This window comes from Neltuma alba, unplaced genomic scaffold (genome assembly GCF_004799145.2).
Source record: "Neltuma alba isolate B1F8T4 unplaced genomic scaffold, ASM479914v2 tig00010231_pilon, whole genome shotgun sequence".
NCBI lineage: Eukaryota > Viridiplantae > Streptophyta > Magnoliopsida > Fabales > Fabaceae > Neltuma > Neltuma alba.
In genome coordinates this window covers 131443-253962 of record NW_021635163.1, presented here as the reverse complement: position 1 = coordinate 253962, position 122520 = coordinate 131443, and the positions used below count along the sequence as shown (strand labels likewise).

Sequence of the window (122520 nt, the reverse complement as noted above, 5' to 3'; positions counted from 1 at the left end):
TAATTAGGAGTTTGCCCTACAAACCCAATTAGACTATACGTATTCTTTAACTTATCCCATCCACAACAATATATAGGACGGTAGGGATTAATTAATAAAATATTGGTTGTTTATACAGCAAGTCAAGTAGCAAGGGGTGGTTCTGTGAATAACCGTAGGGAAATACTGCGCGATACACGACAACACCAAAATGAAGCTGAGCCAATTCTTATCCTTAATTTTGCGTGAATGTGATGTACACATCCGACTATTAAACAAAACAATCTCTCTCATAGTTGTCTCTAAATATAAAAACTAAATTTTATTTTTCTGAAATTTTAAACCAATATTTTCACTTTTATCCTTATGAAATATATGTCACTTGTTATTTCTCCACAATAAATTTTTAGTCATTATCTTTTATGTGTTCTCTTTACAAATAAGGATATAATTTAAAAAATAAATATATTTTACATATTTATTGCTTTTAACTAAATTTAACTAATATTTGAGTAAAATAGATTGGCTAACTTTTATTTTATTTAAATTACAGAAACCTTTTTTGAAAAAATACATATAAACCTATCTTAAAATTAAAATATATGTTATACAAATCTTGTATTTTTAAACTTCTATTTCTATCGATTAAACTATTGGTTGACCATTAAATTTAACTTTCAAATTTTTATTTTGACCAAAATATCTCTCTTTAATATAAACATTATTCAAACATTTATATCTATAAAAAAAATAATTTTTGGTACAACAAAAAATAATTATAATACATGTATTTTCACAATTTTCAATATGTTATAAAATTTTTAATTTTGATTATGTTATAATTTAAATGAATTATATAATTTTAATTCTTCATGAAATATTGAAACTTAATGTTTCTTTTAAATAGCTAGAAAATGTTCTAAATACTTATTTTTTCATCATATAATATAAATTATGTGATTTTAGAAAATTATATAATTCATTTAAATTATACTTTAAATTTTTTTAAAAAATTTTGCAAGCATTTATAACTTATTTAATTTGATCAATTATATATTTATTTAAATAATTAATCAAATTTCTCTTCAATATTTTTTTAACGTTTACATTAACTAAATTACTTAATTTTCTTGCCCAATATGATAAAAACATTAAATAAACAGCAATTTGTAAAAATAAAAAATAAAATTAAGGTAAAGGAGAAAATCTCAAATACTTCAAGATAATTTTAGCCAAAATTTAGGGATTTAGTATTATGAAGGATAAATTAGTAAATTAAAAGTATTTCAACATAAATTTTAATTAAAATTTTTTTAGAATATTCTTAACAGAGTTAACAGCTTGAATTTAAGTGTATATTTTTAAAATAAAAAATATATGTGTAATGAAAACAAAATGTAAAGGAAATCAAAGTATTTTATTCCTAATATTTTGAAGAGACGGAGTAATTTCATGAAAAATGGAAAATAAAGACCCCCAATATGTAAAATTATGATGCGGGACTCTCAATTTGGAAAATAGCAAATAAAAACCTAATCCCATATTGTAAATATAAAATCTTAATGAAATGTCTGAAATGCCTCTTGGTTAAGTGACAAGTTCACTTTAGCAAATGACAACTTCAGTTGACCAAATTACAACTTGACTAAAGGTATATCAAATGATAAGTTGACAATGAGAAATGACAAATTTACTTTAGCAAATGATAACTTTTGTAGACCAAATCACAACTTGGCTGAGAGACATTTCAGACATTTCACCAAAATTTTATATTTGCAATATGAGATCAGATCTTTATTTGCTATTTTCTAAATTGAGTGTCTTAAATCACAGTTTCACATATTCGAAGATCTTTATTTGCTATTTTTTCTAATTTGATTATGGAAGGAGACAAAATCGGTTGAGGAATTAATTAGGAACGTTAATGGATATCGGTTCGCATCTTTGTGGGGCCCAATTTCAAAGAAGTTGGGGGCAAAAACATTTATATTTCAAACTGTTGGGCCCAAAAACAAACATTAATTACCAAAACAGAAAACATTTCAAACTGGACCCATAAATTGGCCAGCATCTGTAATCACTTGTCACTAGCTAGAGGTTTAATGTGAAATAACATATCAACTCTATAGGAAAAATTGAGAGAAAAAATATCTTTCTCTGAAAACTGTATTGGTAAGAAAAACCGGATAAATTTTTATACATAAAAAAAATCAATATTCTGCAAATTTTGTGCATATAAAATACCAACTCTGATTTGTGTCCTTCTCACAAATCAAATTTTCAGTGAGAAATTTTTGCTGAATTTTCCTTATCAATCAATTTTAATATAATTATTTATTTTTATGATTATGATCTGAAATCATGGTGTATAATAGTCCTCTGGTTCTATTTATAGGGCAGAGAGAGAAAATATTTTTTGGTCGTATTTATAGAACACTAAGTAAATTTTTTTGTATAGATATACAATTTTATCCTTCATTTATTATTATGTTGATTTTATTTACATGAGGTATAATGCATCTTAAATAAGGCTAAAGTTAGAAGGTTGAATTTTAAATGAGAGTTAATGAGACTTAAAGTTTTTCTTGTTCTGTATGAAACATGTTTGAAGTGATTTATAAATAAGATTAAAGGAGTATAATTTTTCAAGCCTCTGGGAGCTTCTCTTCCCACTGACTATATGAATATGATAGAGATATCGTGGAATTTTATGTACATGATATATTATAATATACAATTTTAAATAAACCTTGTTTGAACTTTGAACGATAGCAAAGTCAATGGCATGAACGATAAAGTCGATCATTAAGTTGTACAATTCAAAAGGCGTAACTTGAAATATGAGCAGTGCTCATCAACTGATGAAAAATAAAACGGTCCAGAAATTTTAAAATCAGTTAGAAGTCGATCATTATTTCAGTCTGTCCAAATCAGATCTGGACGGTCCAATTCAACCCAATGGCGTAACTTGACACCGCAAAACCTCACACTTACCTTTAATTATCGTTCTTTCAATATGGAGGTGCAGATCCCATATTCTATCGTCTTCTTCACTTTCTTCTGCTTTTTCTTTGTCATCCACAAGCTATCTTCTTCCACCAAACCGATCAAAACCTTACCTCCAGGGCCATGGAAATTACCTCTCATAGGAAATCTTCACCAGCTCATTGGCTCACTACCTCATCGTTCTCTAGCAAATCTTGCAAACAAGTATGGACCCTTCATGCATCTTCAACTTGGACAGCTTTCTCATATCATAGTGTCTTCACCTGAATATGCCAAAGAAATAATGAAGACCCATGATCAGATCTTCGCAAACAGACCCAGAATTCTTGCCTCTGATATCTTTGCCTATAACAGCACAGACATCGTGTTTTCCCCATATGGAAACTATTGGAGGCAACTTCGAAAGATTGGTACTTTAGAGATTTTTTCAGCAAAGAGGGTTCAATCATTCAGAAGGATTAGGGAAGAGGAGGTATCAGAACTTGTAAGGAACGTCGCTGAACATGAAGGCTCTTTCGTAAACCTGAGTAGAAAAATATTCACAATCACGAATTCCATAGTTGCTAGAGCAGCCTTTGGGAAAAAGACAAAGAACGTAGAACAGATGTTGGAAATTATGGAGCAATCGATAAAGCTAAGCTCTGGGTTATCAATTTCTGATTTCTATCCTTCGCTGAAATTTGTTAGTGTTATCACTGGCACGAGAGCTCGAATGATGAAGGTTCATAGAGATGGAGATAAGGTGTTTGATGAAATCATCAGAGACCACAAAGAAAAGGAGAAAAATAATGTTGGAGAGGCAGAGGAGGATCTTGTTGATGTTCTTCTCAGGATTCAAAAGGATAATGACTTTGACATCCCCTTATCTCTTGACAATATTAAAGCTGTTCTTAAAGTTAGTTCTCTGGGGCACTTTATCATATTAGATGTTACATAACTTGATGTTTGGTACACAAAAAGCACAATAGCACCCACACACTCCTCTAATCAATTCTCTGAATTTCATGTCAGGACGTTTTCTTTGCCGGAACTGAAACATCTGCAACTACAACAGAATGGGCTATGTCAGAATTGCTCAAAAACCCAAAGGCTATGAAGGAGGCACAAGCAGAGGTACAGATACAACTAGAGTTTTGAATTTTGCTTCTGTGATTATTTATTTCTTCATACTGATTGATAAATTTAAAATTATTGAGTTGAATTATATATGAGAATTATTATATTGGCTCTACGTTAGGTAAGAAGTGTTTATGGAAACAGAGGATACGTAGATGAGTCAGAACTTCACCAGCTGAAATATGTAAATGCTGTCATCAAAGAAACTCTAAGGCTACATTCACCAGTAGCATTATCGGTTCCAAGAGAAAATAGTGAGAGTTGTGAAATTAATGGATATGTGATACCTGCTAAGACAAAGATTATCATTAATGTTTGGGCCATTGCAAGAGATCCCAAGAATTGGAATGATCCAGAAAAATTTGAACCAAAGAGGTTTCTTGATACAATGGTTGATTATAATTTCAAAGGTTCAAATTTTGAGTATATTCCATTTGGTGCTGGAAGAAGAATATGTCCTGGATCTACATTTGCAACGCCAATTTTAGAGTTGTTACTTTCCAATTTACTTTACCATTTCAACTGGAAACTACCAAAAGGAATGAAGTTTGAGGAATTGGACATGCAGGAGTCATTTGGTGCCGCGGTAAGAAGGAAACATGATCTGATTTTAGCTCCTATTTGCTATTATGCTTGAGTTTATACTGCGTGTGTTTATTACCCGAGTGATGTTTCGCCGGTTCTATGCACCCTTGAATCTATATTGTGGAAGCCAAAAATGATGAATAAAAAAAATCATTTTGCAATGAATTTTTATTTTGTATTAAATTATATATTAGGTGCTTTTTTCCAAGTCATAGATTCCCAAAAGAGAGCAGCACAATAAACCTTGAAATTGCGCAAAGTAGTTGTTTGTCTTTATTAGTAGCTTTCTCCAAGTCTCTCCAATATTAACTAACATTAAATTAATAAGACATGAGTTTAAAATTTTGTATCAATTTTTATGCTCAATAATACCTTCAAAATTTTGTAACCATTTCAACTCCGTAACACTATGTGATAATCAAACTTTACAATCAACAAGTCTGTAATTCAAACTCCCCTGTTTAAAGCAGAATCTTGCGTTCCTCACGATGATAATTATATAGACTCGGGTGTAGATTTGAGGTGTCTACTGCTTCTTAATTTTTCCTAAGTTTTTTAATTTTTTTAATTTCTTTATATATTTTTATCATTAGATTTTATATAAAATAAATGACATTTTATTATCGACAAAAAAAATAGTATGTTTTTTATTTTTATGTCACTCGTTCATGTCGGGGAATCGTTGACTTTGCTTTGCTAGCAGGTGGCTAATTCAGCGGAGAATCTGCAATTCCAGCCTTGCCTAACATTGAATCGTTGCTTTTTTTCTTTTTCATTATTCATTAATTTGACGCACATTTGAGTTTTTAAAGTAAAATACAACTCTTCCTGTCCTTAATATAGGACTCAATTATTGAGTTGGTTTTAATCCTAAATATAAGACTCATTTATCATATTTATCAATTTTCTCTGAATTACCTCTATGGATACTCCTTCAACCATAATTAAGTAGAAGAAGAAGAGGGGTATTAAGAAAGATAATTATAGTATTTTAGAAAAAATATGTCACATTTTTTATAATTAATTAACTTACCTAACTTTCTTAATCTAATCAAATTAGTTAAATGGATCTTATATTAAGGATCGGAGGAGTATCTCATATCTTAATTATAAAACTTTTTTTATAATCTACAAACAAGATTTTATAATTAAAATCGGATGTAGTAAAAAAAAACAAAAGTCCCCATCTCAGATGTTGCGCTCTTCATGACTAGTACCACCTCAGATCCCAATTATAAGTTTGTAGTATGTAAACATGAGATTTTATAATTAAAATTAAAAGCAGAAAAAACACAGTTGCCATCTCAAAATTAGCGCTCTCCATGACTAGTACTCTCGTCCTAATTATAATATTTTATTTGTGGTTTTCAAACAAAGTCTTATAATTAGAATAAGAGGTAGTAGTTGGCTGTCCATTGAGCATCACAATCAACAAGACACTGTTCAGTCTCATTATTTGCCGGAAAATTCTCTGTCTGGGTTTACAGGTTCTCTTACCTGTGCATCCATGGCGGTCGTCCAGGAAGCGGAAGAAGATGATGATGATGGAGAGAACAAATCTGATTGGGTGTAAACAATTTCACGTTAACAATGCCATCTCATCTACCTACCTACCGAGTAATATGTCATCTCTTACTCAGCACAACTCATCATTTAAATAACTTTAGAGATAAAATTTTAGAAGATACTCTCGGGATTTCTCATTCTTTTCATAATCTTATCTCCAATATCAGATCAAATAATGAATGATTTCAATTTCATACTTTATAAAACTATTATTATAATATTACATAAATAAAAAAAAAGCTAAACATCTACTTTTTAAAATATTAAATCTAAACCATTTATTTTTTTTAATTTAACCGTAAAAATGAGATTCTGGAAGAAAAAAGAGAGAGAGAAAAAGGAATTACGAGAAAATTGCCGTGTTGAAAGCATGGTATATCAGGCCCAAAGCTCCGTCAAAACAAAATCAGGCGTAAAGTTCATAATAACCAAAGGTGAAACAACGTCTTTATTTATCTATAATTGGATATATTTATTACAATATTATATAATGGGTTGTTTATATTAGAAGCTTTTATATTTAGTAGGAGTCTTTCTTCTATCTGAATTAAAAATAAAAATTCTTTGATGCTCAAAATGCCGCCTTGTTCTTTTGTCTGTTTTGCTTTCATGCCGGAATGCCGACTGGTTCTATTTTCCCCTTTTATGTCCAAAACACCAGCCTGTCCCAGAAACAAATACATACACATGGACACATATTGGCGTTTTAATGTTGTCTTTTTGCATTCAAGTCGATCTTTCTTGTAATTCACACCTCAAGTGTTGAGCATAAAAGGCATAGCCGGCCAACGCATAAAACCTCAAACTTACCTTTTGAGTACATTCTTTCAATATGGAAATGCAGAACCCATATTCAATCATCTTCATCTTCTTCTGCTTCTTCTTTGTGATCCGCAAGCTATCTTCTTCCAGGAAACCCACCAGAAACCTACCTCCAGGGCCATGGAAATTACCCCTTATAGGAAACCTACACCAACTTGCTGGCTCACTGCCCCATCGTTCTCTCACAAATCTTGCAAACAAGTACGGACCATTCATGCATCTTCAACTAGGACAACTTTCTCATATCATAGTATCTTCACCAGAATATGCCCAAGAAATAATGAAGACACATGATCAGATCTTTGCAAATAGGCCCAAAAGTCTTGCCTCTGATATCTTGACCTATAATTGCACAGACATCATCTTTTCCCCATATGGAAACTACTGGAGGCAGCTGCGAAAGATTTGTCTGTTGGAGCTTTTCTCTAAAAGAAGGGTTCAATCATTCAAAAAAATAAGGGAAGAAGAGGTGTTAGCACTTGTGAGGAATATCTCTAAACATGAAGGTTCTGTCATGAACCTTAGTGGAAAAATCTACGCATTCATGAATTATGTAGTCGTCAGAGCGGCGTGTGGCAAAAAGACAGAGAACGTAGAACATCTACTGCAAATAATGGAGCAATCAATAAAGGCTGGCTCTGGGTTATCCATTGATGATTTCTATCCTTCGCTGAAATTTATTAGTGTCATCACTGGGATGAGAGCTCGAGTTATGAAGTTGCACAAAGATTGTGATGAAGTGCTTGATGAAATCATTAGAGAACACAAAGAAAAGAAAGGCAATAATTTTGGAGAGGTCGAGGATGATCTAGTTGATGTTCTTCTCAAGATTCAAGCGGAGGATGACTTTGGGATCCACTTATCCCTTGACAACATTAAGGCTGTTCTTAAAGTTCGTTAGTGTGTGCACTTTATATCATATAAATGTTACATAATTAATGATGAAAGAAATGAACATCCTTTTAATTAATCAATTGTGAATCCTTTTTCAGGATGTTTTCTTTGCTGGAACCGGAACATCAGCAGCTACAATTGAATGGGTAATGTCAGAATTACTGAAAAACCCAGAGGCAATGAAAGAGGCACAAGCAGAGGTACAAGTAAAATTAGAATTCTGAATACGTATTATGATTTTGTGGACTTCGTGTGCATAAATATGATTAATTATTAGTATACTGGATTATTTATTTATTGATATACATGTAAAAAAATTGAAATTATCAGCATTTGTCTTTACATGAGACTTCATATATTGGATTTTCAGGTAAGAAGAATCTATGGAGGCAAAGGATTTGTCGATGAATCAGAACTTCATCAATTAAAATATTTAGGTGCTGTTATCAAAGAAAGCTTCAGACTGCATCCACCTGGGGCATTGTTGGTTCCCAGAGAGAATAGTAATAGTTGTAAAATCAATGGATATGAGATAACTCCAAGAACAAGGATTATTATTAATGCTTGGGCTATTGGAAGAGATCACAAGATTTGGAATGAACCAGAGAGATTTGAACCCAAAAGGTTTCTTGATACAACGGTTGATTACAATTTCAATGGTTCAAATTTTGAGTTCATCCCATTTGGCGCGGGAAGACGAATATGTCCTGGAATTACATTTGCTATACCTACTCTAGAATTGTTACTTTCCAATTTACTTTACCATTTTGATTGGAAACTCCCCAGTAGAATGAAGCCTGAGGAAATGGACATGGATGAGTCATTTGGAGCTGCGGTAAGAAGGAAAAACAATCTGAATGTAGTTCCTATTCGCCATTTCCCTTAGGATTATATATGTGTGTGTGTGTCTTGAAGATGTGGTCTTTGCATTAATATTTAGGAAAAAATAAAAACAAAAATTGTAGATTGAAATTGAGTTTCAATTTAGTGCTATAAAATTTATGACTACAAAATTCATCTATATGATAGGTTATCATTCAATGCTCATCCTAGTGATGAATACTGGGTGTCAAAGATCACTCGTGATCTAAAATGGATAATCCAAATTTAAAAATTATTTAAAATATAAAAATAATTAAATTAAATTTGAACCATTCAAAATTAATATGTTATTTCTTAGATTAAGATGAGCATGATGCTCAATATCTTTTTTATTAATATAGAATATGCTCCCAAAAGTGTTTGCATTGAGCCATTAATGCATCAGACAGTCAAGCATGAAACATTGTTTAATTAACATGCCGGAGCATGACATTCTTTTCCAACTTTTAAGCGAGTTAAGCAAAAGATTAAAAAAAAAAGTGATCATAAACTGTACAAAAGAACGAAACAATTTTGCTCTTGCAAGTGTCTTAAAAATTTCTAATTGTCATGGCTACTTCATTTTGAAATGAGTTTTGGTATTCATTAAGCATGATAAGTATTAAAATCTAGATCATTCAGATCTTAGTCGAAATGAGTTTTGGTACTCATTAAGCGTGATAAGTATTAAAATCTAGATCATTCAGATCTTAGTCTGCTGATTAGAAAATAAAATGAAGGGGATGAGCAATCCTCTCCCAACAACATGGAACAGTAAATAATCATACTCCCTTAACTAATACATGAGGAATAAATCATATTAATGAAATGGGGGGAAAAAGTACGCTAAAGTATATATTTGATCCTTTAACTTTATGTAAGGTTTCACTTTGGTTCTTTAACTTTAAAAAGTCTATTTTTAGTCCTTTAACTCCATAATTGTTAGCCTTGTATGATTTTTTGTAACAATCATGGTTGTTTTGAATATTAAACTTAATATGTTAATATTTAGTAATGTTTTATCAGCATTCAAGAGTTTAATATTATCATTTTTTGTTACCAGTTTTAGGGTTAAAGAAAATATTGTGTAAAGTTAAAAGACTAAAAATATACTTTAACCAAAAAAGCAATTTTAATATACTTATGGAGACATTTTAAATTGAAAGATATTAATTGACATTACAATTCATAAAATACTCTATATATTAAAAAATATCATTCTAATCCTTATTATAAGTTACTTATAATTCATTCTCATATATCAAGAAAAGTATTAAATTGATAAAAAAAAATTTAAATTTATTCTTATTAAAGTTTTTTCTCTCTCTGAATTCACAAATCGTTCTCATCTCTTTCTCTCTTTCTAACCAGAATTTATTAAGAGTAAAACTGGGGGGAAATCATTAAACACCCTGTAAGTAATTTATAAGAAGGGCGAGAGTGGTAAGACTTAGATTTTGATTAAAATATATATTTGTTGCTTGAATAACCTGAAAACAAATCCAACATGAGGCCAGGGCCGTTAAGGAACGAGTTCTATATATAATTATTTGCGCGCATACACAGGGCAGGGCAGCAAATTCATTAACCTAAACCACTGATAAATTAAATTGAATATAATTTTTATATTTTGGTTTAAAAACGGACACACACACGACAACAAACAATGGTCCCATAATTTCTATGATAGACAATAATTTCCATAGATGACGAAAGTAGAAGCCATGATGCATAAGGGACTTGTTTGGAATAATTTATTAGTAGCTTTTTAATCATAATTTACAAAATACGAGATAATTATGTAAGATGAGTTTTGTTTTGAATTTATAAGTATTTGTCATCACTGTCCCAAATAGGCCCAAGGACAATGTACTACAATCACACAATGTCACGTGCATCACATGGGTGCAAAGCTTATCCTAAAGGAAAAATCAGAAAAAAGACCTCGGAAATGGAAAAAAATATGAATAGGGAACCATCACAATATTAGTATGAGTTTTAACAACAATTGGTAAGTAAATGACAACAATTCTTATGAATAGGTCTATGCATGTAATTTTTCAATTTTCAAGGTCTTTTTTTTACAATTTTTCCTATCCTAATTATAAGGGGTTATTTAATTGATAAACAAATAGACTAACTTTTCATATTATGTTATTAGTATAAAGGTCTTATATTTAGAACCGGAAGAGTAATTAAGAATTAGAAAAGAAAACTTATAACGGGTTTTTCTATGATATAAGATCACTGGAAAACATTACATCTATTTACTTATGGTGATATGACACATTGCAAAACAGAACATGTATATATTCCCCCTTCAAGTACTGTAGTAATTCAATGGCGTGAAATATACGTTAAAACAAAGAGTAAAGGATAAATCATACAGTCAATCTTCATTACGTATGTATAAATTATAATTCAAAAACTCCAATTGTTGAGTTATAAAATCAGGCTGACAACGCAAAACCTCTCAGATAGCTTTAGTTACCATTCCTTCAATATGCAGATACAGATCCCATATTCTATCATCTTCTTCACTTTCTTCAGCTTCTTTGTGATCCATAAGCTCCAAAAACCTACCTCCAGGGTGATGGAAATTACCTCTCATCGGAAACCTACACCAACTTGCTGGCTCACTACCCCATCGTTCTCTCACAAATCTTGCAAGCAAGTACGGGCCCTTCATGAACCTTCAATTTGGACAGGTTTCTCATATCATAGTGTCTTCACCAGAATATGCCAAAGAAATAATGAAGACCCATGATCAAATCTTTGCAAATAGGCCCAAAAATCTTGCCTCTGATCTTTTGACCTACAGTAGCATAGACATCATTTTTTCCCCTTATGGAAACTATTGGAGGCAACTTCGAAAGATTTGTACTTTAGAGCTTTTCTCCAAACGAAGGGTTCAATCATTCAAGAAAATTAGGGAAGAGGAGGTATTAGCACTTGTGAGGGATATCTCTGAACATGAAGGTTCTGTCATGAATCTTAGTGGAAAAATCTACGCATTCATGAATTATGTAGTTGTGAGAGCGGCTTGTGGAAAAAAGACAAAGAATGTAGAATACTTGCTGCAAACAATGGAAGAATCAATAAAGCTAGGCTCTGGGTTATCCATTGATGATTTCTATCCTTTGCTGAAATTTATTAGTGTCATCACTGGGATGAGAGATCGAACATGAAGTTGCACAAAGATTGTGATGGAGTGTTTGATGAAATCATTAGAGAACACAAAGAAAAGAAAGGAGATAATTTTGAAGAAGTCGAGGATGATCTAGTTGATGTTCTTCTCAAGATTCAAGAGGACAATGACCTTGAGATCCAGTTATCTCTTGACAACATTAAAGCTGTTCTTAAAGTTAGTATTATGAGCTATATCTCTAACCTGCTGTTAGTTACGGTTTCTATATTCTGTTAACATAGCCAACTAAGTGACAACTAAGCGTCCACGTGTCATGAAAACAGAGTATTGTCTTTTCTATATAAGTTGACCATTTATGCTACTCGGTTGAGTTTTAATAATAGAACCAGATATTATTCAGAGCAGTATTTGGTATGGTATCAGAGCCACTGCCATCGGCAGTGCTCCGATCTCCATTTACCACAAATCTATAAGCATCGGCGTTGATTGATCTTTGATAAGGATTGATCGATCAATAAAAATGATGTCAACTCCTTCTGGTTCCACTGAGAATCTGGTAGATACAGGTTTATCCACTTCGATTTCCTCCTTCACTAATAAAAAGATTAGCATCAAATTAGATGAATCCAACTATCTCTTATGGAAGCAACAAGCGGTGTTTATGGTCAAGCAGCACAAGATCAAAGGCTATCTCGTCAGAATAGTGAAGATAGCTCTGTGAAGGTTCGTGATTCTAAGGGAATTGAAGTCGATAATCTTGCCTTTGAGAACTACGAGGCACTCGATTCAGCACTCGCGTCGTGGCTTCTTTCTTTAGTAAGCCAATCCATATTGCCTGAACTAGTAGGTTTGGAGTCTGCATTACAGATTCTGTGGCTTACTACAACCTATAGTACTCCTATGGCAGTCAATATGCACTTAAAACCTGGAGATAGTGCACTATTTTCCGACCCTGCTCTCTATAGAAGTATTCTTGGCACACTTCAGTATGTTTGCTATACAAGGCCTGACATTTCATATATAGTCAACAAACTCAGTCAATTTATGCATGAGCCTATAGTAAAGCAATGGGACTGTGTGGAACGGCTATTGAGATATCTCAAGGGTACATGCGTGCATGGTTTACTCATCAAACTAGCTCCAGTTCTTCGTCTACAAGCTTTCACAGATGCAGATTGGGGAGGAAGCAGACCTGACAGAAAGTCCACAAGTGGTTTTTGCACATACCTAGGTCCAAATCCAATCACTTGGACATCTAGAAAGTAGTCAGTAATCTCTAGATCAGCTACAGAGTATGAGTATCAAAGTGTTGCTAATGCTGTGGCAGACATTATCTGGGATATGGCGCTGCTTAAGGAGATGAAAATCAATATTGTAGATACTCCAACGATTTGGTGTGATAACTCTGGGACAGTTGATCTATCAGCCAATCCAGTGCTTCATCATAAGTCTAAGCATATGGAACTTGATCTTCATTTTATAAGAGAAAAAGTTGCTGCAGGAATTGTTCATGTAGGATATGTTCCATCATTTGATCAAGTGGCTGATATCTTTATAAAGGCACAATCGCACTCCTTGTTGTATTACTGTCGTGCCAAGCTCAACATCACGTCTATAGACACACAAGAAGAGTCAGACTTTGATCATGCTTCTACTGCTACTGAAGGACAAGTTTGCTTCTTTTTTTTCCCTGTACTCTATTTCTTTGTAAAAGCAGGGGGAATATGAGCTATATCTCTAACCTCCTGTTAGTTGCGATTTCTATATTCTGTTAGCATACCCAACTAAGTGACAGCTAAGCGTCCACGTGTCATGAAAACAGAGTATCTCATCTTTTCTATATAAGCTGACCATGTATGCTACTCAGTTGAGTTTTAATAATAGAACCAGATATTATTCATAGCAGTATTTGGTAAGCATGTGGTCAATATATCATATAAATGTTACATAATTAGTAATTTTATACACAAGAAAACATGCACATCCTTCTGATTAATTACGTGAATCCCTTTTCAGGATGTTTTCTTTGCTGGAACTGAAACAACAGCAACTAGCAGAGTGGGCTATGTCAGAATTACTTAAAAACCAAAAGGCAATGAAAGAGGCAGAAGCAGAGGTATAGACACTATTTGAATTTTGAATTTTTTAGGCTGTGTGTAAATTTGTCTCTTAGTATAGTGGTTACTCCTTCGGTCTTTAATATAGGCCTAGTTAGAGAATTAATGTTAGTCCTAAATATAAAACCTATTTCATATAACTATCAACCTTTTTTTTCCAAATTAACTCTATTGATGTTTCTTCAACAATAATCAAGTGAGAGAAGGAGGAAGGGAATTAAAAAGATATTTAGGGTATTTTAGAAAAAATTATCATATTAACTAATTTAATTAATATCCTTAATCTACTTAAATTAGTTAATTAAGTCTTATATTAAAGACTAGAGAAGTATTTCTTTATTGATATTGATTTATAGACCTACATACGAGAACTATTTTTGGTTTTACATTAGGTAAGAAGAGTTTATGGAGGCAAGGAATTTATAGACGAATCAGAACTTCATCAACTAAAATATTTACATACTATTATCATTGAAACCTTGAGGCTGCATCCACCCGCGGCACTATTGATTCCAAGGGAGAATAGTGAGAGTTGTGAAATCAATGGATATAAGATACCTCCTGGGACAAGGGTTATTATTAATGCCTGGGCCATCGGCAGAGATCCCAAAATTTGGAATGAACCAGAGAGATTTGAACCAAAGCGGTTCATTGATACAATGGTAGATTACAACTTCAATGGTTCAAACTTTGAGTAAATACCATTTGGTACTGGAAGAAAAATATGTCCTGGAATCACTTTTGCGACACCTGTTCTAGAAATGTTGCTTTCCAATTTGCTTTACCACTTTGATTGAAAACTTACGAAGGAGATGAAACCTGAGGAATTGGAGATGGATGAGTCATTTGGGGTCACAGTAAGAAGGAAAAACAATCTGAATATAGTCCCTATTAGCTTTTCCTCTAACAAGGGTTATATGTGATTATTTCCTGGATGATGCTTTGGCTGGTGTTAGATATCCTTGGATCTATATTGTGGAGGCAAAAATCAATAATAAAAAAATAATATAGTTCCGTATTTAGTATCCATTATTTTGCCTAAACAAATAAATTAAATATTGTACGATCATATACTTTTAAAAAGTGAGCAGTAAAAGAGATTAAAATCGCGTAAACCATATTTGTTTTCTTCATCAACTCTATCCAAAATTTTACAATATTATTTAGAATTAAAATAAGGCTAATTTTCATATAATTCATGCAAATAATTCATTACGAGTTTAATTATGACAGTTCTGTGCACTTCCAATAATTTTCGTTTCTTGAAATGGTCCATTCATAATGTGTGTGTGTGTTTGTGTGTATCGCCACTATCTTGATTATCTAATTAACAATCTCAAGATTCGAGAAACGATATAAAGTTGAGCGAATTAAATTAAATATGATTAGTTGAAATCAATTATTGATTTTGGTTATAGTTCCATTTATGTTTGATTTGAGTATCATTGTTGTCACGAAAGTTGATGTTAACTTTTACCTTATTTTTCGGTGTACTAATTCAAACAAATTGATATGTTCAATTAAAGTAATATGTGGTTTTCGATTATTTTATTTTACGGCCACAAACAACTACCTTTTTATTAGAAGCAAATACAAAACGACACTTCTTCATGTATAGTAGCTAAGGAACGAGACAAACAAACAAAAACAGATTGATAATTTGATAGCTGAAATATTATATAACATGCATGAATCACGCGAGAATTAAAGAAAAAGAAATATTCATTAATATTACATTTCTATTCTATCTTATTTTATTATCACGAACAGCTGAATTTTATTGGAACCATATGAATGAACTCACTGAGCACACGTATCCGTCTAATGATAAATGTGAATCCCTTTTTCAATAAAGTGGGCAATGTCAGAATTGCTCAAAAAAAGAAGAAGAAGAAGAAGAAGAATTTTCAATGTTTTATTGACATTTTTGGAGTCTGTCTAATTGTATAAATATTATTCTTACAAAATAATGGATTAGTTATCTATTCATTTTGATTCATAAATATGAAAATGGGGTTAATCATGTTTATATCAGGATATATTGCGATGTACATGGCCAAAAGCTAGCTTTATTTGGCGAATAAATTTCAACGACTACAACGACATTATAATTTTTAAAGCACTTGGCAGCTTTTTATTCGACGGACTATGACATAGACATTATAATTTTTAAAGCACTTGACAGCTTTTTATTCGACGGGCTATGATATAGACATTGTGGAATGAATAAATGAGATAACATAAAATTATCAATACTAAGCTGGCAAAAAAATCATCAATAATGAACTTTGTTTAAACTGTATCAAGTCAATGGCATGAAATTTACATCAAAACAAAAATAAAGAAAAAAAAATCATATTGTTGATCTTTGTTTTACTTATACATTATACAATTCACACCAACAACAAAAGGCGTAACTTGACAAAGCAAAACCCCGCACTTAACTTCATCATTCTTTCATTATATGCGCGACCATATGGAAATACAGATCCCATATTCCATCATCTTCTTCACTTTCTTGTGCTTTTTCTTTGTGATCTCCAAGCTATCTTCTTCCAGAAACCTGTCAAAACCCTACCTCCAGGACCATGGAAATTACCTCTCATTGGAAACCTACACCAACTAGTAGGGTCACTACCTCATCGTTCTCTCACAAATCTTGCAAACAAGTATGGACCATTCATGCATCTTCAGCTTGGACAGCTTTCCCACATCATAATTTCTTCACCAGAATATGCCAAAGAAATACTAAAGACACATGATCAGATCTTTGCAAACAGACCCAAGATTCTTGCCTCTGATATCTTTGCCTATAATAGCACAGACATCGTGTTTTCCCCATATGGAAACTATTGGAGACAGCTTCGAAAGATTTGTACTTTAGAGCTTTTCTCAGCGAAGAGGGTTCAATCATTCAGAAGGATTAGGGAAGAAGAGGTATCAGCACTCGTTAGGAACATCTCTGAACATGAAGGCTCTTTCATAAACCTTAGCAGAAAAATCTTCACACTCACGAATTCCATAGTTGCGAGAACGGCCTTTGGGAAGAAGACAAAGAACGTAGGACAGATCCTACAAGTTATGGAGCAAACGGTAAAGCTAAGCTCTGGGTTATCAATCTCTGATTTATATCCTTCACTAGAGTTTATCAGTGTCATCACTGGGTTGAGAGCTCGAATGACGAAGTTGCAAAAAGATGGAGACAAAGTATTTGACGAAATCATCAGAGACCACAAAGAGAAGAAAAGAAATAATGTTGGAGGGGCAGAGGAGGATCTAGTTGATGTTCTTCTGAGGATTCAAAAGGATAGTGACTTTGGGATTCCCTTATCTCTTGATAACATTAAAGCTGTTCTTACAGTCAGTCTTCGTGTGCACTCTATCATATTAAATTGTATGAGTTCTTTTTCACACACATTCCTTTGATTAATCAATTGTACAAGTTCTTTTTCAGGACGTTTTCTTTGGTGGAACTGAAACAACAGCAAGTACGATAGATTGGGCGATGTCCGAATTGCTCAAGAACCCAAAAACCATGAAAGAGGCACAAGAAGAGGTATAGATACACCTAGAATTTTGAACGTTGTATCGTAATTTTGTAGGTTGTGTATATAAATGTGACTCCTAGTATCGATGATTATTTATTTACTTATTCATATTGATTTATAAATTTGAAATTATTCAATTGACTTGTACATGAGAATTACTATTGGCTCTACGTTAGGTAAGAAGAGTGTTTGGAGACAAAGGATATGTAGATGAATCAGAACTTCACCAGTTAAAGTTTTTAGGTGCTGTCATCAAAGAAACTTTAAGGCTACATCCTCCAGGGCCATTGGTTCCAAGAGAGAATAGTGAGAGTTGTGTAATTAATGGACATGAGATACCTCCCAAGACAAAGATCATCATTAATATTTGGGCCATGGGAAGAGATCCCAAGAGTTGGAATAATCCAGAGATATTTGAACCAAAAAGGTTTCTTGATACGATGGTTGATTATAATTTCAAAGGTTCAAACTTTGAGTACATCCCATTCGGTGCTGGAAGAAGAATATGTCCCGGACTAGTATTTGCTACATCTGGTTTGGAGTTAGCACTTTCCAATTTACTTTACCATTTTGATTGGAAACTACCAAAGGGAATGAGGCTTGACGAATTGGACATGGATGAGGCATTTGGTGCAGCAATAAGAAGGGAAAAAGATCTGATTTTAGTTCCTATTGGCTATTCCCCTTGAGCTTATGTGTTAATAATTATCTCAGTAATGTTTCAGTCGGTTTTAGATACATATCCTTGAATCCATGTTGCTCCACTACTGCTCTCCCAGAACTCAAAACTTGTTCACTACTTCCTCAAATCTCCCGGTTGCATTTCTCTTATATACTTAATTATTATTCATTTTATTGCTTTGAAATTTTATTGTTGGTTTTACTCCTTTTGACTATTCTAGTTGGTTTGATGCTTTCAAGTTACGCGTTAGGATATCAAAGTGCGGGTGGTGGAGGAATTAAATTAATGTAAAATAAAATTTGACTATGATAAAATTAAGTTTAAAAATAATTTTCATATAGTTGATGCAAATCACGATCACAGACAACTCCCTTTCAATAGATTAAATGATTAAACAATCTAACAATCTCGAATTGTAACAAGATTTGAACAGAGTAAACGTACCAGTAGTAGTATAAATTAAATGATAAAACTTGAGCAGATGATAATTAAGTGAATTGAATTGAAATATAAATAATGGAAAAAAAAAGATTTGAATATAATTAACTGAACATAATTATTGATTTTGGTTATAATCTAATTGTTAATTAAACTGAACATAATTATTGAATTTGATTTCATTTTTTCATTCTTCTAACGTCAGCTTGTCTCGCGCCTCTGATTCACCGGGACAAGTACGATTCGGTGTCTCTCTCTTTCCTCTCTTTTAATCACAAAGCTATCATTTTATTTACCTATTTTCAAGATCAGCGAATTGAAATGAATCAAACGTACTGTTCAGGTCAACCCCAAAAAAACAAAAACCATGTTAGTTTCTTTTTTGCCCCCCAAGTCCCCAACTAAGAACCGTATGGTTTTATCAGAACAGGGATCTGAATGACTTGTCTATTTGGGCTCAAATCTGGGGCCTATAGTGACAAAAACAAATGCTTCTGAGATCTGACCCCCATCGAACCCAAGTTGGGCGTTGGGCCACAAAATTGAGCCTAACCTGTCATATATAGGCCCGTTTAATATAAACAGTTTTTTAATTATAATTTATAGAATATGAAGTAAGTACATAACAATAGTTTTGTCTTAATTTATACAAAATGTGCTTATAAATACTTATTTAAGTAATTTCAAATAAGAACTATATCAACACCTAAATTTAGTATTTCGAGTAAGCTTATCTCTAATGAGAGGATACCTATATATAGAAAAAAAATTTAAATGTAACTAAAAAAAATTCTAGCATTTTATCGTTTCTCCTGCTCAGGCTTAGCGAGAAGAGCTGCACCCTTTCACCAATAAGAGAGGGTGTTTGATTCCTCATCACATAGATATTCTGTCATTCTTATATGGGAAAATCATATTGGAGGTACCTATACTTTTTTTCAATTTTCAATTTGGTACCTATGTGTTTTTTGTTCTTAACTAAATCTTTATTTTTCCTTTATTAACATCATTAATCCTTATGTAGAGACTAAAAATATCAATAGAACAAAGTTATAAGAGCTAATGTTGCTAAAAAGATAAAATTAAATGTTTAATTAAAGAGAAAAAAACACATAGGTACCAAATTAAAAATTGAGAGAAAGTATAAGTACCTTCAATATGATTTTCCCTTCTTATCTTGTACCGGAAAAAAAAACTAATATTTCTACCGAATAATCATTTCTAAATTGATGATTGTGAATCATTGTTATTTTATTAATAATTGGGAAAAGTAATCTGTTGGTCCTTAAAGTTCTATATGATTTTTAATCAGGTCTCCAAAGTTTTTTTCTTTTTATTAAATCCTTATACTTATTAACGTTATAGCCGTTAATCCTTCAGACAAAAAATGTTATAAAATATTAACGGATAGTAAACGTCTCTGACATTGAGGTCCCTAGCGAACGTCTGCTCTTTGCTGGAATTTTAATACAACTGCATCAAAGTAAAAAGAATTGGCTAACTTGATGAGACCGTTCATCAAGCTTCTTGGTCTATCATTCTCTCACTATTTGGATACAACTGCATCAAGGTCTATCATAATATATTTCTTCCTTTAATGCATATCCCAAAACTTTCTAATAATTAGCTACATCATTAGTATTATACAACTGTTCCAATCATTACCTATGTTCAAAGTGCTGTAGAAGCATCTCATGATATATTTGGAGAATTGAAACATGAGTTTCTTCAATTCAAAGTGCAATACCCAGTCTTTATAAGCCAATAATTTTACCCCCTACGTTGATTAAGAGTACATGATACTTTTTAATATTATCTCCTGGTTTTTCAATTTTGCATTCTGGTAAATTGAGTTACTTTGTTTATCCCTATTTTTAAGGATAAAAAACAGAGGTAGGCTTAAAACCAATAAACATATAATAGATTACACAAGCATGGAGCTTTGGATCTGTTTTTTTTTTTTTTGGGACCTGAGCATGGAGCTTTGGACATGATCCAGTTTTTCAAAACTTCTATATGCATAAGTGTAACTCTTGGGTATTGAGTAAACAATTTGTTGGATTCAATGGAGGAAAGGAAGGAATGGTCTAAACTCTGAAACAGATTTTAGCTGGAAAATAACTGAAAATGGTGATAACGAGTGTTATTTTTGTTCCCTTCGCTTGCGAAATTTATCAATGCCCAATGTCAGCATTCCTCACTCCCTTCCTTCACTGGGCACGACTTGCTCTTCCTTGGACTTCCATGGTCATCAAAAAGTGGGCAATGGCTTCCTGGAGAAACATTTACAGGCGTTCCTTAGTGCTGAAGATCTTATACCCCGCCACGTCGTCGAAGACGTATATCACAGCTCGAGTTTTCCACTTCAGTACCAACGCCGTTTTCAATCTATTAACATTCTGTAATATTTTTCGTCCGAAAGAATTAACGGCTATAACCTTAGTAAGTATAAGGATTTAATAAAAAAAAAAACTTTAGGGACCTACTTAAAAATCCTGTAGAACTTTAAGGACCAGCATATTACTTTTCCCTTAATAATTTAATATCAATATATTTATATATTTGGGGGTGTTATTATATCCAATCTGATAGAGATTTTTAAAAAAAAAACTGTGAAATTTTATACCGTGAAAATGACATGATATAAAGTTATTAACAATTTTTTTAAAACGTTACCTACATTTTTCTCCGTAAATTGTAGTAAATCAACAGCATGTGAAATACGTTACTACAAAATTAATGGAAAAACCGTTAAGGTCAGTCCTCATTGCAAATAAGTCATATTAAAACGCAGGTGATGAGGACTATTCAACTTTGGAGAATTATATATACGCGACAAATTGTTCATTGTTCAGTATAAAAATCACAACTTGACAACGCAAAGCCTCACTTCAATTCATAATTACAATCCCATCAGCATATATTTGAGCATGGAGATTCAGATCTCATACTCTGTCGTCTTCACTTTCTTCTTCTGCTTCTTCCTTGTAATCCTGAAGCTATCTTCTTTTAAACCCAGCAAAAACCTACCCATAGGGCCATGGAAATTACCTCTCATCGGAAACCTCCACCAACTTGCTGGCCCACTACCTCATCATTCTCTCAGAAATCTTGCAAACAAGTATGGACCGTTCTTCCATCTTCAACTTGGGCAGCTTTCTTATATCATAGTGTCTTCACCTGAATATGCAAAGGAAATAATGAAGACACATGATCAGATCTTTGCAAATAGACCCAAATATCTTGCCTCTGATATCCTTGGCTACAACAGCACAGACATCTTCTTTTCCCCATATGGAAACTATTGGAGGCAACTTCGAAAGATTTGTATTTTGGAGCTTTTCTCATCAAAGAGGGTTCAATCGTTCAGAAGGATAAGGGAAGAGGAGATATCAGCACTAGTGAGGAACATTTCTGAACATGAAGGTTCTGTCATGAGCCTCAGTCCAAAAATTTCTGCACTGACAAATTCTATAGTGGCAAGAGCGGCCCTTGGGAAGAAGACAAAGAATGTAGAACACATCCTGGAAATCGTAGAGCGAGTGATAAATATAAGCTCTGGGTTATCAATTTCTGATTTCTATCCTTCACTAAAATTTATTAGTTTCATCACTGGGATGAGAGCTCGAACTATGAAGGTGCACAAAGACTTTGATAGAGTGTTAGGAGCCATCATCAAAGACCATCAAGAAAAGAAAGGTGATAACGTTGGAGAGATAGAAGAGGATCTAGTTGACGTTCTTCTCAGGATTCAAAAGGATGATGGTATTGAGATTCCCTTATCTCTTGACAACGTCAAAGCTGTCCTTCAGGTTAGTTCACGTGCACTTATTATTATAAACTCACATTGCTTACATGTCCCTCTAATGATAGTTGTGAATTCCATTTTCAGGATGTTTTCATTGCTGGAACTGACACAACAGCAACCACAACAGAGTGGGCAATGTCAGAATTGCTCAGAAACCAAGAGGCTATGAAAGAGGCACAAGCAGAGGTATGGACACAAATTGAACTTCCAATGTTTTAGTAGCGTACATTTTCTTAGTCTTGCGTAAGTATGTAAATATGATTCTTAGTATATTGGAGTATTGAGTAGACTTATGATATTATTTATTGGTTTTGCATTAGGTAAGAAGAGTCTATGGAAGCAAGGGGTACGTGGATGAATCTAAACTTCATGAGTTGAAATATTTAGGTGCTGTCATCAAAGAAACTCTAAGGCTACATCCACCTGTACCCTTGTTAGTTCCAAGAGAAAACAGTGAAAACTGTGTTATCAATGGATATCAAATACCCTCCAAGACAAAGATTATGATTAATGCGTGGGCTATTGGAAGAGATCCTAAGAATTGGAATGAACCAGAGAGATTTGAGCCAAACAGGTTTCTTAGTACATCGGCTGATTACAGCTTCAAAGGTTTGAACTTTAACTATATCCCATTTGGTGCTGGAAGAAGGATGTGTCCTGGAATCACATTTGCCACACCTGTTTTAGAATTGTTACTCTCTAATTTACTTTACCATTTTGATTGGAAACTTTCTGAAGGGATGAAGCTTGAGAATTTGGACATGAACGAGTCTTTTGGTGCCGTGGTTAAAAGGAAAACCGATCTGAATGTAGTTCCTTTTTGCTATTCCCCTTACTATTAGGTTTTCATGTATATATTTATCACTTGGAATATGTTCTGGCCAGTGTTGGATATATATCCTTGAATCTATATTACGGAAGCAAAAGATTTGCAATAAATCAAAGCCATGTTTATCAAAACGCAAGCTTATTTCTATCAAACATGCGTGAAATTGTGTATATGCAAACGCAGATGCTCAACTGATGAAAGTAAAAGATTAGGAAACTGCACTTATTAATCATATTTATATTTCCATATATTGAAATATATATAGCCAAAAGCTAGCTTTAATTTGATGGATGAATTATAATCTTTTCAAGGAATACGATGACGACACTGCAATTGAAAGAGGAAACAATTAAAAAAAAAAAAACTAAAGCTCGCTAATCATATGAGAAAATAACTTGTAAACAAGCTCCGGAAAAAGGTAAACTTACCAAATTAAAGTAATAAATATATATTTAATGATGAAACTTGATCTAATTGGTATTTGGTTTGGCTTGTTAATTGCATATATTGGTGTCGCGAAGAGTGATGCTTAATTTTACGTACCTATCCTGTTGTCCTACTAATACATATAAAATGACACATTTCAATCAAAATTAGTTAATTATTTTTTATTTTTCATACTTTTAATTTCAGCTTATCTCGTGTGGCTCTTATTCAACGTACGGGACAAGTACGACAATCTTGACTTGATTCGGTGCCTCGCTCTTGCCTCTCTCTTTTAATCAAACCATCAATTTTATTTAGTCATTTTCGAGATCCACGGATTGAAATGAATCAAATGAACTCTTCAGGCCAACATGGAAAGAAAAACAAAAACAAACACCACGTCAGTGTCATCAGAACAGACATCTGAATGATTTGGTTACTTGGGCTAAAAAAGATCTGATTAGACGGAATTCTCAGATTAATTTGGTAAGAGGATAAAATATATATATATATATATATATAGGGTAGTCTTTGAAATTTTACATATGAAAATAACGTAATATAAAGTTAATAACAGTTTGTTTAAAACGTTACCTCTGCATTATTTTTCTCCTTAAAGTGTTGTAAGTCAACGCCTTGTGAAATACGTTGGTACAAAATTAAAGGAGAAATCCATTAAAACTTCATAAAGTCAATCCTCATTGCAAATAAATCATATTAAAACGCAGGCGATCAGGACTATACAACTTTGGAGGATTATAATATATGCGACCATTTTTCATTGTTCAGTATAAAAATTACAACTTGACAACGCAGAACCTCACTTCAATTAGTGATTGCAATCCCATCGTCACACATGTTAGCATGGAGAGTCAGATCTTATACTCTATCATCTTCACTTTCTTCTGCTTCTTCCTTGTGATCTTCAAGCTATCTTCCTCCAAGAAACCCGGCAAAAACCCACTTCCAGGGCCATGGAAATTACCTCTCATCGGAAACCTCCACCAACTTGCCGGCCCACTACCTCATCGTACTCTCACAGATCTTGCAAACAAGTATGGACCCTTCATCCATCTTCAACTTGGACAGCTTTCTCATATCATAGTGTCTTCACCTGAATATGCCAAAGAAATAATGAAGACCCATGATCAGATCTTCGCAAACAGACCCAGAATTCTTGCTTCTGATATCCTTGCTTACAACAGCACAAACATCTTCTTTTCCCCATATGGAAACTATTGGAGACAACTTCGAAAGATTTGTATGTTGGAGCTTTTCTCATCAAAGAGGGTTCAATCATTCAGAAGGATAAGGGAAGAGGAGATCTCAGCACTTGTGAGGAACATCTCTGAGCATGAAGGTTCTGTCATGAGCCTTAGTCGAAGAATCTTTGCAGTTGCAAATTCCGTAGTTGCAAGAGCCGCGTTTGGGAAGAAGACGAAGAATGTGGAACATATCTTGGAAATTATGGAGCAAGCGATAAAGATAAGCTCTGGGTTATCGATTTCTGATTTCTATCCTTCGTTGAAATTTCTTAGTGTCGTCACTGGAATGAGAGCCCGAATCATGAAGTTACACAAAGATGGAGATAGAGTGTTCGATGACATCATTAGAGACCACGAAGAAAAGAAAAGAAATAATGTTGGAGAGGCCGAGGAGGATCTTGTTGATGTTCTTCTTAGGATTCAAAAGAAGAATGACTTTGAGATCCCCTTATCTCTTGACAACATTAAAGCTGTTCTTCAAGTTAGTTGCATAAACTTTGTCTTATTATTTCAAAATTTAAAGTTTAAATAATTTGTAATTATTAATCGTTCATATCTTCAATCCCAGGATGTTTTCTTTGCTGGAACTGACACAACAGCAACCACAACGGAGTGGGCAATGTCAGAATTGCTCAAAAACCAAGAGGCTATGAAAGAGGCACAAGCAGAGGTATTTTATTACAATTTTGTAGGTTTTGCGTGTATTAGTATTATTTATTTTTTCATATTTTATTTATAAATTTGAAATAATTAAGTTGATTTACGATATTATTTATTGGTTTTGCATTAGGTAAGAAGAGTCTATGGAAGCAAAGGGTATGTAGATGAATCAGAACTTCATCAGTTAAAATATTTAGGTGCTGTTATTAAAGAAACTCTAAGGCTACATCCACCTGTGCCATTGTTAGTTCCAAGAGAGAACAGTGAAAACTGTGTTATCAATGGATATCAAATACCCTCCAAGACAAAGATTATTATTAATGCATGGGCTATTGGAAGAGACCCGAAGAATTGGAATGAACCAGAGAGATTTGAGCCAAAGAGATTTCTTAGCACATCGACTGATTACAACTTCAAAGGTTTAAACTTCGACTATATCCCATTTGGTGCTGGAAGAAGAATTTGTCCTGGAATCACATTTGCAACACCTGTTTTAGAACTGTTACTTTCCAATTTACTCTACCACTTTGATTGGAAGCTTCCAGAAGGGACGAAGCTTGACATGGATGAGTCTTTTGGTGTCACAGTGAAAAGGAAAAATGACCTCAATATAGTTCCTATCCGCTATTGTCCCTAGGGTTATATATATTTTACTCTGTTAGATATGCTTGGATCTATATTGTGGATGCCCGAGCAGGAAATAAAAAATGAAGTTCTATTTTGAATAAATAGACCCAACGAGAACAAATAGAATCTTAATTCACCACTTCGTCGCTTGGAGCAGAGTAGTTTGAGTTGGTTCGGATGGTCTCTTATGTAGTGGTGATTAATCATCTAATCACATGATGAGGGACTTCATTATATATTTAATATTTTTATATTTCTAATGGGTGTCTAAACAGGCATTTCCAAATTATACATTGTTCTTAGGTGGTGTGTGTAGGCCGGCGTGTGTTTACTTGAAATTAATATCTTACTACCTCTTGTCCTAATTATAAAAACTAGTTGACTAATTTGAAAAAATTAAGAAAATAAGTTAAGTTAGTTATTTGTAATAAATAGGTATTGTCTTTTTTTAAAATATTCTTGCTAATCAAGTTTATTGGCTAGAACTACTATTATTAGAGAGACTACCTTAGGAAAAAAATAAATAAATATGAGAGACAAAATGGATTGGGGTATTATAATTAGGACTAAAATAAAAGTCAAATAAGATTTTATATTAAGGACTGAAGATAGTATTTTTTTTTTTTGGCCAACAAAGATACATTAAACACCAATAGCTGGTCAAATACATATATTTATGATAAAAACAAACCAGTAGAAACAAAAAAAAAAAAGTAACTAAGGAAACAAAGAAGAAAAATCAAAATAAAAGTACAACAAACAAGTAACTCGCATCGACCAACGGCTTATGCTCTTGTAACTAGGGTTAGTAATACGAGCCAACCCACGAGTTGTGGTGGACTCGTGACGGGTTGAACCCATATGGGTTGAGTTGAAATAGCTTGTTTAAAGACAGATTGGCTTTTAGCCAACTCTAACCTACGAAAGTAGGTTGGTGGGTTGGCCCGTCAACACTTATTTATTTATTTTTAAATTTTTTTTACTTGTTAATATTTTTTCTTATACACAATATCTAAAAAAATATTATGACATTTTTATTTTTTCTTGAAATATTTGATTGAAAGCACCAATTAATTATATATGTATTTTTTATTTTTTTTTAGATAGGATATAATATATAATAATATAATTATAATAATTTTAAAAAAATAAATGATGTTAGCTCACGGGTTGGTGGGCTAACCCACGACAGGTTACGAGCCTAACGGTGCGGGTTAAAAAACTTGTTTACTGACAGGTTAGCTAAAAGCCAACTCTAACCTGCCATTTTTTTGTGAGTTGGCGGGTTAGACCCACATGTTCAACCCATATTACCAGCTCTACATGTAACAAAGGTCGTGACATACAAATTGAAGACAAGGCTCATTCATTGAAGCTTTAGCAATCCAATGGCTACAAAACAATGATTTTAAATGTACTTTTATAATATACGAAATAAATATGTGGAGGAGTTTGTTTTGTTTTGCATACAAGTGCTTTTTAAAAGCATTTTTTCTTATTGCCAAACACCCACTAAATTTGCTTCCCTAAGAATCCACTCACAAGAATGATTATTGAAAAGTTTTATTGAAATAAGAAAATACTGAAGGAGGGGAACATGGCTTTGACCCGAAAATTCAACAGTGCAGAGTAGTTGTTATTTTCGTCAATGAGTTGCCTTTGAATGATGCTGTTTGATGTATTATTTTAGGTTGTATAAACAAATAATTTGACGAAGAAAACAAGGCATTGTTTGAAAAAATAGCAATTAAGCTAAAATATGTAGAAATCATAAAATGTACCAAAACGTAAGGGTTTAAATTAAGATAGTCTGTTGAGATAATCATTGACTAACCGATTATTAACAAATTTTGATGACGGCACCTAAACCATAATTGACATATCCCATGTGCGAATAGTTGATGATGAAAACGATCATTTTGACTAGACTTTTAGTTTGATTTGTCCTCTTGTCTGCGTCACATATGAATGATGAAATAAATTTATTTAAGGTATATTTATCTCCCATGTTCAAATATACTAATAGGAAAAAATGTACTCATCCGATCCTTAATATAAGACTTAATTGTTGAGTTGATTTTTGTTCTAAATATAAGACCTATTTTTTCATATTTATCGATTTTTCCTAAATTACCCTTATGGATACTCCCTCAACCATAATCAAGTAAAAGAGGGAGGGAGGACATTAAAGAAGATGATTACATGTCATATTTCTTATAATTAACTAACTTACCTAACTTTTTTAATCTAATCAAATTAGTTAAATAGATCTTATATTAATAACAGAAAGAGTATATTTTTATGAATAAAAAAACCGTATGTGTTAGTTAAATTTCAATTTTGTTTTTGTTACTCATAGTATTTCTGGCATGTTGATTGAAAAATGTATATGATGGATCCAATCCAAGTCCATGGGCCAATCTAAGTGGATCAGCCCATCTCACAAGTCTCGGTAGGTCAAACCCAAAAAGATTAAAAGCCGTTGTGGTCCATCAAATCAGCAATCTATAAGTAGAGGGGGAAAAAAATCACCAATCTATTATCTAAATCCAAATCATCTGCACACACTCCCCAGTCCCCAGTCATATTTAGGGGGTGTTTGGATGAAACCCAATTATAGTTTGAAGAATAGCTTCTGGAGAGAATAGATTTTCTGAAGAATAGATTTTGTGAAAAAGTGATTCTGAGAAGTAAGAGTGTTTGGATAGTTGTTACCAAAAATACTTTTTACATGTACAAATTACTAAAAAGGGCATAAGTCAATATGACAATTATATAAGGGATAGATTTTATAATATATTTTGACTTGAAGGAATAAAATTGTTAGTAAAATAATTTTTACCAACATAATTAATAAATAATTAATATGTATATATATGTATAAATTATAAGATTAAATATGTCTATAGAAAAATGATTTTTTTTCTAATAGAAAAATATTAATTTGCTTTAAAGATTTTAAACATGAAATTCTATAACATTTTTTCACAACTAGTTTTTATAATAACATACTACCTCTCATTTTTAATATAATTAATTAATTATTACTACATGTGTAAAAATATTTATAAAATATAAGATTAAAAATATTTTTGAAAAAGATGAATAATTTTTTATAAACAGAAAAGAAATTAAAAAAAAAGTACAATGTAACAACATACTACCTCTTTCTGGTTTAAAAAAAAAAACATACCACCTCTCTAAACAGTGAAGGATCGGAAGATTGAAGCTTGAGGGGCATATGTGTCTAGTCCCAAAAAAAGATCCTCATATCCATATGACACTCTTCAATTTTTTTCCAAAAGCGTATTCAAAATGCTTTTTCCAAAACCATGGTTTTGATTTTTTTATGAGTGTTCGGATTATGTTTTCCGCAAACCATGGTTTGAAGAGACACCCAAACACACCCACGTTAATTCCAATGTATTTTATCCGAAAAACATTAAATTTTATTAATTTTTTTGTATTAATAATTAAAAGTAAGATTCAAAAAACAGAATTGATGATTGAATTAGTCGAGATAATGAATTAAGAGTTAGGACTTAGTAAGTTAGATTAGGGTTAATTTAGGAACAAATCAGTGATGACTTATAAAATATAATTTAAATAAAATTTTTAAAAAATGTTCAAACTTAATTATAAAAATAATTTAATATAAGTAATATTAAAATATCTCATCTTAAAAAATAAAAATAATATAGGGAAAATGACAAATAAAGAAGGTGGAATTCATGAAATTCTAATTTGGGAAGCTAAGGAAATGTAATGACAGAGAGGGAGATCCTTCCCAAATTGGAATTTTAAAATTCAATGAAATGACAAAAATGCCCTTTGTCTTTTTTTTTTTAAAAAAACTCAGCCCCTCACCGGCGGCCGGCCGTCGGCAGCCACCGCCCGCGACTAGCCGCCGGTAGCTGGCAGCCTCCGCCGGGCGTCGCCGCCAGCCACCGGTGTGGTGGCTGCTGGTGGAGTTTTTTTTTTTGTAATAGTGTTTTTTTTATGGGAGAATATTGCAAGAAATGGTGGGGGTGGGATTTGATCCCACAACCCCTTGGCCATTTGGGCCAACAAAAGGGTAGATAACCATTGGCCATCAAAGACTTGTTAACTTCATAATGCAAACAAAAATATAAGTTGACTCTTTCACTGTGACTCCAGCCCGTGACAACAATTTACCTGAGGATGACAAGTATTAACTGAGAAATAACAAGTCTAAATTTGATATTAACAAAGCAACTTTTCCTGATACATAACAAGAAGTAGCATGTACATTAATTAAAAATGGAAATAATTTATTTGAAAATGACACGTCTTTACTGGAAAATGACACGTCTAAACGTGAGATTAACAATATGCCTTTTCCTAATACATAACAAGAAGTAGCATGTACATTAATTAAAAATGACAATAATTTATTTGAAAATGACACGTCTTTATTGGAAAATAACAAGTCTAAACTTGAGATTAACAATGTGTCTTCTCCTGATACACAATCTAAACGTGAGATTATGTAATCTAAACTTGAGATTAACAATGTGTCTTTACTGGAAAATAACACGTCTAAACGTGAGATTAGACTTGTTAATTGTATATAAAATATAAACTAGAGCCTTATTTTAATATAAAATAAAGCTCTATCCTTGTAATTGTAATTAAGTAATTAAGGCAAGAATGAGCCTTTTGAGTGTAATACAAGAACAACAATGTGCGTGCCGCGAATATTGATCTTCTTAAAAAAAATAGAATTATTTGGTATTTTTCTGTCATTAAATACTATCTAGTACTGCTATTATTGTTACTTTTTATTAGACAACTAACCCATTTTTTTAATTAAAAAAAAAGAGGGGGTTCCAATAAAAAGACGTGTTATTTTCCAGTAAAGACACATTGTTAATCTCAAGTTTAGATTACATAATCTCACGTTTAGATTGTGTATCAGGAGAAGACACATTGTTAATCTCAAGTTTAGACTTGTTATTTTCCAGTAAAGACGTGTCATTTTCAAATAAATTATTGTCATTTTTAATTAATGTACATGCTACTTCTTGTTATGTATTAGGAAAAGGCATATTGTTAATCTCACGTTTAGACGTGTCATTTTCCAGTAAAGACGTGTCATTTTCAAATAAATTATTTGTATTTTTAATTAATGTACATGCTACTTCTTATTATGTATCAAGAAAAGTTGCTTTGTTAATATCAAATTTAGACTTGTTATTTCTTAGTTAAGACTTGTCATCCTCAAGTAAATTGTTGTCACGGACTGGAGTCACAGTGAAAGAGTCAACTTATATTTTTGTTTGCATTATGAAGTTAACAAGTCTTTGATGGCCCAATGGTTATCTACCCTTTTGTTGGCCCAAAAATGGCCAAGGGGTTGTGGGATCAAATCCCACCCCCACCATTTCTTGCAATATTCTCCCATACAAAAAAAAACACTGTTACAAAAAAAAAACTCTATCGGCAGCCACCACATCGGTGGCCTGCGGTGGCTGCCGGTGAGGGGCTGAGTTTTTTTAAAAAAAACAGACAAAGGGCATTTTTGTCATTTCACTGAATTTCAAAATTCCAATTTGGGAAGGACTTCCCTCTCTGTCATTACATTTCCTTAGCTTCCCAAATTGGAATTTCATGAATTCCACCTTCTTTATCTGTCATTTTCCCAATAATATATGTATATATATGATATAATTATAATATAATAAAGGAACCAGCACACTTTTGCTACCCTCGGCTTCTTCAAACACGGGGTGATGGTGTGCAGTGCAGTACAAATATTTTCATATTTGCATGATGACTCATAGAGCTAGGGGTGTTCCCTGTTGACCCATCCCGGTCCCAACCTTATTGGGACAAGATGGGTCCATCCTAAAATTTTTTAGAACAGGACAAACCAGGACGAAACAAAAAAAGAACCAGGAAGAGATGGGACACGGGACGACCCCTATCCCGTCCCGGTCCCTTTGTTTTTTTTCATCATATTTATATAATACATATTACCATGTTATGTTCTGTTTTTTTAAGATTTTATATTATTGTATGGAGCTATGGATCTATTTATTTAGAGATTTTACATTTGCTGATGATTTGAGACCATTGATAATTAGAATTTCCAGCAAAACTTGGGGTGTATCCAACTACAGTAGCTAAAATCCTAGCCATCAAGACTGGATCGCAAGTTTGCCAACAACTTCAGGTTACTGATGTACACCTCTTCTCAAACTCTTTAGAAGCACTAAACTGCTTATTAAGAGACAGTAGAGAGGAACACTCGTTTAGAGCCGATGTTGAGGAAACGAGGCGAATGATCTATGGACCAAGGGAAACTTTGAAATGTGCTAATGTTCTCGCACAGACAGCCCATAATAGTAAGGAGGAGCTTACCTTACTGAAGCAGATGCCTGAAATATGTAGACACTACATCCTGTTGGATAAGAAGCAGATGATGGAGGGAGCAACCTCTAGCTACTAGTTAGCAGTTTGCCTTCCTTTTTCAAGCTTCGACATGCCCTCTGTAACCCAAAAAAAAAAGAATTTCCAGCAAGTTTTCATTATTTTAAAAGCTTTTATTTAAAGTTTTTAATGACTATTATATGTAATATTTTGGGCTTTTGTTTAAGGGTACCCAAAGAAATAAAAAAGAAAACAAAAAGATGTTTTTATAAGGGCTAAGCCCAAAAAACTATAATTTTAAAAAATCAGATTTATTGCAACAAGCCTGACAACTCAAAAAAATTTTAAAAAAAAATCATATTGAGACTTCCTAGTCCAGTCCTGTCCTGGTCGAAACCGGGACAATACCAGAATAGGACAGGACATGAGACCGTTTTTCTATCCTGTTACTATTTATCGAGACAAAACCAAGATAGAACTATCCCGGTCCCGATCTGTCTTATGAACAACCCTATATAGAGCTTTGGAAAACAAAGAGGAAGAAAAATTGAAAAGACCCTAAGCTACTAGCCACCTATTACACACTTAATCAGTTCCCCTTTTCAATTTCAACTTCTGATTTCTCTACTTGTTCACTCCCTTGAAATTTTTCCCTCTATTTTATTTTCTGGTCTTTCTTTCATCCATTTTCTTTCAGGGGAAAAAAAAAAAGCTTTTCTGAGGTGTTTGGTTTGGTTCCGGCAAAAACACTTCTAAAGAGTCATGTAAGTCAAGATAAATTTTTTATATATTATAACATCACTTTTAAAATTATAATTTGGTTTTCACTCAAACGGATTTCTCTTTCTTTCTCCTTTTTTTTTAAATAAACCTTCTTCTTTTCCAAATTTTTGGCGTGATTTATCCTAGCAACAAAGGTGAACCAAATAACCTATTCAACCTAACGAGTTACTTGGGTTGCGTCGTTCATATTGGTTAGCTCTGGGTTGTTTTAGAAGCTAAACCAGACCGGATAAATGGTTAGTTCACTAGTCTAAACCAGTCAATCTAGTCTGATTTTTTTAATAAAAGTAATTTTTCTTGTCTTTTACATGGGCGAAATTTATCTATTTGACTTGTGTTGCAACAAGAAAATCATGCTTAATCCTTATTAGTTTGCTTAACTTAGCATCATTTTTTTTTACCAAGAAAATACTTCATACTAAAGAAAGCAACGGATACAAAACAAGTTCAAAAGGGAAATGAAACAAACATAAGCATTACAGAAACAAAGGGAAGCAAAAGAACATGACACAGGATTAACCAATGCCATTTGGTCCTCACAGCTTCAATGGTCATATCAGTAGGAGCCATTGGAGTACATCTGCTCGTCTTAGTCCTGTCAGTGAAAAGGAGAGCATCCAAAGAAGGTGATAGTGTTTGAACCTGTAATATCCTAATATTTTTTTAAAAAAAGTTAAAAAAAATATAGAGTCAACTTTCCACCAACTTTTGGTGGAAAGTTGAAATGTTACGGTGGAAAATTTGGAGAGTGGAAATTTGGGAGTGGCGTGTGGAAAAATTTGGATCAGAAAGAAGACTTTAAGTGGAGGAATGAAGACTTTGGGGGAGGGAAGGAGAGTTAAAGCATGGAGAAAAATGGGATAGGGTTGTTGGAGTAATGAAGAAATAAAAGGGGGAGGGAACATAGAAGTTGAGTCGCATGCGGGAGAGAGAAAGAGAGAGAACAAGAAGTAGAGAGAAAGAGAGAGTTAGATGGGAGGAGCAGACTGGTAGAGGAGGAAATAAGTTTTGAAGATATTTTAGATACATAAAATTACTTCTTTTTATCAAACTTTCTTTATGAATATTTCTTGTATATTTTAAGCTTCCTATTTATATTATTACTATAGTAATTGGAAAAAATTTTGAAACTTATATATGATCTAAGTATTGAGTTTTGACAAAAGATGACTATAGAAATTTAGAAGTGAATGAGTTGTTAATTTTAATCGGTTAGATTTGTCCATTTGTTGGTTTTTAGTATTTAAATTAGTTTTTCTAGTTGAAAAATCTGTTATATATGATTTATATTATATTTTTACGGATTAAATTCAAGTTAAGTAATTTATTTGGATTGTTTGGCATATTATTAAGATTTTAATCGGTTTAGTTTTATTTATTGGGTGACTGGAGGTTTTAAAATAATTATTGTAGCTAAAAAAAGTTTATTATTTACGAAAATATATATATGTGGTAGTTATACCATTAAAGTTTTGATTAGATTATTTATTTATAAATATTTAAAGTATTATTGAATTTTTGATACTTTGATTTTGAGATTTAGACTTAAAATGAGATTTTGAAAATTTAGAACATAATAATTTTATATTTAGAAATTGTGGAAAAAATTCTTTTTACTAAGGTAAATAATTTGGAGGTGGTAAATAAATAATTTGGGTTATTAGAAATTTTAAGTTATTTTTAAAATACTTAATAATTTTTGGGTTATAAGAATTGCGGGAATTTAGAATAAAAAATTTAATTAAATTAGAAATTTAAATAATATAGAGAAGTTTAATTAATTAATTAATTAATTAGTTTATATTAATATGTGGTTATATTAATTGTGTAGATTAATTATTGGTTGAGCAAAGGATTGACCTTGTGGTAATCCTTAGTATTGCTTTGGCAAGAGGTAACCACTTTCCACTTGTTATATGTACTAATATGCTGTTTGTGGGTATTTTGCTATTTTTAGAATAATATTTTATATGTGAAACTCGAGTAGATATGTTATATCTTTTGAGTTATGAAAATTGTCTTGTGAGATTTTTGGAATTGTGATTAAGAAGTTTAGAAAAGATATATGATTTATATCTTATGGATTATACTGAGAAAAGATTGAGACATTTTCCATTATATTGTGAATGATTGGTTGTTATTTGGATTTTGGATTGAGCGCTATCCTACCACGTGGTAAGGCCGCCATTGGTGCACATTGGTTGGCTTCTTCCTTCGTCCCCCATAGTGAGGGATAGGCCTTTGTGGCTTTTTATTCGTCCCCCAGAATGAGGGATAGGCCTGTATGTCTGATTAATCCCCCATAGTGAGGGATAGACTATGTGGCTTGTATGTTAGCCCCCATAGTGAGGGTTTGGATGATTGAAATTATATATCTATGTTTTCGAGAATTAATAACTGTCTCACTTGACACCTCACGAGCACGTGTTAGTGTGTATGATGAGTTGGAAAGTTGGTCACTGAAGCGTTTGTCTCACCCCGTGGTTTTTACTATCTTCAGGTGATAATTCAGGTAGTGGCCCATCAGGGAAGGTTCCGGAGGCATAGTGTGCTGTTATAACTTGTATAGCCTCCCTGCTTTTGTTTTATGTGTGGATGTGTTATATATTGCCACATAGGGCCCATATACTTTAATGCTGTAAACTAATACTTTTAATTACTACTATCTGATATGGGGATCGTTGGAAGGACAGAGATATTTAAGACTTTGCGTATTACGCTCTCTTGATAGTGTTGACTTTTAACTAATGGGCTCCATGACTTATATTAAAATGATTTATTAGTTCGTATATTTGAAAGTATAAGTTTGGTTTGGGCTAATGGTTGAATGATATTTCTGGACTTTAGAAGTCCAAGGCCCAAGTTAACAATCGATGTTGCTCGTAATATAAGTTTATTTCTTTTAACCATGATAGCGATTTTAAACTTTTAAGGTTTCTTCTTTTCTGCCGTGGTTAATAAATTGTTGGATTTAATCTAAAATGGTTTTGAAAGGACGCTTGTCACAAAACCCACCCCGGAGGGCACACCTTCTTGTGTACCGAAATTGCTAGAAAGTCAACAGCAAAGTTCCCCTCATGTAAGGAGAAAGAGAAAAGAAGACTAGAACGAGAAGCTGTCAACTCCAAAGTATCCTTAAGCACATGCCATCCTGCCCATTCACATCTCAAAAAGGAAGAGTGAGTAACACAATTAATTAAGTCAGCGTTATCAAACTCGATGATGACCTGTTTTAGATTTAATTCCTTACATAGTAATATGGCTTTTTGGACTGCCACCAACTCAATAATAAAAGCAGAGTGGGTACTCACTAGTTCACCGAAAGCCTATATGAACTCCCCATTATGATCGTGGCAGATCAAACCAATTGCTACCGAGTCATCATCAACCAAGAATGATCCATCACAGTTAATTTTGATCCACCCATTAGGGGGAGAAGTCCACACAGCTTGATCAATTAGTGTTCCCCAAGCCTCCTCATGGTAAGATTGCTGGAGGGTTGACCAGAATTCTATAACCCCTCTATGAGCTCTCATAAGTACCCCATGGGGATATGGGGATTTGGTATTAAAGACTACATCATTCCGTTCTTTCCGTATTCCCCATAAAAGCCATGTAATAAAAGAGACATCGAAGTCCTGGAGGTCTTTCTGATGACATAGAATGCTAAGTATCCAGGAATCAAACAAGATAATACTAGATTTATCGATCTAGGCACTTAAATAATAGCCAAACCAAATGCATCTCACCCAAGGACAGAAAAATAACATATGTTCAAGAGTTTCAGATTCTTCAAAACATAATGGGCAAAGGGGGTTCAAAGCACGGTGGCGCAGAAACAAAACATCATGTGTAGGAACAGATTTTGAACAGCACCTCCAAATAAAATGAACAATCCGGGGCAAAGCTTTAATTTTCCAAAGATCAAGCCAGAATTCTTTTGGATAGGTAAAGGATGTGCTCGGTTGTGGGGGGACATAGTTATTGAGCAATTTGATTTTTTTGTAGCCTGCCTTCACATTAAAGTGACCATTACAAACTAAAGGCCAGATTAGCTTGTCCTTGTGAGAGGTATATTCTAAAGTAATATCATTGATCAGCAATAAGATATCACCAAGGATTAGCCCATAAAGAGAGTTCAGGTTCCAATTACTATCGGAGATTAAAGAATCAACAGTTGCATTAGAGTTTACCACGTTGTCTCAGATCTGGTTTAATGATTTACCCTTTAAATCTAGGAATCCACATATCATCCCATAAGCTAATAGAACTACCATTGCCCAGTAACCAGTGACAATCCCGTTTCAAGACATCACGACCTGTTAAGATGCTACTCTAGATCCATGAAGCTTTGTGCCCCTTTGCTGCCGTCATAAAAGTATCATTAGAGAAGTAGATCCCTTTCAAAACCCTATGTAGTAAAGAATCATCATTCTGGATAATGCGCCAAGTGGGATCTTTGCGAGGAGCGAGTCATTAAGGGCCTCAAAATCATGAAATCCCAGCCCACCTTCAGCTTTAAGAAGAGTCATATGTGCCCAAGAACGCCAATGAATACGCCCTCTAGAACCAATTCCACCCCCACCAAAAGTTGGAAATCAGACTATCCAAATCCTTACACGTTTTCCTGGGGAATTTGAAGCAGGAACAGGATAAATTGGCACTGCATTAACAACCACTTTGATCATGATTTATCGGCCAGTAAAGGATAATAAATTTTGGCGCCATCCTTGCACTTTCCTCCCTACCTTCACTTTAACATAAGCAAGAGTTTGTTGTTTAGATTTGCCCCATAAATTTAGAATTCCCAAATACTTTCCAAGGTCAACTAAGACCGGGATACCCAGAATATTACTCACTTGGTCCCTAATTTCAAGAGGAGTGTTCTTTGAGAAGATAAGGCCAGATTTATTTAAGTTAGCCAACTGTCCAGAGGCTACACAGTATCTATTTAAGAGAAAGGCCAATCTACGGCAATTATCTCTATCGGCATTCATAAACAAGAGAGCGCCATCAGCGAAAAAGGAATGAGAAAGCACAGGGCATTGATTAGAGAGTTTGATACCTTTCAAAGCTTTACTTTCCACATTTTTATATAGCATGCAAGAGAAGGCTTCTGCAACCAGAATGAACAAGTAGGGGGAGAGTGGATCACCTTGCCTCAGCCCTCTCCTCGATAAAATGGAGCTAATCTACCGTTCAGAAAGACAAATATTTAGCTATACTAAAGAAACACAAGCCATAACAAGCTGAATCTATCTATCACAGCCAAGCTTAACCATAACAACTTTTAAGAAGTCCCACTCCATCCTGTCATAAGCTTTACTCATGTCCATCTTGAGGGCAAACTCAAATTTTCCCCCAGAAGTTTCCCTCTTCAAATAGTTAAAGACTTCATGGGCAATTATAACATCATCATGAATAAATCTGCCAAGTATAAAAGCTCCTTGGTTAATCGAAATACAGTGATCTAGCAAAGGTTTCATGTGGTTTGCCAAAAGCTTAGAGATGATTTTGTAAGAAAAGTTACACAGCCCGATAGGACAAAATTGAGTAATCATCTTTGCTTTCTCTACTTCAAGAATTAACACAACATTTGTGCTGTTTAACTTGTTCACATCACCAGTACCATTAAAGAAAGCTTTCACCATATCAATAACAATCTTGCCAATCTTACTCCAAGATCCTTGATAGAATTTCCCATAGAAACCATTAGGGCCAGGAGCTTTGGTACCTCCAAGCTGAAAAGCTGCTTCTTTAATCTCTAGATCAATGAGAGGAGCCAACAATAGCTTATTGCTAGAGTCATTCATCTTGCAATCAAGGAAGTCTAGAACATCTTCAAAATTTCTTGGGCCAGAAGTAGAAAAGAGGCTATTAAAATAATCAGTAACACATTTAGCTATATCATTTTCCTCCTCGGCCCAATTACCATCTTCCTTCTTGAGTTGTAGAATAGAGTTAGCCTGTCTCCTTTTAATAGTGGTGATATGGAAGAAGCAAGAGTTACGATCTCTAGCTTTTAACCAAGAGACTCTTGAGTGTTGCCACCAGTAGGCTTCTTCCCTATCCCATACTTTCTCTAATTCAGCAATGAACATCTCGGCCTGTTTTAGTTTGTTATTCGTGAAATCACCAGAATAACATTATGATAGCTGGCAGTTTAAAGTCTCTAAGAGTTTAGAGCTATTTGGAAAAATTTTTGCCCCAGTAGATCATACCCTTCTTACAAGACTCCAGTCTCTTCAAGAAGTTATCAACATAGTCTAAGGAAACAAGGTTATTCATTCTCCAACTTCTCACTACAGAATGGAAGTCAGGTTGATCCATCCAAGAAATTTCAAATTTAAAAGTGAAGGGAGTATTAATGCTTGCATAACATAAATCAATCCACAGCAGACAATAGTTAGAGCAAATGGCTTCTAGGTGGAAAAATTGCACCTTTGGAAAGGACTCTTTTAATTCGACATTTGCTAATGTATGATCTATCCTCTCTTTGACATGCGCTTCATTCAAATGCTTGTTGCACAAAGTGAACTGGGAGCCATTGAACCCCATATCAATCAGTTGACGATCAGAGATCATTTTCTGAAAATTTAAGATCTTGCTTACAGCTTTTGGTTTTCCTCCCCATTTCTCCAATTGGCTAGTGATTGCATTAAAATCCCCTACACAGAACCACTCCCCCCTTACTCCTTGGGCTAAAACAACCAGCTTTTCCCAAACTTTCTTCTTTTTACTCTCTTTCGGTGGACTATAAACAAAGGTAGCAAATTTCGGTACTGCCACAATGTTAGAGTGCAAAGCAGTATGAATTATGTTCTTAGAAGAGTGAAGAATATTGACAATAATCTCAGAGTCCCACCAGAGAGCTAGACCGCCACTAAGTCCCTCTGGGTTCACAATCCAATCTTTCTCAAAGCCACACCTTCTTTTCAATTTTCTGACAACCTTTTCCTTTTGTTTGGTCTCCATTAAGAAAACGAGATATGGTTTATTTCTCTTACAAACCTCCTTAAGGTTTTTTATTGTCAAGGCTACCCTAATACCCTGACAATTCCAAGAAAGGGTCCTCATGGCTCTGCGAGGGCTGTTTGAGGCCAGCTACTCGCACCTTCAGCAAGAAGAGAAATTTTACCATCCCGTCGTTCTCCAAAGCCACTACCCTCAGGAACTATCATAGAGACAGAAGTACTAGAGTTGAAAGCTAACCTTCGACGCAATTGTTGCTTGGTTCTTCAAACATTCTTCTTCTTAGCTATTACCTTCTTAGCAGATACTTTCGTTTAACTTCCCAGAACCACCTTTTCAGCCTTCTTTCTCTTTTTTTCACTTTGTGGTGAATCAATTATCGGAGATGTGCGCTTCAATTTAACACCCCCCAGTTAACCAGTCACTTCTGAGAGTAGAGACCCTAGTACGTACGACACTATAGCTTGAGAAGGTTCTTGTTTGTCAGATTCTAAAACCACAACTGTCCCGACTCTCCCTCCTGCTTCTTTGATAAAATTTGTGGCCTTATTTGGACTAGTCATTGGACTTGCTCTGCTATTCTTCTTTGGGCTTATTTTATAAAAATGTTTCATAGGAGATCCTATAAGGAGCGTTTTTTGGGGTTGGATCTTCAAGCCTAAATCAAGACTTTTTGAGTTTCTTGTCCCATCACCAGAATTGCAATTTCCAAGCATACCTATACCTCTCTGTGAGGTAACCACTCCCCTGCCAGGGATGTCATTCCCGTCGCTGTGCTCACTTGATCTATCCTTTCGAGTCATATTGTCAGTCACGTTCCCCGAAGGTAGGTGTAGTTCACACTTCTTCTTCCTTGAGCTTGCCTCTATTTCACACCATCCTTTATTGACAGAAATAATTACATCATCCATAAATCGTGGAAGAAAGGCTTTCATCCAACTACTGAAATCTGACTCCTCATCACTGCTGATCTTGTCTGAGGAAGTGCACATCCTTTTCTCATGACCTATCACACCACACTGATAGCAGAATGTACACAAGCTTTCGTATTTGAGTTCTGTCCACACGTCATCTTTATTCAACCTCGGTACCCAGAAACCAGTAATAAGAGGCTTATTAATAGCTACTAAAACTCTGGCTCTTAAGAAATTCCTAACTAGTTTGTCATCTTTCATCAGGTTTTCTACCAAGACTACCTCCCCTATAGTAGAACCAAGACAGATAGTGTTCTCAATATTCATATAACTGAATAGTAGTCCATGAAATTGGACCCAAAAAGGACATCTACTAAAATCAATTTCCTTAAATAACATATCATCATCCCAAAGCTGGATGTTTGACAGATGCGACTGCACTGCCCAAGGACAGCCACCAAGTACCTTAAGATAATCATCTCTATCAGAAAACTAGAACACAAAGGCGTTCTTCTCAATATCCAAGGCTTCTACTTCACCTTTTAGATTCCACCCTTTGTACAACATAGATAACACAGTGCCCCTGTTCAGCTCCTTCGACACTTCTAGACGACCCACAAGCGGGCCCTTAGTCACCAACCCTTTATTTTTCTCCGAGATAATGGCCCTACGAACATTTAAGGGCTGGCTACTATCCATCTCAAACCTCCAAAGCCTCCCACCGCCGGTCACCAAAATAGAGTAGAGATCTCACCCTCACTTGCTGTCAAATAAACAAAGTTCTTTAGTCTCTTGTGAATATAGGAAAATGGAACACTCGCAAAGCTCACAATTTCTTGCTATCATAGTGGGTAATAGTGACTCTCTCAGTGGAGATAGCAAGCACAATCACTAGAAAGAAGAAAGAGCCACCCTAATGATAGCGGAATATCTCCCACATACGGAGAGGGAAAAAACTCACCCTGGTGGTGAGAGAATGTTGGGAAGAATTGTGGTATAACTTAGCATCGTTAATCACTTGAATCTTTTTATAATATTATTGTACTTAGTTTACAAATGAAAATTTTCAAAATTATTTTTATTATCATGTACATGTTGTAGGGTTTAATATCACAAGAACACTTCGGTAAAAAAAAATCATAAAAACACTTATGAAATTAAATGTAATTTACTATTGATTTGTAATTTTTATTTAATATATTTTATATCCTATTCAATTTCTCATGCTATTGAGATTGATCATATCCATTTTAATGTGATTATTGTAATTGATTATTATCTAGGATTGGTTTCTGAACCCATTATAGTTTTGGTAGAACGACATGTATATCCATGTGAGTTAATTATAAGCATTTTTACCAAAGTAACAATATTTTGCTAACAAGTGTCTTAGGCGACATTCTCTCTTTTTTTCCCCTTCATTTCTTTTCTCTCTAAACTCAAGCCATTCCCCCGTAAAAATTTCAGTAGTTACTTTATAGCATAAAAATATGAAAAGATTAATATTTTTTTATTAAATAAAAATTAATTTTAGTTGAGGTGCATTAACACAATTTCTTTGTTGATCCATGTCATAAAAGATTCGATAAAGTTTTACGTTGGCTGTAGAGAGCCTAATACAACCCTCCTCTTTTACTCGGGCTTAGGACCGGCTATGAGGGGGTCACAACTAGTGTTAGAACACCAAGCGGTGAGACAAAGGACTTCTCTATAAGGATTGACTTACATCAGGGATCATCTCTAAACCCTTATTTGTTTAACCTGGTCCTCGATGTTCTAACTGAGCATATCAAAGAAGAAATCCCAAAGTGCATGCTTTTTGCTGATGATATAGTTTTATTGGCTGAGTCAAAAGAAAAGATTATCACTAAATTTGAGACATGGAGAAGAACCTTAGAATCGAAGGGTTTCCGTTTGAGTAGAAGTGAAAAGACCTCTTCTTAATACATAATTATAAAACCATTTTTAAAATGATAACCATGGTAGAAAAAGAATTGAGTTAGAGCGTTAAAATACTACCATGGTTATAAAGAATTTGGCTTATTCCGAAACATCCCAAGTGGCTTAGGATATATAAAACACACATGGTTTAACAATACGTAGAACAAAGCCTCAGGACACAGTAACCGCCCACAAGTCCAACATAACATTCATCCCACAAAGACTTAGGGCGCAAAAAAAAAAACATAGGGTGCTCAACCCAGCCCACAAGTCATACACATAAGAGTATTGCATACAACAGAGTCTTATGGCCTTCAGCCATTTTAACAGCATTCCATCAAATATAGTCATCCAAACAAAAGAGAGTATATGTCAACACAGTCGTGGCCCTTAGGATGGCAATATACATAACATTACATGCCTAAACCAAAAGAGGACTACTAGGCTATGCTTGCCTATGCCTCTGGTTGCTTCCCTTCACATCAAGCCAAATTATATGGCTCTCTTGAAAAGCATTGATGAATAGCGGGGTGAGACGTAAAGTCCCAGTAACCAAATATTAATTTATGACATATACAAGTAGGATGGCAAGTTGGTGAAGTAGTGCTTAAATATAGTTTAAGAAATAAATGATACTTAAATAGATACAATCACATAAAAAGAGTATATCTCTCCATCCACAACACAATTCATATAAAAGTACATTCATGCAACAACACAATGAAATATGCCCTCCCATCACCTTGCTCCTCCTTATGACTCCTTGACAAGGACCCGGGCTTTCTGTGCTGAGTAACCCGACCAAAGGTCACCCCACTCACATCAAGCAACGAGCCCCCTCCTGTACTTACACCGCCTAAAAATGGACTATGTTGCAAGAGGTGTCTACCCAAGAGTTCGTTCTCAATTCCGGGCCAAGGAAAAGGAAGAACTACAGGGGTCTAATAAAAAGGCCAAACACTGGGATCCGTAGTGTAGGCATGCCGCGCGGGCTTCAAGAACAATTATCCTCCACATAACAAAATCCCAACTTCTACATATGAACCCTACACATAGTCACAATATATATATATTAAAAATCTCATAATTTTTCAAAGTAAGATGATATAATTTCAAACAAAGTACGACACATTTTTTTCCCAATAACATAATATTAGTATATTAAATTCAGCACCACAAGAAAACAAAATTTACAATAAAGCACAACTCAAGCATAATTAAATCAACATACTTCCCACTTCACCAAAATTTGTCATATAAGAAAATATACACTTTATTCACAGGCATAATTTCACAAATTAACTTGAGAAAATAAAAATATAATAAATACCTTACAATCCAAAGCATGTATATAAAATAAATTAACCTCGATTACCTCTACTTTAAGCTTAACCTCACAACTTGAAAAATTAGAGCACAAATTACAGACTCCGAAGTACAGGATAATCTACAAATAATGTAGATACAAGTTAATATACATACCAATAAATAACTTAAATTACATAGGATTTATTATTATTAATATTTATACATATATTTACTATCCAAAATTCTTACTTCAAATAATAATTTTCCCTACCCAGATAACTCATTTAAATTATAAATATTTATAAAATATTGTTTTTATATAATATTGTAAGAATCTCAATTTATAACTTAAGTTTCCAGTTTCCAAATTTTTCTAATAATATAGTCTTAACCTATTTTAAATTTTAAACTGATTAAAATATCAATAATATATTAAGTAACCCAAATATGTTATTTAACTTAAATTCAATCGGTAAAAACATTCTATATATCTTGAATAATACATTCTCCAACTAAAATCTTAGTTTAAAATTCTCAAAACAATCAATAAACAAATATAAACCGATTAAAATTTCAATAATATATCAAACAACCCAAATAAATTATTTAACTTAATTTTAATCGGTATAAATATGATATATATCATAAACGACAGATTTTTCAACAAATAAATTTAATTTTAAATACCAAAAGTAATAAATGGACAAATCTAAAATTAAAATTTTTTAATAATATATCTTTAAATTTCTATGGTCAAATATTTTCAAAACTCAATACTTACTCTATACCCAAATCACAAAATTTTCTCTAAACATTGTAGTAATACTACTAATATAAAACTCTAAATATATAGAAAATATTCATAAAAAAATTTAATAGAAAGAAGTGTTTTTATGTACCTAAATGATCTCCCAAAGCTTGTATTACTCTTCGAAATGCTAACACTTCTCTTCTTTTCTCTCGATCTCTCCTTCTATGCCTCTCACTCCCTCTTTCCATTCCCTGCTATCACTCCCTCTTTTTATTCTTCAAATTGCCAACCGTCCACCCCAAACTTTCTACCTTCAATAAATGACCTCCCTAAAATTCTTCTCCTTTGTAAATGCCTCTTCTCATTTTCTTCCTTCTGTCAATGGTCTTCACCCCATAATTCTTCTTCCTCTTAAATGGCATCAGCTTTTCCACCAAATTCGGTGGAAAAGCTTAATGCTTTTTTTTTCTTTTTAATAAAGCATTATTATTTTATATTATTTAATTAATATATATTTTTAATATTTAGGATGTTACAAGAAGCAAGACGAAATATATACATTGCAGTTTTGATAAGAGACAAGTTAGTACAAGGTTGGAGGTCAGATTGGGAGACCAGGTCATTCAACAAGTGGAAAGGTTTAAGTATTTGGAATTAATTATACAAAAAGATGGGGAAATTGATGGAAATGTTAATCACATAATTCAAGTTGGGTGGTTTAAATGGAGAAAAGCAACAGGAGTTATCTGTGATCGGAAAGTACCAAATAAGGTGAAAGGAAAGTTTTATAGCATTGCTATGAGACCGACAATGCTATACGGCAGCAAGTGTTGGGCTTTAAAGGGAGAGCATGAACATAAAGTGGCAGTTGCTGAGATAAGAATGTTGAGATGGATGTGTGGTCATATAAGAAAAGACAAGATCCGTAATAAACATATAAGAGGAAAAGTTGGAGTGGCTGCTATTGATGAGAAAATGGTAGAAAACCAATTGAGATGGTTTGGTCACGTGCAAAGAAGGCCTTGGGACGCGCCGATAAGAAGAGTTAAGTAAACAGTATGGAGTCCTCTAAAAAGGAGTAGAGGAAAACCGAAGACAACGCTTAATGAAGTCATTGAGAGAGATCTTTTAATTAATAATCTACCCAAAGATTTGGCTTTGGATAAGGTTCAATGGCGTCATGCGATCCATGTAGCCAATCTCACTTAGTGGGATAAGGCTTTGTTGTTGTTGTTATTATTGTTGTTTAGTTGAGGCGCTTGAATAGTAGGTAAAGATAAAATAAATTTACAAAATCACAATAATATAAAAATAAAATTTTATGAAGAGATCAAAGTTTAAACCACAATCATGCTGGTAAAAAAAAAGTTTAAACCACAATCAAAGCATTTTTATAAACAATGAAATTAAGAAAAAATCAATCTTTATTAACCCAACAGAAAAAGAAAAGAAAAAAAATTTCATCCAAACACGTATGTCGCACGCAAACATACAATGATTTCATAGAACTTTATTAAAAAAGCATAAATCCAAAAGAGTAAACATAAATCTTTCATCAGCTTTTATCTTTTTCTTCACATTTCCTGATATGAATATATAGATATGTACATATATGTGTGTGTATGAAACACCACTTCCATTACTTTTTCTCGGGTAATAAACAAGAAGCTTATGGAAAAGTTTTCGTTTAACACTGATAACAAAACCGTGTAACGTTGGATCATGTGAGTGACGTGGCAAAATTGGATTAGCTAATAAAGGACCAGACGCGCTCGCAGGGCAACAGCTCACAGCTCACCCGCATTTAGGCATTGTGTGTCTTTCTCAGAATCAAAACCCCAGCTGTTGCTTGTTGCTAACTTGTCTGCCCACGCTGCTTTTTAGTTCTGTACTCAACAAGGTTAATAAATAAATTAATTAATTAACAAAGGATGCTGCTTGTAGTATCAAATAAATAAATAGATAAAAATTCTTTTTTTAAATCTTAAGAGAATAAATGTTGGGGAAGAGAGATACGGATTATGTGTGTAATGTGTTTCTTACTTTCTCTGGCTCCGCTCACTGTGTCTAATTATCAAGCTGTCGGCGGCCTGGTCTCCATTCTCTAAGCCGTTTCTGTATTTTATAGATTTCCACTTCACTCATCTCTACAAAAGGGTATGCCATGTCTCTATGATTCCCTTTTTGCGGTTTGTCATTGCGGTCTTGGTCTTTTATGAATGGCATATCTCAGTTCTTGACAAGAATTGCTGAGCTAGGATAACTCTACTCTCTTTGTCTGTTTCTTTTCGTTTATTTGGCTTCTTGTCGAAAAATCCTTCTGGGGTTTCTCGGAATCTGGGTCTTTTACCTGTTTTGCGGTCGATCGGTGATAAAGTTCGCTTTTTTGAGGCAAGTGGCGCCTTTAAAATGCAATACTGAAATCTTTGGCTTCTGGGAAAGTTAGGGAATGAAACTCGAGCCTACTTTTGAGTTTTAACTTAAGCCGAAGTTTAGGCTTGAGTGATGATGAATGTTGTTTGCGAAATGATTTTAGGGAAGAGGAACATTTTTATTATTTTCAGTTGGGAAGTTGTTTTTTTTATTTCAGTCATGCAATGGCTCTTTTGTGGTTTAGTATCTCATGTTTCGCTTCGTTCGCCCGACATTTTTCTGTAACTGAACATAATTCCAAAGATCTGAACTTTTTCACTTCTGCAAACTGTTGAAATATCTTACTGGAAGTTAGAAAGCTGTTTTAGGGTCTGATTGAGCTTTCTTTTCTACAGGAAAAGGAGCTGCTTTCATTTCTGCAACAGGGGATGCTTCCAAATTGATCTTCTCCGCGATTATATAACTTAGTGAGCTTGGACTATCGTTTGATCCCTTTTAGAAAAGTAGTAGCTTATGGAGTCGGAAGGGGAAGCTGGGGTGAGATTATTATTTTCCATTTGTTTCCTCAAATATTACGAATTTATTCCTTGTTTGGCTTCAATTACTGTTTATTGATTCTCACTAGCACTTTCAAGTTTCAATACCTGGTTTACTAACTTAGTTTTGGTTATGCATGTGTGATCAGGCAAAGCCAAAGACAGCATTGGGTGGCCAAGTGTGCCAAATATGTGGTGATAATGTTGGGAAGACTGTGGATGGTGAACCATTCATTGCCTGTGATGTTTGTGCTTTTCCGGTTTGCAGGCCGTGCTATGAGTATGAAAGGAAGGATGGAAATCAGTCTTGCCCCCAGTGCAAAACCCGGTACAAAAGGCACAAAGGTAGAAGACTTTATAAAATGTTACCTATTGATTGTTGATTTTGATGACTCGCCATGCATATAGTGCAAACTGCAAAACTCAATGTCAAAGTGAGATTCTGATACGCTTGAAAATTGAATTTTGCTCAGAAGTTTGAACTGGGCTGAGTAAGTTGATCTCTTGCATGTCAAAATGAGAAAGCTCATAACTTTCTCATTTTAGGAAGTTTTCTTCGTGAGCTATTTCACTGTAATGGGAAGGCTATGAACTTAAAGCCTGGAAAGCAGAGTCATTTGCTATTGGGATGGATATACCAGAAGGTGTCACGATCTGTACAAATCACTTTATCTTGATGGCATATGTCACATTCTTTAGCTGAAGTAGGAAGAATGCATCCACTGCTAATTGGATTTACTTATCCTGATGTCACAACTTCTCTTTTGATATGTGATCCCCTGCAATCACCCCCCCCCCAAAAAAAAAAAAAAAACGAAAGTGCAAAATGCAATACCCTGTAAATTTTTGGGAACTGCTATTTTGTGACTCGTAATCATAATTATTTTCTTAATTGATTTCAGGAAGTCCTGCAATTCTTGGAGATGGGGAGGAGGATGGTGTTGCTAATGATGGTGCTAGTGACCTGAATTATGATTTAGAGAATCAGAACCAAAAGCAAAAAATTTCAGAGCGCATGCTAAGTTGGCACATGACATATGGGCGAGCAGAGGAGACTGGTGCACCAACTTATGATAAAGAAGTTTCTCATAGCCACATTCCTTTACTAACTAGCGGGCAAGAGGTCATTCATTCAGCTTCCTAACCTTGGCATCTGATATTCTTTTCTTTTCTATTTTTCTCTTATTGTATTTTTCCGGGGGAGGGACAATACGCTTTCTCCTTCAACGACGTATTCCAAAGATCCTTTAATGATATTTGAAAGTTGTTTTGTTTCATGAACCTTCAATTTCAGGTCTCTGGAGAACTATCTGCAGCCTCACCTGAGAGGCTTTCAATGGCATCCCCTGGAGTTGGTGGAGGGAAGCGTGTCCATAGTCTTCCATATTCATCTGATATTAATCAATCACGTAACTTTTCTGGCCCCCCATTGCAATTATTCTCATTTATTATCCACATATGTTGCTTTAGTTCTTCATGTAGCTATCTAATAATGACTTGAGATGCATGTTGCGTGCAGCAAATATTAGGGCTGTGGATCCAGGATTGGGCAATGTAGCTTGGAAAGAAAGGGTTGATGGTTGGAAGATGAAGCAGGAAAAGAATGTTGTTCCAATGAGCACTGGCCAAGCTGCTTCTGAAAGAGGAGCTGGAGACATTGATGCTAGTACTGATGTGCTTGTGGATGAGTCCTTGTTGTGAGTATCTACTTTTCTAGATTGTGATACATCTTGGTGGCAAGTGGATTTTTTTTTCCTTTCCAAAAGCCATATACGGTTAATTCCCATATTTTGGTATATGATGACTCACACCTCGGAATTTTTGTGGTCCAGATGTTGTATGTGTAGTTGACAATTGCATGCTCATTAACCATAGCCATTCGATTTAGTCACTTATTTATATGATATGTGTTGCAGAAATGATGAGGCTCGGCAACCTCTTTCCAGGAAAGTTTCAATTCCATCATCTAGGATAAATCCATACCGTATGGTCATTATTCTGCGGCTGATTATCCTCTGCATGTTCTTGCATTACCGTATTACAAATCCTGTGCGCAATGCATATGCATTGTGGTTAGTATCAGTCATATGTGAGATTTGGTTTGCCATTTCCTGGATATTGGATCAATTCCCTAAGTGGCTACCGGTAAACCGTGAAACATATCTTGACAGACTGGCCTTGAGGTAAAAATTTTCAGTTATCTGGATTCTCTCTTCCTATTTTCAGTTTTGTATTCTTTTAATACTAAATTTGTGTGAGTTGCAGATATGACCGGGAAGGGGAACCATCGCAGCTAGCAGCTGTTGATATATTTGTCAGTACTGTTGACCCGTTAAAGGAGCCTCCACTTGTGACTGCAAATACTGTACTATCTATTCTTGCAGTTGATTATCCCGTGGATAAGGTCTCTTGCTATGTCTCTGATGATGGTGCTGCTATGCTTACATTTGAAGCTCTTTCAGAGACAGCAGAATTTGCAAGGAAATGGGTTCCTTTCTGCAAAAAATATAACATTGAACCTCGGGCACCAGAGTGGTATTTTGCACAGAAGATTGACTACTTAAAAGACAAGATCCAAACGTCATTCGTCAAAGATCGTAGAGCCATGAAGGTTAGAGTGTGACCTATAAATTGGACTATGGTGCTCAATGTGACTGCAAATACTATACTATCTATTCCTTTAGGGCTTCTTTCAATGATTACTTGCTTCTCTGCTTCACAGAGAGAATATGAGGAGTTTAAAGTTCGTGTTAATGCACTTGTTGCAAAGGCTGAGAAAGTTCCTGAAGAAGGATGGGTAATGCAAGATGGTACTCCGTGGCCTGGAAACAACACCAGAGATCATCCTGGAATGATTCAGGTAGTTCTCTTCTTTTGTTTGATTGATTTCTTCTGTGAAGATGGATGACTTTGGACAGCCTGTTATGCTTTAATTATTACGTTTTGTATCAATTCCCAAAGTTGTTTCTAGATCTCACTCTTTTCAAGGATTCTTGTATTATGTTTCTAACTTCATAGTCAATCACATCTGTAAAAGTCTTATTCTATGCATCCCTTGTATTTTTGCAAGTGTCATGTTAAATCTCTTAACTGCATTCTCCTTCTGTAGGTTTTCTTGGGCCAAAGTGGAGGGCTTGACACAGAGGGTAACGAACTTCCACGTTTAGTCTATGTTTCTCGTGAAAAGCGTCCCGGATTCCAACATCACAAGAAGGCTGGTGCCATGAATGCCCTTGTGAGTGTCTGCAATAGAAAATATAGAAATTGCTTATGTTTTGATTGCGTTCTTATAACTCATCTTACTAATGATGATTAAAATAATTGTTACAGGTTCGAGTTTCAGCTGTCCTTACAAATGGACCTTTCCTATTGAATCTTGATTGTGATCACTACATAAACAATAGCAAAGCCTTGAGGGAAGCCATGTGCTTTATGATGGATCCCAACCTAGGGAAACATGTTTGCTATGTTCAGTTTCCACAGAGGTTTGATGGTATTGACAGGAATGATCGATATGCAAATCGTAATACAGTGTTCTTTGATGTAAGTATTTTATGACAACAGATTTATTTGTTATATTTTATTAAGTAATACCTTATTTCAGTTATTGGTGTTGATATATGTGGCATGGCATTTATTGTTTTTGGGGCATATGGTTACATTTTTGTGATCCTTCTTTGCATATACGATGTACTCAAATCTTTAATTTTAAAACTTATTTATGATCCACTTCTACTCCTCTAGAGAAAATCACAACTGGTGTAGTCTTGTAGTTTAAGTGCTGTATATTATTTTCCGAAAAAGCTTAAAGAACAAGGTGTCTATGTTATTCGTGCAACAAAAACATTGGGAAAAACCTTATTATCCCATTAAAGAGGGGGATCTATATTAGGGTTCTTTTTCATCCCCATGTATCTTTACTGCATAGAAAGTGGGTGAAGCAATATGTTTAAGTCAGATTGTGTTTGAGGGGGTAATAATGGAATCCCAGTGAGGAAAAGTTTAGTAATCAGAAGGAGGAGCATGGAAATCAACATGAAAAGATGGAGCTCCCTCTTAGCAATGCTTGTTGCTGAGGTCGAGGAACCAAACCGTTCTTCATGCCCACTCCTTGTTGATGCTTGGCTTTCTGAGGGATCTTTCTTCTTTTCCATTCTCTTAACCCCCTTCTTTTGCCATCTTCTGGGAGATTGTCAGATGTCAGCCTCAACCAGAAAAATGATTTCTTTTGGTATTAGTGTAATATCTTTTGTTCCTGATTGGGCAGGGCTTTTATACCGTGGTGGATTTGTCCTTAGTTTAGCGTGTTGTTGCAAATTGTGAATATGTAACACGGTAAATATACACTATGCTACGGATCTTTGTTCATTTGGCTGAGCTTTACTGTGCTGCAAGCCATGGCAAGATAGACAAGTTCTCCAAATTAATGCATGTGGAAAATATAATTTTAATTTCAACATAATTGTGTAAAGTTAAAGGCATATGTTTATATGAGTATGAAAAGGAGCATGCATATTTATATCTGTATATACATTTGGTTGTGTGTGCTTGTGTATATTTGAATGATACCAATTCATGGCTCATTAAGACTGGGAAACTAGTTTTTTATAATGTGTAATAATAACGATTTGTAAATTTTATGAATATGAACTGCAATACACGGGGATGTCAATGATGTATGATGGGGAATTTCTTTGGGTTTAGTTAATTCTTTCATTGTTCTTCCATGCGTATATCATATTTCTGTGTTCTGGCATGTGCTATGTTTGAAAGCATGAGCTTCCATTGTCAGTAGGTGATAATTATTTCCCCTTTCATGTTGTTCTGAATGACAGATAAACTTGAGAGGTTTGGATGGCATTCAAGGCCCTGTTTATGTGGGCACTGGTTGTGTCTTCAACAGGACAGCGTTATATGGTTATGAACCTCCTCTCAAACCCAAACATAAAAAGCCAGGGGTGCTGTCTTCATTATGTGGTGGAAGTCGGAAGAAGAGTTCGAAATCTAGTAAGAAAGGTTCAGACAAGAAAAAATCTAGCAAGCATGCTGACCCAACCATCCCCATATACAATCTGGAAGATATAGAAGAAGGAGTGGAAGGTAAGCATATCACCTATCTTCTATATGTGCAATTAATGTATGATCTACAATTCAAACTGTTTTGGACTTTTGGTCGCATTTAGTCTTACAAAGATTGTTGTCTAGTTTTGTGATTCCGTTCTTGTATTCCTTATTTAACAGACAAGGGACCTTTAACTTTACTGCCCATAATTTCCTTAATTACAAAACTTGGGTGCAGTTTTGAGGTGTTCTCTATTAAGATTTCTAATAAAAACATGCGTATTGGCATTTTTCAACATCTAAGGACCCCCAATTTGTTCTTTAGCAAACACTTCAAAGGTTTATACTTGGCATGAAGGATTGACGTATTTAATTACTTAGACGCTACTAAAAGGCCTCTTGTACAATTTTATATTTAGGTGCTGGATTTGATGATGAGAAGTCACTACTTATGTCCCAAATGAGCCTTGAGAAAAGGTTTGGTCAATCTGCTGTCTTTGTTGCTTCCACACTCATGGAGAATGGCGGTGTTCCCCAGTCTGCTACTCCTGACACTCTTCTTAAGGAGGCTATTCATGTTATCAGCTGTGGTTATGAGGACAAAACGGATTGGGGAAGTGAGGTGATGTTTGACGTTCCATCTAATTTCTTTCTGTTCCCAATTTCTTTCCTCTGTGTTGTATATGACTAACAAATTGGTGAATTTGAAGACCACTTATTTGATAAAGTAAAAAATGGATATAATGGCAATATTCTCTTAATAAAATCTCACATGATGAAAATGTAAATTTAAACGCCCTAGTGGATCCTTTGTGGTTTGCCAAAGCATAGCTTCAGATACGATGGATCTACGTGTCTGTTATGAGGACTGGTTTTCTTTGCATGTTGGTCATTGTTAAATTATTTGGATTTCTGTTAATAGTTTGCAGTTAATCTTAATTATAATCATGAATTGTATCCTTTGTGACAGATAGGATGGATCTATGGGTCTGTTACGGAAGATATTCTTACAGGATTTAAGATGCATGCCCGTGGCTGGCGGTCAATATATTGCATACCAAAGCGCCCAGCATTCAAAGGTTCTGCTCCTATCAATCTTTCAGATCGTCTGAACCAAGTGCTTCGGTGGGCTCTGGGTTCTGTGGAGATTCTTTTTAGTCGGCACTGCCCCATCTGGTATGGTTATGGTGGAAGGCTCAAGTGGCTCGAGAGGTTTGCATATGTGAACACCACAATCTATCCAGTCACTGCCATTCCCCTTCTCATGTACTGTACCTTGCCTGCTGTCTGTCTTCTCACAAATAAGTTCATCATTCCCCAGGTCTGTTGTCTCTCCAAAGTTGTAATTTCTTGGTAACCAGTTTGTTTAGATTTCCTGCTTTAAAGTGATGATAGTTGAGAAATTTTGCCTTCTAGAAAGAAAAAGAACAGGGGAATAAGAGTGGAACAAAGATGTTATCAAATAACATCAGTCATACTTAATCAAATTTTATGACTTGTCATTTGAAGATTTGCTGATGTCATCAATCGTCGTGGTGCCTTGTAGCAAAATGATGTATTAGTATTTTAAAATTTAAAATATGATTTTCCCCTTCAGAGAATTGCTTTCTTCTGATAATCTGCATTGAGTGATCCCTTATCCCCTTCAGAGAATTGCTTTCTTCTGATACTCTGCATTGAGTGATCCCTTACAGAAACTTCTTCCTCCGTACAAGAATTAAACTTGCCCAGGAACGTTAATTCGTAGGAGCATTTTTCTAAAACCTGAACCAAACATGGGAACGTAACATTCCTAGGGATTCAGTGATTTCACAAGCTAAATGCTCCAGAACTTTTCAAAACTGGGGCTTTTTGTGGCAACAATATTCCAAGTCTGACTCATTTTACTTTTGTTTGCAGATTAGTAACATTGCAAGCATATGGTTTATCTCTCTCTTCATTTCCATCTTCGCAACTGGTATCCTTGAGATGAGGTGGAGTGGAGTCGGAATTGATGAGTGGTGGAGAAACGAGCAATTTTGGGTCATAGGTGGCGTTTCATCTCATCTTTTTGCTGTCTTCCAAGGTTTACTCAAAGTGCTTGCTGGAATTGACACCAACTTCACGGTTACCTCCAAGGCATCTGACGAAGAAGGTGACTACGCTGAATTATACATGTTCAAATGGACAACCCTTCTCATCCCCCCCACAACACTTCTCATCATAAACATGGTGGGTGTTGTTGCTGGGATCTCCTATGCCATCAATAGTGGCTACCAGTCATGGGGTCCACTATTTGGTAAGCTTTTCTTTGCATTTTGGGTGATCATCCATCTCTATCCTTTCCTCAAAGGTCTCATGGGCCGCCAGAACCGAACGCCAACCATTGTAGTTGTTTGGTCCATTCTGCTCGCTTCCATCTTCTCACTGTTATGGGTCCGGATTGATCCGTTCATAACTCGAGTCAGGGGTCCCGACACTGAGCAGTGTGGAATTAACTGCTAGACAAACTAGAGGAAAAGAGAACTAGCAGTTTGAATATATCACTTCTGTTACTCTACTAGCTCAAACAAAAAGTAAGTCTGCTATGAAGTGTTATGCCTGACTTGTATTTTGTTCTGTCATGCCGTGCTTAAATCATGTGCAGTTGACACTTAAGTAGAAATTAAAGTTAGATTAGATTGCGCATGGCTCTGTGTAAATTGCCTTGAGCATACCTTCATGGTTTCCTGGAGAAACTTCTAAGCAGCTCAAGGATCACATGCTCCATCTGTTGTACCTATGGTAGTTTCATGGCGGTATGATCTTTGATCAGCTTGAGAAGCAGACAAACAGACAAAATATGTATTATATAATTATAGTAAGTTGAAGTATCTATCTAGATCATTTTTAATGAGCATTGTGAATATTGGAAATCAGCAGTTACATCACAAGGCTAAAGGTTGGAATATGCTGCTGCTGCTGCGTCGTTTTTACAGTAGTTGTGGAAATAAGTTGTCGAAAAGGATATAATATGCTATTAGACGACTGTGGGGGGAACAAAGTGCTGCAAACATACATTCAGGAAGGATTAATATTGATGACGATGTTTCTGATATTTCATATGAAGAAAAGTTGTGAAAGCTTTCCTTAAACCTGGGATTTTTTTATAAATGGTCTTTTAATATTATAAAAAAATTAGGGTCCTCAGGCTGTCATGAAATAGGCTTTTGGATATTTCACTCTAATCATAATTTGTGTGATCTCCAGAATTTCTGCATGTATGCTTGGTTTATACACGTTGGCGTGACAGAGGCGTATGTATCGTCTGCTTATATTGAGAAGTAAGTCAACGCAGATGACTAAATGAGTATAATATATTTTTCAAATGAGGAAAAGAGGTATGATCAAAGTGAGTTCTCCAAAATTACGCATGGAGTTAGAAGTTAAGTAGTTCATTGAGTCTCTGAACAATATATATATATATATATATATATATATTCGATTTGATACCACAGAATCACTGTGAGTGGGATACACTTCGACGAAATACTCTGAAATAATTCAAACCCATGACCTAAAATGATCACAACACTGAGATGAACAGAGATGTATGCCGAAAAAACAAAACAAAACAAAACCTACGGAGAGGGATCATAATGAAGAGAAAAAAAGTGACACAAATCCCTCATTCTAATCACCTAAGGCAGCGAGCGTCTCCTAAGAAAATGCCAAGGTCCTGTTCCTGTCGCCATCCTGCACATGAATTTGAACCTCCACTTAAGTCATCATCATAATATAATGTCTGGAAATATTTTTTTCAATGATTTCCTTTCATAGTTTTTGCATCACAAGTGCTTGAGTTTTCTGCAAAGTTTACAAGGATAGTGCAGAGCTAGATAGCAGAGTGAAAGTTGAGTAATTTATTGCTTTGAACAAGGTGAATGATTACCTCCAAATACCAGCAAACATGCGTAGACTCATATAGATGGTTAGTGCAATCCATATTCCAATGAAACCGTTGCTCTTACAGAGAAGGAGTAACGAGATAACACTTGCTATTGACACCATGACCTGGACATGAATATTAACATGGACATTATGATATGATAGAGTACTACATAACACAAAATGTGAGTGTCAGATTTCTGACACATGAAAATATCGTTTGATGTTTTCTTAATATTTTCGAAATTGACAAGGGCATGTGAACTTGCCAAGGAGTACGCAGAATACGCAAAATCAGATGCTCCAAAGTTGACCCCATCAAACACAAAGGCTAATGAATTGATTGGTTGTGTGGCTGCAATAAACTGGCAGATACAAAGTGGGGAAAAAAAATTGAGATAGTTAGCATATTTATACATACTTAGATTAGTAACTATAACATTCAAAGATCTATATTCATGTACCGGAAGGCCTATTTTGATGAGGTGCAGAACATCAACATTTTGGGAAAAGATTCCTGCTCCAAAGTACAAACCAACCCCAACTAATAGAGAAAGCCCTAATCCCAGAACAAAACCCATCTGCAACAAGAAAACAGTGAATTCTTTAGAGTGATGAGTTTAAGAAGTAGATAATATTACAGTACATAGAATTTGTGATCACCTGTAGTACTCTGGTTGCAACAGATGTTGCTTTGCCGTAGTCTTTCTCAGCAAAGGAACAAGCTAGAATTGCCTGTGAGCCATGGAATCTGCTTAATTAACCTGTTGTTTGTGTTTTTTAAGGCACACGAGATTGACCAAATGGCTTACCTGTACAGCAACAGCTAAACCATCAGCAAGAAGGGAAGATGTCAACCAGACTTGAAGGCAGGTTTGAAACGCAGCCATGGGAATTGAACCAAGTCTTGCGGCCAACGAGGCTGCCAAAGTTACACAGAATGTTACTGCCACCACTCTTGCTAACAACAGCCCTCCTGTTTCCAATCGTACACCAAATTTGTCAGTTCATCTTTCTTATTCTGTTGTAATAGGGCAATAGAAGAAAAATGAAGGCCATATACTGAAAGATTCAGATAGATAAGTTGATGCTTAGATTTCATTTATTGCATAAAATCTACAATAGGATATGAGCTCCTTACCATTTTTAAGAAACCTGAAAATCTGCAGATCCTTAATACTGGGAGGTAAGAGATTTACTTTCTTCATTAGTATCAAAAAGAGGACTACTGCCATCATGTACCTAAAAAGATCAGCGAAGATGTTGAGGGACAATATGAGATTACTTGAGAACACTTGAATTTCATCAGACACAATAAACAAATATAAATTAATATAAATTCATGGTAAAACTTACTGGGATAGAACATGTGCGATGGCTGCACCTCTGAGTCCTAACTTACACTTAAATATAAGTAGTGGGTCCAAAGTGATATTTACAGCATATCCCAAAACTATATCAAAGCAAAATATAAATGGCCGAGTTAGAGAAGATATTGGTTAGTTTCTTTATGCTTAGCACTGTTAAAATGCTAATTGTCATCTATAGCATAACCTTTGAGCTTAACCCACCAATGACATATAAAGGAGTTTTTGTATCCTTGAAGCCTCTGAAGATTCCTTGCATGGCCAAGCAGAGAAGAACCGCAGGAGCTCCTAGTGACCTCAATCTCAAGTATTTTATTGCTGGGACTAACATTGGAGAATCCTACAGAGTAGAAATAACTTAGCAGCAACAGAAGCTTGCACAAGTAATTTTCCTGTAAATTTCATATTTCAAGAATGATCTGAAGCATCAAAGCTACTTACATGTTTCAACCCCATCACACCTAATAGAGGTTTTGCTGCACATATAAGAGTTACAGCTTGAAGCAGGCCAAGAATTGTACCAAAAAGTAAAGCTGTTGATGCTGAAGCAATGTTTCTCCTTTTCTTGATTCCAGTATTTGCCTTACTCCTACTATCACTAACAACAGAAGAAGACTTGCATTTGTTTGAGTTTGTATCTGTCATGAAAGTCTCCGAGTTAAAATGAAATACATCTGACTGAAACTCATAGTTTGGCACTCCTACAGTGCTACTAACAACAGAAGAAGACTTGCATTTTTCAGCGTTTGTATTTGTTATGAAAGTCTCACGAGTTAATTCAAAACTTCTAACTGTAACTCATGATTTGGCTTAAATAATCAGCGAGGGATATAGAGAAAGTACCATCTTCACAATTTGTATCATTTTTACCAGCAGCATCTGTTCCCATATTGTCTAGTGCAGAATTTTTCTGCATAGAGAAATCTTTCATGTCACTGTTTTCAGATGAAGATTTCCCGAGACTCTCAGTGCTGTCTTTAAATGACCCTTTTTCCAAGTCTTGAAGAGAATCATCATCCTCAGGCAAGATTGCTTCTCTAGACTTAGTACGGCTAACGGTCAAGCTCTTCTCTGCTTCTTGAACTTTTCCGATGGTATCTTCCTCAGCAACAAAGGAAGTTGTTATACTCACCAAAGGAAATATGGTGATCCTTGAAGCTTGGTTGAACAATGCGATAGAAACTCCTGCAGCAGCAAGCTCCACAGGTCCTATAGCCAAAAAAGGAGGGGGAAAAACAAAGTAAACAAGTCTGGCTAGAAGTATGTAGTAATTTAGTTCACAATCTAAGGGAAAATCTTATTGAAAAGGGTGTTTTGAAATGAGAAGACGTACCTAAGTGGCCTATGAATGCAGTGTCAATGAGAGAAGCAATGGGATCAGCAGCAACAGCCAGAGCAGCTGGGAATGCAATTCCTAATATCTCCTTTCCAAGAGAATCCAGCTTGAAAACAAGTCTACATCACCACATTAATCAGTGGAAACTAAGTGTTATCCATAGTAAATATATTAACAAAATTCTCTTCTTATAAGTTTTATGCAGTGACATAGTGTATTTAACAACAGAGATATTTCTAGGCAGAAGAAATCAACAATGACGAAACTGATATAACTATCATATGTAGTTAACCGAGAGCTTCGTACCTTGCGTCTTTGAAGAAAACAAAGAGAGGCATCTTCCACTTGCTCTTAGTTGCATGCAAAATGCTATTCTCAGACATGATGATATTCTGTCCAAAGCAATTTAAAAAAAAGAAATGAAATGTAAAACTTTTACTTTAAAGCAAGCAGAAGCCAAGTGTACATGAAGGATCAATGAGAAATCATATATATGGTTCATCAAAAGCACGCAGAACTATTTTCATTCTCCAGCATGCAACTTTTAATTTTAAAAATCAAACTTGAAAATAAAATATGAACCATTTAAATCTTGTAGTTGTTTTTTTTATGTGTTTTTCGACTAGTGTCGGCCACCACCTTCTCCATCAGTGAAAATTAATCAAAGAGGTTTAGTGGGGATGTGAATATTTCCTGAATAAGCTTCAAATGACAACAAATTAGACAAGTTGTGCTCAACTAAATAAAGCTGGAAAGTGGAAACAAACGTTTTATTATAATGAAAATGATTCATCTCAAAGTTACGTGTTGGTCCCCAAAAAAAAAAAAAAACTTCGAGTTTCATGTGATTTTTTTTCTTGGGGCCAGACAGTAATTACTTTTTTTTTTTTTAATGTCAGAGAGTAATTAATTTTAAGGAAAAGAAATGAAGCATTGAAGTGTACGACACGTGTATCCGTACAAAAGACCAGGCAGGACGCCACGCGCCCACCCCCATGTTTGATGACTTGTCCTCCACAATTGCTGTGTCTCAGTGGAACTTAGAAACTTGTCATTCATTTCCAAATATAAATTTTGTGTGTTAATTGCTTAGGCTGTCTTATTATTTTAATCAATCATCCAATTAATACACATACATTCAATTCAAGTAGTGCGTTTCATGCTGGATCAAATATAGCTATATGAAATGAGCCAATATAATCCTATTATTCTAGTTAGAGCCAAATTTGCATGCATGAACACAAACAACAATTTGTGCATGCATGATTTAATTTGTGAGTGTGTGTGTGTGAGATATATATATATATATATATAGAGAGAGAGAGATAATAACATATAGTACAAATTAAACGATGATTAAGATCACAAGGGTTTTGTTCATGAACTCTAAGAAATTTTGATATTTTGATATCCAGTCCTTGATATAAGACTTACTTAGCTAATTTAGAGAGATAAAAAAATTAGTTATTTTTCAAACATATGTTTTGGTTTCTCTAAAATACCCTATTAAATCATTTATATTGGAACTAGCCTTTGATACAAGCTTTGTTAACTTGTGTAATCAATAGAGATAATGTAGTAAAAGTATGATAAGAATGAAAAATAAAGTGGATTGAGATTTTATATTTAAAACCAAATTTAACTCTCGACTAACTTTTATATTAGTAAAAGCGGATAATACATGTAAGAAGTTTTTGCATGAAGAATGAACTCTGAACAGTATTGTTGTGTATAAGGAGAAAACACACTCACATGCAGGCGCACAGAAAGAGAGAGAGAGTAAAGCATACCTGGGAACTATATGTATGCGGTTGAGATGTATATGAGAGGAAGAAGCTCTCAGTTTGGTTGGCTTCAGAACTTCATACAAGAAATGAATGACAAAGGGTGCCCTATATATAAGTATTCTTTGCCCACGATGATCTCACTCTCTCTTCTCTTTAATTTTCCTTCAGCTTTTCGTCTCTCTTTTTTTAAATCCTTTTTAGTGCTCCAACCATGTCATTAACTTCTATATCGCTCACAGAAAACTTATATAATATTGCATGTAGTTTTCAATGTAATTATTATCATATCATATACGTTAATAAAATAAAAAGATATATAAGCAAACATAAGAGACCGGTGGTCAGTTTAATATTTTTTCTTGAAAAGATATTCTATTTTTATCATATAGAAATAAAAGATATATATACAAAATATAATGTTTATATTATATTATTGTCGTTCACATTCTTTTATTTCCCCACAAAAGTACAAGGTCATTTTTATTCATTGATATTTTCAATTTCAGGTTTTTTATTTATCAATCTGACCTCATAGTGTTTGTGTACCAGTACTAATTATTAATTTATTCTTAAAAATAAATTTCGTAAATTAATATTTTGGCATGCTTGGGGGAATAATTAATGAAATGCATCAGTATAATATATTCCGAGTGTGAGGGAAGTGCTAAAAACAAAAGAGGAAAGTTGAAGACGCGTACGTTTCAATAAATAAATTGATGGAGGAGGGTGGTGATGTTGACATAATAATAATATTAGTAGTACTACTACTGCTACTACAAATTTTTACAAGGAAAAATTAATTAAAAAAACTATTTGAAAGTTTTATTAATTAAAAAAAATATGAATTTAATTAAGTGAGTGGCTTTTATGAAGACAAATTACTCACATACAACTCAAAAAGATTTGTATTTATTGAAGATAAGTTCTGCTAAGTACCTTCGGCCAATAAATCTTTTAAACAAGCGTATGCTTTTACTAAATTTTCTTTTTTTATATATAACCATGTATATATATTAAAAATATATATTAATATTCATCAATTTAATTGAAACTTTTTTGATTGGTCCAAGTATAATGACGTAATATTTTAGGAGTGGTGAATAATAAAATATGGGTGAGGAAGGTGGATACAGTGTATAATGTTTTCCCAACTTTAGGTTGCAATATAAAATAGTGCTTTCATATCATTCTCTACTAAGTGATGTTCATATATTTTTATTCCCATTGTGGCCTAAGTGGGATTTCCAATATCCACCCCAACACTTACATTATCTCTAATTAAACTTTGAAATTTTCAATGTGCCATCCGACCTAACTTTTCCCTCTCGTTTCACTTTTTGAAGCTTTTGTCCTTTTATACAACTTTTCATTGTTATATATGGAGATTGTGTGCGCGTTCATTAGTGTTAGTGTTGGAGTAGCACTACTACTTATGATTAAACCAAATGTTAATTAGAACTTTTAATTATACGTTGTCTTAATTTGTTTAATTGCACCGACTCATTATATAATTAACTTCTTTTTCCTTATGGTAGGAATAAGCTAAGCTTAATTAACTATCATATTTTGACCTAACTTTGACCTTTCCATCACTTTGATATCAACTAACACACTGATGCGTGTATAATAGAAGAGTATAATGACTTCTTTTTAAAATAAATATATGCTTTGAGAGAAAATCCTTACAAAAATTTTTCTAATATATTAATTTCTCTTATTCTTATAGCATGACAAAATTTAGACAGAATCTGTGAAAAAAATTGTGAGAAATCCAACACGTAAAGAAGGTGGCGCCAACAAATATCACGCAATAAAGAAATTTAGTTGATTAAAAAAAAAGCAATGGATGTTGATAGTGTTTGAGACGCAACTTATTTCTTATATAATGTTAATTATACCTCCGGTTGTTGATATTGGAGTTAATTAGAGAGGTTAGATTTCATCCTAATCACTTCTTTCTTATAAGAAACAACTACTAGAATCATACAATTCAAAATATTAGTTAAATTTAATTAAAAGTGAAAAATGTGTAAAACATATACATATTTTTTTAATTATACATTTATTTATAAAGAGGGAACATGGAAGATAATGGGTAAAAACTTATTGCAGAGAGATAACAAGTGACATATATTTAATGATGGTAAAAAGAGAAATACCAGTTTAAAATTTTAGATGCAGATGATTGGTTTCTTATATTTAGAGATGCCACCATAAGAGAGATTGTTTCTTATAGAGAGGGACAAGGGAGTATATTATAAGAACTTAGTCCGTTTTATTTTTCATATTTTTTTGAATTAATTTTTTAACTTATAAATCAATATATAATATGATATTATACAGGATATTTTTTTTAAGAAGATAAATTCATATTTGTTATAATTAAGAATAGGATGGATGGAGTATTATGTAAACATGGTTAAACATGATATCAAAAGCATATGGGATGGATGAAAATGGGGTGCACATTGAAATGTAGGAAGTGGGAACCAAGTGTCCACGTTATGAAGAGATCGAAATGATTGAAGATAAGTACAATATTGGTACACCAGGTCCCAAATAGACTACATATATACCCTTCTTCTCCACTTTCTTCCTTTCTTCTGCAGAAACCCACTTTCCCACACTTCATATATATATATATATATATATATATCTTTTTCTTTCATGTCATAAACATGTTGCCATTTTCAAATAACTATAGCATTTCATGTGTTAGAGCACCTATGGGCCATATACGGCTATAATTAAAATAAGGAAATAATAATAATTAATCAGTGCCTGCAATTTTGCCTCAATTGTAACTTAATTTCTAAGTTCTTACTCAGCGTATAATTTTGATCGGGTTGAAACTCAGCTCTTAAACTTTGTTTAGTGCAACTTAGTACCTCTATTTCAACCATTTTAAGCATTAGTACCTGAATTTAAAAGCATAACTTTAGTCCTTATAATTTTATTTAATTCTAAAATGTAAGAATCAATATTAAAATGGTAAACATTATTTGCATTCGTGTACATTGAATTAGAATTTAGGGGTTGAGTTTTAACTGAGTCATAACTAAAAGGATTATTAAGTTGCAAATTGAGTAAAAATAACATAGACCGTATAATTAATTTTTCTTGAATTATAATTGTTAATTTGCAGCAATATGTGCTCGTGTTTATCACCTCAAATTTAGACCGTACACTAGTGCACTCAGGAGATTCTGTCTTCATTTCGAAAGATTCCCCCCAAGACTAGTTTATTCCAAGCACCCATAATGTTATATACGTTATGTTTCTTTTTGGGAAATTTTTAAAAAATATTTGAAGACTATAAATTATAATATGTTCATATTCTTACAAAATCGCACTATTCATATTAGCCTCGATCTTCTAAATCTGTTGGCTACATGAAGCATTTAAAGTTTTAAATATTGAAAGATTCATTTTGGTTCATAGTCATATTTTTATAAAGCAGTGGGATGCAATGAAGAATATAATATTTCTGATATGTATGCATGCATCTCCAATTATGTTCACATTATGAGTCTATTTCTTGATGACTTCGTAATCAATTTATATATTTGCCTTTTCAAACCTCTCTACTTATATAATACTCTGCACGCTATATGTAAACATGCATTTCACTTTATATAGGTTTTTTCAAAAAAAGAAAAGAAAAGAAAAGAAGTATACATGTTTTTAATTTACTTCCAAAATTATTCTTTAAATTTCATTCAATATTAGTAAATTATTACACTGCTAATCTCTCAATTTTTAAAAACACACATTTTTTTTTGGAAAATAGTAGTATCAAATAGAATAAAGTGAAATTGATTACCTTATAATAAAATAGAGATATTCAAGTGAGAAAAACAAAACAAAACAAAATTAAGGGATGAGAGTGATATACTTAATTTAAAATTAAAGCGGTATCCAACACCCCCATGTTAATTTTTTTTTTTTAGTACATCGAATACCTCAATGGCTCAATGTTATTTTTTTAGAATTACATTCGGCACTTGAATCTTTTAGAGGGTGATAGTTGTATCATAAATAAGATGAGATGCATATTCAAAATAAGATTAAGGTGCTACACGCCATTAACTTAAAGTCAAAATTATAAAATAATAACAAAATTCAAGATAAAATTAAGAATTAGAATTATATGCTTACCCTTCATCTTCTTTGGACCAAGTCAGAAAAGTAATTAGGTCAAGTTACTTTCATTACGTATATGATTAATCGAGTAGAAGGGAATCATCTATTTATCTTCTTCTTAAAGGACAGATATTTTCCATAAATTTCCCTTTCCAATACCTTTTTTTCTGAAAATGCGGGAGCACTGATCTTCCTTTTAATTTGACTAACAAGATATTAATTATGCGTGAGTAGAATAACACTTTCTATTAGAGGATTAACTAAATAATCTGTTGAGAGTTTTCTATATACAGTAAATTAAATGTCAGGCCATGATAGGTTTTTAACTATATATCAATAGATTATTAACTTTAATTGTCATAAAATGCGTACATGATTTTTTTTCTTTTATTTTAATAAGAGATAACAGATGCTAATCAGATTTAACTCTCCAGAATAATCATTATAACTTTGACAGTGATGCTATGTTTAAACCAGTACAATACCAAAATGGTTTGTCTCTATCCTTTTTTTAGTTTCTCAACCATTTAGATCAAATTTTATTAATTTAAATTTAATATTTTAAATAAATTTAGTATTTATAAGAGAAAATCAAAATTGATATAGGAGCACATGTTTAGTACTTTTGAGTTTTGAACAATAATTATAATTCATCATACTAAGAACTAAAGATAAAACTTAGGAAATATGACCTCGTCAGTCCTCCTGTCGATTTCTAAACAAAATCAATTCACCTTCATGAGTAAATAAATTAAATGATAATTTTATATTAGAGTCATATAGGAAAAAACGTGCATAATTATGAAATTTCATGAAAAATAAAAAGGGTAAAATAATAATGGTATAAATTAAACCATAACTGACCTGAAAAGAAAATATAATTATTAGTGCATAAGGCAAGTGAAATGTGACGCTTCTAATTCCAACAATCAAATAGAAATAATGCGCGGTAGATTCAATGGGAATATCCTCAACTTATATAGTGAACTATTTAGATCGCACTCACTTTCTTTAAACTCTATATGAATCCTGATTATTCTCTTAAATTTTTAAGTGGGAAAAAGAATTATGATTTCAAAATAGAATTTCTCGGGTTGAAAATCGTGTTGTTATTTTTTCTTATTCGAAAATCAAAATGGTTTTTTGGTTAAAGGAAGTGAGTGCGATCTAAATCAGTGGTTAAGTTATATATTATGCGTGATGCTCCCACTGGTACATCGGCATCTAATAATGACTTTAAATTTAGATAAAATTAGTCATTTCTTATAAAATATATCATAATTATCCTCAATAAAATCATTAGTTAGAAAGTTATAGTTAATTAGTTAGGAATAGTAGTTATATTAAAGTATAATTTTATATAAAACATGTTATATTTTATGAAATATGCTAAAAAAAAAGTATCAGAGGGATCAGTAATAAATTAAGTTGGTGCTATGATTTTCTTTTTAAAGATATAATATAAATTCGAACTATTATGGTTAAAATTTTAATCATTTAGATGGCCTATCTCTTCTCCAATTAACTACTCCTAACAGATTTGCATTGTTCAAATTGATGATCAAACCAATAAAATTATGTACATTAATTGTTAGATATTATAAAATTGAGAGAATTTGAAGATAATATTTTATAATTCATTTTGGCCTTCATGCTTGTCATTTTCAATACTTCGTTTATGGACCATAGTGTAATTAACTTCTACTTGTTGGCCACAAAGATTTCATTACATGCAAAGATGTGTTTGCAATATTTTTATATCTGTATTATTTAACTCTGATTTCATCTCTATCATGTTTTTAAGTGGGGGACTTCCACTTTCTTCTTAGTTTGATCTGTGTGCTGTTTGTCAACTTGATTGTTTTATATATTATCCAGACATTATCGTTATTTAATGCCCGTAATTACTTGGTAACTTGCATTCACATATTAATTTGGTGCAAATATAATAGGGATTGATTTTAAATGGGGCAAACTCTCACAACGTTGACTTGTAAAAAATGCAACTTAGTAATTACTACCTCCGATCCTTAATATGAGACCTTATTTGACTTTTATTTTAGTCCTAAATATAAGACTCCAATCCACTTTGTCTCTCATATTTATATATTTTTTTTTCAAGATAGTCTTTCTAACAATAATAGTTCTAGCCAATACATTTGATTAGTAAGGATATTTTAGAAAAGACAACACATATTTATTACAAATAACTTACTTAACTTTTTTTCTTAATCTCCTCAAATTAGTCAACTAGCTCTTATAAATAGGACCGGAGGTAGTATTAAGCATGCCTTTAACATTTCATTTTAACGAAGGTAATTATTAAATTCAGATATGAAGTAAAATAGAAAAACTAATTTAGCTGATGAGTTAAAAAAAGGAAAAAACTAATGAGTCCTTATAGTTTAACCTAATTTTTAATTAGGTCCCTGGAGTTTGTTTCTTTTTTAATCAACTCCTTCAAATTATTTCAGTTGTATACGTCACTCCTTCTGCTTTAGAAATGTTAACCGGGGACAAACACATTCATGATTGCCGTTAAAAAGGAGTGAGATGGCTGACAGCTAGATCAATTTAGACAAAGTAGACTTCAGTGATCAAAACATCAGTCCTTATTATAAATTTTAAATACCTAATTTATAGATAGTGAATTATTAGTTAAAAAAATAATAGATTAGAAATATACTTTTATTTATAAATATGTCTTTATAATAAATAAGAAAAATAATTAAAGAGAATGTAAGGGTAAAATTAGAAAAAATATATTAAATGTTAAGACAAATATTAAATTAAAACTTATAAAATACACCATATTTTTTTTTAAATCTGAAGTTTATAAATAGAACGGGAAAAGTAGAACATTAATGAAATTAGGCACTTTTAGGTTTTTCTCGTGCAAAGGAGAAGGGGGCATAGTTATTAGAGAGAATTATAATGAAGTCCTAATAAAGAAAAATAACTACAAAAAAGTTTCAATAATAGGGTAAAAGTTGTTATTTTCTACCTAAACTTGTCATTACAGATTATTTAAATCGTTATTGAAATTTTTTGATAACTGTTTTTTTTTTGGGGACATGATTGTAATTCTCTTTAATTATTAGCTTACTCATGAAGGGGACTCCTTGTTTATGTCAAAAATATAAAATTCCACACTACTTGTTTTACTTGTAAATAATACACTCATTGTTGTCATGAAATCTAGTCCATTCAAAATCTAACTTGAATGGTTCAAATTTAAAAGTTTTAATTTTCGGTTTTTTAACAATACGTTTTCTTTTAAGAAGTGCCAGTTATTGAATTACTTTATTTTGAATTCTGAATCTATTAAAATAAAAAATTATTTAAAATATAAATAATATTTAAATTGAATTTAAATAATCTAAAATGAATCTGAATGGTTATGATGAAAATGAGCAACCCATATTTTTTTCATGAGCACGAAATGCGCTCGAGTACGAATCGATGGCAAACATAAGTTGGTGGGGGGTGAGCATGTTGAAATTAATTGAAGGGCGGCCCAATATCTTCCTAGCAAATCCATCGTAGGAGGTACTTCCTTAGATCCTACTCTACGTATGTGGGAAATGGGAATCATCCTTTGAAAATTAAATAAAAGTACTACTCCCTCCCTCGCTAAGGGCCTGTTTGGTTTGAGAAGAGAGTAGGGGAGAAAGGGGAGGGTGGGATAGGGAAGGGAAAGAGAGGTTTTATCCTCGCCATGTTTGGTTTGATTAAAAAGAAAGGGAATAGAGGATATTTAATGATCTATTGTTTGATTCAACAAGGGAAGGAGAGGAATAATAATAATCAATTTACTATTTTACCCTTACATATTAGTTTATATTTTTTATTGATATATTATATAAATTAATTTACATCTTAATTTAAATTATATAATTTAATGCAAATTCAGTCTTATCATGTTAATATGTGCGTGAAAAAATTGGTGCAGTAATTTTTTATTCTAATTAACATAATAATATATTTAAAATAATTAAATTAGCAAATTTTATACTCTAAGAAAAATAAAATTTTATTCTTTTTAGGCTATCCTTTTTTTCAGATTTAAAATATATGTAATAAATAATATATTTATTAAAAAAATAGTTAATTTTATAATATTATATTTTTTATTTAAATAATTTTTATTTTAAATAATTTTTTATAATATATTTTTAATTATAATAATTTATATTTTTTATTTTATATATATTTTTTATTTGAAATAAATATTATAATAATATATTTTATGGATAATAGTGAAATATTAAAAAAATCATAAGATTATAATAGTTTAAAAATTTAACTCTCCTCCAAAAACCTCCAATTTGGAGGGGAGCTAAAATGGGAGGGAGGGAGGGAGGAGACATTTTGGTTTCCATCCCCTTCAAAATTTTTAACTAAATGAGGGGAGGAGCTCATTTCCCCTCCCCTCCCCTCCAACCAAACAAACCCTAAATATACTATAGGTAGTTTAGAATTTCATGATATTTTTATTTGTGTAAATATTACTTGAATCCAAATAGAATATATTACTTCCGTTTCTCAATATAAAAATTTATTTTATTTTTATTTTAGTTTTAAATATAAGATTTAAATCTACTTTATCTCTCATTTATTCTTTTTTTTCTAAGGTAGTCATTATAATAATATAGTTCTAACCAATACATTTAATTAGTAAGGATATTTTAGAAAAGACAATACTTATTTATTATAAATAACTAACTTAACTAGTTTTTTTAATCTACTCAAATTAATCAACTAGTTCTTATATTAAAAATCAGAAGTAATATATATGTTAGTTAAAAATAATTCAAGAGAGTATATTTTACGGGAATGGGGTTGAAATGTGTAAGAAACAGAATCGGGTTGCACAGGGAACGGAGGGTATCATGGGCTCATGCGCGAATGATTTATATCATACTCCCTTCTAATAGAAAAAGTTTAGCAAATTAAATTGTTGCGAAATTTAGCTGAATTTTAATACTATCCTGTACTAAATTCTCACATCATATTAATTTATATTTAGGGGTGGAAACTAGCTATGCTTTATCCTTAACAGGCTAGGCTTGTGTTAAAGCCTGTCGGCTTAAGCCTAGCCCGTGGCTTGTGATAAGCCTTGTGTTCAGCCTAAGCCTGGCCTGAAATCTGTTAAAAAGCTTAAAAGTTTTGAAAATTTTAAACATACATAAATTAATTCAAAATTATAATAACTCAATCTAAATATCTAATATTGAAATTGTAATAATAGGCTGACTTTAAAACTGGTTTTTTGAGGAGAAGATGCAGTCAAATAAGCCATAGATTCTAGACGAAACAACTTGTAATGGTCAGCTAAAAAAATCAATCAGTAATAACATAATCTATTGATGCGTTCTAATCAGTTTGTGAAAAAAATTTAGAAAACTAGCAAATGAATTAAGGCAAATCATCTTAGACTTAATAACGTCATTCATAGAGATATGCAAATCATCATAAATGGGCATCATTCAACATATTGCACTTCAATAACACTCCTAGACAACCTATCCAATTCAAACCAAAATAATAAATGGCATCCTCGAATGGATAAATTACATCCATCAGCACTTGAACTCTTGAAGAACCATAGCAATTTGAGTTTCAACACTTGAAGAACTAAAGCAATTTAAGTTTCGATCATCAAAAAGCAATTTAAGTTTCAAATAGTAACATCTACTATCAAAACAAGAACCATCATTCCAGTCAAACATAGAATGACAGAGCAAAGAATATTTCAATTAAAATATCCCTAAAAGAAACACAGCAGCAGATAACTTAAAAACCAACAAATGACCGAGCACTAGCACTAGTAGATTGGAAGTTGAATAGCAAACGGCAAACAAAGGTCGGAGGTTGTTAGATTCATCAAACTAGGGTTCTTCAAATGGGTTAGCTTACCTGGCTAGATGAGCAATGAGGACTAAGGAGGAAGAGTTGTCAACATCAGTGAGGGGTTCAAGCTCCGACCTCCAAGTTGTGGCTTGTGATTGTGAGGACTGAGGAGGAGGATGACTCGATGCCTCCGATGCTATGGCTTGGGCTTGGGAGTCAACGTGGCTGAGGATATGGAGACCGGAAATTAGAAGACATGAAGATTGAAGAGAGGTAGGTGACTACACGACTGAGCATCCTTCACACCAATGCTAAGCAACTGAGCGACGCCGGTGAGCACAAGCACAAACCGTGGAGTCAAGTGCCTATCTATTTGACTCTGAGATTGAGGTAGGAGAAGGAGACCAGAGATGGAGAGTCGATTTGAAAGGTGAGACTGTGACTCTGGGACTATAAGGGTGAGAGTAAGAGCAGTGGTCAAAAATTGAAATGAAGATTGAGGGGAAAACGAAAACTTAAGGGAATTATGGAGTAAATAATTTTTTTGCCTATTTACTTAACAGGGTTTAAAATTATATATCATGTAAATGTAGTGACAACAAAACGTAATGGTGTAGTGGTGAAGTAACTTCTCACTCACTCACAAGTCATGGGTTCGAGACTTACATTTTCCAACCGCCTGACAAGCCTTACAGGTATCTCATAGAGCTTGAGCCTAGCCTGTTAGATGAAATAGGTTTCTAAAAAAAGCTTGAGCCTGTGTTTTTTTTAAAATAAGCCTGACCTGATCAAGCCCAAAGTAGGCCAGGTTGCAGGCTCCTGACAGGTCGCTTGGCCTATTCCCACCCCTATTTATATTTCATTACTATCCTCATTAAACATGATAATATAAAGAAAAAAATGTTTAATACTTATTCAAATTATCAAATATTCTTGTGAAAAATAAGAAATTTCTTTTAGAAAGACTCCTATAATAAGAACTAGAGTGAGTAATAATTAGTCTTAAGTACTGTCTGCGTGCGTGTGGGGCAACAACATTTGTTCTCTCACGTATTGGCTTCCACATCGGACTTGTGCCTTACCACTAACAAGCTTTGTTTCCCTGGCTCAACAATTTCTTGCTCTTATCCTCCCCAATCAAGCAAGATTCAAGGTCTCATTACATGATCAGGTCCCAAAAAAAAAAAAAAAGTCTCATTACATGCTCCTTGGATGATATTAAATGTATATTAGAAGCTAGTTAGAAAGTTTATTTTGACCATAAACATAATATCTTCATTTATTTTATATTTATATTTATTATTTTTTAAATTAATTTATAAAAAACTGATATACTACCTCTAGTCTTTAACATAAAACTTTTTTGACTTTATTTTAATCCTAAATATAATATTCCAATCTAACTTGTCTCTCATATTTATCTATTTTTTTTCAAAATAGTCTTTACAATAATAGTAGTTTTAGTTAATACACTTGATTAGTAAGGATATATTATGAAAGACAATACATATTTATTACAATAACTAATTTAACTAGTTTTCTTAATTTTCTTAAATTAGCAAACTAGCTTTTATATTGATGACCGGAGGCAATATAATTTGATGTTATATAGTATATTTTAGGAAGATTATTATGTCATATTTGTTATAACTAATTAACTTAGCCTCATTAATTTATCCAAGTTAGTTAAGTAGCTAGCTCTTACATCATGGACAAGAGGAGTATAAAGACATCACATATCTATGTGTGCGTGCTCCCTCGTGTCTTAGACTTAGGGGCTATACAATTAATTTATGAAAATTAGAAAAATTAGTCAAGGTAATCATTTTAATCATATATATTGGAAATACTCTCTTAATAAACAAAATCCCTTGATCCATGTAATCAATCAACAGGGAGAGCTAAGGCCAAAGGAAAAAAAAAGAACAATCAATGGGGAGAGTTTACGAAAAAAATATAAATTTAGGAGATAAAAACATCTTGCATGTAGGATAAAAACATATAAAACCCTCTCTACTAACACTTACATTTAGACTAGGAGGGAGAATCCATAAAAGTATCTACAAAAATAATAAGAGCAAGCATTTGAAAGCTTCAAAATGGGAAATGGTTTACTAGGGAATGAAGAGATGACAAGTGGAATTGAATAACTGGGTTCGGTGTTTGCGATCGTAATGGTTATGGAGGATGAGGAAGCAATGAAGATGGTGATGGAACTTAGGGTTGATGAGGTTAGGGACGATTCTGTAAGTGGAACTCACTCTCACGCCTATCGAAATGGCCAATCCTCTTGCTGACTCCAACAAGTCCTGCATCTCTCTTCCTGCTCCGTACATTGCCTTGTTCTTCACTCCCACTTCCATTCTATATATCGTCGTCCCACTCTCTGCATACACTTCATCGCCCTGCCTCCATCATCGTCATCATCATCAACCTCATCAATTACAAGTTCCTTACAATTTTCTCAAGTATAGCTAATTGTGACTGATATAGATACTGACTAAACAACATGTAAGTTGTCACAAAATATTATGTTTATAATTGCCTCCTTACATTTATATACACTACCTCAAACTTTAATATAAAATACAACTGACTAATTTGGGAAGAATAAGAAAACTAAAAAATTACTTTAAAATATTCGTATTTATTGTTTTTTTAGACTAATTTGTTTAACTTATAAATTGATATATAATTTAATGATACACATAATTAAGTATTTTAGAAACGTATTTTAGAAAAATTATGTAACATAAATTATAATTAAGGTAATTTTTTTAAAAAAAATTAACTTTTTTAAATTAGTCAACTAGGCCTTATATTAAGAGTTATAGATAATAATTTGTGAGGGAATCAATTCCGATATATGTTAAGTGAGAGTCATATCATCAGCTATGAACTTTTTTTTTATAGTGGAGAAAATGAAGAGGAGGAGGGAGGGTTACATACATGAGAGAGAGCAAAGGGTAAGATGGAAAAGGACAAGTGGATGAGAGGAGGATGAAGGTGAAGGCGAAAGAACTTGGATTTGTTTAGGATTCCCAAACTGATGGAGCAACTGAAGGTCAGGATCTTGGTTGACACCCCGGTCCTGTCCACTCCTTCCCCTAACTTAAACTCTCGCACTCTTTCCACCTGCAATGATATAATATTCATATCACCAAAGTAATTAATCAAAAAGAAAATTCTTGAATTTACAAAGTAATAATAAATCTAAATACCCCATTTCAATAAATTATATATCTTCAATAAATTAAAGTAGAGGAGACATGATGGCATATAATGGAGCACATCGACATGGCGTGACCACTCTAGTCTACAGCCCCCCCTTTCTTTTTAATATATTGTTACTATAATATATTTATCAATGCAGGTATCGATCTTGTGCATAACATAAATAATATGCTAACATATTGGACCCACATCGTCATAGATATTCATCATTTCAACCACATCTTTTGTGGCATCATAATGCAGCATAGTGTATAATAATAAATCCCATTAGCAGATGTTCATAGAATAATAGTCAAAATAAAAACACATCCCATGAAAAATGATGCTCTTTTGCCCACTTCAATATTCCTCCCTCATCATAAATTATTTGTAATCCTCCTTTTCAATTACACTCACACTGATAAATTTCCCTCCTTTTAAATAGCTTGTCCAGAAACAAAATCACAACTAGTATCTGCCTTTTAATTTGCACAATGGCAGAAAAGTACAAATGATTTATATACCTAGGTGTTGAATTTTTGTGTCTCGCAGGTATTGGAGGCAAAATTGCTTGAGGCATTGCCAGTACTAAATAAGAGCACCTATCCTAATAAAGATTCAAATATTAGTTCATCTCCTTACAGTATTTAGTCTCTTTCACTAAACTCAACCCTATACTATTTTTATTTCAAACCCCACATAATTGGGAAAAAAAAATTACTCGGTACCTGGAGGGAAAGCACAGGAGGGGGAGGCTTCGTAGCAATGTAGAAGACAAGCAACGCAACACTTAGACTCACTAACAGTCTCCAGCTAATCTGAATCCATATCCAAGCCCACGAGTCTGTGTTCCGGTATGTCCAGTACCTCCTCCACCCTTTCTCCTTCCTCCAATCATAATCAAACACGTCGTAATCATCTTCCTCCTCATCATCCTCACCGTTCCTGTTCATTACAATCAGGCGGTTCATATCCCCGTCGTTCTCCGTAGGCGCCGTGGCATGGCTCTCGTCGTACGACACCTTCTTGTGGTGGTGGTAGCAGTGGACAGAGCCCCGGGAGGAGGATGAGTAACGGCAGAGGGCGTCCACATGGGTCGGGTTGGAGACGGGGCGGGGCGGGGGAATGGAAGGTGGATGATTCGGCGTCGTTTTGAGTGAAGGTGGTGGCGGAAGGGCTCTGGACGTAGTAAGCAGGCAATGAATAGGAATGGTGGCGGTGGTGGTGATACATGAGAGCCTCGTGCTCTTCCACAGCAACGTTGTTGTTAACGTTCGACATTCTTGTTGTGAGAGAGTTGTGAGCTGATGAGTTGTGAGTGTTTGCGTGCGTCTTCCAAAATGGCAAAGCCGTTTGGGATTTTAAAATGAATCAAAGAGATTTGCTCCCAAAAAAAAAAAAAAGAATCAAAGAGAGTGGGATTGATGTGAATGATAGCATATAGAGGTTTGGGTCTTCATTAAGAGACAACAAAAGAAGCAAACATAATTGCCCCTAATTAAGTGTTCACGGATACCCTACTGTTTTTTTCAACTATATTCTATTATTACCTCCGCTACTTAATATAAGAGTTTATTTGATTTTTATTTTGGTTCTAAATATAAAAAACCTAATCTACTTTGGCTCTTATATCTATCTATTTTTTTCTTAATATAATCCTTATAATAATAGTAGTTCTATCCAATACACTTGATTAACAAGGATATTTTAGGAAAAATAACACCTATTTATTACAAATAATCAATTTAGCTAGTTTTTTTAATCTACTCAAATTAGTCAACTAATTTTTATATTAAGAATCAAAAATAGTATTATGTACACAGTATAATTTTTTTAAATATATATATAAAAAGTTATATTATATTATTCCTAGTCAACATCTAAAGTCTAGGAACATTTTTTTCAAACATAAAGTCACGTCATTTGACTGATTTTGATCCTTTAATTTGTTGATTATAGAATTTTTCCCCTCCCGTATGGTTGAATTCCGATAACACGGGTGTCGATAATTATATATTAATCATATATTCCCATAAGAAAAAAAACCCACAAATTTTAAGTCATTTTTTTAGATATACTAACTAATTTTCAAACATTGTATGAAATAATTATGATTAATTTAGACTGAACCAAGTTGAATTATATCGATGGAAAACTCGGGTAATTCTTTTTTCATAACCGCATGTATCCGATATATGAATTAAAATTTTTTCGTAATTCTTATGTTAAAATGTTACACTTTTTTTTATATATTTACAACTAGACCCATCTCTATCTGGAATATCCGACAAATGAATTAGAAAAAAAAGGAGGTAATGTTATAATTTTCATTGAGCAACGTGATTAGAAATTAAAATAAATAAAGAAAATAATAAGGCCGAGGAGGGAATGCTGTGATTACGGAAAAGTGTTGGGGGGCTTGACTCAGGAGATTGCGCGTAAAAAAAGGCATCTTAATGAGTTTTTAAAAAATTAAATAATAAAAGGCGTGCTTTTGCACCGAAATGCCAGTTTGAGAAGGACAGCAAAGTATGCACGCTTTACTCATTACACTGTTCTCCTCCTTTTTTTTATTTATGGCTTATAGTAATAATAATTAAGATCTACCACCTAAATATGTTCTATTAATTTAATTGTGTCCTCCCAAATATGCCCAGGCCCATGCATTTTATATTAATTAATTGGATCCAATGCTTGCTTCATATTTGATGAACAGAGCCTCGATGGTCAACGAACCAAAAAAAAAAAAAAAGATGAGCACTCAATAATATTATTTTTAGTTCTGAAATTTAATCTCATTTTGATTTTACTCCTTAAAATTTGAAATCAGTATTTTTTATTTTTAAAATTTAACCTCATTTTGATTTTGGTTTCTGGAATTTAAAACCAATAATTTTGATCCTTAAAATTTAACCTTATTTTAGTTCTAGTCAAAATATAAACTGACATGAAGTGATGATTTTTTGGGCCAGATGTTAAGTGAAAAATGGGCTGAGTAAAACTTTGACATTTTGATCAAACTAATCAAATAGACAAGAACTGATTTTGCGTTTTACTTGAATAAAATATGTGATATTATATACAGAAAAATTACAAACGTAAGATCACAAGTATATTAATTGTTATGTATATAAATATTTTGGCCCCCGGAAAAATTTTTGTCCCCCAAAGGCCGAATATCTGAAACCATTAGTTTTAAATTTTAGAAACCAAAACTAAAATAATATTAAAATTTAGGAACTAAAAATAATATTAACCTAATATTTTACTTCTTTGTTATACAATATCTGTATCAATATCATCGGTCCATCCACATCCTAAAGCATTATTGTCCTCTTTCATTGTCGATCCCTAACAGGAAGAGAGATAAGAGAGAGCAGGATAAGCAGTATAAATGAATTGTATATCATTATACATATCAATTTATAATACTCATTTTAAAAAAATAAAATTATAATACTATCTCGAGTCCTATTTATAATATATCGTTCGTAGACTATAAACAATGTCTTATCATTAGAATCAGAGATACTATAATTTTTTTAAGAGAATGTAATATACTACTTGTATGCATGCCCTTGCACATGACTTGAATGATGAGTAACTTTGTTCATGATATGCGTATAATGTGGATTGCATAAATTTAATATTTTTATATTGTTTAATCATAGTAAATTTAATTAACCATATACCATGTTCATACAGATACCTATTAAACTATATATATACATACCATTTTCATACAGATACCTGGTTTTGATGTTAATGTTTTGAATTGGGTTGTTTATCAATCAAAAGTATTGAAGTTAATTAAATAGCATGTTGCAATTTCATGGGATTGTAAAATTAAGTCAGAATTAATTAATATTTCTATAGTTTTTGTTTATTATATGAGCAGAGAAATTAAAATGCTGTGTCATGAAAACAGGGTGTTGAATGATCAAATTGGATTAAAATAATGATAAGTAATGTGAATGAAGAATAATTAAGACTTGAAGTAGAGATGAAATTTAATTGAAGATTTCTTGGAATTGAAGAGAAAAATAGATTGTACGGCAAGGGTGTGTTAGGCATATATGGTAATCATGGTAGCATATATATATATTGGTTTAAATATATAACACTATACTTTTTGCTTTTGTATTAAGATATTATTAACTCCACTTCTCCCAACCATCATCATTCAAACTAAATCAACATGTAGCTTTTTTAAAATATATATATATATATATATTTCATTTTTCAAATACAAAGATACAACTTACGTTATATGTTTTCAATTGTTTGTGATGTTTCTTTTGTCTAACCGTAGGAACATGAATTGTTTATAACTAGAAACTCCATATATTGTTTTTCACGTATAGTATATGTATGGGATCAGAAATAAGATGTATTTTTCATAAATTATCCGTGTATAATATGGTTTTTATGTATATATTGTAATTTTTTGTATTGATATATTTGCTTGTAAAATATTTTGAAATAAACGTGAAATAAGTTAACTATAAATATGTGATGAAAATAAATTAAAAGTGAGTTTTATATAAAGTCCTCCCTCGTTATGTAATTTTCTAAATATACTTTAGCTACACTAGCTTGCAAATTTGACAATTTAGAGAATTCAAATTAGGGATTAGTACGTAAACTGTAATCCTAGCTTTTTTTTCCCTGAACAATGAGAATTCATGGCTGATAATCACCTATAATATGACTAGTCTTTTAATACAATATTTAATATATACCTGATACTAATTTTTTTGACCAAATCTCTGATACTCATTTACTACATAAACTTGTTATTTTTTGGGTAATATGAATTAATTATTATTGTAATTAGTTCCGCGTAAGTGTGATCTAAAATATTTGAAAGATCTGTACAAACAAACAAAATATAATTATTTCAAGGATCATAGTTAATAGTAATTAATTAATAAAAGCGTTTTACTTATGGAAACCAATTTTAATCTACATCATTACACAAAAAGACAACAGATTAACAATAAAAAAAATTAACAACATTAATGTATTCTGTCACAAATCCATGGCAAATTCATTTTTACTATTAGCCATGAAATATTTCTGTTGCAAAAATTTCATCACTAATCTGTTACAACATATTTAGCAATGAAATTTTCTCTCACAAACCTTAAGGAGAACCAATTCTTATTTAGGAGAATTATAATGAGATTTTAAAAAAATAATTATTAAAAAGTCTTAATAACAATTTAAACAGTCTGTAGTAACAAATCCCAGAATAAGAAATTAACAAGTCCCAGAGTAAAAAAAGACAATTTTTAAATTTATTTTGTATGTATTTTATTTTCTTAGAATTCATTATAATTCTCCCTTCTTATTTTGGGACGGCATGGTCATGACATGACAATGAGGTGGCAATCAGGTGACGTGGCGCTAGTGATGTGATGTTGGGCCAAACATTTGCGTAGAGTTTAACTTAGGCGCAAATAAATTAGTGACCATCAGACTAATTCCATCACTAATCTATTTAACAATAAAATTATCCTTTATATAAAAATTTCATCACTAATTCACTGTTTTTTCACACAGTACATCATTTATTTTAGCCAAATATCTCTATCTACCACACATATATTCGTTGTGTATCAGAATTCATAGAAGTGTTGCAAGTCTCGTATTATTGAATCTATAAATTAAATAAAATTTCACGTATATTTTAAATTCAAATATCTTCTTATATGTTTAATTCTTCTTGTTACCTTAAACAATATTTAGTACTGCATTTATCCTTAATATAAAAGCTGGATAAACTAAATTAAAAATATAATCTTAAAAAAATTAGTTAAATTAGTTATTTATCACGAATATCTGATGGTTTCCCTTGATTATCCCTTTGTGCTATGGATTATTGAAATTATCTTTTAATGAGAATCCATTATAATCAGTAAAAATATTCTGAAAAAAAAAAATAAAAGACAAAATGAATTGAAATTTTATATTTACAACGAAATTTATTCTCCAACTAGCTTTTATAAGTTGTAGTATTATTAATGAATCTAAATTTGATTATTATTGAGCCCAAATAAAGTTAGCTTTGCCAAAACAGCTTTTTCTCTCCAAAAATTTTGAATTTACTACTCAGCAGACCGACTTCATCCTCCATCCCGTTTTCAAAGGGATTTTTTTGTTGAAATTGTGCATTTTGACATTTAAGTAATTCTAAGGGAAGCCTGAGAGCATCAACGTCGCTTTGGCCGAGTGGTTAAGGCGTGTGCCTGCTAAGTACATGGGGTTTCCCCGCGAGAGTTCGAATCTCTCAGGCGACGTTCTCAATTTTTTCGTTTACTCTTTCTCTGTTTCTTCTTTTCCCCGTCCAAATTTGTTTGTTTAATCACTGTGTTTCCTCTCTCCCTGTCCATTTTTTTTCTAATCACTTCCTCTTTCGCTGTTTCGTCTTTCACTGACCGAGGGAGGGAGGCATGGAGCTAAATTTCTTGAAGCAAAGCAGTAAAATACAGAATAGAGAGAAACAGTATAAATCGAATAAAAACTTCCAACTTAACTATTTTGGTCTGATGAGTTTACATCATCATTATCTTCTTGTACATGTTTTTTTTTTTTTTCCTCCGCGGTTACTTTTCACTAACTCAATATAACAACCTCTGCATATTTTTGCTTCCTTCTCTTATAATACAAACAACACTACGTACAGTTCAACAACTAACACCTTTTTCATTTCATTCTTCCGCTTTTTTTGACTTCTCCCTAATACAACGTAACCTTTCTCACTATTCACATTTTCTCTTCTTCAATCTTCATCATAAGAATCTCCTTTGAAGTTTGAACATTATTGCACCAACCTAACCTATTCCCGCAAATTCACACAAAGAAAATGGCACCAGAAAAAACAAGATATGCAACAACATTAATGCCCATGCACCCCTCTATTCACAAGCAACTCCAGATTTCTCTCTACCATATTTATATGTACCTCACACAAGAACGGAGTTCTTGAAGGAAATTTGGAAGCTGGTTGTGTACAATTCTGAGAAATGGTGAATGAAACAATGGGTGATGACAAGAAGGTAAGATATGGTCCACAAAAGGGTTTGTGTTTATTGTACTCGGAGGAACTGAATGTGGAGGAAAAAAATGTTTGTGCATTGAAGGTGTTTAAGTAAACGTCTAAAAGAACAAGAAAGAAAATGAAAAATTCCGAGGGTGGATATATATTACTCATTGAACTTGAAGAGAACAGGATATACCTTGCAAAGAACAATACTCAACGAGATTGGCTTTGGAATTTGGGTGTGTACAATTGATGAGAAAAGGCAGAAAATGGGTGATCCACAAAGGGTTTATGGTTATTTCATTTGGAGTGACTGAAAGAGAGGAAAAATGGGTTTGTGCATTGACCGCGGTTGCGTGAATGTCTCTGTGAGAGGGAGGGAGGGAGGGAGAGGGAAATGAAAGATTTCCAAAGTTGGGACATTGCTCATTCAACTTGAAAATCAAGGAAAGGAAAAGAGGATATATCTTGCATCAAACCCTCCAAATCCCATTCTCCCACTCTTAAGTTTTCTCCTGATTGTCCATGATTATAATTCCCAAACCCGACCAAGTCCTGATGATGATGATGATGATCAGTGTTATTGAAGCAACCATTATTAAAATGGTTGTTGTTGATTTGACTTTTCACATCAGTAGGAACAACACTACTACTATTATACTTCTCTTCCATGCTTCTACTCTCTAGAGGAGGAAGACACAGGTCTCTTTCTAACCCCATTATTTTACTATCTTCTCCCTCTAACCCCGTCCCATTATTATAATCATCTCCATAAAACCCATCCTCCACCACGCCGCCGCCACCATCACCACCAAAGGATGCAGGCATGTCATAAGGAATATTACTGTGATTATTCAACATGGAAAAGGGATACTCCATTAACTGGTGGTCACCACCAAAAGCTGCGGCTTGCATGGATTGTACGGATGCCGATGAAGATGATGATATTGATGAAGGTGATGAGTCCATATTGCACATGGTCATGTTGATGAAGGGCATTGAGGATGTGGTGGTGGTGGTGGTGATGCCATTCAGCATAATATGATTTGGTGATGAGTCTGTACTGTTGTTTGGTGAAGGAATAGCAGTAGAAGTAGTAGCAGCAGTAGTACAAGCAGTGTTGTTTTTCATCCTTTTCTTTAAAGTAGAGTTCCAGAAATTCTTAATCTCATTGTCTGTGCGTCCTGGAAGACGTGCTGCTATCTGAGACCACCTGAGATTTTCAGAACCAGAAAAAAAAAAAAAAAAAGATTTAAAAAACGCTAGATGGAGAAGACAGAAACCTAATGTGTATGTTGTGTGTGTGTGTGTGTGTGTGTGTGTGTGTGTGACACTGATATATATTCACAAAGATTTCTAAGCCTGTAAGGTGCAGCACAAAAACTGTATGGCTTATCTTCAATCCATGTGAGGACCTCTTAGGTTAATGGGCAGGGAAGGAATTGTCCTGTGTGAGAGCCTCCATGTGAGGCCAAGTCATAATCAGAAGGTGATATTTTTAGTTGGTGCTGTTAATTAAATAGAAAGCTTTTTGTTGCTCTAACTAACAGGTATATGTAACTTTCGATTGGGATAATGATAAATGTTTGATCCAATAGAAAATCAAAGAAACTTAAAGTAAAGAAAAAACTTGAGTCATCATTTTTAGGTAGATCATATAATAATGTCAATGACATCATTCATGATCACCATTACTGACGGATTTGTCACACAGAAGAGTGAGGAGCTCAATCACATTAAAGGTGTAAACTTTGTGATTTATCCTTGATCATTTATTTGAATATGGTAGGTATATAATGTAAGAATCCCGAAACCTGTGCATTGAGATGGTACCCCACATCAGTTAGATTTTGGGGGGAAAAAAATTTATGAATTACATTCTGTCGGACGATTTCCGATAGAAACTTGAAAACCCCACAAAGAGGAAAATGAAACTGAGCATGTAAGCTGGAAAATGAAGAGCTGATAATGCATGCAGCTTTCAGATAAAAACTAGAATCTTTTGGGAAAATAGTGGAAGAAATTCACCAATCATTAATAACACCTCCGGTTCTTAAAGCTAATTGACTAATTTGAGTAGATTAAGAAAATTTGTTAAGTTGGTTATTTGAAATAAATATGTATTGTTTTTTCTAGAATATCCTTGTTAATTAAATGTATTAGTTAGAACTACCATTATTACAAAAACTATCTTAGAAAAAAATTAGATAAATATAAGAGACAAAGTAGATTAGAGTCTTATATTTAGAACCAAAATAAAAGTCAAACAAACTCTTATGTTAAGGACTGGAATTAGTAGTAAATTAGGCAAACTCTCTTGAAACCCCAGACAAAACTTTGTACACAGAAACTTCAAAGATCAGTAACAAAATATTGTGAGTCATAAAAAGATTATATTGCGTCAATACATAAATATGACTTAGTTATAGTTGCCTTGGATTGATCTTAACTGTATATCTTCTGTGAGCCCAAGCATTATTAAGTTCAGTTGGATTTTCTAAGATTAATGTATGTAGTCAATGATATAGCCGAGGTGTTCAGATATTCCTCCTATATATGTTAGTCTCTAATTAATTAGAAAAGGAATTCTTTGTCTGTATATGTGTACTTTGTACGCGATGAAGTGCTCAGACAAAAACAAATCCAAAGAACTGACGAGTATGCAAGGTAAAGAAAATTCATGAATACTCTATGTATGAAAATTTAACACATGAATACTCTAATAATACCATAGATCACTTTAAGAGAAGTGGAAGAAATTAAATATGAATAATTTCTTGTAACATCTAACAAAAATGTCTAAGTTAATAAAATTCCTCTATTTGAAGCATGTTAACTTGGCATCCATATTAAACAGACACGTTAATAATAATTGAGGAGAAAATAAAAGAATAAATTTAAGCGATTGATATATCTCATATGAATATATATGTAATGAATTAGCTTGAGATTTAATGATTGAAGATAAAACAATTAGTGGGGGGAAAAAACACTTACCTATTGCCAAGAATGGAATGAAAATGGAGAATGAGTTGTTCTTCTTGGAGAGAGAAAGCGCCTCTCTTAAGGTCAGGTCTGAGATAATTAATCCAACGAAGGCGACAACTTTTACCACAACGTTGAAGACCTGCATTTCTGGCAATGTCACTCCAGCAACCTTGTCCATTGGTCAACATGTACCTTATTAGCTTCTCATCCTCCTCCGGCGACCACAACCCCTTCCTTAGCTTCACAACGTTGTTATTGTTCTTACTACTGTTCTTGTCCCTCCCCATTATCATATGTATCGGCTAGTGATATTGAGGATAGAGACAAAGGGAGGATCAAAGTTTCTTTTTTGTCCAAGTGGGTTTGTGAGAGAGATCTGACAGAGTGCTATATAGCAGAAGGAGGCTTCATAGTGTGGGAATGGTGATGATGATGGTGACGGGCTTGTGGGGTTTGCTTAAAATATGAAACATGAGTGAGAGAGAGAGAGAGAGATTGTGTTTGTTTGTGTAGTTAGTTGATGGGTAGAGTGGAAAACGGATTGGAGGGGGACCTCCATTAATGAATACATAGAAAGAGAGAGTGAGAGAGATCAGACACAGAGAGGGATGGTTGGTCTTCTTGTCTTTGACTCAATTCTAGTCTTTTTCGATATATTTTACTTCACTCACAAGGTAATCATCGTCCTCCTCCTTCTTCCCTTGATCGCTTCTATCTTTTTGTATGTAACACTAACAATTTTATTGCTTCCACTTCACATAATGCCCTCTCTCTCTCTCTCTCTCTCTCTAGGGTTTAAACTTCAAATTCACGTGTGTGATGAGACTTAAAGAAAGAAGAAGCCGACATCATGAGATCCATAGTAAATTTAATTTATTAAATCTATATAACGCCACTAGTAAGGAAGATTCATCTTTTTATAAAGCCATTCAGGTTTATCTAAATAAAAAATATATAATATATATTTAGCATGATCTATCTATTATTTATACTTTTCCTATATACTGTGAAATTTCCCTAATTTATTTTTTTTTCTGGGGAAAGTGTTGCACGCTTCACAGCTGTCTGATGATTTCCGTGTGTGTATGTGTGTGTGTGAAATAATTATTTTAAGGGTTATGTGAAGGTTACATTGTTTTGCATGAGTATGAGCTTCATTACGGGTAACAACTTTAAGTGGCATGTTTCTGAAGCAAATCATTTACACCTCCCAACAAAGCAATGCCAATTAATTTGTCTTTCTTTTATTGGCATAATCTTATGATTGCCGCCATGCTTTTCCAGATTAAGTATTATTCACTATAGTATCCTTTCAACATATGAAACATCACAACCAAGATTTGTACGTGTAAAATGATGATGAGCACATGGTTATTATATAACTAACTGCGCAGGTTAAAACTCAAATTGAAGTACAAAAAGAAGTTTTCACTTTTAATCTAGCTATATTTGCAGAATTTACTGCTCCAAGGGATGACATAATCACAATTAATTAAGTAGCAGTACTTTGGTAGAAAGCAAAGAAAGTACCCTTAAAAAGGTTGTTCTTGCAATGAGAGGAGGAATCTCAATAGGTTTATTCTAATTAAATGTATATTATTTTGTTAATCATATGCAAGAATAATCCTGAGTTTAAACTAATTTCCGTAAAATAATATATAAATAAATAAACTGAATTTTAATTTTACTGATTTACATTGTTTGGCTAAAGTTGAATAGATATAGAGGGAATGATAGTGTGACTTGAAAAGTATACATTACTTGATTTTGTGGTAAAAATTAGTTGGATATTTGTTCTTTGATCAGGATTTCTCCTTCTTGAAGGATAACACGTGTGCTTCTTATCCATTGTAACAGCTGGATAATATCTATTTTTTCCTACCATGCTTCTTGGTTTGTTTTACAATCATCTGATATAATTTTTCTTTATTATTATTATTATCCCAATCAAATCATATATGAATTAGGGAAAATGGTGTTTAAATAAAAGACTACTAAACCCATTGGTATCAATTGCATAAAATATCATAACTAAGAATGTTTCAAGATTTCACCTTGTTTATAACTTTATCTGACATGAATTTTTAACCTGAAAATTGAATTCAAACTTTACAAGATCACTTGCACAAAACTTTTATGCTTGAATATGGACATATCCAATCCTTTTCTTCCTGGCTGTCAAACTATATCTCTTTGGCTAATTCCCTTTCATTACCTACTCATGTTTCCCACAGCCAAATATTTTTCATACAGAAAATATTTTCATGAACCATATAAAGAAAATCCTATTCATCATCATCATCATCATCATCAGTATCTCAGTCATTGTCCAAATCATAAACAGATATACATGAAAAACTCTGTCAATTCCAAGAAGTTCCAAGGGCATTACAGTAATTGGGCTGTGTTCTGACAGGGACTCCCACAATTTTCTGAGATGAAAATGAGTCAGAAACTTGAAGCTACTCAGATGTTTCAAAGGTGGCATCATTTCGTTAATCAACAGCTGTCCCAATAAAAGAGAAAGAAGAATGAAAATTTTGTGATGCTTGTGAGGATGTCCCAAGCAACATTCTACTTTGTTACAAAGACAAGAAACAACAACTCACCTGAGCATTCTTTTCTGTGTCACTCCTTGTACTACACTGTAATAAGGATATAATATTTTATGAACATGCAGAGAGGCAGAAAAACAAAAAGTTGAAGCACTTTGAAACACATGATGAACAATAAAGGGGAAAGTACTAAGGGAGATGGAAGTCCATGGCTGAGTCTCAACAATTTTGATCCTGCTAAGGGGGAAAAAAAAAGGCAGGCTACAAAATCTGATTGTCTCTGTCCCTCTTTTATTGTCTCTTATAGCTTTTATTTGTGATATTTTTTAGTTTTGTTTCAATCATTGCTGATGGGACATCAGAGTGATTCGCTTAACAAAAGAAAACATTGATTCCACATATATCAAGTACAAAACATAAAAAATATATTTTTTTGAAAAATAAAATTTAACTGTATATGGTAAGCTTATATTTCAGTACTGGACTGTTTATAGAACACAATTAAAACAGTTATATAAGAATCTTTTGAAATATTAATTGTCAATGATTTGCCATCAATATCATGGATATTAAATTATCAAGGAATTTGCCATTTTTCCACACGAAAATTCAAGGGAGAATTATAATGAGATCCCAAACAAAACAAAAAACAATTGAAAAACAAGTCCCATAGGTTGTCATGCTCACTATAAAACTTGTCATTACAAGCTGCTCAGGTTGTTATTGGGACCTTTTAGTGATTATTTCTCTTCTGTAGGACTTGAATGTAATTCTCCCAAAATTCAACCATAAAATTCCCTCAAGCCTATTTAGAAGCAACATGGAATCAACAAAAATATGCATGAGTAAGCTAGCATACACAAGACTTTCCTAGAATAGAAACACAGGTGCCAAGAACTTGGTCCATAATAATGGAAAGTCTGTACAGAACCCAACAAACTCCATCATTTAATTTAGAGATACAAAGCATTCATTTGAAAAGACGTTCTAAGCTACACTCAGATAAAATAAATCAAGCTGAGACCCACTCGTGACAGTCCTCTAAGTCCAATCATCATCGGTTGATGTAAACAAACCACGAACACCATAGAATTTTCCTTAGAATGTTTGTGCTGAGGACCTTTTCTTTGGAAAGAAATGGTATAGGCAAAGGTACATCATATTGTAAAAAGTCTGATGTCCTTGAAAACTGAATATGGTACAGAAGTACTTCTTGCAAGATAACCGAAAAGGTGCCAGATAAGCACTTACTCAAACTCATTTACAGGGCCAGCATTATACGGGGCCAGCATTATAAGTTAGAAGAGGAAGCTTTTATTTGCGAAAAAAGATGGCATTCCATCAAATACAAATCCAGATCTGAGCACATTATTACCAAAAAAAAAAAAAAAAGAATATATGATACTTTTTTCTCTTCCTGAAGCAATTTGATTTTGAAGCTATGAATAGCAAATCCTGGCCTTTCTAGATGTCAACAAAGTCTATGGGTTCTTGCAGGAACCTCTCCATCTGAAGTGCCCTAGTCTTAATGGACATGTCAAGGACCTTCTGATCAAATTCTACCACCAGACCTCCCAGTATGCTTGGATCAATCTGAAAAAAATATATTTAATCACATTAAGTTTATTTATAGAGGGGAAGAGGAGGGGGCAATAAAAGATATTAACAGTACGTACCTTTTGTTCAAGGCGAACCTTTTTCCTGGCTCCTATGATAGCCTGAAGAGTCTCCTTCAGTGCCTGCTCCTCTTCAGGCGTAAGAGGCTGGTATAAACATAAATTGAAGCCATGCAACAAGCCAAAACTAAACATCAAGTTAAATACAATATAGCCAGCAGAATAAATTAAACGTATAGAAAACATAGCATCTAGGAAGTTATCCTTTACTGACAATTCAGCTAGAAAAAGGAGACAAAATAAGGTGATCGGGAACAAAATTCAGAAACACAAAACGATATTATAATGCAAGTAATTTTAAATATTTAAGTTTCTTTAAAAATGATATGAGACAACGATAATGACAGAGAAAAAATGATGAAAGTAAGATACGTAGATACTGGAAATGATAAGACGATCAAAATAGTCAAGCCAGGTAGAAAAAGATTTTTTTTTTTCATTGAATCTGTAGATCCAAGCCAATAGATTAATGCAATGGTATCTTGGATGTGAAGGCATATGTAATAGAAAGAGGAATATTTATGTTCTATAAATGGAGGGGAAACTTAAAAATTCAAGGCTGTCAAATCCCCTAAATTGGAGGCATCTTATGCCTCCCCAGGTATGATGGATACTATTGTACCAAACACAAGCATTTCAGATGGCCGCTAGCACCCTGGATAGGACGAAGACTACGCTGTGTTAAATCCTCAAAGATGCTTTTGAAATATTTCTGACAAGTTATGCAGACAAAATAAATCCTCCGCCTTCCCTTCATCCGCAGAAGAGATTAGAAATGGACAAGTAGAATGAAAAGATGCAGCCCAGTCATATAACTATGCCACTAACCTTAGCATATTCAAACCAATTTTTGTTACTTGTTTATAAAAAGTGTGCATGTGAAGCTAGTATTAGAAGGAGCCATGTTCTGTATGACTTTCCAAGGACGTTGGAAAGCCATCAAAGAAGCGTCACTTACTATGACAGTGGTCACAGCAGCTTTCATTTCCCCTTTATATGCCATGGTCAATTCCACAAACTTCTTTGCTATGCTTTCTAAGTTTTGTGGCCTCCCATTCTCAGCCACCACAACTTTAAAATAGCAAACTCAATCAGTTAATCCATCAGAGCAGCAGAAAAGTAATGTCTCATATGTAGCAAGCACATTTGAAACACAGTCGAGAGAGAAAACATAACAAGAATTCCACAATTTGATACAAGAGATGTGTAATTGACATGCTCAGGTGAGTGGCACAGTAGCATGCGAATATGTAAAAGTAGGCTTATATTCAAGCAAGACACTGCATAAGTAACGCTAATGTTAGGTTAGCCTAGAGCCATCAAATCGAATGATTCGGGATTGTTAGAAGTCATCCAATTAAGGGATCTTATAGAGTTTAAATCAAATAGTGCTGTGAACATATCCAATAGAGCTTAAAATAATTAATAATAATGAATTGAGTTCCCATTTCAAATATTCAGCGGGCAGTTTTGAATAGATTAAATGCTACTTCTCCTCTCTTTGTTACGAGAAGCTTTTTATAGCCATACATTTGAGCCAGCCAAAGCATACGCTATTGTTCTGAAAAGAAGGAAAGAGATTCCAGAATCAGTGGGAGGAAAATTTTCCCCATTCTCCATCACCTCAAGACTTGTTAGATATGTGAAGTCTAGATTATATATTTTGTTCAGACCAAAGGGATTCACGATCCCTCAAACATTCTTGGAGCAATGGCAATATCATAGATCTTTGTCAAAATCATTAAAACACGGTAAACTAACCATACCAAGGAAATTCTTCGTGATATCTGAAAACTTAGAACCATCACAAATAGCCTGTATGGCTTTTACTCTAGAATCTTTGGGTACAGACAAGTCCTTAGTGAATTCTAAAAATTTTGGGCTTCTCCTTGTTGCCTTGACAAGATCAACAATCTCTTGACTCAACCTTCTCCAAAACATTAGCTTTTACTGGTGCAGTATACAAAGCAGAGGCATAGTTTCCAGAACCTCCGAGCAAAGCCAGAGGCACCAGCAAAATGAGTAAGAAGCAGCAAGACGAAGCAGAAACTGATCAATGCCAATTATATAGCCAAGCGTTATGCTATTATAACAAAAGAAAACACACACAAACACGTAGACGACCCGGGAATGAAAACCATAATATGAAAACCACAATTATAATAATTATATGTACTGCATGAGTAAAGATGTTGGGGAATGAAAACCGACATATCCGGTTACCTTAATCTTTTGTTCCTTATGCCCTGTTGAAGTGGCATAATTTCTTGAGGCCTGCAAACATAATATGAAGAAAAGGCACCTTATAACATCAATCCTGAAGCATGACCCGCTGAGCTGAGCGAAGCTGAGCTTAGCTTCCAGCAAACCTGATTCTCATAACAGACAGCACAATTCGTTTATTTATAGGCAGAATAATGCAGGTCCTTAAAAGTAAAATAAATAAGCTTTAAAATCCAATAAATTCAGAAATAGTCAAACAGACGGAAAATGGTCAGATTGCGTTATGGTGTAAACTGAAGATTCTCCTGCAAGCCAAAAAAAAAAAAACTTTTTCTCCCTCGTCTAAATAATTTTAGCTTAAGAAAATATAAATTTTAAATCATTAACAAAACTTAGCTGTAAACCAGGAAGTCTTAACTCGTAAGAAACTAAACATTGCAGTAGTACATCGATAGATTGTCGAAGGAAAATTGGGTAAGCGAATGTGAAAGCAAAGAAAGCATTTTCGATGGTTTTAATTCTAATACCAGGTAGTTTGCAGGGGCAGTATGGAATCGGGGAAGCGTCGACCCACTGTGTCGAGAGACAATCAGAGTAGGGATGGCCAAGTTTGTTGAAGAGGGCAATGCCGTGTCTGATTCTGCCAGACAATGCCATTCAGATAAACTTTAATGATCTGAAATCTCACGTTTCTGGTGAAAATCCAGCTCTTGAGGAAACAAAACGGTGATCGGAAAAGTGAAATGAACTAATGAAGACGGAGCCGATCACGGCTTGATGCGCTCCTAGTGTCAGACAGAATATATCTTAGTGGGCTGGAAAGCCCAAAAATGTAAAACACTCAAGGGGGACCCAAAAAAAACAAAAGAAATATCAACTTGTATAGGGATATAAAAACAGTGATTCATCATTGGCATCAATTTTTTTATTTCTAAATCCATTTTTGAAGTTTGGCTTAAATTACATTCAATTAAAATAATACCTTTTGTTATAGTATTACAATAAGTTAAATTCACACCCATAAAAACATAGTTTGGTATATTTGCCACAAAAAAAAGCATGTAAATCAATGTTATGCCATGCAACAAATGTTATTTATATTAAATTTTATTTTAATCCTTTAATTTTATAAAACATTTATGAAAGAGAAATTGAAACCTAAATTATGAATATAAGCCAATTAGATAATCATGTATATAAAAACACGTATCTTTTAGTTTTAAATATAAAAGCTATTTTATAATATAAATGGTAGAAAGAGGTGTTCCAACGGGGAAAATTGGCAGGAATGGTCCCACTTCTAACCTAAGAGATTATTATATTTATATTATATGAAAAAAAAAAAAAAGGAAATATCTATTCAGCAAATATGGGGCACTGGAAAATATCTTTGCAGGGAAATGTCGGCGGATTTATCATGATTGGCAATTAATTTTTAAAAAAAAAAAAATTGAAGCCTTGTCACACATGAAAAGACCCCAAAAAAAAAAAAGGGGAAGCTGATAAGCATTGGGTCAGGTCATGATAGGAGTCGTAACGTGCTACGACTTTTATACGTTTTGGGACCTTGACTCTGTTGAAGCTTCTTTCTTTTGCTTGTTACTAAACCTCCGAAAATTCTTATCAGAGTTTAAACGCTCCGAATTATAAAGACCGAAGAGCTTTCACAGAGATCACCCCAGATACAACTACCCATCTTCTTTCTTCCATCAGGATTCAGTGAAGCTCAGATTAACCCTGTTTCTGCAAAAAACCACTCTTCCTCTGTTTCTCTCTGTTTCTGCAAAAACTACTCTCTCTGTTTCTATTTGAGGAAACGATGCTGCCGATACTGTTGATGGTAGCAATTCCTTTCACGCTGTGTATTCCGCCGATCAGGAACATCAATCGGTTGGTGGAAACTTCGGAACAGATTGTGAGAGACCAAACAATTCGAGCTTTATATGCCCACTGGTTCTACCCCTGCCTGCGCTTTGCTTGGTCTCATCTAGTCAGTTGTTTTGTCTGCAACTCAATCTGAATCACTCACCCATCTTCTGGTAAACACTAGCCACAACTGACTTTACTTCATGTTTGTTTGTTATCATCTGAGTTCTGTATTGGCTTATCTCAATATAATCTCTTTAGTTTGGTTGTTGACTTCCATGAATAAGTAAATCTATATAAGAACAATGATGAGTCGGAGATATGCAGAGATGTCCATAACATGTAATGCATAGGAAAATACGTATTTGAAAGTAACTCAAATTATCTACTTTTCTCAAATGGACCAAATCTACCTCAACAATCATCCGCAATGCTGAATAATATAAACTCGAACTACTTAAAGTTGCGCCAATATGGTTGGCAAAAAAAAAAAAAGTTGCGCCAATATGGTTTATAGTAAACAGAGCACGTATAGAGACCGCTGAGCTGCTTCTAGCCTACCCTACCTACTTGTAGCATATTCACACTGGGAAAAAAAAGACTGCTAAAACAGAGGATTAAAAAAATATTCATTAACAGACCAAAGAGAACTCCCAGAGTCTATGCTGCCTCTAAATTATTTATAATGAATGGATATAGAAATACTCGTGGTTTAAAACCATGAAAACTGCTTAACATGTACAATTATTTTAGAAATTATTTAAGGTCAAAATGAATTAAAAATTAGAAATAAAATGACTTAAAATTTTATATGTCCTTAATATAAAAACTTGTTTAATTTTTATTTTGATCCTGAATATAAGACTTTAACTCACTTTGTCTCTCATATTTATCTATTTTTTTAAAGGTCATCCTTGTAATAATAGTAGTTCCTTGTAATAATAGTAGTTCTAGGCAATATATTTGATTTGAAAAGAATATTTTAAAAAAATAACATCTATTTATTACAAATAACTAATTTAACTAGTCTTTTTAAAATATTCAAATTAGTTAACTATATTAAGCATAAAAGTAATATTTACAATCAAATTGATCATCGTTTAGCTCTTTTATATATATATATATATATATATATATATATATATATATATATATATATATATCACGTAAGCGAGATATTCATGTCCCAAGGAAGTCTTAACTCGTAAGAGACTGAATGGATTGATAGATTGTGGAAGCCAAATTGGGTAAGCGAATGTAAAAGCAAAGAAGCCATTTTCGATTATTTTAATTGTAACACCTGGGAATTTGCGGGGGCAGTGAGGAATCGGGGAAGCGTCGACCTCTGTGTAGAGGGAGAATCAACGGAGGGATGCCCAAGTTTGTCGAAGAGGGCAATGACCGGTCTGATTCTGCCAGACAATGCCAATCGGAAAAGCTCTAATATTCTGAATATTTTGCGTTTCTGGTGAAAATTCACCCCCTCAGGCACACAACGGCGATCGGAAAAGTGAAATAAAGATGGTGGCGATTCCGGCTTGATCTGCTCTGATCGTCAGACGGAACAGATCTTAGTTGGCTGGAAAGCCCAAATATGTAAAACATTCCCAAAAAAAAAAAAGGCAAGAAATCATCCATCAATATGTCCCTACCGCCGTACACTTAATATAAAATACAGTTAACTAATTTAAAAAATTAAAAAAATTAAAAATATATTTCAAAGTATTTATATTTATCATTTTTATGTATCTAGCAATACATATAAACACTTTAAAAAGATTATAATTAAGTAATTTTTTAACTCTCTTAATCTTATCAAATTAGTTAATAGAATCTTATGTTAAGAACAAGAGATAGTAGAATCCAAAATTTTACAATTATTCAAAAATAGTCGTATAAATTATTTTTCTTTCTGTAATTCCATCTTGAAAATTAATCTTGCGCAGCGTAAAAACACTTATTCTTTTATTCTTTAATTTTATATGAAATTTTATTTTAATCTATTAAATTTATAAAGTGTTTTGATAGTCTTATAATCTAAACACTTTTAATTTTATTAACAAAGAAATTTGATATATTAACTTTAATTTTTTTAAACAATAAAAAATTATTATTTGAAATTAATGCTGTCAAAGTTACACGACTGAAAGTAAATGCTTTATGAAACTAAGAAATTAAACTAAAATACTGTAATGAAGTTAAAGAATTATAGCAAGTTAAAGATTAAGACATACTTTCGCCCACACATATTTTGAAACGTAGCATTTAAGAAATCGCAATCATGAATGAGCGAGGAATTTGGCACGATCTTTTTTGCTTTTTCGGGTTTATGATTAGAAATCAGAATCACGGATAAGGGATTTGCTCCCGCCGTCTGTTTTTTCTGTGAATTTGGTTAAGATGATATAATTCTAATTTATCAAGACTTAATGCCGATAAAATTATATATTGAATGGTTGATACTTCTCCCAGTAGATATTTAAAATTACATTAATTGCTTTCTAAGAGATTAGCCTCCTTCCACTATCCCCAATTATCATTGGTAATTTAATATTTAAATCGGGAAAAATGTTGAAAAACATGGATGAGATCGCGATGGACTAGTATGGTCCTACTACTTGTATAGGACTGGAGAATATTGCGTTCGTATTGGAGGATATTGCGTTCGTAAAGCCTCTTCTAGCTTGTCACTAAACCTTAAAGAACTCTTAGAATGATCAGAGAGAGAGAGATCGGGCCAGATATAAGCAGCCAGTTTTTTGTTGCTTTCCGTTGGGATATTGAGAGGGAATTCCGAGAAAATAATGGTGCCGCAGATATTGTTAATGGTGGCTGGTACAGCATTTCCTTTCACGCTGTGCATTCCGCCAATTCGGAGATTCAATCGCTTGGTTGAAACTACAGAACAGATTGCGAGGGACCCAACAATTGGAGCTTTATATGCACAGTGCTTCTACCCCCATCTGCGCCTCCTTTACTCTTACTTGGTCACTCGGTTTCTCTCCAACTGAATCACCGTCATCTCCCATCTTCTGGTAATCTTATCTAATGTTTGTCTATCATCTGAAATCTGAGTTTGGTTTTTGACTTCCATGGATATGTAAACATAAGAACAATGAAAGGTGATAAAGAAAAAATTTAAGAGACGTATAATTCAGAAGAGGGATCTTTAGATGATGAACGTATTGACTGACCTTGTTAATGCTAAGCCATTTACTGATGCATTCGCCATGGTAAACATGCCGGCAGGGTAATTTTATTTGTTGGTCACCTCTTCTATACGTCATCTGACAAATAACGCACCTGCGTTTCCGCGCAATTCGATTGTTAGAGAATATTTAACATGGTAATAGTTGACGAAATTTAACAAGAAAAGGGAAAGGGGCTTGTAGATTGTGATGGTAAGAGATGCACCGATTTGGGTTCATAAGAGTTGGAACGAACTCACGAAAGGATTCATATTCATCGCATCACACCGAGTGAACGAAACATGTTCAAATAAAGACCAAGAATCAAGATCATGTTACCTTTTCCCAAAATTTTTTCTTTTAAATAAGTTTCCAAATTTGAACTTCGAGGTCGGCAGTAAATCAATAAGTTCTTGAGAAAGACCTCGGCTTTGAGTTCCAACTGCCTCACCCAAGTCCAGTAATTCCTGCAAAAAGTTAAAAAGAAATTACCAACTTCGCATATGAATATGCTCTTTTTTATTTTCAATCAATATGAAAGTGTGGGAAGATGCATAACTTATGATCTCCCCATTTTCTTAAATCACTTACTATGCCATAGACACATGACATTTGAATGCGAATCAATGTCCGAAAATATGTTAATAAATCATGTGAAACCAAACAAATTTTGACTGCACATCAAGCATGTCAACTTTGACTCTTTCACTAACCTACAGATATAGCAGGGTCCTAAATGCCTAAAATACTTCCCCCAGTTCTTACTAAATGTTACCTTGCCAAGAAAACTGAACATCACAAACAAATGTTTGAAAAGAAATTAAAAATTCCAAGAACATAGAAACTGCATCTTTATATGTCTAGGTTGGTTGCAGCAGCATAATATAGGTAGATTTCTAGGTGCAACGAACCTCATAAGTCATATTATCTGGATCGATGTTGTCTTGCCATATAACCTGCAGCAATGCGGAGAAACAGTAGGTAGATTAGTTCTGAAGAGCAAAATACAAGATGTATATCCTGGTTTCAATTTATCAAATCATAAGTTACAACAACAGCAAGCCTTATCCTACTAAATAGGATTGGCTATATGGATCACATGATGCTCTTGTGCTCTATTAATAACTAAATCCATATCAAGTCACAAGTTAGGAAAAAAAGAAATGTAGCATGGGTCAACCTTATAACATAATTAAGTGCTTGAACTGCAAAATTGATTCTGTATTTTTCTCATTTTCCCCCTTTTCAGCTAACTAATTCCAAGTTATATAGAGCATATTCCAAAGAGGACTCTTTTATCCGTCGGACATCAAGTCAGTTTGGGGAATCAAGTATCATCTTCAAGAAATATATAATTTCTTTCACCCCTCTCTTTCCAGAGAGAAAATGAATGTAACCAGTAATCAAAGATGTCTCCAAATTTTCAAGCGTATAGGTTCCCCCGCAAGCCTTACCGGGAAGCCCTGACATATATCCAAACATAGAAAGAAGAAAGGAGCTGCCAAAGGTTCTTAAATCAGGCACATGAATAAGAAGGCCACCTACCGGAGCACTACTGGAATCATGACGATTTGGGCTGGCTGCAAAACAAAAAAATTTCATCATATAATCCTCACACTTTTCCAGATAGAATACAATGTAAACAGCACTCGCATCCCAACTCTAAAAATGAAAGATAAAATACATTCCACATCTACAAAACGAATCCCAAAAGACAAGGTTGCTGTAGCTCCGTTACTTTTCTAATACAAACTAAAACAGCAATTAGATCAGCGGAGAAAAAGAAAAAGAAGCGGGGCAGGGGGACCTTCACTTTAAAAAGTTATGGGTGATTTCAGCTTTACCAGCCCACACCTTTTCCCTGTCTCTCATCTCTCCAGAAACATTACTGTGATGCAAGCCACTAGAAACTAATAAAATATACATATATAAGTTTACATAGTACTCATTTTGAGAGTAAGGAAATTTCCACTGAACGACTTACATTAGGCAACTATATAATATATATAATCTAAATCTACAAAAAAAATTACTATTCATAAGTTATGAGTAATGTCATTCATCTTATACCCCACAATCTAATCTGATGCTAATAAGCTATAAGTGTGACCATAGGGCCATGTGCATAGGAAAGGAAAGCAGGTTTAAGCTTACATTGTTCAGTAATGGTCTGCATCCCATTCACTCCGTCCCCTCTGGATGGAGAGCCTGTTGTGGTGGGCTCCTCAGTGGTCGTTGTTAAAGGATATTCCCACTCTCCCCTGTCGACCTCCAGTCTAGGGAAACTATTATCTTCTTCGTAAGAACCATAATAAGATGCACCATCCGGACCAGACAATCCAAACTTGTAAGGGTTCATGTTCATTGACCAGTATTCCTGACCACCAGCATATGACAATATGCATTATGATATATTATGATCATGTTTAATCGGGCAGAACTATTTGATTAGTGAGAAAAATAAAGCCAATCACAATATATGAGGTCCATGAATAGCTATAAACAAGACATGATTAAAAGTAGAGACAAATGGAATGTTGGTAGATACACCTGCCCCCCAGAATTGCTTGCAATGCAGCATTTGCGATTCAAGTAAACGAATAGTAATTTTACCGCCTTTCTTCTGAATCTTATTGAGTTGACACTCACCTTCCCTATATTCTTACGACGTACACGAATCTCACTAGAATTCTTTGAAGAGAAAAAAAGCATCCAAAATGCTCCCTTGCACTTTAATGTCCACAAACCACTCCGTCAAAAGGATATTTGTGTCGGTATAACATAGGTTGGGATTCGTGCATAATCAGTAAAATCCAAGATGTCTAATGGCTTTGACATTAATTTCATAGGGAGCCTTAGATTCCCATCGACAAACGAAAAAATCCAAAATTCTGCGTAAAATCTCTGGTCTTGGTTCCTGAGGTGATAGATAACAACATACAAGAGAAGACTTCTGCTTTTACTCCTAAAAAATTTCCGGTGAAGTTTGTCGCAAGACCAGGCGTCAATTTAGAAAATACAAATTCAACAAGTACAGTAACAGTACTATCCGCCCTTAAATAAAATAGATCTACAGTTTTCATGCAAAAACAATTAACGTCCAGCACCATGTTATATCGTTAGCATTTATGCGCTTTCAATATATAACTACAACCTGATAAGGAATTGGTCCAGCGTGATCATAATCCACTGGCGGTCCGTCGAAAAACTCCATGAAGCTTTCAGTAGTAGTATATGGAAAAACAGGGTTGATGTAATGCAGCTCCATCGGTCTACCATCATTCATCTTGAATCAATACTTCAACGACAACAGGACAAAGGAAAAGGAGCAACCTGCATATGATGTAAATCACCACACGCCAGACTAAAAAAATTAGTAAAGGAAATAAATGAGTAAATCCGGGATTCTCATCCTCAACTATCAAATTTCGTTTTCCAGGAACAAATTCGTCAAACAGAAACCTTCCAGTAGAAATATTATCCGTGACCGTGAGTGGAACTCACAACTTACACACCACACAAGATTCTCGCCTTTTCTTCCTCTCTATCTTTCTTCCTTTCCTTTTATTTTCCCGCACATTACTCAGAAAACTGACACGCAAGACGACAAAAACTTCATCATTAACATTCTAGACTGCAATTTCGTCAGATTTTTTTCATCGGTAACCAAAAACGGAGCCAGAAACGAAAGAAGATTTACGTCTCATTTTACCTTAATCTGCAGTATCACATTCCAAAGAGCCGCGAAAATCCAAGAAGGAAGGAAACGAAAGTCAGAGAAACAAGGAGCATTCGAGCCAAGAGAAACGGAGAGGAAGAAGGGACAATGTTGAGTAGAGAGATTGGGGGAAGAAAAAAGCAGCAGTGTCTGTGAGGCAGGGCCTAGAGAGAGAAAGAGTGGGAGAACGATAGAGAGGGGCGTGTAATTATTTTATTATATATGTCCCTCCCTGGCGTTTTCTCTGTTTTATACTTTTATTTATTTGTTAGGATAAATATCAAATCAATTATTTTTTTTTTAATAAGAAAAATCTCGGGAACGGGAATCCAACGCTTTTCTAAATTCTAACTTTCTAACATGAGTTTTTTTTAAAAAAAAAAAAAAACTAGTCGGTTTGTAATTTTGTTTTTTTTCTCTTTAAACCAATGGGAAAAAAAAACTCTCATAGCCTAAACTATTTATAGAAAAACTGAACCTCTAAGCTCATATTTAAGGGAAAAAAATTGTTTCATAGTAAATTGGACAAATCAATGTGAGGGAATGACTTAAAGAACTAATAATACTCAAATCTGTCAGATTTGGTAATACAGAATTATAGGTGATTTTGTCGCAAATTAAAAAATATAATCTACTAAGTTCTGTTTTAAATACTACCTTCGATCCTATTTATAAGAGCTAATTGACTAATTTGAAGAGATTAAAGAAAGAAGTTAAGTTAGTTATTTATAATAAATAGATGTTTTTCTTAAAATATCCTTACTAACCAATACATAAATATCAGAGATAAAATAGATTAAGGTCTTATATTTAGGACCAAAAAAATAGCCTAATAAGGTCTTATATTAAGGAATGGAGGTAGTATAAATATTAATTTGTAGTGTAATTTACATTACAAAATATAAATTAACTCTTATATTTAGGACCAAAGATAGTATAATTTATAGTATTTGAATTAGTATCAATACCTCCAATCTGTCTAATTTGGCAATAGTAAATTTTATGTGATTTTATAAAAAGAAATATACAACATAATCGATAATTTATTTAAAAATGCAGCATAAAAAGTGGTGCTATTATTTATAAATCGTTAATATTGTGGCTTGTATTAAACTTTATATAATATGGAATATAGATATGTCTGATTAAAAATGAATTTTATCTTGTATAATAAATATGGTTGCAAAAAAAAAAAAAAACTGCTAGCAACAAAATGATTGCATCGAAGCAGAATGAGATATTACCCTAAAATATATTATTATTATTACTACTGCTATATTTTGCCATTATTGGCGTGATAAATGGTGACATTGATTTAACAATTTGCCAGAATTTGTTTGACCGCAACATTATTTAAATATATGACTCTTTAATATTAGATATCAAATAATTAAATAAAAATAAACTGTATATTATACTTCCTATGGTTTTTAATATAAAAGTTAGCAGATTAAAAAAATTAGTTACGTTAGTTATTTGTAATAAATATGTATTGTCTTTCTTAAAATACATTTACTAAATAAGTGTATTAGCTAGAATTACTATTTAATGAAATTTTTAACATGTACAGCCACTACAAGGATTATTTTAAAAAAAATAGATAAAGATGAAAGACAAATTGGATTACGGTTTTATATTTAGGATCAAGTTGACCGTTAAATTAGTTCTTACATTAAACATCAAATGCAGTAAAATAGAGAGGTTATTCAATCATCCCACTTATACATGCATTTCTTTTTCATAGGAAAACAAGGGAAGAATCACTGTATGATATTTCAAAGGAGGAATTTAAAGCCCGATAACAACCAAAAACACATACAATAACAAATTTCTATATAGAAAATGACAATAAGTTTTTATTACTCACTTATCAGTAATTAAATTCCTTTCTTAAAATACAAATAGTAATTCTTCCTATAATATGAGCACAAACATATTCCAATATAAGAACCTTAAATAACTACAATGTCATGCATTTAGACGTGGATTCTTGAAATGGTGGTGAAAAAAATAGATTCTCACATGTTGTAAATGTAGGAGTTTGATAATTAATTTATAAAGATTAAAAAATTAGTTAAATTAGTTATTTATAAAAAATATCTATATTATTTTTTTCAAAGTTGCTATAGCAATAATTTTCATTGGAAACTACTCCCATTGTAGGGAAAAAAAAAAGCCTTTTAATACCTGTAATTGGCACAGAAAATTTAGGAAAAATTGTAAATTTAAAAAATAAAATAGATTAATGCTTTACATTCAATCAAATTTATTTACAAATATAATTCTTATAGTATGTGGATAAGGGAGAGACCGTAAATGACAAAAAGAAACTATAATAATGAAAGCAGGCCAAAACAGTGGCAAAAACATGCGACGTGCATGGTTTTGTCTGTGTGCTTGCTTTCCTTCTGTACGCTTGTGAACCACAGGGAAAAGGATTTTTAAAAGAAAACAAGGTGTTTAACTTTTTGTAGACTGATCTACGGTTGCAAAACCTACTAGCAAATCAGGAAACAAAATAAATAAAAATAAAATACTATATTTGCGTGGAATTTATTCATAGCAAGTTAGGTGAGCAAAAGCTGCAATAGTTTCTTCCCCCAACTTCTTTCGGTCCAATTATCTTCAACTCACGATCTGCCATTAGATTTTCTTCACAGGAATCCAAACATGTCGGCCTTTTTTTTTTTCAATGTGTGTGTGTGTGTGTGTGTGTGGCTGGGAATTGATAAGAATGCTTGCTTTAATATTATTGTGGCGGTTCAATGAGTTGCTGTTTGCCTCCATGATTTTGGGTCATTTGATTATAGTATATCATACTAATTTTTTTTTGCCAACATATTATATTATATTAATTAAATTGAGATATAAATAATAAATAACCAAGACTACCTGTCCTCTTTAAAATGTTTGAAACACTAAAATCAAATGAAGATTACTAACTAATTATAAAACTTCCTTACTAATTAATCAAATTCTTCCAACAAATAAAATTTATTAAGAATAATTCCTTATATTTTACGGGATACCTAATTTTATTAATTTATGTATAGCTATTATTACGTATTTATAATAAAGACTGGAGGGAGCAACACCCATAATATATTTATCTTTGTTTAATTATTATCACAGCATCATGCGTTACTAGATAAGTAGCAAACGCATTGAATGGATGGCCCCATACACATACTAGGCTTTTAAAAAAAGCGTAAAAAAAACATAAAAAAAAAAAAGAATACCAAATAAAGTTATTGACCGAGGTTTTTTAATTAATAATCTATTAAAAAACTTAGCTATTAATAGAGCAAAATGATATTATGTGATCCATATAACTGACACAACTATCAAGATAATGTTTTGTTGTTATTGTTCACTTACTCTGGTTATGTATTTCTTTACTTACAACATTGTTGTGCTAAAACAAGCAAGGATAAAAAGGAATAGAGGTGAATGCATGGGTGAGTAATACTACCTGCAGTTCTTAATATAAGATCTCGTTTGATTTTTATTTTGATCCTGAATATAAGGCCCAAATTCACTTTGTCTATAATATTTATACATTTTTTTCCAAGGCAGTTTTTTTAATAATAGTAATTTTAGCCAACACACTTGATTAGCAAAGATATTTTAAGAAAAATAACACTATTTATTACAAATAACTGATTTAACTCATTTCCTTAATCTTCTCAAATCAGTCAACTGATTTTTATAATTAGAATCGGAGATAGTATGAAGTTATGGACCATGGGACCAGAGAAGAGCTTCATATATAAGCAAGCAAGGAATTGTGTATTTGAAGGCAATAATAATCATAGGGGTTAGGCTTTAGGGAGAGCCAGAGAGACAAGTCTCTGAGAAAATGCAAAGAGACACACATGCACACAGATTAGGACAGAGAGGGGATTGGCCTAAATTAGAAGAACAGGCGGTCAAAAATGCGCAAAAGATCATCAAAGCAGAAGATCAAATTGGTATTTCTGCATCATACACAGACATGTCGCTGTTTTGATAAAGCATTTGCACAGAAGAAGCATTTTTGGTTGGGTCTACTTCTCCAAAGTTAAAGAAGGGAATCCCACTTTATTATTAATCCCAGATTTGGAATCATAAGGTGTCCCTTCACTTAACTATTACGGTAAAGAATATTTTAGCTGATTTTAATGGCCTTCAATTGCGTAAATTAACGACTGATAATGTCTTTCATTTCTAAATATTTGACGATAAAATTCTTTAAAAAGTAATCCTCATTGTTTTATAGTACTACTTCCAGTCCTTAATATAAGAATTAGTTGACTAATTTAAGTAGATTAAAAAATTTAGTTAAGTTAGTTATTTGTAATAAATAGATGTTGTCTTTCCTAAAATATATTTGCTAATCAAATATATTAGTTAGAACTATTATTATTACAAAGACTATCTTAAAAAAAGAGATAAATATGAGAAACAAAGTGGATTAAGGTTTTATATTTAAAATCAAAATAAAAATTAAACAAATTTTTATATTAAGAACATGAGGCAGTACTATATGTTATTTTATTAGTGAAATAATAATGAGTTTAATCAATATGAATTTTATTATATCAGATTACACAAGTTATCCGCGTATAACTTGGAATTCAAGAAGATTTTGTATAATTCAACCAATATTTTAATATCTAAAATGAGTATCTTCAAAACAAATAATAAGGATATTATAACAATAATAAAACTAAGAATTTCAAACCAATATTTAAAGAAAAGAAAAAGTTACCCCCTATTTTTCTCTCCTTCATTCTCAAGTTAGTCAAACTACATTTTAGACACATGAATTTCATTTAAAGTTTACCATATGTGACACGACAACAAAGTTTATGAAGACTAAATAAAAAGTTTAAAATTCAAAAGCCAACAACCCAAATGATCTCACTCGCAAAAGAGTCGTGAATCATGAGTTAGAACAGTGAAGCCAGTGCTTCTGTCTTGATTTAAAGTTATAAATTTTTAAAAAGATATGTATATATAATATTCCAGCTTTGTTATCTCTATTCTTGTCATCAACACGCTTCAATATTTTACATTTTTATGGAGAAAAAAATGAAAGGAAGTATGAACATATCAGATATGCTAGATAAGATGAAGAGTAAAGCTACATTAGGGGGAAAAAATTAAAGCTCCTTAATTATATATATATATATATATAGAGAGAGAGAGAGAGAGAGAGAGAGAATATTTCTCAAAATTATCCAAAAAGTGGATGCAAGTGACAGTAATTTTGATTCTGGGACATAATCCCATAGAATAAAATTATTAAACAAAAAATCAGCCGGAGCAATTTGTCAAAATTCTCAGAAAACTTCAGATTTTCATGATCATCTACACACTAAATATGAATCAGAAGTCTTCAAGTTTAAGCACCACCGGATCCATACTTCTTCCCGAACACTAATACCTGTAGCTTGTCATAGCCGGCAAGCACACCGGCTCCGGCGACGGCACGGAGGATGTTAGCTCCAGCTCCCTTGAACAAGGACTTAGCTCCTTCATTCTTAAGAATCTGAGCAAATGCATCCATGGAACTCTTGTACTTGACTGCTTCACCAGAGGTCATCATCATCCTTCTTCTAACAGTATCAATGGGGTATGATGCTAGCCCTGCACCATTGGTGATGAGCCATCCCAGTGCAAAGCTAGCAAAAAAGCTATCCTGCACTCATTGAACAAAACAGCTAGCATGCTTCAGGGTTTCATCAAATAATTTTGTCAACAAAAAAGGAATCTTGTGGTGCAATTTGGGATATGAATCTCATGCACAATTAACAGTCAAGTTCCTTTATGTCAGCCTTTCTCTGAATGAACAAATGTAGAAGATGTAATTTGCATATTCAGAACAGATAACAGGACACCTATGTTGCACAAGGGTAGGCAGGAGATAGATTACATTGTTCAGAACATAGAAGGCAAGTTTGTCAGCATATACTAAACATATAAAGAGTTTGTTTTAAGAATTCATCCAACAATTAAAACAGGTAATGGACCACAGTGATGTAATATTCTTGACATGATCTCGTTGTTGATGTAACATCATAAAAACCGTAACATAGTAACATGCAATGTGGTTCAGGAAAAGAATGGAGTGAGAAAACCAACCTGTAACTTTCCAGTCAAGAGAACTGGCTTCAGAGAATCGTACATTCCAAAATAAAGACCACGATACACAATGATTCCCACACATGAGATGTTGAAACCACGGTAAAGGCCGGCAACACCATCAGAAGCTAAGGTCTTCTTGTAGACATCAACAAGTCCATTGAATTGCCTTTCTCCTCCACCCTTCTTAGCTGCCTTTGCATCATTTGCCAGACGGGTTCGAGCATAGTCGAGGGAGTAAACAAACAATAGAGATGAAGCACCAGCAGCTCCTCCAGAGGCCAAGTTGCCTGCAAACCATTTCCAGTAACCATCTTTGTCCTTCCTGAAATTGAAAAGCCTCTTGAAGTAGTCCTTGAAAGCAAAGTTCAAGGCCTGCAGGTAGAATTTGAGTACCTTCTTTAGCATCACAGTTCATCAGAACAAAATTGCCAAGAGTGATAAGTCAATGGCTGACCTGTGTGGGGAAATAACGGATGACATTGGCAGTGTTACCTCTCCATAGGGAAGCAACACCTTCAGATTGTATTGTTCGATTGAAACAATCCCCAATACCCTTATAGGGCTCAGAGAGCCTACCGGCTTTAATCATCTCATCTTGATTCTGTATCAGAAGTTTGACACGTTCAATTGGAGCAGCGGCAGTTTTTGATACAGCAGCGGAAACTCCACCCATAAGAAAGTCCACAACGAAATTTCCTTTCTCAGCTGGAGCAGCAACAAAGATAGGTGAGCCTGTTGTTGCAGAAATAGAGGAGATTTCAGTTGCTGGTCTACATGCTGGCATTGATGGATACTGAAGTGCAGCATTTGAGTAATTCCCAAATGATCGTCTTTGGTAGAGAGCTGGTCGACTGAAACTGTTATCATGACTTTTAATATCAGCAGAAAGACCAGATTGGAAATGGAATTGGCCAGCGACCTTTTGTATGACGGTGGGGTGATGAACCTGATCAACCATGGTGACTGCCATGAAGAAAGTAAGTAAACAAGTCAAACAATGTCTGATAAATTGATGAATTACTCCTCCGATTCTAAATATAAGATAACACTCGATAAGAGTCTTACATTTAGAACCGGAGAAGTACATTGATTTACATGATCACAACAATCAAGATAGAGGGAAAACAAAATCACCAAGCATGATACATAGGAAATAATTATTCACAACAATCAAGATAGAGGGAAAACAAAATCACCAAGCATGCTTTAATAATACATAGGAAATAATTATTCAGACAGAAACAACAAAATTAATCGTAAGACAAAGCGTGAAACAAGAATTACGAGGATGTAGACCGCCACATATTAAAATTTCCAAAAAGCTCCTCTGAGAACAGATATGCTGATGTTAGAAATCTGTGATCATTGAAAAAATATATCATACATGTAACGGCCACCAAGATCTAATCAGTTCATACACATAATCTAAGCTCAGAATGTAAATAAAATCCCAGATATTCAATGATATTCATCCACAAGAACCAGAAGGAAATGCAAGTGAGAAATCATGCGGATCAAACAGTTAACGATCCTCTCAGTCCAAAAGAAAAACAGTTAACGATCCTCGAAACAATAGTACACAACAAGGGACAAAAAACAAAACCCAAATAAAAAAAAAACTGAAGAACGAATGTTCTACCTAAAAACGATAGCCTCCTGCCTTGAGTATAATCAATGAGATATGTAAAAGAGTGAATTTGAGGAGAAAGGAATGGGATAAATATATGACACAAGAGAGTGAAAACCAAAGAAGAAGATGGGATGCTTAATTTACCAAAGAAAATGGTGGGTGGCTACGCGAATTCCTCGGAGACGCTCTTCGCCTTTCGCAGGGTTTGAATATTGCGAAAGGTGTGGGATGTGAATGTAGGAGGAAGAACAGGAGGGAGTTTTGTGTGGAGGAGGCAATGTTTTGAACGAAGCAACAGTGCCTTTTTATGGTCACTGTGATGGTGGGGCCCATAGCTTGGGGCCTCGACGCTTGTGATTGGCTGAGCTGGGAGGTGTGCATGTTCACGTCAGTATCGGATCGGGACTTTGATCAAATTACACTACGTAAACCCAAGTATATTGGATTGTAACTGTACGTCGATATACATTTATACTTTCTTTTTTCTTGGTATATTATAGTATATGCAACTACATGAAATCTATAAATCAACATGAAACCATAATATTCATAACTTAGTTATAAAATATTATTTGTTTCAGATTCTGTGTTGTGTGATGGTATATACGCATGTTTATATATCTAAAGCCTTAAACAAGATACTCATCTCTCAACGATAACCAAGTCAATGTTTGTTAATTACATCACGTCTCTTTCGGCTCTTCTGATTAGGCCCAGGCATGCGTGTGTGTCAGGGAGTGTTTGAATTAGTTGCTCGAAGGTGATTTTATATATAAATATATGAGGAAAATTTTGTCTCAGTTTAAAATGAAAATACTTCTAAAAAGCTGAAACAAACTCCCCTTAATAATGTTATACCTCTTTTGACCCGTAATATAAGACATTAGTTAAGCTTTTTCACGAATTAAGGAGTGTTATTTAAGTCATTGCATGTGTTGTAAATTCATAAAAGTTATATATTTTATTATTATTAAAGAATGTTATTAAAAAATTCTCTCTGCTTTCTTTTGCATTTAAAACTTTCTCTCCTTATAATAAAAGGTAAAAGTGGGAAAATATCAGTGGTTATATATTTTGGACCAAAAATTTTTTTATAAAATTTTGTATATTTTGGGCCTGAGAGAGTATATATAAGTTTTTTAGTTGCTATATCCTTTCATTCGAAGTATTATTAGACATTAAATATAGGTATCTCTTATTCAAATATTAGTTCGTCATGTTACGAAGAACTAACCATTTTTACTAGACTTAATTCCTATTGGTTGGGAGTATATATAAATTACTTAAATCATGATTCTTGAAAGCACAAAGAACTGGATGTATTTAAAAATAAAACAGAAGAAGAATCTAATGTTGGATTTAATGAAGTCCATTCAATGGATTGATGCCCAAGCCCATTGCAAGTGGGTACAAATCAGAACATAGAAGAGTATGAATTAGTGTATTTTAAGTATATGCAAAATACCCATTTATTTAAAAAGGAAATTGTATAAAATTAAAAAAAACAGTTGGGAGACATTTTTATATGCATATGGGAGAATTTTCACCTCTATACCATAACATATTCAAGGGCGAGTCTTCTGTTAAAAGAAATTGATACATCTGAAGTAATCTAATTGAAATAATTTTGTTAGCATAATATTTTCTATTAACTCACAAATCTTAACCTTATTTAATAGAAATTAAACTCTTTTTGTTCCATCCAGCCACAATCAGTAATATACTTTTGAGAATTTTTTTATAATTTTTAGATAACATTTAAGTTGGATGATAAAAAAGAATAATTAAAATCTATATTTCAATATGATCTTTTTGGTTAATGAAGCACTTGTTGTAACCGAGAAAAAAAAGTTAAACCAAGAAAAATTATTCTAATTAATTTAATTCATTACAAATTAGTATGATATTTCATCTTAAATAGGCTATACGGTTAATCAAAATAAATATAAAAAATTAAATTTTAGGTGACTCAACTTGAAATTTTATAAAAAGACAAAAAATAATAAAAGGGAAGATTTCATTCCCAATGACTTCATCTGGAGAGGTCCATACAAAGTAGTGAAAGTACGGTGATGTTTTGAGTATTGTCAGAGGAGTTTGCCAAAATTACTAAACTGCCACTGAAACTGTATTACTTCAGCCGAGACGACGGATTTCGCTCCCCACTTTACTTCCTGCGAAACAGCGAATCTGCAGATAGATTGTCGTCCTTAGCAGCGCAATGTCTCAAGCCAGTGGCCAGGTCTTATAAATATTATCAATTTCTCTTCCATATTCAAAACTTCGTCTTTTTATCTCTTTTGTAGCTTTAATCTTTTTATCTGCATTTTTTTTACAAAAGATACTATTCATTGCTCATTAGCCTGTTTCTGTAAATGGGCTTCCTACAAAATTTGTGTCTTAAGTTGAAGTTTGATTGTGTTGATGATTCGTTTTGGGCGTCTCCTTCTCCATCTTCCATCGTTTATCATCTTCTTTCTGTGTGCCTCCGTGAAAAATCCATCCCTGGTTGTTTCTTTCGTCGTCCAAAACCTAGGCCCTTCTTCACTCGTTTAAAGCCAATTTCATACGACCCGTGAGAAAACCCACGTCTGTACTCTTCGCGTGAGCCGTCACTTAGTAAGGTCCGTTCATCTATCGTCTTCCAATAATCTTGGCGATTGTTGTGATTTTTCATTGTGCTGGTCTTTTAAATACCCCGTTTTTCATTGTTTTGGTGCGAAGCCCAATTTGGATAAATTGATGTAATGTTATCATTTTTTGGCCAACAATGTTATTTAGTTTTTCTTTCCCTCCCCTTTTTGAGGTATCTGGGAAGGCTGATTTGTTTGTACTGTCAGTTTTGTAACTTAAAAGAAGGAACTTTATTGGTAGCATGAATGTGCTATAAGCTGCATTTCCCCTTTTTCATGTGTTTGTATGCATTTTGCCTCTGCACCTTTCAATTGAATTGTTGCTGCTCAATGAACTGAATTTTGGAGCCAAGTTAGTTTCTGCTACGCACTCAAAACTTTGCTAAAGATTTGGGAATCAATATCAATCATTATAAATTTAGAAGCGACAGGAAGCCGCATTTTTCATTGATCGCTGAACAATGTAACTTCCCAGTATTGAATCTGGTTGACTCACTAATTCATGTATTTGCCTTGGAAGGTGGAATTGTAAGCTAGTTTAGTGTTTAGGTCCTCCATATTATGGATCCATTCAATCTGTACAAGTTATGTGTTCTTCATATGACTTGAAATTTGGACTTTGAAGAAGTAACAATATTCATATTATGTGTTGCCGTTTTTGCCATACCATGATCTCAATCTTGCTGAACCTTGTAATTGTGTTGATTGTTAATTTTTGGCAGAATCTAAGGAATAACGCAGAGAGCTTCAAGAATAAGTACAAGCAGCATGAAGATAACCTTAGATTTCTAACTTCTCAAGCAAATCACATAGGCGAATCTATTCTTGACTTACAGAGTATGTTATGAAAGGTCTATTCTTTTTTGTATTTTTAAAGGGGAAGGTGGGGTGTGGGGGTCACGCTGAAGGTAGTCATTAACATTAACTGTGCAAACTAATTTGAGATCAATGTAACTGTTTCAAGGGAATGTAACTGGGAGAGCTATTTAGTTTTTTAGCCAAATTATTTTTCAGTAGAGCGGTTAGAACATGACTAGCTCTGCTATGAACACTGCTGTTGCTATAAGTGAAGAAATATCATGTCATGTGTTGGGATGGCCGTCGAACAATATTCTCAGTACTTTTACTTCTCCATCTGGTATTAGCAATGATTATATCTGTTTAATTAGTTGTTATATGAGTTTCTCTACCAGCAATTTTTGACTGATTTAGTTTTTAGTGAGTCTTGGAAGGTATCATTCGGCTAATGTAACTGGGACAGAAAATGGAAATGGTACTTTGCAAGCTGAAGAGGAAACCATCCAACAAATATTGAAGCAAGAGAACTCTGCTGCTGGCTTACTTTGCTGGTTGAAATCTAATACTCTGTCTTGGTCATCGAATGCGTTATTTACCAAGGATGTTGTAGGAGTTGTTGCATCTCTCGCTAGGGTTGGCAGTGCTGAACTTAGCCAGTCAGTATTTCTTCTTTTCAAAATTTTAACAGTCTTTTTGTCATCCTGGTTCCCAGTCCTGCAAAAAGCCTGTTGTTGCTATGTCCTATATTGTGCTAGCTTTTAAGATGGTACTTAGGCCTTTAGTTATTCCCCCAAACTGCCTGACAGCTATTGAACCGTGGACTCATCTTGTCCTATCTTGAAAAGTGAGGCTGATATTTTTCTTTTACTATCACATATGCATACATGTTGAGATGCCGACCGAACAAGCAACACAATCTGTCAATTTCCTTGTTTCTTGTTACTAGTATGAATTTTAACAGTATCCTCACTGGCATAGTCATCAAGCAAGAAGATAAGTACTGCACTTCTCATTACAGGATTCTTTCTGAGTATTTGGGACTGGAGACTATGCTGGCAATTGTATGCAAGACTCATGAAGGCATTAATGCACTTGAGAAGTATGACGCAGGAGGCACAGTAAACTCTTCCAGAGGTTTGCATGGGCTTGGGTCTTCAATAGGAAAAAGAGTACATGGCCGGTATATTGCTATATGTCTTGAAGATTTAAGGCAAGTTATGAACTATATATATTTTTCAATTAAGTGACGGGGTTTGATTATAATTTTGAAGTTTTTAATTTTTTTTGGTTTTCAGACCATTTGTTGGTGGTTTTGTACCCAATGATCCTCAAAAGAAGTTAAATCTTCCAAAGCCAAAATTGCCTAATGGGGATTGTCCTCCTGGGTTTATTGATTATGCAGTGAACATGATCCATTTGGATTCTGAGAATCTATCATATATTACTGCTGACGGGCTTGGCCTTCGAGAAACATTGTTCTACTTCTTATTTTCACGCCTCCAAATATATGGAACCAGGAGAGAGATGCTAGGTGCTCTTCCTTGTATTGTTGATGGAGCTTTGTCTTTGGATGGTGGGATGATTAAGAAATGCGGCATCTTTTGTCTTGGTAGTAGGTCAGTGTCAGGTTATCCTCAACCCTCTGAATTCATGCATGAATAAAATCATTTTTCTACCCTCTAAGATAGTTAAACCTTCTGAAGGCATCAACTAAATTTTTTAAGAAATCTTTTCTTTAGATGTAAATTTTCCTTAAAATTTGAGTATGCTCTTCTTTTTGATCTTAAGAAACTGACTCACAAAACTTCACCTGGCTCCAGGAAAGAAGTGGAAGTGAATTTTCCTGTGGCCTCTGGAGAATCTGACCTACCCTTAAACTATGTTCAAGCGGAAGACATGGTGAGGATGTTGAAGTGGGAAAGCTATAAAATTGCTGCTGATATTCGAAGGGAGCAACAATTATTGGATTACGCCCAGGCCAACCTCAAGAACCTTGTCTGAAAATATATTTATGTTAACTTCTAATTTTAGGGGACTGGCCTGATAATTTTGAAGGCATTTCTCAAGAGGGATGGCTCCTAAAAAGGTATGCCCAGTTAGACATGTAAAGTTTCTTAGTCTAGTTGAAGTATTATATGTGAATCTTATATTTCAGGAATCAATCGTGTAATGATTAGTTTCAAAAGAGTGTCTACCGGTCATGCTTTATTGTAGAATCTGATAGCAACCTAGCAAGTATCTTCTTAGTGTTGAGATTTCAGTTTAGGTAGTGGAGTCAGGAGAAAAGCTTGGGAGCCATTGTTTCATTCTCTGTTTGAATGCTGTAAGCGAGCCCTCTTGGATAAACTTGGGCCTGTGCTAGTCCATTGGACTTCGACTTGATTCTTGTACATTGAGGCTTGACCATCTGGCATTATTGAAAATTTAATGGCCCAGAGCTAATGCTTTCTACTCTTCTCACTCCCAGGCCGTAGAAGAGTTGTCTTCTCTTCTCACACTGAACAGTTTTTTAATTTCTATATTAACCCAAAAATGCTTTGTTATAGTTTGACAAAAATTCATAAAAAATTTGCCACACAAAATATAGGCATGTCTATGTGAGTTTTATTTTGTTATACCGTTCGTATATAACAGAAAAGAAATGGAGGGTTCTATTGCAGACTAGCACTCGCACTTGAGCTTGGGCCCTATCTTGTCCAACGTAGCTCAATTTGGTTAATCTCTCTCTCTCTCACTAGTCACCCATAAATTTTAGATTTTTTATTCAACTTTAAAAATTCATAACTAATTATAAAAAAAATTGCATTGAGAGAACCATATATGAAGTGAAATTATGTCAAATGGAACCACATTATATGATATTAAACTTAGAAATCAAAATAAATTTTAGATTTTTTTGTCAAACTTAAAAATTCATAACTAATTATAAAAAAGTCATATTGAGGGAGCCATATGTGAAATCAAATTATGTCAAATTGAATCATATTGCATGGTATTAGACTTGGAAAAATCAAATTTTAAAAAATCACTTTCTTGTTTGTCTTTCATCCGTATACACAATGATTGAAAGTCTTTTTAAAATGACTTATAAGCAGTTTTTTAATCGTAATTTATAGAATATAAAGTAAGTATATAAAAGAACTTTTACTTCAGCCTACATAAAACATGCTTGTATAAATGACGCCAAACAAACACTAATTCGTCAATGACATAGATACGGGTTATCCATGCATGGAAACAATTCATGCATCACAACATACATACGTTATTGGTTGACTCGCAACGCCTAAATCTTATACTCATATTTCATGCCTGTTTCTTGGAATTCAAAAGCTACTTGCCGAAAGAAAGTGGACATAAAAGATATGGAGCATACGGTGAAGGCAAAACGGAGTGGAATACATGTGTAGGAACGAGCTCAAACTCCAATAATGACGAATTCTTGAGGTCTTGGAACTGAGAACCTGCTCCAAAATCCAAAGCTTCAGCTAAGTTTCCCCTTAATCTATCTTTTCCAGGAACTTGCGTTCTTATTAATCGATGGATATGTGTGTCACCCAAGATTGATTCTGCCCTCTTGTAGACAACGCATCACTTAATTCAAGACTTGGGACAAAGAAATGGATCCTCCTCTTCTTTCTTATGTAAGAATTAATTGAAGGTTAGATTTACACATAATATAATACTGCAATTCATTTTGTTTTTCTTGTTTATTATTTTCTTCCAACTCATTTACTTAACCCATTTTTCGTAGTTATATATGAGTATTTTAGGGTGATCATATCACATTCATTACAATTTAGCAGCTAGAATATACTGTTAGTCCTTTTAACCCCAAAATCATTAACAAAAATAATAATATTAAGATTTTGAATATGAATAAAATATTTTCAAATACTAACATTTTAAGTCTAATTCTCAAAATAATCACGAGAGTTACGAAAAAAACTCTTATTTAAAACTAATTTTAGAATTAAAAGACTAAAAATATATATATTTTTAAGTGGAAAAAACAAACTAAAATCTTGTATAAAGATAAAAGACTAAACATATACTTTAACCAAATTTAGCTAATTTACTCAATCCACACTATGCACATGACTCTTCTTATATTAAGGAGGGAAGGAATAATAATCAACACGGGAGTACGTAAAAGGGCAAAAAAACTAGCTATACAGGTTTGTGGTTCTATATATGAAGACATGCTTCTTTCAGCAAACCAATAATTTCCATACTGAAGTTGTGAGATGAGAGGGTGGAGGGACAAAAGGAATGACTGGGAAGAGTTGTAAGGTTGATAAGAAACATAAGTACGGCACAGTGAACCAAGCAAATATATGTAAAGTTGTGAGGTGAGGTCCTATTCACATCGTATTCTGATAAAGCCTACGTTTCAGCTTGCGTATATGACAAATATTACAACTTGGCCCTGCAAGATGGTGAGGTTTCCAACTTGGAATGTACATATCATTACGTTAGATGATAGTTAATGAAGTTCTCCAATAATTAATAGTAACAACGTGCCGTGCCAGGTTTAAGATTCCAGGGAATATGATCAAATTATCAACGGAATCGTGAATATCAATAATGAGAGACATGTTTGGAGTGTTAGTGTTCTTTTTGAGGACGGAGACTGATGAACTGCAGCCAAAGAAATGTCAACATGCATGAGTAAGGTCTAGTATTGAAGAAGCCATGAACAACTTATCTTTAAAATATAAAATCTAATAGATCATATGATTGGAGTAATATTTGTTTGAGATCAAAGAGGAACTTGACGAGTTGGCAGTCAAAAGTACCGTCCCTAACCATTCTCTCTTAATGGGTTTATAAATCTAGAATTCTTTTAATCGTGAATAATAACTACCTGGCCTCAATGAGGTCTCCTCAGTTTGGTACTCTAGACATGGTTTCATGGCTTTGGACGCAGACATGTATGATTGCTTTGAAGGTTCTCTTAAATTAGATCAAGAGATAAGATTGATGTTTTCAGTTTCTGGGTTTTTTAAGACATTGTCATCATGAAGTGGGCTGAAATTATGGCGGTTCAGTGATCTTGGGCTTCGAATTGGAACTTTGCGTCAATTTTTGTGTGGTTATTAATTAAGGAAACTGTTCATCAATAAAGATATCATGACACGTTACAAAGTTCTGTGCTTCTGTTGGCTTTAAGGTCATCAGCAATGTGACTGAACAATTCATTTTAAGGTAATTTTACGAGTTGATTAATACATACTTGTTCAGAAACTTCATATATATATATATATATATATATCTCCTGATCAAAAAGGAAAGATGGATTTGAATTTATTCCTAGCTTCCATGTGAACAGAAAACCTAAACCATGAACAAGCAGAATCTTGTGTACTTTCTTCTTGTTCACACCTCGTATTACCTCCATGAACTTCGAAAAAAGGCAAAACAATATGAAGATTTAGGAGTGTAAATTATTGATGGTCATTACACATCTTGGAGGTTAGTTTGTATTAAAGAATGTCAAATGATCTTATTGGGTTGTATACTTTTAGATGCTTCAGGCATGTAAAATATAGGATGACTTTTAGGTGTTTGAAAAAATGACTACAAGAATTGATCATATTCTCTGTCCTTTTTAAAATAAATAAATAAGAAAGGACGAGGACCCCCACTACCTACCATTGATTTTGTGGAGATGGAGTGTGTGGCCCCTTTGCTCTGTAGCACTACCCAATAGTTAAGTGCTTCTTCTTCATGCTTCCATATAAGCCTTAAACAAAAGAGTCTATTTCGCACAGGATTTTGCGGGATATGCCTTTTATATTTTCGAGTGTTGAAGATAAGCAGTATGATGAAGATGTGCAAAACCAGGTTTTGTTACTATAGTGGCATTTTGCTCCCATGGCTTCAGGCTTATTCTGAATCACTTCTGACAACAATGATGACAGTCATTTCTGTAATTGTCATCATGGTAAACTGAAATTTGTAATCCTTGTACAGTGTATACCCTGTTCATCCCAACAAAATTTTTCTGCAGAACTATGAGTTTAGTACAAGAACTATTACCTCTGTCACAAATTGGTACAACTTTAGGATGAGTCATATTCCAAATGTTTCATAGTCCTTATGCCAACCTGGTTTGTGGTGGTTTTCCAGTGCTGTCATGCCCACAATATTTAATATTTCAGGACAGCATTGTAATTAAGACGTAATGGAGTGTTGTAATAGAAATTGATATGAATTTTTGAGAGAGCCATGCTCCAAAAGTTGGTTTATGAGGTTAGAGAATCTAATGAAAATTACTAAGTAAACGTCATAACAATCTCTTACATCTAATGTGACACTCATGTTCCTGTCCCTCAAAAATCACAATGAGATTGTAGCACTGATTCGCGTAATTACCTTTTACATGGTTTCTCTATGATTCTGGGTTACTTTCTGCTCTGTTCACGGCTCTGTGGTGGCTCCACCTTGATAAGGAAGTTCTAAAATGACATTGAATCTCATGGAAGATGTCTCTATCCATCTCTGCAATTGTGCACTTATTGCGAGGTCCATTTTCTGCCACACTATCCTTCTAATTGCTCAAGAAAATTACCAGAAGTTTTAAGAGACGTAGGGAAGCTGTCCACGTTGCCCAGAGAGTGATGTCCTTAGGATTTTTACTCCACGTCTACAAATGAAAAAGATAGTAGTTTGCCTTCTTGTTCTTACATCACTTGATCACAAATTTTGAAAACAAATCATTTGAAACAAGGTTATGGTACTTTCCATGTTTGCTTATGTTCAATTGTTAAGAATTGACAGCTAATTAGTTTATTTCCCATTTCATGGCTAAAGCTTTGATATTAGTGAATTGCTAACCTTGAAATTAAATTCTTAAGAGCATCTATCTGTCTAAGATACTTATTTTTTCAACCAAATGACCCCGTATCTGAAAGTTGTATCGGACTTTGACTAATTTAGGTTGAGCCAAATAGAATCACAAAGGCGACAAAGCTTTCTAAACACTAAACACAAAATATTACTAGTTGAGCTAGCACTGTGGTATGAGATGGTTGGTGCATGAGGCACTCATATTTTGTTAAAAGCATTGCTATTTCGACAGTTTTAACATGTCTGTTCATTCATTGTTCTTTGAATTTGTACCACCGACAAAAGTACAGGCTTGATTATTGAGGTTTTCATCTATGTCGATGATCCATTACAGAACAAGGTAAACCATAGAGAGAAAAGAGGCATGGTTGATACTATTTCCTCCCTCCTTAACTTTTCAGGTAGTTTTAGCCTCTCATGTTCAGTCGCCTAATTACAATAATGAGAGGATGGAGAATCTGAGCAGTCTAATCTTTGCTTAATTGCTGAAGGGAAGGGAGTTAGTGAACCTTTTCAAAACGAAAGAAGGCCTTTGATTTGACCCTTTCCTAAAAAGATTGATAGAAAACTGGAAGCATTCGTGTGGGGGCCAAACTGACATTCTGTGTTACTTTTATGTGCAGGAATCATTCGCTCTTATCTTACTTGCATTTTGAATCTTGACAAAGCTAACCGTTGAAGGCTACTTATGCTAATTAAGAATTATTGTGAAGATTAAAGGAAGCATCTATTTTCAGAAAATCTTGAACTCCATATATCTGAGAGGTCTCAAACAAAACCATTCACAAGATTTATACTACCCTTAATTTGAAGGATTGACCTTGTGATAGGAGTTGGCAGGTACAGTGTGATTAATTAAACCTATTGTTATCACAAGCTGTGAGAGAATTCCTCTTGAATTCTCTAACATCATTGCAAATCAAATAACCTATCTTTGACTAACTTAATGACATACATATTCATTCAGAAAAAATATGGTTTTGGTGGCTTTTAATATGAGGCCAAACACGATATAAGAATCCAAAAATTTTCTCTCATCTTCCCTAATCTAATATTGTATGCAATGAGCGGTGAGTAGAAAAGTTTTTAATTGGTCCCTTCAGACTAACTCAGGTGATAAAGATAAAATATAATGCATGTGTATTGTCCACAACACGAACCTTCTTAGCATAAAAAAAAATGGGTGAAAAAGCTTTTATTAGAAAAATTAGGACAAGAATTAGAAAAAGTCTCCTTATAAGTCCTTATGGCAGAGAATTCCAGCACAATTAACCCCTGACAGCTAGGTTAAATCATGCATGCAAGAAAATAAACAACTGAATAAACTAATGCAGAAATGATATCTTCACAGATTTTAGAGTTACGTCAGAGTGTAGACATGAGAATTAGGATCATGAATTTTTTTCCCCTTGTTTGTCATAAATTTCAAAAGACAGAGAAACAAGCTATCACTTGCTCTGGAAACTTGTATACATATTATTGGAACATAACATCATATTTAATGGGAGCCAGAGAAAACTTAGACTTCTACATAGCTGATCTATATAGTACTGAATACTGAAGGACAAGCTTTTACCTAATTCTGTGCTTCATTTATTATAATTTGCATCGTTCAAGCTGTACCTTACATTGGTGGGTTTCCAGTTTTATTATTATAATAATACATGTAGTAATAATTTAACCTGCTTTGGACACATGAAGAACGTATATAATGAAGAAAAAAACACTATCAATGTCTGACACGTCTTAGACATTTAAATTTAATAGGATGTGACACATTAAATAAATATTTTTTTACCAGGACCCTTCTAGTTTTATCGCGTGCTCTTGGTGTATATCCATGTTTGTGTTTGGATCCATATTTTTTCTTGACTTTGAGCTTAAAACTGTTTATGAAAAAGCACATATGTAGTTGAATAAGGAAGAAGAAATGAAATGTTTAGAATTTGCTTGAAGCGTCCTTGTGATGTTGAAACCTAATAAGGGTCAAAGCCTATATTATCCTTTTTCTGACGCCATTGTATTTGTACCATTGCAGTGAGAAACTGGGACGAAGGCTAAGGATATGGAGTGCTTCTTCCCTGATGCGTCAACCTCACCGCTACTCACTGACACAAACCCTTTTCTGAATCAAAAGCTACACATAATATATATATATATATATATATATCAAACCTACACAAACTTTGGCCCTTTTGTATACAAGGGGAGTGTTGTGCAGTTTCTGCAATCTGCTGCTATACACCTCCATTGATACATCACTTTCAATGCGTATTAAGGGGACAAAGAAGCTGAGATGGAGACAATTTTTTTTTTTTCACCTTATTAATATCCCCATTTTCACGTAAAAGATGGTGAAGAGGACGAGGGTGCGTGGTGGTGCGTGGTGGGGCCAGAAATTTTCCTGAGAAAATGGGGAAGAGATTTATATATAGCAGCGGGAATATAGCATCTTGCTGCAAATAGATAGATGATAAAACCAACATTTTCGGCTCAAAATATTATTGGTGAGGGCCTAGCTAGGGGCTCCCCCCCATTTGAGAGTGGCATCTGTTTCAACATTGTCCATTAGTTTCTGGGTTTCCTTTGTAAGGTTTTAACTTTTTTCTTGTTTTGGAACTGCTTGTGATGAAGCTGCATTATATTATATGTGTGTCTGGATGTGAAGTAGTGATCTGCAATTGCTACATTATTGGCCTGATGAGTTTGTAAGGTTACAGTGAACTTAGAGAAGCAATTCAGTTCAAATAAGTGCATATATATGGACAAAGCTTGGTGCCATGTGATCTTACTCCTGACATCTTAATTTAAAATGTTTGTATTTGGTACTGATGATATACATATTAAATATATGAGATGTGACTATCCAGTGTAAGAGTGTTATAAAAACTCATTGTTTTGAATAGCATAATTGTTTTATCACTTAAAAATCATAAAATCTCAGTTTAATACTCAACTTCGTTTTAAGTCTTATTAAATATTACTTGTATAATATAATTCTTAATTATTATTGCCTCCTAGATAACTAATTTGAAAAGATTAAAAAAAATAGTTAAGTTAGTTATTGCAACAATTGAGTTGATCTCTATAAACTACCTTCAATTTTTTAATCATGTACATTAGAATTATTTCTTGATAGAAACCTTTACAATTAACAGGAATATTTTAGAGAAAACATTTTAAATTTGAAAGATAAATTGTATTAAAGTCTTATATTTAAAACGTAATTTAATGTCCAGCTATCATTTATATTAAAGTCAGAGGTACTACAATCTATATATCTGTATCTGATTTTTATAGCCGTGTATTCGTCTCTATATCTAATAATATTTATGTATTATATAAAATTTAACAAAAGCCTCGGGCAAAAAAAAAAAAAAACAAAAGCCGTTGTTAACATTTCACAACCTCATCACAAATGTCAAAACAAGATATTCTCTTTGCATTGTGTTTTCTACTTAATTAATTGCATATGATGTCAATGAAAAGTAATATAAGACCATACCTCCAAAGGAGCTTGTTTTCAATCATGAAGTAAATGATATCAGACACACCCTTTAATTGGGTAGGTATGGATATGTTAGTTCAAAGGGGAAAGACTAGTCTTTTCAAATTATAAATTTCAAACTTAAGATATACAAATAATTAAAGAGAATCTGATAAATAAAGAAACTGAAAAATATAATATTTCAAATCAGGCACTTAAAAGTTGAAAATGACACAAAAGGAATTGGTGCTTGATTTGCTATTTTACAAATGTAATTAAATAACTAAAATATCTTTATATTAAAATGTTTATTAATAAGTTCTAAACTAGTAATAATAAGTGATGAACAAAAAATGACAAGAAATACATTGATAATGACAAATTATTTATTAACAAGTTGTGAACTGATTATTATAAGTGTTGAACAGCTGATGACAAAAAATAACTGACAATGATAAGTTTGATGGCTTTTTTTTAAAAATCTAATACAAGGATATTTTAGTCATTTAACTATATTTGCAAAATGTCAAATTATGCAATACTTCTTTTTCTATTATTTTCAACTCTTAAGTGCCTGAATTGAAAATTAATAATTTTAGGTTTCTTTTTCTAAATTTTTTTCATAATTAAATTAACAAATTGAGAGTGTGTTTGGATTGGGGAAAACGTTGTTTCAGAGAATATGTTTTCTCAAAAGCTTATTAATCCAACTCTTCCT

At 33.5% G+C, this 122520-nt stretch overlaps 12 protein-coding genes, 1 non-coding gene and 1 pseudogene across 21 annotated transcripts; 8 read left to right on the top strand and 6 right to left on the bottom strand.

The window, feature by feature from the left end:
• The first annotated feature begins 2978 nt into the window (after positions 1-2978).
• Positions 2979-4766, top strand: LOC114755102 (cytochrome P450 71D10-like). Its single transcript, XM_028943978.1, has 3 exons — positions 2979-3880; positions 3997-4098; positions 4223-4766. Exons 1-3 carry the CDS (start codon positions 2996-2998, stop codon positions 4736-4738), a joined length of 1503 nt encoding a protein of 500 aa, XP_028799811.1. The 5' UTR covers positions 2979-2995; the 3' UTR covers positions 4739-4766.
• A 2318-nt stretch (positions 4767-7084) lies between these two features.
• On the top strand, positions 7085-12017 carry LOC114755114 (cytochrome P450 71D10-like). The gene is made up of 5 exons (XM_028943989.1): positions 7085-7966; positions 8067-8168; positions 8339-8803; positions 11339-11419; positions 11538-12017. Exons 1-5 carry the CDS (start codon positions 7085-7087, stop codon positions 12015-12017), a joined length of 2010 nt encoding a protein of 669 aa, XP_028799822.1.
• Positions 12018-16549: 4532 nt separating this feature from the next.
• LOC114755104 (cytochrome P450 71D10) lies at positions 16550-18380 on the top strand. 2 transcript variants are annotated; one of them, XM_028943981.1, is made up of 3 exons: positions 16550-17187; positions 17549-17650; positions 17819-18380. In XM_028943981.1, exons 1-3 carry the CDS (start codon positions 16777-16779, stop codon positions 18329-18331), a joined length of 1026 nt encoding a protein of 341 aa, XP_028799814.1. In that variant the 5' UTR covers positions 16550-16776; the 3' UTR covers positions 18332-18380. The 2 variants fall into 2 exon arrangements, with proteins under 2 accessions (XP_028799814.1, XP_028799813.1); XM_028943980.1 differs by having other exon boundaries at positions 16550-17454.
• Positions 18381-21692: 3312 nt separating this feature from the next.
• Positions 21693-23457, top strand: LOC114755113 (cytochrome P450 71D10-like). The gene is made up of 3 exons (XM_028943988.1): positions 21693-22574; positions 22655-22756; positions 22891-23457. The coding sequence occupies exons 1-3, from the start codon at positions 21693-21695 to the stop codon at positions 23410-23412; spliced, it is 1506 nt and encodes a 501-aa protein (XP_028799821.1). The 3' UTR covers positions 23413-23457.
• Positions 23458-24676: 1219 nt separating this feature from the next.
• On the top strand, positions 24677-26472 carry LOC114755103 (cytochrome P450 71D10-like). Its single transcript, XM_028943979.1, has 3 exons — positions 24677-25571; positions 25659-25760; positions 25881-26472. Exons 1-3 carry the CDS (start codon positions 24690-24692, stop codon positions 26385-26387), a joined length of 1491 nt encoding a protein of 496 aa, XP_028799812.1. The 5' UTR covers positions 24677-24689; the 3' UTR covers positions 26388-26472.
• A 21018-nt stretch (positions 26473-47490) lies between these two features.
• LOC114755098 (cellulose synthase A catalytic subunit 3 [UDP-forming]) lies at positions 47491-56315 on the top strand. Of its 2 annotated transcripts, XM_028943972.1 has the most exons (15): positions 47491-47596; positions 48208-48349; positions 48498-48693; positions 49251-49471; positions 49643-49757; positions 49868-50045; positions 50265-50531; positions 50614-50959; positions 51071-51208; positions 51458-51583; positions 51679-51891; positions 53184-53448; positions 53829-54031; positions 54380-54730; positions 55309-55893. In XM_028943972.1, exons 2-15 carry the CDS (start codon positions 48326-48328, stop codon positions 55891-55893), a joined length of 3228 nt encoding a protein of 1075 aa, XP_028799805.1. In that variant the 5' UTR covers positions 47491-47596; positions 48208-48325. The 2 variants fall into 2 exon arrangements, with proteins under 2 accessions (XP_028799805.1, XP_028799806.1); XM_028943973.1 differs by lacking the exon at positions 47491-47596 and having other exon boundaries at positions 48326-48349; positions 55309-56315.
• A 546-nt stretch (positions 56316-56861) lies between these two features.
• LOC114755091 (protein DETOXIFICATION 43-like) lies at positions 56862-76547 on the bottom strand. Of its 2 annotated transcripts, none has more exons than XM_028943958.1 (16): positions 76536-76547; positions 73810-73817; positions 61809-61854; positions 60325-60410; positions 60016-60137; positions 59526-59891; positions 59124-59320; positions 58887-59022; positions 58672-58768; positions 58457-58557; positions 58128-58291; positions 57979-58050; positions 57780-57896; positions 57585-57680; positions 57320-57441; positions 56862-57123 (listed from the first exon to the last, which is right to left on the bottom strand). In XM_028943958.1, exons 4-16 carry the CDS (start codon positions 60399-60401, stop codon positions 57069-57071), a joined length of 1722 nt encoding a protein of 573 aa, XP_028799791.1. In that variant the 5' UTR covers positions 60402-60410; positions 61809-61854; positions 73810-73817; positions 76536-76547; the 3' UTR covers positions 56862-57068. The 2 variants fall into 2 exon arrangements, with proteins under 2 accessions (XP_028799791.1, XP_028799792.1); XM_028943959.1 differs by having other exon boundaries at positions 59124-59324; positions 59533-59891.
• Positions 73744-76295, bottom strand: LOC114755112 (uncharacterized). The gene is made up of 4 exons (XM_028943987.1): positions 76090-76295; positions 75743-75959; positions 74751-74936; positions 73744-74206 (listed from the first exon to the last, which is right to left on the bottom strand). The coding sequence occupies exons 1-4, from the start codon at positions 76293-76295 to the stop codon at positions 73916-73918; spliced, it is 900 nt and encodes a 299-aa protein (XP_028799820.1). The 3' UTR covers positions 73744-73915.
• Positions 76548-81234: 4687 nt separating the features above from the next.
• Positions 81235-81316, top strand: TRNAS-GCU (transfer RNA serine (anticodon GCU)). The gene has a single exon. It is a non-coding gene; the product is annotated as a tRNA-Ser (tRNA).
• Positions 81317-81974: 658 nt separating this feature from the next.
• Positions 81975-85369, bottom strand: LOC114755149 (transcription factor MYB83-like). The gene is made up of 2 exons (XM_028944024.1): positions 85057-85369; positions 81975-83272 (listed from the first exon to the last, which is right to left on the bottom strand). Exons 1-2 carry the CDS (start codon positions 85338-85340, stop codon positions 82486-82488), a joined length of 1071 nt encoding a protein of 356 aa, XP_028799857.1. The 5' UTR covers positions 85341-85369; the 3' UTR covers positions 81975-82485.
• A 3148-nt stretch (positions 85370-88517) lies between these two features.
• Positions 88518-96230, bottom strand: LOC114755111 (ATP synthase subunit O, mitochondrial-like; annotated as a pseudogene).
• A 117-nt stretch (positions 96231-96347) lies between these two features.
• On the bottom strand, positions 96348-100074 carry LOC114755110 (E3 ubiquitin-protein ligase BIG BROTHER-like). The gene is made up of 8 exons (XM_028943986.1): positions 100018-100074; positions 99710-99888; positions 98710-98932; positions 98101-98135; positions 97467-97511; positions 96895-97022; positions 96562-96670; positions 96348-96437 (listed from the first exon to the last, which is right to left on the bottom strand). Exons 2-8 carry the CDS (start codon positions 99839-99841, stop codon positions 96348-96350), a joined length of 762 nt encoding a protein of 253 aa, XP_028799819.1. The 5' UTR covers positions 99842-99888; positions 100018-100074.
• A 5585-nt stretch (positions 100075-105659) lies between these two features.
• Positions 105660-107360, bottom strand: LOC114755086 (ADP,ATP carrier protein 1, mitochondrial-like). The gene is made up of 3 exons (XM_028943955.1): positions 106857-107360; positions 106400-106774; positions 105660-105956 (listed from the first exon to the last, which is right to left on the bottom strand). Exons 1-3 carry the CDS (start codon positions 107358-107360, stop codon positions 105660-105662), a joined length of 1176 nt encoding a protein of 391 aa, XP_028799788.1.
• Positions 107361-110172: 2812 nt separating this feature from the next.
• LOC114755096 (protein DEFECTIVE IN MERISTEM SILENCING 3) lies at positions 110173-113914 on the top strand. 6 transcript variants are annotated; one of them, XR_003741275.1, is made up of 7 exons: positions 110204-110274; positions 111385-111502; positions 111885-112119; positions 112482-112673; positions 112759-113079; positions 113284-113549; positions 113619-113914. XR_003741275.1 is itself a non-coding variant. In XM_028943968.1 (6 exons), exons 1-6 carry the CDS (start codon positions 110254-110256, stop codon positions 113462-113464), a joined length of 1065 nt encoding a protein of 354 aa, XP_028799801.1. In that variant the 5' UTR covers positions 110173-110253; the 3' UTR covers positions 113465-113914. The 6 variants fall into 6 exon arrangements, 5 of the variants coding, with proteins under 5 accessions (XP_028799801.1, XP_028799802.1, XP_028799800.1 ...); XM_028943968.1 differs by having other exon boundaries at positions 110173-110274; positions 111388-111502; positions 113284-113914; XM_028943969.1 differs by having other exon boundaries at positions 112482-112643; positions 113284-113914.
• The last annotated feature ends 8606 nt before the right edge of the window (positions 113915-122520 follow it).

Bases quoted from the DNA above. Each gene is read 5' to 3' on its own strand.
- LOC114755098 (XM_028943973.1), top strand. From the start codon at position 48,326: ATGGAGTCGGAAGGGGAAGCTGGG. The intron at 48,694-49,250 runs GTAGAAGACTTT...AATTGATTTCAG, and splicing joins CCGGTACAAAAGGCACAAAG to GAAGTCCTGCAATTCTTGGA. The intron at 49,758-49,867 runs GTAACTTTTCTG...TGTTGCGTGCAG, and splicing joins ATCTGATATTAATCAATCAC to CAAATATTAGGGCTGTGGAT.
- LOC114755113 (XM_028943988.1), top strand. From the start codon at position 21,693: ATGGAGATTCAGATCTCATACTCTGTCGTCTTCACTTTCTTCTTCTGC. The intron at 22,575-22,654 runs GTTAGTTCACGT...TTCCATTTTCAG, and splicing joins ACGTCAAAGCTGTCCTTCAG to GATGTTTTCATTGCTGGAAC. The intron at 22,757-22,890 runs GTATGGACACAA...GTTTTGCATTAG, and splicing joins TGAAAGAGGCACAAGCAGAG to GTAAGAAGAGTCTATGGAAG.
- LOC114755112 (XM_028943987.1), bottom strand. From the start codon at position 76,295: ATGTCGAACGTTAACAACAACGTTGCTGTGGAAGAGCACGAGGCTCTC. The intron at 75,960-76,089 runs GTTACTCATCCT...TGTAATGAACAG, and splicing joins CCATGTGGACGCCCTCTGCC to GAACGGTGAGGATGATGAGG. The intron at 74,207-74,750 runs GTATGTAACCCT...TGATGGAGGCAG, and splicing joins TACCCTTTGCTCTCTCTCAT to GGCGATGAAGTGTATGCAGA.
- LOC114755102 (XM_028943978.1), top strand. From the start codon at position 2,996: ATGGAGGTGCAGATCCCATATTCTATCGTCTTCTTCACTTTCTTCTGC. The intron at 3,881-3,996 runs GTTAGTTCTCTG...ATTTCATGTCAG, and splicing joins ATATTAAAGCTGTTCTTAAA to GACGTTTTCTTTGCCGGAAC. The intron at 4,099-4,222 runs GTACAGATACAA...GCTCTACGTTAG, and splicing joins TGAAGGAGGCACAAGCAGAG to GTAAGAAGTGTTTATGGAAA.
- LOC114755103 (XM_028943979.1), top strand. From the start codon at position 24,690: ATGGAGAGTCAGATCTTATACTCTATCATCTTCACTTTCTTCTGCTTC. The intron at 25,572-25,658 runs GTTAGTTGCATA...CTTCAATCCCAG, and splicing joins ACATTAAAGCTGTTCTTCAA to GATGTTTTCTTTGCTGGAAC. The intron at 25,761-25,880 runs GTATTTTATTAC...GTTTTGCATTAG, and splicing joins TGAAAGAGGCACAAGCAGAG to GTAAGAAGAGTCTATGGAAG.
- LOC114755086 (XM_028943955.1), bottom strand. From the start codon at position 107,360: ATGGTTGATCAGGTTCATCACCCCACCGTCATACAAAAGGTCGCTGGC. The intron at 106,775-106,856 runs GTCAGCCATTGA...TTCTACCTGCAG, and splicing joins TCCGTTATTTCCCCACACAG to GCCTTGAACTTTGCTTTCAA. The intron at 105,957-106,399 runs GTTGGTTTTCTC...CAATGAGTGCAG, and splicing joins TCTTGACTGGAAAGTTACAG to GATAGCTTTTTTGCTAGCTT.
- LOC114755149 (XM_028944024.1), bottom strand. From the start codon at position 85,340: ATGATAATGGGGAGGGACAAGAACAGTAGTAAGAACAATAACAACGTT. The intron at 83,273-85,056 runs GTAAGTGTTTTT...TGAAAATCTCAG, and splicing joins CATTCCATTCTTGGCAATAG to GTGGTCTCAGATAGCAGCAC.
- LOC114755096 (XM_028943967.1), top strand. From the start codon at position 110,254: ATGTCTCAAGCCAGTGGCCAG. The intron at 111,503-111,884 runs GTATGTTATGAA...TTTAGTTTTTAG, and splicing joins ATCTATTCTTGACTTACAGA to TGAGTCTTGGAAGGTATCAT. The intron at 113,080-113,283 runs GTCAGTGTCAGG...ACCTGGCTCCAG, and splicing joins ATCTTTTGTCTTGGTAGTAG to GAAAGAAGTGGAAGTGAATT.
- LOC114755110 (XM_028943986.1), bottom strand. From the start codon at position 99,841: ATGAATGATGGTAGACCGATGGAGCTGCATTACATCAACCCTGTTTTT. The intron at 98,933-99,709 runs GTTGTAGTTATA...GCTGGTGGTCAG, and splicing joins CTGGACCAATTCCTTATCAG to GAATACTGGTCAATGAACAT. The intron at 96,438-96,561 runs GTCAGTCAATAC...AACCAAACTCAG, and splicing joins AATGGCTTAGCATTAACAAG to ATTTCAGATGATAGACAAAC.
- LOC114755091 (XM_028943958.1), bottom strand. From the start codon at position 60,401: ATGTCTGAGAATAGCATTTTGCATGCAACTAAGAGCAAGTGGAAGATG. The intron at 59,023-59,123 runs GTAAGTAGCTTT...TCTACTCTGTAG, and splicing joins GTGTGATGGGGTTGAAACAT to GATTCTCCAATGTTAGTCCC. The intron at 57,681-57,779 runs GTACATGAATAT...TGTATCTGCCAG, and splicing joins TCATCAAAATAGGCCTTCCG to TTTATTGCAGCCACACAACC.
- LOC114755114 (XM_028943989.1), top strand. From the start codon at position 7,085: ATGGAAATGCAGAACCCATATTCAATCATCTTCATCTTCTTCTGCTTC. The intron at 8,169-8,338 runs GTACAAGTAAAA...TTGGATTTTCAG, and splicing joins TGAAAGAGGCACAAGCAGAG to GTAAGAAGAATCTATGGAGG. The intron at 8,804-11,338 runs GTAAGAAGGAAA...TTCAATATGCAG, and splicing joins ATGAGTCATTTGGAGCTGCG to ATACAGATCCCATATTCTAT.
- LOC114755104 (XM_028943980.1), top strand. From the start codon at position 16,777: ATGCATCTTCAGCTTGGACAGCTTTCCCACATCATAATTTCTTCACCA. The intron at 17,455-17,548 runs GTCAGTCTTCGT...GTTCTTTTTCAG, and splicing joins ACATTAAAGCTGTTCTTACA to GACGTTTTCTTTGGTGGAAC. The intron at 17,651-17,818 runs GTATAGATACAC...GCTCTACGTTAG, and splicing joins TGAAAGAGGCACAAGAAGAG to GTAAGAAGAGTGTTTGGAGA.